This window comes from Myiozetetes cayanensis, unplaced genomic scaffold (genome assembly GCF_022539395.1).
Source record: "Myiozetetes cayanensis isolate MyiCay16 unplaced genomic scaffold, myiCay2020 scf19, whole genome shotgun sequence".
NCBI lineage: Eukaryota > Metazoa > Chordata > Aves > Passeriformes > Tyrannidae > Myiozetetes > Myiozetetes cayanensis.
In genome coordinates, this window is record NW_026087400.1 from 7,799,971 (window position 1) to 7,944,149 (window position 144,179).

The 144,179-nt window shown below is 42.8% G+C and overlaps 4 protein-coding genes across 5 annotated transcripts; 1 reads left to right on the top strand and 3 right to left on the bottom strand.

Moving 5' to 3' along the window:
• Window positions 1-1,308: 1,308 nt before the first annotated feature.
• Window positions 1,309-16,020, bottom strand: RBM38 (RNA binding motif protein 38). The gene is made up of 4 exons (XM_050313849.1): window positions 15,670-16,020; window positions 14,913-15,036; window positions 14,256-14,310; window positions 1,309-2,774 (listed from the first exon to the last, which is right to left on the bottom strand). The coding sequence occupies exons 1-4, from the start codon at window positions 15,835-15,837 to the stop codon at window positions 2,474-2,476; spliced, it is 648 nt and encodes a 215-aa protein (XP_050169806.1). The 5' UTR covers window positions 15,838-16,020; the 3' UTR covers window positions 1,309-2,473.
• Window positions 16,021-28,679: 12,659 nt separating this feature from the next.
• Window positions 28,680-36,740, bottom strand: RAE1 (ribonucleic acid export 1). 2 transcript variants are annotated; one of them, XM_050313926.1, is made up of 12 exons: window positions 36,647-36,740; window positions 35,936-36,032; window positions 35,692-35,796; window positions 34,973-35,065; window positions 34,465-34,551; window positions 33,527-33,613; window positions 33,196-33,267; window positions 32,760-32,867; window positions 32,341-32,447; window positions 32,170-32,245; window positions 31,456-31,650; window positions 28,680-30,008 (listed from the first exon to the last, which is right to left on the bottom strand). In XM_050313926.1, the coding sequence occupies exons 2-12, from the start codon at window positions 36,023-36,025 to the stop codon at window positions 29,922-29,924; spliced, it is 1,107 nt and encodes a 368-aa protein (XP_050169883.1). In that variant the 5' UTR covers window positions 36,026-36,032; window positions 36,647-36,740; the 3' UTR covers window positions 28,680-29,921. The 2 variants fall into 2 exon arrangements, with proteins under 2 accessions (XP_050169883.1, XP_050169884.1); XM_050313927.1 differs by lacking the exon at window positions 36,647-36,740 and adding an exon at window positions 36,203-36,220.
• A 1,395-nt stretch (window positions 36,741-38,135) lies between these two features.
• SPO11 (SPO11 initiator of meiotic double stranded breaks) lies at window positions 38,136-50,241 on the bottom strand. Its single transcript, XM_050313850.1, has 13 exons — window positions 50,129-50,241; window positions 47,409-47,522; window positions 44,570-44,658; window positions 43,869-43,935; window positions 43,554-43,662; window positions 42,861-42,947; window positions 41,848-41,884; window positions 41,515-41,624; window positions 40,538-40,637; window positions 40,008-40,045; window positions 39,131-39,207; window positions 38,825-38,936; window positions 38,136-38,255 (listed from the first exon to the last, which is right to left on the bottom strand). The coding sequence occupies exons 1-13, from the start codon at window positions 50,224-50,226 to the stop codon at window positions 38,136-38,138; spliced, it is 1,158 nt and encodes a 385-aa protein (XP_050169807.1). The 5' UTR covers window positions 50,227-50,241.
• Window positions 50,242-76,909: 26,668 nt separating this feature from the next.
• Window positions 76,910-121,694, top strand: BMP7 (bone morphogenetic protein 7). The gene is made up of 7 exons (XM_050313937.1): window positions 76,910-77,405; window positions 101,091-101,283; window positions 111,645-111,793; window positions 116,463-116,660; window positions 117,909-117,985; window positions 118,582-118,692; window positions 119,909-121,694. The coding sequence occupies exons 1-7, from the start codon at window positions 76,925-76,927 to the stop codon at window positions 120,056-120,058; spliced, it is 1,359 nt and encodes a 452-aa protein (XP_050169894.1). The 5' UTR covers window positions 76,910-76,924; the 3' UTR covers window positions 120,059-121,694.
• The last annotated feature ends 22,485 nt before the right edge of the window (window positions 121,695-144,179 follow it).

The following is a 144,179-nucleotide window of genomic DNA, read 5'->3' on the forward strand; positions in this document are numbered from 1 at the left end:
GGCCAAGTGCTCCCCAGTGGCTCCCAGCACCTCCATCCAGCTCCAAAATCCTCCCAGCCCTCTTCCTCAGAAAGACTCATGACAGGGAGGAAGAAGAATTGCTGAATAATCTCCAGCCCCAATAGCACTTCAAAGGCAGGTCTTGGGCCAGGCTGAGCTCCTCGCCAGCACCGCGCTGGATGAGGCGCTCGGCTCTTACTCCTTTGGCAGCCCCACAGCAAATCCAGAAAGTAATTACTTAAAAAGGAAATAAATGTCACCCACATGGTTGTAAGCAAAACCCCGGGCAGGATGAACAGAGCCCCACCAGGACCTGCATTCTCACGCAATACAAGCAAGGGAGAAATGAGCTGTTTCCGTTCATCCAGATGGGCTGTTTACTCTGAGGCCTACTGATGACATAAGACATGCCCACCGTGTGCCTTCCAGTTCACCAGGGTGGTTGATCAGAAACAATGCTGAACTGCCTCTGCTTTCATCCTATGGCACCCTCTTCCCCTAGGATGGCTGTAGGCACCATCACCTTTAACATCACCAGATGCTGGTGCCAAAGACATGACACTTCCTGGCACCAGTCCCGCCGTGACCTTTAGGGACATGAACCAGATTAACTGGTATGATAAAACAGAATAATTTTATTTACTTCTAAAAGCTGATTCTTGAAGTTTCGTAATTGTCAAAATCTGAAGAACAAGTTTCTAAAGCAAGTTGGTTGGGGAAAGTCCAATGCAGCCATCTCACAAAGGTGAAGCAGGCTCAGGGATGCGAGCACCCTGCCAGTCTCACTGCTGCTGCACCTGCCTTGGCATCAGAAAGGCCTTCAGCAACCCATCCTTAACAAGGCTTTGGCAGACCACTCACTTTTGGATAAATTCAGCCTTGGAAAACAACTCTTAGACAGAACAAGGAGAAAGGTGGTGTCCTGAGATTAAGCAGTGTGATCTGATCCCAGCTGTCCCTGCTTCCACTGGCGCTGCACCAGGGCAGCAGCACTTCCCACCCTCTGCTCTGCACAGTGTGAGCAAGTGCCCAGTGCCAGCACTGGGGACCCACAGCTCTGTGAGCTCAGAAACCCTGAGGTGACTTGGGACAGGCAGAGCAAGTAAGGGCACATGGGACACGCTGCAGGGACAGTGGCACCCAGGCAGTGCCTGTCAGGATGCCAGCAGGGGCTCCTGCCCCAGGACACACAGTCCTGGCCCACCCCAGCACACTCACGGTGAAGGTCCAGTGTAGCCAGGTGAGGTCAGTTGGAAAGCGCTCCCTAATGCATACAGCCAAGCAAACATGGTACCATAGAGCACTGAGTAATTTTAAAAGTTAAAATAGTTTATTGCTGTCTTTGTAGAAATGCACTTAACTTACATCGCCTGTTCTCTTCCTTTATTTGGCTGTTGGATTACAGGCATAAAAAGGTTACATTTACCCATTTGTTCAGTGACATAACACCTTTTTCTCTTTTGCTCCACTCTCCTAAACCTCGCTGGCCAACAGCCCCAAATCTCTTTTACATAAATACTGTAAATGTCTCCATAGGTTGCAGCATTGTAACAAAAGATCTACCAAAGTAGACAAAATGTTCAGTATTCTTGGTTGTTTTTTTGCATTTAAAAATATACCTAAATTTGAGATAATCTTAACAGAGTAACAATTACGATAAGAAAATAGTACAGTGCGTTGACTAAAGGAATATTCTGCTCTCCTTCAAGCCAATATTCCCTTTTGCATGTTGAAGTGATTCAGCAATTACTTAAGAACTTTTACCTACATACAATAATTTAGTAAAATGAGAATTAAACAAGGCAGATACTTACTACTTATTCTTCTGTCTGCAATTCACAGCTCATGCGAATAAAATCGCAATAAATATTAAAAAATAGTTTTTCTTTTGCTTTTTTTTTTATCTGTAAGGCATCTCTGAGTATTACAAAGTTTTTGTACAACCAAAAAATAAGATTGCTTTTTTTCCATGTTCTCCAAGTACCTCTGTACCTCACCAGTAAATAAAGAGGATTGCAGGTTTGATGAGGAAGGAAGGGCTGACGTGGAAGGGGGGGCGGAAAGAAGACCACAGGTGATGGAAGCAGACCGCGATGTGTGCAAGAATCTGTAGTTTTCCTGTGAAACATTTCAGTCACTTTTAGAACATCTTCGAGACAGTATCTGTCCAGATTGAAGGGAAAAAAAAAAAAAACAAAAAAAACTTACCAGAAGTCCATTTTCATAAGCACAGTCAGACTGCAAGGGTTTGGGTTCGCCCTCAACACTATAAATAGCTTAGGTATCGATATGCACCTACTTAAGGGGGATAAAGGGACAGGGTGATTTTTTTTTTGTTGGTTTTGTATCTTTTATTGGTTTTTTTTTTTTGTTTCTGGTTTTTTTTTTTGTTTTGTTGTTGTTGCTTTAGTTGTCCTAGTCGTATCCTTCCATGGTAAGATTGTCCCAGGAGGCAAAGGCGCGGGCAGGGCCCTCACTGCATGCGGTCAGGCTGCAGCTGCTGGGGCTGGTACTGCACGAAGGCCGTGGCGGGCGCCGCGGGGTTGCTGGCGGTGATGGGGGGCTGCACCGTGCCCGTGTAGCCATATCCCACAAAGCCAGCAGCGGGGGAGGCAGCGTAGGGGTACTGGTCGTAGGCAGCTGTGGTGTACTGGGAATAGGCTTGGCTGGCGGCGGTGTAGTCAATGTAGGGAGATGTGATGGACTGCACAGGGGTAGGGATCACCACGCTGGGCTGGATGATAGCTTGGGGGTAAACATAGTGAGGCGTGAGTCTGTGGAGGCAAAGGGACAGAGTCAGCGAGGGGCTGGGCTCCCTCCAGCCTGCATGTCCCCTCCTCCCCACCCAGAATTCATGTGTATCAGCCACAGAAACGGTGCTGCCCTCGAGCGAGGGGTGCTGCGAGGGGTGGGGGATGAAAAGCAAAACACTCCTAGAACCCAAGGGTGGAAGTAGTGCAAGGTGAAGCATGGACTGCAACAAATACACACCCCACCGCTTGTATCTCCCATTATCCAGGCTGCTGGTCCCAAAAATAACCTTCCTGGATGACCGTGACACAGCCCCTGCTCAAATGGCTTGCTGCATCTACCTGGCCCCCACACACCCTTGCCTGTCCCTGCCAGCCTTGCTGCCTCCCATATCCTCCAGGTCCCACCACCCAAACCTGAGTGGAGGGTCGTGAGGACCCACAGCCCCAGTGGGACAACCTCCCAGCACCAGGGACACCCCACTGCTCTCCACTTGTCCCACCAGGGATGACCACCATCCCCTGGCACAGCCCCGGGCCCTCCAGCTTGGGAGCTGTTATCAGTTACCACACACTTAGGCCCATGTTTCCATAACACTGGATGTTTAGGGCAATGCTACAGGGTGTTTGTTGTAAAACACGAGATATTAATGCTGGTTTTCTTCCCCTCAGCAACACTCCCCAATAGTGACCGTTCCAGCAGCCCCCGGCCCAGCAGTGACACTCCTGTGCCCGTGAGCTGACACCTCTGCTGCCCTTTCCATACAGGTCCTAAAGCACTGCTTCTCCCACCCACTTTGGCCCTGCCCTGAGGCAGCCACAGTGCTGCTGAGAATGCCACAGTCAATTAAAGTCCATAGGCGGAAAGATCCTGGAGATGATTAATGCAGGAGTGCTCACTAATGTACTAGAACCAGCTAATGAGGAGGAAAAGAAAAACAAAAAAACCAGCAAAATGAAAGGGATGTTTTTCCTAAAGGACCCACATCAAGTCAGGCCTCAAACAAGAGCAAAAACTGCGCAAACCTGAAGGTTTAGGTCCATCCACACAAACTGCCATGGGCCAGACAAAAACGGGGACTTGCACATGGACTGTGGGGTGTGAGCAGTCCCTGCCCACACAGCCCACTGCAGCAGAGCTCTGCTGTGTGTAGGGTGACACATCTGCGGCTTAATTAAGAAACGGAGGGTGAGGACTGTCACCAGCTATTGGCACAGGACCATTGGGAGATCAGAGCCACAAGCACCAAAAAGGGCACCCTGTGGAGAAGGTCCCTTTGGCCACTGCTTGCTGAGCCACCTAAGGCTACAGCACAAACCAAAGCCATCCTCTGGAGAGCTCACGCCACCCTGCCCCCAAACCCAACTCGTTTTGGTAAACAAAAAAAAAAAAAACCAAACCAAGTAAAACTCTGCAGAGAGCTTATGCAGATTCAAATATTTTGGGGATTTTTGTGTGGATGTGAGTGACAGCACATTTTCAAACACAACCACTTTTAAAAGCCTCCCATGGGCTCTTCACAAGGCACAGGGCTGTACATGACCACCTTCGTTCCACCCAAGCATCGTAAGTCTTGGCCACCAACCGCTGGGATCCACCTGGGGCTGGTCCCTCCTATCCAGCACTTGCAGGGCTGTTCCCACTTGCTTTACAACCAGCACCTGATGGTTTAACCTGCTCCTCAGGCAGAAGAAAGGCTTCTCACATACAAGTGCTCATCTGAACCGAGTTTTCTCTCATTTTCCCACTGCCATATGCAGTTTGTTTTTTCTTGAGGCTATTTGAATGATAAGAGAATGACTGTTCTCTCCCCACACAGCGACACTGCCCCTGAAATTAGGGTCCTTTGATAGGACAAGAGAACCAGGGAGGACAGAGAATGGCAAGAAGCACCTCAACCTTTGGCTCTTTAAGTGCAAGACCATCTCTTGAGGTCAGAGCCATCCCTGGCACAGAGGGACCTCACAGCCCTTCATTCCACGAAGGCACCATACCCAGTATCACCCTGTGGGTAACAAGAATGAGATGAGGCAGCAGAAATTCATTGAATCCGTTTTTGTTCAGCTCTGATCTAAACTGAGGCTGGCACAGCTGAGTCAGAGCTGGAGCTTATGCACCAGTTCAGCCCAAGGGGACTTAGTGTCACACACTCACATGAGGCAGCAGCAGCCACCTCTTCTGAGGAGCAAGGTTAGTCTCACCCAGAGGTCCCTCCTGCCTTGTCACTGGGAGATTGTTCTCTTTCATTTTGTTTTAAATAAGCCAGAGGTGCAATGCTGCTCTCCTGCTCTACCCCCTCTTAGATCAGCAGCTCGGACAACAGCCTGCATCCCAGTCTGGTGATGGATCCTCTGGCTGCCCGTCACTTCTCCCTATACACCATGTCCCACTACCAGGCTTCCTGGCACTCTAGGGCTCAATAAAAGTTAAAACCACTCCACAAATGCAACAAAAAAACAATGCACAGTCCTCAGGACTCATTAAAACCCACCCATCAGCAGGAACAGAGGAAAGGCCTGCACTTTTCCTGCTCCAAGGCATTCAGCCTGCCCCTGCCAAATGACCAGGAGGATGGTCTGAGAGACATGGAGCAATCCAGCCTGAGCACCATCTTCTTTGAGCAGCTCCACAGGTCACCCCTTGATGTCCCTTGCTGCCACCCAACTGCTCTTCAGAGCTGGCACACCCCATGTGGGGGATGTGGGTGAGTGGACATTCTCAGCTCATCCCTGAGAAACTCTGCATGTTGGTTTTGCTTTCCTGTACGAAGCTCCACGATGGGCTCACAGACAGCAAATCCACAACATCCTGCACTACTTTTCCCCTCAGCAAGGAAAAATTCCAGCTCTTCAACGCTACTTGGAATAAAAAGCACCATTAGTTTGGAAGACAGTAAGTACTCCTGTACCCTGTTTCCAGAAATACATCCCAGTCCGATGCATACACAAGCACACATCACACACAATAGCTTACTGCACTAGAAAAATCACACTCAGCAGCTCCAGAATCTGCTTCTAAAGGGAATGTAATAGTAAAAGGGAAGGTTCTTTTGGTCTGTGGGATTTTAATAATTTAGCTAGAAACTTCAATCAAGATATTATGCAGTTTTGACTTCTGAATTAGGTGGACAGATGGCAACTCATCGATCAAAACAAAACACACAACCCAAGGTAAGGTCACTTTGATGACTTGCAGCTACAAACAAAACAAACCAGTGCAGTACAATGAAGTTCTCTGCTGGCTACACTTTGCATCCACAGAAAATCTTAAAATATTTTCCCCCCCTTCCATTATTGCTGAAGATGATCTTCCAGGAAGAAGAAGGAAAAAAAAAAAAAAAGGCAGCAAGCTGTTTTGGAGTTCTCTTTCTAGAAATCAGCAAACTTGTCTCTGAATTTCTACAAGATGAGTCACATCTATGTTTTAAGATGCCTTTCCCTCCCTCCCTGCAGTTTTCCTCCATCCCCCACGACGGGCCCTGCCAGCCAGAAGAGAACTTCATCGAAAACACACACGGTGTGATTATAAAACATCAACCAAGTGATCAGCCACAGCCACCACACGTCAAAGTCATCCCGTGAACAGGAGACGCACGAGATGCTTATGGCATTACAATTAATCATGGGCAAAGGCCACCAAACACAACGGGCAGGGTCAAACCTAAGCCTAGAGGACAGGAGGGACTCGGGAGGGCCGTCGTGGTCGCCACACCAGCCCAGGCTCCGAACTCCGTGGCACCACACCACGCTGCCCCGGCAGCCAGGGGTGGGACAGAACAAAAGAGATGGTCACAGAGCCACTGGCAGAGGGGACGCAGGCTCCATTCTGCTTTTGCTGTGCAAAATATGGAGGACAGAACAAAAGGAGCCTGTTTTGGTGCAGTGCTGGGTGGAGATGTCCAAATGCATCAGGTGAGGGTTGTGGCTCCCTCGGCTCTGGGGAGGCACTGCCTGCTGAAAAAAAAAATCAACCTTCTGAAACCTGCTGTTCTCACCACCACAGCTGCAGGGCTGCCAGGATGAGCTGCAGAGCAGAGGTGGCTCTGAAGGGGTGGACAGCCAGGAAGAAGTGACAAGTCAGATGGCTATGTGCTCCACACTTCATCCCAAATGACGAGGAACGAGCCCTTGTCAGCCACTTTCATCTCAGAGTGACTTCATATATTTGACTATTTTATATCACATTTACACCTAAAATGTGCTTCAGCTGCACTTTGTCAGCTCTCTCCCATCATGCAGGACTTCCTACGCGTGAGCCACGAGCAGCTCCTGCAAGCTGCATGAGTTTGGGAGAGCAACAAGCGGGAGTTCCTGACCCCCTTGATCCCTGCCAGCCCTGCTGGGAGATGGTTTTGTCACTTCTGGAGAGGTGGGAGACAGCTGCAGCCCTCTGTCAGGAGGGACACGACATCACACAAACACTTGGGAAACAAGGAGGGGCACAGGGCTCTTGGCAGCCTCACAGAGATCAGGACACAAATGCCACCGCCACGACCAGCCTTTTATTCCTTGAAGAATAAAAGAAACAGAGCCCTTTGTGTCTGCCAGTGAAGGCACAAATTCTGGCATTTGACCCCAGGAATTTGGCCTCCATTTCCATTAGAGTTGACCCATTAGCTGCTACAGTGACACCCACACTGCCACAGCACGTGATGGCAGGCGGTGCTGGTGGTACTGCAGAGCCACAGCTGTCCACAACAGCAACGTGAAAACCACCCCTGGTGATGCTACACCTCCAACCACAGCCTGGATGACAGATCAGAAGATGTATTTTGAAGTGGTTCATGAGTTTAAAAGCTGCTCCTGGAAGCACACCCCACACTTGCACTAGCAGTGCCATGACACCACCTCAGAGCTGGTGATGCAGGCACACATCCTGAGGTAATTCACACTCCAAGAAATCGTTCCTGAAGGACACTCCCAAGCCAGCAAGCACTCACCTCAAGTAAACCTGCGTGGAGTCGAGGCAGGCTTGGCAATAGGTATCATGTGGGCCCCAGCCACGATGACAGGCTGTAGAAATGTGAGAAATTCAGGTCCCATTCTCAATCCAGACATGATGAGGAGGGGCCTCAAGCTGGAGTATGACCAGGGTGGGGGGCCCTGGCTGCCAACAAGGACTCTGGTTCCAGCAGGAGATCACAGTTTATCCACCAACGCTTTGGTAGAAAGCAGGACATTTGTTGTGCCATGACCACTCCACCTTCCCTCCCCATTCGCTGACAGAGGCTGGGCTTCAACCACTGAAAAACCTCCAAACCCTGGAGTGTCCCTACTAAAGCTGATGCAGTGAAATGTCAAGGGTTCTGCCTCATCAGCCATCTATCCCAGCCAGCTCAGACAAGGATGAACTCTGCAGCTCCATGGTATTTATCCTCACCTGCTGCAGTATGACAAACACAGAACAGCAAACCAATCAACACAATTTCTCCTCATCTCTTAAATAATTTGCCTGTCTTCTCTTCATCCTTCTCTGAGGAGATTTACACAGCAGCTTCTGCAAAGAGGTACGTGACTGTATTTCCTACTTCCCTGCTGGGACTAGACATCACCACACCAGTGGCAATCACCAAGGAATAACATGTCACAACAGACCATCCTGGACTGCAATCAGTGGGGAAAAAAGAACTAAATAAATAAAAGAAGAGGCTGCAGACCAAAGATGGGAGTACATCTCACAAAGATCTAATCCTTTTTCTCAACTCAACCAAGAATCTGAGATCAACATGCTGAGCTCCACCACGAGTTATTGCCAGGCTCAACAATTTTCAGCTTTATCCTCTGCGTCCTGCTTCCCCCACACCCAAAGGAAAAAAAAAAAAAGAACCATAATCCCAAACAAAGGCATGCTGGGCCAGACCAAAAATAGTTTTGGAGAAGCAGGCTGAAAAACACTCAGGTAGCATGAGATAACATCTGCCTGAAACAAGAGCCATCTGGTACCAAGGAAAAAGCCACATGGAAGTTTATCCGCAACTAGTCAGCTATCCAGAGAAGGAAAAAGCCCTCCCCTTTGGAGTTATCAGCACAGCCAAACCAGAAATTAACCGACAGAAGAAACAGAGACTGTTTCACACCAGTGCACGACAAGAGCCTGAGTCCTTCAGCATTGGTGTGAGGAACCTGGTAGGATTCTAGGGAAAAACAGAGGCTCTGACAGATTAACCCAGGAAGCCCCAGCAATTCTGCCTTTAACTGATCTCTCCAGTTTTCTTCTGCAGTTTAGAGAAAATCAATGGCAGAAATATCTCTAAAGTCTTCTGAAGTACCTGACAAGTTTTGGCATAATATACACTACAGTGACTACTTTCAACTGGTTCCATTTTCAACAGACTTTCTTTCTTTACACAAATGATCCCTTCCACTGACCTTTAATTAAAACCATCCACACATTTGATTTATCAAAAACCCTTTCTTGGAGAGATGAAGTATTTTGAAGTAGAATGCTTCAGCTATGGAAGAAGCATAGCTGAAGCAATGAAATATCTATTTTTTATAAAAGGCCTACACTGATAAAACAAGTAATTAAGTAATTTCTCAGTCAAGAAAGAAATTCCATTTTAAGAGTTTGTGACCTCTGCTGCCGTTTGTGCCTTCGCTGACCTAGAACGTGTAAGATGTCTCCCTCCACACCTTCCTGCAAGCTGGAATCACGGCACGATGTGTGAGCCTGGATCCAGCACGGCTTTCCCAGACTCTGCCACTTTGGCCAGAGCGGAGCCAGCAGCAGCTCAGCTCTGACACAGGAGAGCTGAAACGCTCAGAGCTGACGACAGGGAAACTGCAGGGGACAGCACAATCCTGTTTACAGCACTTGGAGACTGAGAAACAGGAGACTCAGTTTTAACTCTGAGGTCCACGACTTTTCATCTTTTGTGATCATACAGTATATTTAGCTCTGGTATGTAGCGTGCTCCCATCTGTGGGGAACAAGTTTCGTGTAAGTCATATTTAGAAGTGACCCGGTGTCCTTGCTACCAAATTATCAGCACAACAACTGTCTGGTTCCCTGGCTGGTGCCCTCAGCTCGGAGGCAGGATGCCCAGGGCTGCATTCATCATTCGAATTGCTGGGCATGTGCTTAATACTACTAGTTAGGGACCAGTATGCCAACAGCTGCACAGAGGAAAGACGAGCTCAAGTACAAGCTGGACTGCTCCGAAAATTCAGATGCGTCCATCAATCTGCCACACTGGGACTACTGGCACCAGCCAGAGCAGCAGAGGAGAATTTGGGATCTGCCACTCCCCAGCTCCTGCACCAAGGGGAAAGGACTCAGGTCTCTGCTGCTAAGGAGGCTGCTCTCGTGCTGAGGAGGATGAAGAGCAAATCCGCCAAAGGGAATGGAATCACACAGAGAAGATGGCACAACCTGAGCTGTGTGCCATAAAGACAAAATTAGAGGCAGCTCAGCCTCAAACCTGTGTCCTGACTGCACAGGAATGGCTCAGAGCCCTCACCCCGAGCCTGTCCCTTGCAACAGGTCTACTGCTGCCCTGAGCTTGGCACACCATTTACACAGCCAAATGTAAGGTCAGTGTATCAGACCAAGCTTTCCTTTTTTTATTGTTCTCCAAGCAGAACACGAGCAAACTGCACCTAAACCCAAAACAAACGGTACACCAAGCCCTTTGGTCTGACACCAGCACTTGACACCTTGAAGCAGACATTCAAGCTAATTCACACAGCCACCTGATCTGCTTATAAATATGTGCCTATACTTAAAACCAAATAAATAAATAAATAAATAAATAAATAAAGGATCTCTTTCCGCCTGGCAAGCATTTGGTCTGAAAAGCAGTCACCATGCCTGAGCACCAGCAGCTGAAGCTGTTTGGAAACTGGATTTGAACTTTTTTTTAGGAAATCCCCTCAGAGCTTTCATATTACTGGCACAGGATAACACCAGGTGCCGGGTGCTCCATCCCCAGGAGCCACCTGTGGCTGGCAGAGCAGGATGGGATCGGGATGGGATCCTGCAGCCACCCAGCTCTGGATAAGTGAGCAGTAGGAAGTGGGAGCAGGGCGATGCCAGCTGACAGAGGCTCAGCAGAGCACGGCCAGCGCACGCTGCTTTACAAGCATAACCACAAGAAAAGATGAAAGTTTGCTTCCTTTTATTTTTAACCCAATAGAGAAATTATAAGGATAAACAGCTGCAAGGGAGGGTGGGCTGACACAAAGAGGGACTTTCTTCACTTCCTAACTTCAGCAGCATCAATGCATGAAATTTTAAACTCAAAGAGATTTAACTCTTTCTGATGCTGCCTGAGACCAAATGTGGGCCAGAGGCAGGGGGTCACCACAACAAGCAATTACACAAGGATGGGGTCTCTGGAGCAATGACATCCAATGTGCAGATATGGAAAGAGCTGGATCCTGCTACAAGAGACAGCTTTATGTTTCCAAGAGCTCAGTCACTTACTCAGTCACTGGTAGATCTCCCACACAGATAGCTCCTTTGCTGAGGCACAGCCACAGGAATGCATCTGCCATATGCTGCCTGTGTCCAGAGCAGCAAGCATGGCTGCAAAGAGAACCAGGGAATCCCCGTTCCCAGCACAGAGTCGAACCTGTCTCCAGCATCAGAGTCCCAGAGGAGGGGACTAAGAGGTGGGCACCAAGCAGCTCTGCCACATCACCTGATCACGTTAAGTGGTAGCTGCAAGCACTACCAGGTGCCTCCAAGCAAATAGCAAGCCTCAGGCTGAGCCCCAGGCCTAGTGCTGCTTCCTTGAACTCAGGAGCCAGATCTCCAAGTCACCCTGACACAGACACATCCTTTGCCTTGCATTACTGTTAAGATCTCTGGTTACAACAAGCCAAAAACTCCTTCTCAAAACAGGATTTACTACCGACTCCGTGCTGTCTGCCATGTGAGTGCCTCCCCTGCCAGGACAGCAGGAGGAACGAGAGAGGCTCCTCATGGTTTCTCTTTCTGTTCCGCATAGCCCAGGCAATATTTACAGCTGCATTTGGGTGCCTGGGGCTGGGGGGGGGAAGCCTTCAGTTTATAAATAATCCTCACTGATGTTTGGGTAATTTTCATAGTTTCCATTCATTTCAGGTTTCACCAAAACCTGCTTTTTGTGGTTAGTTAGTTGAACGTGACTGGCTGGCTTGCTCTCAGTTAACTGCCCAGAAGTTAACGGTTGTTCATTCATTTCTGCCTTGCCAAGTCCAGCTCACACACCTAGTACCCCGTGCCTCATAACAGTCATCCTTTGGAAACCACATGCCAACCCCTGGGCACAAACACTTTGCAGAGACAGGAAGAGCAGGAGGGAGAACCAGGCAACATCCCACACCATGGGCAAAGCAGATGAGCGAGCCACTGAGCTTCACCTGGGAAAGGTCAGGATCTACTCTGCAGAGCAAACAGACAACAGCAATTCAGTGAAGCTTCCAAAGACAGACCCTGATAAACTCCTCATCTATCCTCACATTCCACAGAAGGCCAAGGAAATTGTGGGTTCAAGGGAATGATAGAGTGGAGCCTGGCAGGCTCTTAATTTTGTTGGTCTACTGATGAAACAAAGAGGCAACTGGCAGCCAAGCTTTGTTGCTTGACTGAGCACTTGACAGAAGCCACAGAGCAGGCCCAGTTGTGGTGCTCAGGTAAATGGCTCCACATTTTGCCAAACCCACATTTCCAGTGATTCTGCTGCAGCAATAACTAAATGCAACAAAATTCTTGTTTACTGATGCTTGCAAATAATGATATATAATCCCTTGCCTACAAACCCTCCATTCTCCTGGTTCCTGTCTCTTGGCAACTGATAAATAATTTATAGTGCTGTATGTGCTAACTGCAGCTCTGCTGGTTTAATGATGAAACCAATGCCTAAGAACTGGAACAGGAACTGTCTAGATCACAAACAGCACGTAATCAGTCGATCCCACACTCTTCTGTATGTGAAACCAAAAGCAAACTCTTCGAAAAAAAAACCACCTGTTTTCCCGAGCTGTGGCTGTGGGGTAGGAACAGCACCCACAGAACTGCAGATAATCTGCAAGGTGCTCCTGCCAACACCAGGAGCTTAATGGGCTTCACCATTTTGCTCTGCTCTATTTGCATGCGTGGCAGAACTCAACACAGGCTGCTTTTATTGTCAGCTTCTCTCCTGTACCCCTGTGCAATGTGGAAAACCTCGGAGTTCACATCCCAAAGGTACCGCTGTTGCCTGTGCTGGGGGCCATGAAAGCTATTTGACCTCCTAGGCAAGGAGAGCTGCTAAAAAGCAGCATCTTGTCTATGCAGATTACTGTGGATCTTGCACCAAAAAAAAAAAAAGGATTCTCTTCATTTCATGACAGATGTTCCTTGAGTCTTTCCAACAGAGCTGTAACCGCTTACGAAAACCAGCATGTTTGAACCACACACAGCACACGTACACTGGGTGTGCACTATTGTGGCAACACAGCCTCTTATATCCATAAACTCATTGGAATGAAATTATCCAGGCAGCTGGTAACTGCAGCCATGAGGGCAGAGGAGTGAAAGTTTCTCTTTTATTGCTATTCTTTTTCTTAAAAAACAAAAAAAAACAACCAACAAAACAAAACCAAAACACCCCAAAAAAACCATGAGCAGAGAGCAGGAAAGGGATGAAGTATCCCTGTTGACAAAGGCCAAAATCCCGTCTATTTATATTAGAGGCACACAAAACCCACAACAGAGTGGTGCTCAAAAGCTTTAAAAAATGCACCTACTTCCTTAATGCTCTTAGAAAATAATAATAAAAAAAGCCTATCAATATTCACTTTCTGAAATGGTGCAAAAAAAGAGCTGCATCAATCATTAAACAGTTAAATGAAGGCAGTATGACAGTCACTATTGTTCTCGTGAAGCACACTTGTCTTTTGCCGAGCAGCTGCCAGATCCTATTAGATGTATAAAAAGAGGACTTTTCTAACCGAGTAGGGATGGTATAAGCTATTGAAAACAGCAGACAAAAGCCCACTTTTGCAGACTATTCAAGCCTTGTATAACATCTGTCCAAAATCAATTTTTGACCTAATGTTACTTTCATTAAGTAACAGACTTTGTTTCCAATGCAATTTGTTTTCTAGGATAAAACTGTATCCTAAGCATTATTATGTGGGAAACAGCACAGAGGAAGCAGAAGATCTTATTTGAGAAACATGAGAACAGAATTTGCTTAATTGTTTTGACACCTTAAGTACTATAATAGAGAAACTATTTTCCATTTATTTGAATTCTTGTGAATTCTTGAAGTTGGCAAAGCAGCAAGCAATGCACTGGGTTTATTGTGACTACGATTTACTGAGGATAAAGAAGGATCTTTGGGAATTACACTAAAGCTGACAAATGCACAAAACTCCTGAAATCTCCACCAGAAATAAAGTACTCCGAACATTAACAACAGCTGTTGAAACTGTCCACTCTTGACGGCCAACACTTTTTTCACACATTTTAAACAATGAGGAAGTTGATTCGTGAATTTGATTTCAAACAGACCGTTAAGAAACATTTCCACTTACCCAAAGGGTCTCTGAATGAAGGCTGGATGTAGCTGCTGCACACCTATGGTAAAACCTAGAGAAAGTTTCAGAAAAAAAGAAATATTAATGAATGGCACCCATTGTACCATTCAACTCGTAACTTGCAGGCATAATTACACCACATGTATATGCATTTTATCTGCTATGCATGTGAGCAAATTCAGAGGCCCATTTAGAAGCAAGTTAAATTTAACATGCGTATGTGATATGCACGAGGAGCAGATGGGAATTCAGATGAAAGACCAGTGTGAACGCGCTGCTATCGAACAGACAATGGGGTAAAAAGCCTTATTTTACACACTGGGTAACGTGCTCATTAAACCAAGGGGCGGAATGATGAAATGAATCTTAGTGTTAATTCCCATGTAATGAAGAGGATAACAGGCAAACAGATCAGCCGTGGAAGAAAACAGCTTTAACTCAGTTCTGTGAACTTTGGTGTGTAACAACAGTGTAACAGGTACAAATAAGAAGATAAAGAAGGGAGGTAACTGGACTACGCTGTGTCCTCAGCCAACAATCGGAACTATGGGGGAGAGATAAGAGTGCACCAGATCAGATGAATCCAGCCTGAGGAACTTGTTTCCTCGTCTTACAAGTTATTCTAATAGAGACGGTATCTCCTGGATGCCTCACCAGTTTGAATACTCCTTGGTTTTGCTCCCAAATACGCCAGGTTCACATTTGCTTTCCTGCCGTCAATGATGGGGTTTGGGTCTTTGCATGCTCTTTCTGCAGCAGCTCTGTCTGCCATGGTCACCTGGAATCAAGCACAGCCTTGTTTGTAGCAACAGTGCTTTGTAAACACTCCAGCAACAGGCACTAAGTGGAGTTTATTTATTGTTCTATTTTGAATCAGGAGCTAAACTCCCTCCGAGCAGCCTCGCTTGCATGGCAAGATGGGAAGGGCTGCTGGGACCCGATGGAAAAGTGGGCTCCCCCCTCGCCCAGTTCCCTCGCTGGGCTGGTGCCAGCTGTTCTCCCCTGCCCCTCCACCTCCTCCTCGTGCCTTTTTTAAGGAGCTGGTGGAGCTCTCCCCAAGCTCCCCGGAGCACAGGAGTTCAGGGGAGCTGCGGGCGGGATGCGGGGACCGGGGGCATCCCAGCGCCGCGCTGAGCCCCGCACGGACAGGGGGCGATGGGATGGGGGGAGGAGGTGCTGAAACGAACGGCACGGCCTCGGCCAGCACGAGGGGCTCCTCCCGAGCCCCCTGTTCCCGTCCGCACCGGGCACAGCCTGGGCGGCCCCGGGAGCAGCCGGCGCTCCGCAGCAGTGACGGGACGGGCGGCGGCACCGGGGGCTCCCAGCGCGGGGCTCCGCTGCCAGCCCCCTTCCCCGGGCACGGGGCACAGCGGGGGCAGCCCCGCCCGGCCCGCCGGAGAGCGGCACTTACAAAGCCGTATCCTCGGGATTTGCCCGTCTGCCGGTCGGTGATCACCACCGCCTCCTCGATGTCCCCGAAGACCTCGAAGTACTTCCTGAGGGAGGAGTCGGTGGTGTGGTAGGGCAGACCCCCGACGAAGATCTTGGTGAAGGTGGTGTCCTTCTGCACGGTGTGCATGGTGCCCGGGCGCGGCCGGCCCCGGCCGGCATCCACCCCCCCAGAGCAGGAGCCGCGCCCCGCCGAGCCCCCCGCGGCGGCCGAAGGCAGCGCAGCGGCGGCGGGTCCCGGGGGCCCTCCTACAGCCGCCTCATGGCCGCGCCTGCAGCCGGAGCGCGGCCCTGCGCCCGCCCGCCGGTGCCGGTGAGTAGCGGCCGCCCCGCCGCCGCCGCCGCCTTTGTAGGGCCGCGCCGCCCCGCCCCGCCCCGCGCCGCGCAGGGGCGCTCGGGGCGCGTAGTCCGGCCCCGCCGCGCCCCCGGCCCTCACGGCCCCCGGGCCCCTCACGGCCACCCCGCTGCCCCCGGGCACTGCCCCGCGCCGCGCCCGCCCAGCCCCGCGCAGAGCGGCCGCAGCCCCCGCGGGCACCGCCGTGCCCTGGGCACCCCCGGCGGCCGCCCCGCTGCCCGTGCCGGGCGTTGACTACAAGTCCCAGCGGCTCCCCCCGGGAGCAGATACAGCCCCCTCCGGGCGAGGGGAGCGCTCCGGGGGGTGCCCGCCAAAGAAACCGCCTCGGCAGCGGCTGGGTGTTCGGCAACCCCGGCCCGCGACTGTTGCCCAACGATCGCAGCCCCGGCGGGGCCGGGCGCGGGGACAAAGCCACCCGGCAGCTGGCAGCATTGGTGGCACCGGCGTGCTCGAAGCCAAGGCAGGAGGAAGGGCTGGTGGTGAACCGAATCACCAGGAGGTTCAGGCACCTAACAGGGCTCCAGAAATATCTTTCTTAAGGCTCTTAAGCCTCCTGCTTGCCCTCTGGACACCTTAGCGTCTACCTGTGCAGCCTGCCTCTGCGGACAGGGATGCTCCATTCCTATTTCCATTGGAGTTCAGCAGAGGGATTCTCCTCCACTGTCCCCATTTTGGTCCCTCAAAGGACGGGCAGCTCCTACTGTGAAATATAAGACTATGAAGTGCCACTGCCTTTCACCTGACCTGTAGGTTTCAGCCCTGATCTGTGATTCAGACCTGGGGGTATTGTTACTGTAGCACAGCCCCATATTCACTCCCTGTACTGCTCTGTCCATAACTTCTGGAAAACAAAACCTGAAAAGTTACTTCGTATCTCAGAATCCATTGCTGGAGAACACTCAGAACATCTGATGGTGAAGTGCTTGCAATGCTTTATTTCGTCCAACATCAGTTGGAGTCGGGGGTGAGAGAGAGGGTCCCAGAAGTCATTGTTCATTCATGGTTTCCATCTCCCAGAACCTCAAGAACTGCCCCTGTGCCTTAGGTCTGTCACTTTACAGAGAAAGAGATTTTTTGCCACATGATAAATGCAGAGGTAACATGTTAGCAAAAAAAAAAACCAGTGAAATTCTAAATCACCATCTACTGTGGCTTCTATACAGCAGGTTCAAACTCTGCAGACGTTTTTCTTTTATGGACCCCACAGAGAAAAACCAGTTATTTCAAGAGAAAGGAATGTATTAATGTCTGCACTCCATAGTTATTCATTAATATTTTTCTTGCACTGCTTCCATAGTTCTAAACACCCTATGCTTCATAAAAGAGGGAAAACAAAAAGCCAAGGAAAGCCATTAAGCTTTTCAGGACTAAAGCTTTCAGACTTCAAGACTAGGACACATTTCCACTGATTACTGTGGAAAAAAAGATGGAATTGGGCCAGCAGCACCCAACATCACTGTAACCTTAACAGCCTTCCGCAAACAGACAGTTCCATGGAAATCCGTGTAGCTTTTGGGTTTCATGCAGTGATGTGTTATGTGCAGCACCAGCTGTCCCTGGTCCATCCCAACAGCAAACCTGGAGGACACCTTTGGGGTCGGACTCCAGCCAGAGGCCGGGGCCTCTCCACCACTGAGTCATACCCCTTCTGTCTGCATGACTTCCACCGCAAACTGCACATCAGCTGCTTCCTGGGCCGCCCGAGCTAATGACAACCCAGTTGGCACTCAGTCACTGTCCTTTTACAGAGCTTCATTCTGCTCCAAATGATGGCAAAGATTCAAATCATCCAAACAGACTCCGGCTCCTCTGCAGGGCAAGGCTTGCAGAGTTCTCAAAAGCAACGAGCATTATCTCGGTTCTTGATGCTTTCACTGGTCAGGGGGGAAGAAACAGCACATGCTTTTTTTCCTCTTCAAACATAAGCCCCACATCTCTCAAAGGAGGGATCCCAGCTCCTCTTCTTCCCTAGAGGCAGGAACAGGAGTTCTCTTACAGGCAGAACAGAATAAGAAAGAAGTGAGGGCTAAACCTGCGCTCAGTGAGCACCACAAACCTCCTGGTCCCACTGGTGTGGCTGGGGGAGGCTGCCTTAGTTCTGCCACACCCTGGAAAGCAGGACAGGAAATGAAATCTCCTGTCTCATGGTGCAGCTATTGCACACACAGGGTCTGATGAGCTGTTACCACAGACACAGCGGGAAGAGAAGAGAAGAGAAAGTGAGTAAGGATAACTTTATGTGAGTAAATTAATTTTTTTATATTCCTTCCCCCCCATTCTTGTGATAAGCCATCACACTCCCCAAAGCACCAACAGATTAAATCCAGCCATCAGATCAAATCTGCAGGAGTTTAACTGAGCCCTTCTCTTGCTTTTACTATAGCAATACAAGTACCCGAGAAGAGAAGAGAATGTTTCAAGTTTCTCTGGTCCAAGACAATTCCTTCAGAGACAGGCATATCTCAAAGTGTGAAGCTGCCTTGAGGAATACTGGACAATGCTTAGCACAAATCCAAGAGCAAGCTGCAAGCAAGAAGGGGAACACGTATCTGATACCTGCTATTGTGGGGGGACATTTAGTCCTTTGTAGTTCTTAAAAGAAATAAAACTACACTGGTCAATTAATGAGGAGGCTGGAAGAAAAGTCATCTTTAGCAGTGGGTATACAGCCATCCATATTCTTAAGGTATAGGATTTGTGTTGCAAATCCAGAGCATCCTATTCTCATTCAGATTGGGAAGATTAATTTTATAATAATTCAACACAGTTAAGAGAACTCACTGGAGTTTTACTTACATGTAAATATATTCCTTGAGGCTTATGCAAAACTGATACACAAAGGCTCCTTCTGGTGGACTTCAGCAGCATTAACCAAGAGGTTGGAATGGAGCAGCTGCAGATCACCAAACCAAGTGTCCTGGATTCCTCTGAAAGTGAGAAGGTGGCACTGCAAGACTATCCAGGTACAAAACCATGTAGAAATAGTCCCTGACTGAAGGAAGGAAGTAAAAACAAATTGTGGCAGGAAGTTATACCTTCAAGAGCACAAGAACAGGACAGAGATGGGGAAAGAGTAGCAGGGGAAGTGTTCCCTGTTCCTCATCCTCAGCAAAGCCCCAAAGTCCTTTCTGTTCTTGTCCCTCCCTTGGTAGTAAAGTTCTTTGGTTCTCTCCTTGTATACTTGTCTGAGCATTTCCCTTTCTTCCCCTGGTGTCTTTGGGAAAGTTTGGTTGAGGCATCGCAGGTCTGATCAGAAAGCCATTGAAGAACTTTGCTCATTTCTTAGGAGACTGATGGGCTTTATTTTTAAAATGTAACTACAGTGGAGCTCTGACCTTTTTCAGTTTCTGCTGTTGCTTAGCCAAGACTTCATTGCTGTAGGGCAGTGCCCTTCAGTTTTGCCATGGATACCCACTTACTGCTTATTGCAACAACAGCAGATGAAACATCCCCCTTCGAAGCTCCAGTTAAATAAGTTAGCTGGAGAGAGAGGGATCTACTGTGGGAACTGTTTGCTTTGTTAGTTTTACTAATGCTCAGTCTGGATGCTGGCCACCAGCTAGGCTGTGAACAGGAGCAGCACTGGGAGATCTTGAGGGAAGCTGCATTCAGTGGCATTTGGTTTAGGTTATAGCAGGAAGTTCTGCATCTGGACCCGTTGTGTCAGATTTTCTACTTTGGTGCCCTGAACACACCGTAACCATTCCTTAACCCAGAGCTGCTGCCACAACAGGAATTGAAAAAGAAAAATTATCCTTCTTTGGGCCACTTGTAACAAAACAGTTGAGTAGAGGACGTTCCCAGCTAGGACTGTTTTTTGAATAAGCTTTTGCTTCTGTAGGAATTTTCTAATAGGACTATTTCCTCTTCTGAAATATTTCAGAACTGAGTAAACTCTGTTTCCTTTTGCTGGCTAAACTAGTTATACACAATCAGAGCACCAGCTCTAGAGGGCACAAAATGATCTGGTTTAACGTGCAAGTAACCTGCATTAAAAGAACATTATAAGATGCCACATGGATATGGACATTGATAACTCTGGGACTGAGAGAACAACAAAAGGGACACCTGACTCGACTGCTGGACCACAAGCGTGTTTTAAAAATTGTGGCAAAAGGAAATGCCATTAGAAGTCTAGTTATACTTCTCCAAACCTTCCTGCCCTCCCATTAGATATCCCTTGGCAAAATTAAAGTTGTGTGTCTGTGCCATGACAAAGCACAAACTGAATCATGGTAACAGCTACAAGATTCCTGGAAACTAAGAGGCTCAGGGAAGAAATTGCAGAGCTCATAACTGCTTGGAGGATCTTGCAACAGGGAGGCAGAGCTGCACTGCAAGCCTTGGATATAAGTCTAGATTAAAATAAAGACATAATATGGCCAATGAAACTAAGAGGCTGTGCCATCACATTGCTCATACACCTGCAGCTGCCAGCTAGAACTTTTGCTTTTTCTCTTTGCCACCATCACCGTTTCCGTGAGTTCCTTGGAGAGGTTCAGCTGCATCACAGTAGTTCAGCACTTTTCCTTCCACATGCCCTTGTGCAGATTGTGCCTGTCAGGGGGAAGAATGAACCACCTGTTTGGGACCAGGAGGGACCAGATCAGCAAGGAAGGGGCTCCAGGGGAGCAGTGGTGAACCCGTGCTGCCCCCACCTTGAGCAGTCAAACCTGCATTTATTGGTACTCGTGACTCTGCTTCTGGGGAATTTCTCCTCCATGATCCGTGATGTGCTGTTTATCCAGGTATAAGTCCTGGGAGCTGTGTGTGTTCAGACTCTACCCAGCCTTGGCAAAGCCCTCTGGGGAGCTGGAATGACAGTGCACCGGGGACGCAGCCGAGCTGGCCGGGGCTGCCAGCTGGGGATTGTCACAGTCTGACAGCAGGGAGCTGGGCTGGCTTTCTGAGCAGTGAAAATACTGCCCTTGATTAGGATGGTGGCTTGTTTTCTGGCATTGTTGGCATCTATGCCAAATAGTTTTGTCATCATCAGTATTGTAATGTCTTGGCCTAGAGCAGTGGTAACCCTTGCCTTTCCTGCAACCACGGGGGCGACGCTCTTTGGCCTATTAATGAATAACTAATGAAAAGTGCAGATCTTCACATTGCAACTAAATTATGTAACAAATCCAGGAAACCCTTCACTAGCTGATCTCAGTTTCTTCTTTACTTTGTAGAAGGCAGGAAAGGGATGATAAAGGGTTAGAAACAGAAAAGCACCAGGACAAAGCAAACAACTCATGTTGGTTTCTGGGGCAGAAATTTCTCTCCAGATTTTCTACCATAACTCCTCCATTGACAGTCAGCAATGGGCAAGAGAGGCTGCAAGATAAAGACATACAGCAAACATTTTCCTGCTATGACACATTAGGTGATGTCAGAAGGACATTAAATATGGAGGCCAAAATACTGCCCATTTCTTCAGGTTTGCCCTTGGTGATGCCATGGTGGAAGAGTCTCTTCAGGAATAGGCTCAGGTATCCCCATATATGAAAGACAGAGCATGGGGAGAAGGGAGAGAAAGAGATAAAACAACTTATCACCACCTGCTAAACACAACGTCCAATAAAGATACTGTTCCCTTTCTGAATCCCTGCACAGAAAATCTGCCTCTCTTCAATGGAAATATTGTCCCATCCTCTTAGGCTGGGATTTAATTATCAGAAGGGTTTTCCTCCCTTAAAAAGGTTTTTTTTTAGAAAAAAACATTCCATTTGAGTCAAACTGCAAAACTTACATCTCAAAATAGTTAAACAAATATTTTCACTATTTCAATTTTATGTTGTACATTGGGAAAATATTAATTGTACCTTCATACTTTAGTTAGCATTTTGAGAAACATAGAACTGCATTTGAAAATGAGCAAGAAATCATTTGATGTTCTTTAATGGAAAGAAGCCTTTTGAAACAGCATTAATAATTTTTTTTTTTTTTTGGCCAAATATTTGTGGAGCTGTTATGATAAAACTAAGCGGTATTTTCTGATTTAAAAAAAGAAAATGCCAGAAGGCTTCTAACAATCTATACCAGAGCTACCAGAGCCACATCCCATGACCTTTTCATGGGAGTGCACGTGACATTGGTAATACAAACTGAGCAGGAACTGTCCACACACTCCACCAGGGAATAGGACACAGAAGAACATTAAACAAGATGTCTCAGCTCTGGGATGTACAACACGGTTGTATGGACATAACAGACATTCTCAACAGTGAAAGAAAAGTGACTCTGGAGAGAGCTGGAACACATCAATAGCATTGGGTCAGACCTCAGACAGGCCCTTTTTATCCAATTTCCCACAGGTGAGCACACCCAGGTCTCACCCATGGATCACTTCTTAACCTGATGGTCCTTTTCTCCAGGTTGATGTGTTTTACACCTTACTAATACAAACTCTGATATCATCCCTCCAATTATGATACTTTTAGAAGGTATTTAATGCCTGCCAATGAACCTGGTCAAGTGCAGAATACCATACACACACACACACACACAAATATTGGCATGGTATGTAATCAACCTTCTTTAAAGTTTCGTTAGAAGCTCTTAGAGCCTTCTAGTTACCATGTCTACTCTGTTCAAACACAAGGCAGCAAAGATTCGTTGCTGAATCAGTGGCTCTGAACAGGATATGAACACAATTGAAATGTCAGGACAACAAACCAACATATCAGCACTGGATACAGAAGGTGTTTCCATGCAGCCTGGAAAGGTATTCAAAAAGAAAAACACAGTTCCCTGGACTGAAATCTGAATGATTCCAGCTTCTACATGATCTCAAAAAGCCCCAAATGGGCCTTTTACAAAAAAATATTAGTTATGATGGTGCCACAGAAGTGCAGCACAATCACAGACTGCAAAGCTCAAAGCTCACTTGGGCAATGCCATCCAGTTCCTGACTGTCCAACACCCACATCCCATCGGCTGGAGCATCACAGTCATTGCTGATGAGGAGAAGCATCAACAGCTCAACAGGCAGTTGCCAGCAACACGATGTCCCCAACATTGCAACAGGACAATGACATCAGCTGAACATGACAAGTGAAACAAAGGCGGCCCATTTCCTGCTAAATCACACGGACCAGTTCCTAACTACATCGTGCTTTTAGAGAGCGGATAAGCACATAGAGAACAGTGTAAGACAATAAAGAGGGCATGTATTACATGCATTCTCAGAAGGACACAAAGGCCGACAGATCAGTTGATCTGTATTTTTGAAGTCAAGTCAAGCTCATGAATGAAGTGTATGGATCAGTACTAAACCAGGAAATCCATTCTGCTTCTTAGAGTATGGTTTTCCTTTTGCCAGCCTGGGGGTGCCAAGGCCAGTCCTACCCCAAAGGACATTTTCACCATCCTACAAGAAGAAAGAACAACTCTTCTGTTTCCTTACCCAAAGGGCAGTCATGACAGAACTACCCATGAAGATAAGGAGGCCTATTAAGAGCAAGGTAGTAGCAGGCAGGTTACTTACTACTGGTGAACATTTCCCTGGGCCAAGCCACGTTCAGAAGCGTTTGGAGAGTTCAATCATCTCTCTCATCTCCCTGTTGCTGTTGGCAGGACCACCAAAGAGAAGTGCCCAGATGATGAACTGGATGACCTCAGCCATTGAGAAAGACACAGGTCAGCACTGCAGAACGACTCCAACTGCATCACAGAGCCTATGGCTGAACAAAAGCTCCATAGGAGAAAGGTTCAATGAAAAAGGTTTTGCTTAGCTGTTCTCTTTAAATACACATCTCCCATCTTTCTGTGGTTTTGTGAAAAGCTGTTTCAGCCCAGTGAATGTGTTACTGAAATGCTGCATGCTCATGTTTGAAGTCTGACAGCACTCAACAGATGTAAAAGTTGTTCTTTATAATTATATAGATACTGTTCCATAATTAAACATTAATGCTTAAACAACCAGCTACTGTCTGCAACAGACCAAGAATGAACATTACGTAGAAAAGAGAGACTTCCAAGAAAAAGAGTCAGGTATCTGCAGAAAGCAATTACCTGTCAGTAAGTGACACCTGAGTCCATATAAATCCCACCCTGTGCTCCAGCAGGAGCATGGCAGACAGCTGTCCTTCCAAAGAAAAAAAGATTGCGAAGATTGTATTTGAATTCTAGTTTTAGTCATTTAAGAATAGTTTGAGCTACTGCATTAATTGAGTGCACTGAGTACAGTAACCATGGTCTATTCTAAACAAAATGTATCTCCTTTTGTTGAAGGTTAGTATTTGTTGCATTTTAGGCTGCCAGAGGAAGGTGATTGAACCCTCCTGACAGTGGGTCAGAAAAGAACACTTGAACCTCTCTGGTACAAGTGTGAGTAAGTACCTCGGGAGGAGTTGAAGAAAATCACTGGAGTTTTGCTTCGTAGCATTCAGAGGAACTGAAAATCACTCCCCTTATCTGCATTTAGGAAACATTAATGACACAAAGTATTCTGTATCAAACTACAAAGCATTTTTTGATGCAACATCAAGAAGGAGAGACTTAGCTGACTGGGGTATTTAACATGCAGTTTCCAGCATTTTTCTGTTGCTACAACAAACCCATTGCTGCATCTCAGGATATCCACATCTCAGACCCAGAAAGCAGTTATTGCCTGCAAAAGATACGCTGGGTAGTAAAGGGTAAACCTTCCCTATGCACCGTTAAGAGTATTACCTTAATCTTTTATCTAGGCCTGCTTTTCGGTGGCACTTGATACAGGAGCTATACCAAACACTTCCTTGAATACATAAAGCCAGAGATTGAGTTACACAGGGCTGAAGATCTATGCCACCAGTAAGACAAAAGCTCCTATATTACCTGGCACATGCCTGCTAAATTATTGAAGTGTCTCTTCAAACTGAATATATTCACTGGATAATTAGTCAACAGAAGAAAACGGTCTCTCTTTACAAAGCTAATGTTGACAGGTATTGTATCTTTTATGCACTGCAACAAAAAGCGTTTGCAGAGCTGATGCAACACAAACATTTGGAACTGCTCGTCAATGTGCAAGTGTTCCCAAGGCACTTGGTCCCCTTTGTGATGCTGCTTCACTCTCATATTACTTTACAACCAACTGCTAAACAGGGTGAATTACTTTTAATGATGCATCCTCCCCATTTCAGGTAAATGGTGCAAGCACATGAAAGTTTGTTTTGCATTTGAGGAAAGAGTGAGATCAAACTGGCACAGGTACCACCCTGACCCGCTGCTGTGCCCACCTCTGACAAGTGGGACCTACCTGGGGCTGTGCAGACAAGTCACTGCCACTCTCAATTCATAATCCTCCTAGTTGATAACCCAACGTGCCACTCTGGCAGCTGGATTCTCGTGGGCTTGTTTCTTGGGAACACAGGATACTCCATGTGTACACAGAACACCCTGCACAACAGCAGTCCCAGCATGTGCCTGCTGGAACGATCCCAGCCAGCCAGCTGATGCTGCTCCGTTTATTCTGACCTTGCAAGGGAAGAGCAGCAGCATTTTCCACCCGTGAAATGGCTGTCCTGTTGCTGAGAGCAGGGCCCTGCACTGCCTGGGTGTAAACCTAAGCGTACCTGGAATTACAAAAGCTGTTTGAACATGAGGCTGCAGGATGAAATACACAATTCTACCAACTCCAATTCACAGCCCGAGGTGTGCAAAGGCAACATTATGTCAACGCAATACTACTGTTTGTTTTTTTAATTTTAAGTTAAGCCTATTACACCTGACACTAAGGGGACAGATAGGATTTTAGGGATCTTCAGAATGAAGACAGCACTAAATTTTAGTTAAAGCTTTCTTAAAGAGGATATTATGATTAACATGGCACAGAACTTATGATTAGTATGTCACAGGACTTCTACAAGAATAATCAATTTAGTACAATCTGTAATACAGAATAATACAGAATCTGTAACACAAATTACAATTTCTTATCACCAGACCCTCTGCAGGTTGGAGGATCTTAGTACATGGTTTGCTGTATCAATATAAAAATAATAATACAGTCTTGGAAATCATATCATAGAACATGAGTCACTCATTCAATCCTGAGGAAGCAGAGGATGGGGGAGGCAGCTGTGGCCATGGCATGGTCATGGGTCTCACTGTTCAGCACCAGTTTGGGTCTGAATTCTCCATTTAGGATTTCTAACTCCATGACTTTATAGACAGTGCTTTGCGTGCTGTTACACCTCCCTGTTCAGTGATGGGATCATTAACAGCACCGGGCTGGCCGGGTGCCTGGGAGCTTCAAGGCCAGCAAGGAAGACAGTAATCGCCCTGGAGCCCAGGAATCTTGAGGCCAGCAGGGAGGGGAAGAAGAAATATGTTTGGTTGACTTGGTTCACAGGACCTTCAGGGCCTGATAGTGAGGGAAGGGGAACAAATAGATGACAAATAACTGTACCTTGTATTAGAGCACATGTGCAGCAGCACTGCCAGCTCCTCTCAGAACTCCAGCAGAGGCAAACATCGCAAGCGGGGCTGCAGGGCGAGCTCTCCTCAGGAGCCATCAGCACTGCCATCGCCTGGCACAGCAGCAGATTTGCAGCAGCGGCTTTGAACTGGAGTGTTTTGTGCATTCTGCAACTGCTGCTGTATAGAATGTTATCAGGGAATTGCTTCTGAATTGGTTCTGTTCATTACTGTGTGCTGCAGCACCTCGTGGTGATTCTCACCTGGCTGGTGAAGGTGAACAACCCAGGGGAAACGTTTTACGCAGTGAATCTCCATCAAAGACTTTTGGAAGAAGTTAGTCTCACCACAGACTGCAAATGACACTTAGCCAACCTGGAGACTTAAATACATAACAGCATTTCATTTTGCCCTGGTTCATCTCTGCAAACAAAGCAGAAAAAGCAAATGAGAAATAAATGGTTTCTATAATTTCAAGGGCCAGATAGTGAGAACCTCGTGATAGTGGTTTGACACAATTTGTCCAAACACCACATCTGCAAACAGCACTTTTTCCACAGTTAAATTGAACCAGGTTTCAATTTTTGTTTCAATTATTGCTTTATTGTTTCGATCTCAAATCCATACCCCTCTGGAAAACAACTCAAACTGCCCTGTTTCCTGGCCTAGGTGCTAAGCTGGAGTACTCATCAATTCAGTATTGCATTTCCTCTGACAGATGGTAAATTAAGACACTGCCTGACTGCCTGCCATTGTGCAAATACGTCTGGTTTCATTTGTGAAAGGCTTTAGCAGACAAACTTTGCAATTGCTTAGTTTTCCAAAATGCACTTCATTAAACCAACGTGCAAAACCACTGACACGTGAGAGTAGCAGGTGGAAGCTCGTCTGAAAATACTGTAAAATGTTCCCATTTTGGGGGGCTTAACTGAATTGCTCTTTATGCTAAAGATTATTGTCATGCAATAAAACACAAACATTGACAGCAAACTTTCAAAAAACTGGTGAAAACAGGAATCTTACATTCTTCACTCAGGTTTTTTTACAGGTAACTGCCACAGAACAACAAGTTAATACATTTCCAGAAATGCTCTAACACTTATTAGTGTGTGAATAAGCTCTCACTCATGTTTGATGCTCGAAGGCACACAGCTGTGTGTACTTTACAACACAACCTCACAATAATCCCAGGGAGGAGTAAATTGCCAATGTGTTCTCTTAACTTGGGTAATGGAAAACAAATCAGTTCAAAGTTTGACTCTCCCTTAGCAGTTGAATATATCTAATATGCACAGCAACATAATGGAAAATATGCCCGTCTAAAATTAGTCTGAACAAGTAGCAAGTGATGACTAAATAATTCTGAAGCCTCACTGACAAAGAAATTGAGTCCAGCAGGAGAATAACTACTCAAAATACTAACACATAATAAATTACAAAACAAGACTGAGCAGTGCTGGCTTTAGTGTCCATTTAAGTGGGTTCAACTTCATGGGATCCCACAGAAATGCACCTGCTGAACTAATCTATCTTCTCTCACTCGTTCACGCTGTTGAGTATTTAAACTAAAAATACCAGATTCTTTAAAACAAGAAACAATGATACATTCCATTCTCCCCTGTTTACACCAGTGGGAGTTCTGCACATCAACAATCACATCCACTTAATCTTGAGCCTGCAGTTGCTTGGTGGCTTTCAGTTGATTGGGAAGTCTGGAAAAATGTGCTAATGACCAAAAACTGCTGCATAACAATCACAACTTTAGGGAAAAAATAGTCAACAGAAACAGAAGAAATGTTTGAGGAAATGACCAGCTACTGATATAAGTGCTGGGAACTCTTTCCTACCTTAAAGAAAACAGCTCATGAATGTGAAATCTAAAACCATGTAATACATAGAGGTAGCAAGAAAAAAAATTATCTTGACAAATAAAAACATAGAAAGATCATCCCCATTGAAATACCAAGGAACTTGATTCATTCTCACAAAACAAAAGATCTTTCACACCAGTTCTCCCAATTCCTTCATCCAAAACCACAGAAATCAGTCGTAGTGAAACAGCAATTGGAAAATACATCTGATTCCCAGCTCAAAACAGCTGAAGGAAAAGGAGTGGACTTTCAGAACATACCTCTGAATTACAGTGAAAGGACAAGAAGCTGCTTCTAGAAGTAAACACACCACATTGCCCAGGGTATTATAAACAGAATTTTTGAATATAAAAAAGCATTTAGTAAAAATTTTATTTGAAATGCAGCATGAATCCATAACCATAAGCATTAAAACATAACAGTTTTACAGAGAATTTGTACAATATGACATGTATTTCTATACATGCGCCCCCCCCCTTTTTATTCAGTCATTATCAAATAAACAAGTTAGACAGGAATAATAAGCATTCACTTCTAAAAAGAAAACTTTGGCATGTATACAACTGACTAGTTAAGAGTAAACAGTGGTAGATTCAAGTCAGAAAGAGACCCACTCGCTTTGTTTCACAGCATTTTTGATCTGGATGAAGCTCCCCAGCACTACTTCCTAGTTAATACAAAAATGACTATTTTTTTCAGTCCTGAACACCTCATTCCAGGACAAAATCATGTTAAGAGAGACACAGAACAACCAACTTTTAACGCTAAAAGGCGTCAGTTTCAAAGCAGTTCAGGTCACACAAATTTCGCACACATTGGTTTGGTCATGAATTACCTTTAATGGTTTGCTCGTGTCACTGAACATTTTAACACCTGGCACCACTGGCAACTTCTCCTTTGAACTAGAAAAAGCACGAGTGGCTCCAAGTTTGTGACCGCTGCTGGAGTGTTAGAAAAAACTAAACTAAAGTTTGCACTGGGCCCATCTTCTGTCTTGAGTTTCTGTCACTGCTGTTGGCCCCTTACATACCTTCCTATTCTTCTGAAAAAAGGAGGGAAAACAATTTGCAAGGCATTTCTTCCTGGCATACAGCAGACAATGCTTCCATTTCAAAAACCAGAAAGCAATGAAAGAACCCCTGAATTATTAATAAGAAAAAACAATCCTCCTTTGAGAATTATTTCTGGTGATTCTTCAAGTACTTACAAAAAATACAGTATTTATACAACTTCTCCAGAACTATTATAATTAACAAACTTTAATGTAATACTAACAAAATAAATCCATAGATACAAATGGTTGCACTTCAAAGCAGGAATATCTACCCCAGATGTTGATTTTGCTGCAATTTCATTATTGCTGTGGAACAGAGAGTGGTTAAGTCATGTCATTATCAGACTCTCTTTCTTATACACATCAGAGTATCTAATCTGAAAAACGTTCTCCAGCAAGTCAGATTACATTTCATGTCATTTTTACAGTTCCTGCTAAATGTTTGTGATCCAAAGTCAACTGAACCATGGTGCAACAGAGCACAGATGGCAAAAGAGCAGAGGCAGGAACAACAGAACAGGCAGAGTATCACAAGTCACACTCTACTTCTTAATCCTGGGCTTTAGCTCTTCTGCTGCATTTCGCAGAAAAATGTAGTTTTTCTTCTGTGGATTATAGAATTCATGACCCTGAAAAGAAAAATAATCTACATTTACTTTCTTGAAACAAGAAATATCAGCATCCCCTTAAAATGTAAGAATACGGACATTTCATTGGGTTTGTTTATTAAGGCTTCATTTGAAAGCCTTTAAGAGCAGATATTGGACCACCTGGTGGATTAGAAAGAGCTTACTATAACAAGCAGTCATAAGAACTGTGCATATAAAGTAATATTTAAGGGGTGTTTATCCATTTTAAAAGTATTAAAAAAAATAACCACACATCTCTAAGTTCTACTTTACAGATGCAGCACAGAACTCAGCATGATTTTTTTTAAACCTTCAGTGGCCATCCAGCTTCACTTTGTATTTTCTATCTTTTACATGACACAAGGTCACACCTTTCTAAAGTGAAGCCCAAGTTCTACAGGCAACTGCAAAATTATCTGTTCCCCAACTGCAGATGCAAATATGCCCTTTTGCATATGGACATTATTTGCATCCACATTACCAGCTCAAGGCCCAAGTATCCAAATCAGGGAGAGCAAACACTAATAAAGGAACTGAAGTCCAACATGCAAGTTGGAAATTACCAATGCTATGGATAGAAATGGTTCTGGGAAGGAAGTTTAGTACTTAACACCTACCGGTTTTACTGCTTAATAATGGTTTACAGATACCCTGGTCCATCTCAACCACTGCAACGTACCCAAGCATTAGAAGTGAAGAATTCATCTGCCCTGGCATCAGTGAGTTATCTTACTTTAGGCAGAAGATTAGATACAATGCAGTCAATTAAAATCTGGCTTTTCGTGTCATGTAATTGATTTCATCTGTGTGATTCCTGCATTCATTTCAGTCATAAATACAAGGAATATTATCCTCAAAGCACCATGAAAACCAGTTACTTTTCAATCTTGCTACCCTCCCTTCTTAAACTATTAAGAAATATTGATTTTCCACATGTTTGCTGTGATTCTCTTAAATACATATTGTTAATTTTGGAAGAGAAACACCTAAATAAGCATCATCAAAACACTTCACTGAGTTGTAGTGGAAATTCAGTACACGGCACTCGAACACTGGGGTGTTTACGTAATCATAGTCACAGCTTTTTCTCCCCTGCATTTCAAAGAGATCTGTGGGAACCTGTTTGGGTGCCACACTGCCCCATGACACTGCCCAGGGCAGAATGTGTGTGAGCAACCACAGCCACTCCTCAATCATCGAATTTACATTCTGCTCATCCCCATCTGCAAAGCAGCATCGTTTAGCAATCCTGTGCAACTGAAGCTAAAACCCCCAGAATGCACAACTTCAGTGGTAAAACCTCATCAGGTGTCCAAAGTGACCACTGTAAATTTTCTTAAAAAATCAGAAAACCCCATCTTCTATTTACAAAAAACAGTGGAAACCTCACATGAGAAGGACAGTCTCAGTCGTCAACTGCAAGCATGAGAGTCCAAACCTTCCTTACCTTTGACCAATCATAACTGGAAGCATATGCAAATATGTTGCCATTATGGTTGAAACAACAAGCAGATATTGGCTGGTCAAGCTGTTCTGAGGTTTTTAGCTTCGTCCGTGCATCTTTATCCCAAAAGCTGAATCTACCATCAGATCCCACTGTTGCAAGAGTACCATGGACAGGGTGAAATGCTATCCCATTCACCTGCAGAGCCACAAAAAATACTGTGTAAAACACCACACACGTGAACAGATGATGGGAACACTCACAACAGATGTGCTAAAGCCTAGAAGAGTAAATACACAGGAAAAAAAAGATAAACTAGACAGAATTCTTATTTTATAAAATGTTTTCAGATATATTTTTGGAGAAAAAAAACCACAAAAAACACCAAAGCAACAAGAAAAGCATCACCTTTTTTTTGGTAGTACCTAAAAATTGTATGCATAATGGCATTACACAACTACATTAAGTTTTGTTTCAGTATCTGCAAAATTAACAAGTGTCAACTCCACTTGTTGATGATTTCATGAAAGGCTGACCTGGTGCTTGTTTTATGGGAAGTATAAGAACTTATTTTTCCTCTTTGAGTACAAGTCTTTAAATATAAGTCTAAGCTTTAGGTAAGATAAAGGGTCGAGAAAAAATATTCAGATCCAGTTTTACATTATGAGTGCAATCTGCCCTGTATATGTGACCCAGTGGCACTTGTTCAGTACTTACAGCATAGATGTCCTGAGGTGCTGATGTGTTTGTTCCATTTGAGCGATGGCATTTAAAAGTGAAGTTATCTTTTGCACTGGGAGGGAAATAAAAAAGCAGTTAAAAAATATCTTTTTAGATTAATTATTGTGAACTGATCAATACAGAAAGGATGTTTTATGAAATACTTACGGATTTGGGGGGTTGATGTAATGAATAGCTACTCTTCCTTCAATACTTCCAAGGGCAAATCCAGTCGGTTTGTTCACTTTGTCTTTAAAAATAGCAACACAGCGATGCTAAATTTGAAAAAGATATAAAGGATTTTTAGGAACTTCTTTTCCACAGGGACACAAAACATCACAGACATCAAAGTAAAGCAAAACCACAAACAAGGTCAAGAGATGGCTCAAATTCTGGTGAGAATTTGGGCCATAGTATTTGAATTTCTAAATCCTTATGAAAATCAGCAATAAATCAATGGCAGACCAGGCCACGTGCCATACAAAGAAAACTCGGCTTTGAAATAATGCCTGTTTTTAGCACGAAATGTCAAGCCCAGAATGTCAGCAATCTGTAGAAACACACTCATAACAAACATAATAATTTACCTGGTGTTTAAGAGGAGATTCTATTCTTCTAAATTCAGAAGGCTGGTTCTCTAACTGATAAACTATCAAACCCCTTTCTGCAGTGGCCACAGCTGCCATTGGATGAACCTGGATATGGTTGTAAAATAAGTTGGAAGAGAGACACTTGTGTTAACAGCATGGCAGAGAATTCCGTTATTTCACAGAAAACCCTGATGAACTTGAAGGAATTAGAGGGAATAATAACAAAGTTTATTTGTAGACATATCTTCAAACATAACAAATCAGTTTTTTCCTGAGAAATTAAGAAGATCAGATTATGTTCTACTACTAAAATCACACAGAGACTAAATACTAGCAGTAATCAGTATTAACCTAAGGAAGCCCCAAAACCTGCCAGTTTATTCCTACTCCCACTCATCCCCCTGACACCAGTCTCCTGTATGTCCTGGCTTACCACATCTGCACAGTAACATCTTTCAGGGAGCTGCAGTGTCATCATAGGTGTCGGTGAACGGGTATCCCAGAACTGATGGGAACAGAAAAATGAACAAACTTACACTGGGAGCTCAGGATACACTGTTCAAATTACTGCAGTAAAACCTGTGCCACACAATTGGCACAAGTGATTTCATTCTAGTCTATAGTCAGAATAGTGCAACTCTCTGTGAATTGAGGCTATTCCACTAACTATTAGCATTTAATAAAATATTTTCACTTCACATACATATTTTCATACACAAACCACCAGCACACTTTGTGTCCATTTGTTCAGGTAAAAATCACACCTTCAGAGTTTTATCCCAGCTTCCTGTCATCACACAGCTATAATTTGGTGCTTTGATCCAATGGATAGTCTTCACAGGAGCATCATGCTGAAGAAAAAAAATGGATAAACAGACACACAATTACTAATATAACAGGTCATGCTTCTAGTTTATGCTTCTCATATTTTTGTATTTATTTACACTTTTCATCCATTCAAGAAAAGTAATTCATGATTTTAGTCACAGCAAGTAGGATAAAGATTGGTCATGACCTTATCGTGTTTAGTGCTGTAAAATCACTCACATAAAATATAAAGGTTCCTGACACAAAGAATTACAACCAAGTCACCTCACACGGGAAAAAGGTCACAGCAGAATTATAAATTAAGGACTTTATTTAGAAAGGATGTTATTCATCATGCTAAACCCCAATATTTTTCTAATAAATGAAGTACTATATTAAACCAACAAAAAAACCCCCAAGCTTCTGACAAGAGCTACTGAAGAAAAGCTTATGTTAATTGCAAGATTTTAAATTCAAGGTTGAGAATCTTATACAAGAAGCAATCATTAAAGGGACTAACTCTCTTCTTTAATTACATAACTGGTAACTGGTAACTCATTTTTGTCACCATAATTACACGTTCTAGGAACAGACATTAACTTCTAAATTGAGAATGTAAATTATGATCCCTGTTATTGCTGCAGCAGAAAACTGGTATTTGTGAAAGTGAATACAATGATATATGAATTTTTTTTTCCCCTCTAATGCAACAATGGGAAAAGCTCTTTTAAGTGAAACAGAGGAAACAGGTGCACAGGTTATTCAAATCACTTTGATCACCGACTCAGGTGCAATTCACTATCTCAAAAATACAAAAAATGCCAAGAAAGGTAGATTTTAATAGAAACAGAAAAGGATAAAGAACCACCTAATAGTTTGGGGGTTGCTTACTTACTTGTGCAATCTGAATTGCTTGATTACTGTTGAGATCCCACATTTTGGCAGTTTTATCACAGGAAGCAGTAAATACTTTACTCCCATCCTAAAAAACAAGAACAGGACCAAGAGATTAATGGGTTCTATCATGAAGTATCTATCAGAAAACTGCCAAGCCTTAGTCCCTTCTCATAATAGTGTAACATCAATATAATACATACTGGGATTGCAAGATGAAGAAGCAGCATAAAAATGGACATTTATTTATGACTGTATGTAATAAAAGAGCAAATAGTGTTGGGTTTTACCTAGTTTTAAACACTTTCTTAGCTTTTAAACTCACTTTCAACCTCCTTAAGCCTATGTCAGTCTATCCCACCAGGACACATGAAGCACACATTTACAGCAATGTAACTCTGAACAACAACCACGGGCTGTATCTCCATGTGGCACTCTCTGCCTGAAAACCACATGCCAATTTATTTCGAGTTTTGGTAAAAAACTGTGTATTTTAAATACGAACATACATCACTCCAGCAGGCATCTAGGACGGGCCCTGTGTGCATCTGCTGAGCCTTTGGAATTGTCTGCCCATTATCCTGAACTTCCCAGCAGCGAACCTGTAACAGGAGAAGGAGATGCTGATGTAACATAGTAACACCAACTTAAAACATTGTCTTGAAGATTCCAGCCTTAGTTTATTCAAGGTAAGGATGATTACAGACACAAAGATCTGTAGTTTTTTTTGAGAATTAGTGAAACCTTATTTTCTCTGATTATGTTCCTTTCACCTGTACAGCCAAACCTTAATCCTACAACTTCAGCTTCACCCCAAAGTACCTTAAGCACATGAAACACCTCACTGTGCTCTCCTGCAGAACCTTTAACCCTCAGCTGGGCAGGGGCTGCTCCCTGCAGGCCACCAGCCAGCAGATCAAACACAAGAGTTAAAAGACAACCACATTCATTTTCTCACCCCGCTTTTGCCATCTGGCATCTCACCCTTCAATCCAAACAAACTTCAATAACACTGCATGAACTTGAATCTTTTCAAGACTACACTGTCAAACTGGATGATTTACCAGCTTTGTCAAACTTAGTGCCTTGGTACCAGACATGAACTGTGGAGTTCTTCAACAAGTTATACTTTCAAGTGGCCTGGCGCAAATTTTTAGGATCCCATTGTGCAGTTTAGGCACCAATGCTCCCACGTTATTCACCTGCATGTCTGACTGTGAGTACTTACATCGTTGGCCCACGATCCTGCAATGAGGAAATTACCCGGCAGTGCGGGTGGACTGAATGCTAAACAAGAGATGCTGTCATCAGGTGGAGATGTTACCTCGATGTCCTACAGAGAACAGGAGACAAAACAGCACTAGCCACGTCTGAAAGACTGTGAACTGAGATCTTAATACTACTACAGAGCAAATTTTAGGCTCTGTTGTGACACACTAACACACAGTGGTGCCCACGGTGCCCACTCGTACCTTCATGGGGTTGTGGTTATCTGCTGTGGTGCTGCCGAACATGCTGGTGCCGCCGGTGCCGAAGCCCGACGTGGATCCGAACAGACTCATCCTGGCCCTGAGGAGGAGGAAAAGGCTCGGTGAGCCCTGCAAGGCCCTCAGCAAAGCCTCTACAAGGCCCAGGGCGTCTCACCGCGGTCTCTACACCAGCGCGGCCCTGGGAAGCACTCGGGGACGTACGGATATACCAAATTCATTACTTAATTAGTTAAATAAATAAAAAGACACTTCTCGTCGCAGCTGTGACACCTCCCGCCTGGCCGCCCTGCCGGGGATCCCTCTCGAGAGCCATCCCCGCCGTGCCCCGCGCTGGCCCCGAGCCCGCCCCGAGGTGCTGCCCCCCCGCCTCACGCCCCGCCCGGGGGCACCAAGGCCGCGCCGCTCCGCGGGGCTTCCGGCCCCGGCCGGGCCCCCCGTGACCCAGCGGCGGAGGAGTCGCGCCGTGCCCCAGCGGCGGAGCAGGGCCGCCCTACCCTCCCCTGCCCTCCCCTCACCCACCGCCGGAGCGGGGCCACCCTGCCCTACCCTGCCCTGCCCTCCCCTCACCCGCCGGAGCGGGGCCGCCCTGCCCTCCCCTCACGCACCGCAGCGGGGCCGCCCTGCCCTCCCCTGCCCTCCCCTCACGCACCGCAGCGGGGCCGCCCTGCCCTCCCCTGCCCTCCCCTCACGCACCGCAGCGGGGCCCGCCCGGGCCGCGCTCTCAGCAACGGGACCAGCGGCGAGCACGGCACGGGCCGCGCCTCCCTGCGCAGGCGCCGCGGGGCGGGGCCGCGGCTGCGCCCTGGCGGGGGCGGGGCGGTGCAGGCGGTCCCTCCCGAGGGATATCGCGACAAGGCTCTGCCCACAGAGCGGGGCTGGCACCGAACAGGCTGCCCAGGGCGGTGGGGACGGCACCAGGGCTGACAGAGCTCCAGGAGCGTTTGCGTAACGCTCTTAGGCACAGGGTGTACCTCTGCGGGATGGGCCTGTGCAGGGCCAGGAGCTGGACTCGATGGTCCTTGTGGGTCCCTTCCAGCTCAGCACATTCTGTGCTTGTCTCACATCTCCTGCTTCATTTCAAACAGCGTTAAACCTTTGGTAGAATGCTGCCCCAGCTGTTTCAAAAAATCACGCAGACAGATCCTTCCTCAAGGCCAAACACACAGCAGCTCCTGACCTGACCCTCCTGCCACCAGACCATGCGCGTGTTCTCTGGGTCCACACTGGACACCAGCCATCACTAGCAGCTGTAACACTGCCACTGTGCAGGAAATAAAAAGGAATTCAAATTCGAATTTAATACTGGTGGAACAGCAATAAAAAAACCTCAACTAGATAAATACTGAAATACTGTCTGTAAGATCTGTGCTGGCAACTCTGCAGGACAGTTTTGGAACTGTTTTCTGTGCAGTCAATCTGGCTTCCTCACATAAAACTTATTGTACACTAATCTACACAGTTTTCTGCTCCTTTTTACTGTTTTAGAGCCAACTAAATAAATAAAACGAACAAAGGTTTCTGTTATGATGTGCATCATTAACAGGGTTGTTTATTAAATTCTTAATCAGTAACATCTGCTTTCTTACTTATTCATTGAAGATAGTAATTTGGTTGCTGGAACATTTATAGCTCCTTGAGATATACAGTAATAAAGAATTATCTTTGACTTTTTTGGTTTGAATTTACAGTAATAAAGAATTATCTTTGACTTTTTTGGTTTGAATTTACAGTGAACACAAAACCCCACCACTTAAAACAATATCCAAAAAGGAGTCACATACAATAAATTCTTAACCAAGTCTTTCACTCCCTTCAAAATAAAAAACTTGGTACAGCATCATCTTGTGCTTCAAGACAGAAGGCAAAGCAATTCTTGGATACATTCTTGAACTTAATATTTTTCTTTCAAGAAAGAACAGATTTCTTTATCTTTTATGTGTGTATCATTACATTTGGCACTTTTACACTGCAGAAACCATAGAATGGAAGCAGCAGTATTCTGCAAAAAATCATATCTTCTTTTGTGGTTTGAAAGGAAGAGACAACTGTAATCTAGATACAGTGATAAAGAAACCTAACAAGAAGCTGACAGATACTCCTCTGTCTCTGCAGGGTTTTTCTCTAACAGCAGTGAACAAAACAAATCAATATGTAGAAAAACATTTCATTTGCAAAGCAGTGCTCATACCCATCCACCAAATTGCAGTTTGTTTGGTAAATAGACTCTGGAAAGGTAATCTTGTGAGAGAGAAGTTAGAACTTGAATTTCAGCCTTCAGTTGAGATGCTGCCATAATTTCCAGCTTAAAAAAAGAAAAAAAAAATAATGTGTGATGCTGTAACAGCCTGATCCAGGGTTAGGTAAGAATTTAAGTAAGAATTACACTCACTGGATATGCACATAAAACTGTAAAGTCAGCATGACTGGAAATGCTGCTGCAAAGTCCCCATCACTGAGCTGAGATTACTGATTGTTTATTGTACGTTGTTGTGTGCACCTCACAGGAACACAACAATTTATGAATATCAACAGGAAGGAGGAGGTACACAACACCTTTTCTTCCTTTCTAACAATTTCACACGATATGCACCTGAATTGAGATATCTATATTTTAAAAGCTACGGCCAAGATTAGGGGTCTAGTACTGACTAAGGAACTGCTTTAAGCAGTTATGTCAGGAAAGCGTAAAATGCTCCTGGAGAGCCATTGATTCCCACTGGTTCAGAGAGGCATTCCAGGGTATGGGCTTTCCTAATCTTGCCCTCTTTTGGGGCTGCAAAACCTTACTGGTTCTGCTATACCAAGAGCTTGTCAGACATAGGATTTGTCCTGTGGGGAGGAAGAAATAGGAAAGAGTAGGTTTATACACACTTCTTTTTTCCACAGTGGCTGACAAGCAATGTAAGGTCTCTTCTGTATGCTTGCCAACTTATTTTGATCTTGTTTTGTGAATGGAATCAGGGCATCTTTACTTATATTTAATCTGAAAAGAAAATAAAGTTCTTAGATTTTCTCACACACTCAAAAATATATTTTTCCAGCTTATTTCTTTATATTAAGCCAAAACAATGTATGAAAAGAATAATGGATTTAAATGGATTTTTGTGCAGTTAGTCAGATTGCATTTGCTGCCTATGAACTAGGAGAACACTTCTGGTTCTTTGGGGAATTACTAACCTCTTGAGATCAGATGGAAGGAGACCAAGCCACTTTATAGATGGAACAGTGAGATGATGGGCCTCGAAAGACATTGACTAAAACAAGAAAGGTTAGCTATAACCAGTGATTTTTAATTTAAGTTTTTTGAGATGTATGCCTTACAAGGTCATGGTCAGGTTGTTTTGCAAAGACAAGTGGGCATTTTCACTCTCAGAATGGTATAGGAGAGCAGAGTGCAACTGAAGCTTATCGTGTCCCCTTGCCAGGAACCCCTTCCTTTACTAAGATTTGCATCCTTTGGCCTAGGACAGGTTCTAGACCAGTGCAGTTTAGGCTGGTCTAGCCTGAACAGTTTGTTTTGGTTTTTTGTAGTCAATATGTATCTGATTGGAAAAAAAAACAAATTAGCCATGACAATCAAAACTGGAAATTTCTGGTATTTTCTGCTGGTAAAGTACCACATCATATAAAAATAATCCAGACAAAGGTTCATCTGACCCAGTATCCTGGCTACAGCAAATATCTTAGGGAAAAGTGTAAAAACAAATAAGCAGTTAATGATACTTCTCAGAATGCTCCCAATGGTTCGTGACTCCAGCTTTCTGGGCCAGAACTGGTAGCGGTGTAATACTTGATTTTGTCAGGTTACTTTTAGAACCCATGAAAACTTTTGTCATCTACATCACCCCACAGCAAAGTAAATTCCATGTTGTATAAAGGAATACTTCCATTGTTTGTAACGAACACGGCATATTCTAGTTTCATTTGATACACCTGTGGCCCCGTACCTGAACAAAATAAGCTTCCTGACAAAGGGGACAGCATTTCACACCCTTCAGCTTCCAGGCTGGGATACAAAACAATATATTTTGGGGGAGGGGGGAAATATACTCACCACAGATCCATATTTGTAGACGCACATTATTTCTACACCTGGGTTGCAGAATATCAAAAGTCAAGTGTCTGTGAATCTCCACACTGGGCATTTTTAAGGAGACTAATTCAATTTTGTGGCATAACAGTTATGACTTTGTGATTGCTGAGGTTCTTTATGGCTTACAAATAATTTTAGAGTATGTCAAAATAATCAGAATTTGAGCATAATAAGTCACCTTCATACAGTTAAATGTTTCACACTGTGCATAGTCAATTCAAACCCATAATAAGCAGCTCTTTTGCATGTTGTTCAACATCTGTCATTAAAGGTGTCTTTCTTTATCCTATCTAATCCATATCTCTTAATACTTTAGTTTTGAGCAGCTGCTTCTCATTAATCTTCCTAATTTCACGTGAGATCAGTGTAGATACATAACCTTCTGATTGAGTTGGATTTCTGGGCTCTAAGAACCTTCCCATAAGAGTGAGAAAGGACATTCTAAACAAATTTTGCTTTGCTTTTGCACCACTGAACCTCAACAGATTTACCATGTGGATCTGCATCCATAAGGCTGAAAATAGGAATTTGAAAAGAATCCCACAGCTTCCTGACCAACAGCCGTGTGTTAAGATCTGGTATACCTCTTCCCTAAAGAAATAAAATAAAAGCAAACAGCTTTAGATTAGCTAAAACAACATCTGGCTACATATGTGTTTATATCTGTCATTTAAAAGCACGCAAACAAACAAACAAAATGTTGGCAGAAACACTTCTCCAGCAGCTGTTTTGCAGGGAAAATTCTATGCTCCTATTTAGGCTCTGTGAGGAGGGAGGGATGGGCTGGGAGCAGCCTGGCAGGTGTTCTGGATTATGGGCATCCTAGAAATATCAGACATTCCTCTGTTCAAGGAGTTAATTTGTAAGGTCTGGGAGTTGATATAAAGAGGTAACCTAGTGTCTGTATAAGCTGGTGTAGGAAGGCCACTTTTTATCTCAAAAAAAAATATTTATGGCACTAGTGGAACAATATTAAATAAGTTCTTGCCATGACTGACTAGAACAGAATGATAACATGGCATAGGGGAAGTGTTTCTCTCATTTAGGCATGGGGAAATATTTTTTTTTCTCATTGTATGCATATTGCATTTACACATTCCTGTCAATTCTTCTGGCTCCATAGCTCTTTTAGTACAGTCCAAAATCAACCAATTCTGTTTCATTTGGGTTTGCTAAATCTCAGATCCTGAAGGACAAAAGGCCACTCGACAGTTGAGCCTTTCTGAGACTTTGCAGCGGCACAGGAAGCTGATAAGCTACCAAATTCTGAGGAGATGTTTGGAGGAAATAAGTGTTTAGAATGTATATTTCATACTTCTATGAGAATAATAAAATTTTAAAAATTATTGTTATATATGTTTCATATTAATTTAATTATGGTCTTTGGCCCAAGTTTGAGCACCTGTACAATGCTCAAGTATTACTTAAATGAGGTCTAGCTAGAGGATATTAAATGTACGATGCATACCGTAATCATGATACATGGGGACACTTTGGTGAAGAAGTCATCATCCAGGAGCCTCTGAAAAGTTGCATCCTTTTCTACAATTAACACAAACTTGGCATGTGAGATTAAATCTTTTCTGTTAAGGCTAGCTGCATGCAAAGTGATCCATCACACCAATCAATTAAAACTTAACTGCTCTAAAATACCTTCTCTGAAGCCAAAAGTAGTGATCATGACTCAATTTCAGAGCCAACAAGCAAAGAAAAAATTACCAGAACATTGTTTAACTTGGAATATTCTTTGTTTTTACTTTATTTTTTCAGTCTACGATGAGAGTTCTTACTCAAAGGATACTTTTAATTCCTTGAACATTAGATGGCACAGCGACTGCCTAAAACAACAAAAATGAGATTAATCATTTTAAATAGAGAAAAATGATATATTTTAAAATAACAGCATTAGGTAATGAAGGACACAATAGCATCTTGAAACAACCATTCATCTTGCATACACAAGAACAATCTTGACATTTTCAGCTCTCTATAAGCATAGTCAACCATTCACATCCTGCTGTATTGTGTCATTCTCTAGGAGTCCTCCTGTCATGACAAGATGCTTTTCAAAACTATCACAGAAGATTGTTCATCATATGGGTGTGACAGATAATGAAAATAACCTGATTAATTTTTATCTGCCTTAGCCAGAAAAAATGTGTGCTTGGTGTGAAGATTGAAAATTTAATTTTTGAAGACCTTTTGTTGATCTATAACCTGATTTTATAAGTATTTTGGAGCCAGAGCTTGAAGACATAGTAGTGTTTACTTTGCATCTCCTATTAGGATTGGCTCAATCTGGCAAGCACATGGATGAGAAAACAGGAACTGGAGGAAGAACTTGGCAAAAGAGTATCTCTATATTGAAGTGTGTGGTCTGTTTTTACTTCTGACTGCTGAATCGCCTCCTGTGCCAAGGTGGAAGAACTCAGCAAATAAAAGTATGAAGAGCTGCAGAAGAGCATTAATAATAAGGCACTGCTTGCAAAGTGTAATGAGCAACTAAGGTTATCTTTCAGTTTTTTTAAAAGAGCGATTTAGGCTTAAAATGAACACATTTCTCAGAAAATTGTGGTAGTAGTCAAGTCGGAGTTCTATTCCTTCTTTCATACTTTCATGGCTATAGGAAGTGTGTCAGGACTAGGTCAGTTGAACCTCATCTCCTCAAACCACTTTTGCCTTGGTTCTTAGTCTGCCAGAAGTCAATCTATTGTGACAGAACTGTGTAATAAAAGTGTACAGTAACCTGAACTACAAGAAGTATCTTGTAAAGGCAGATGCTGTGAATTACTGTTTCTGTTTTATAATACATACTGTTGCACTGCAGGTACAATTCACTTTTGTACCATCTTCCTCAGTGTAACTTAAATTACCAGCAACAAAACCTTTAGTTGTAGACAGCTGGAAAAAATAGTAAGTTGTACACGGTAAATAGGAAGTTAAAGGCTGTCACATTGCACAGGCAAAACAAAAACTTTCTGAAAAGAATCCTGACCAGTACTGAGCAGTGATCAACTGCCATCAACCTCTTAAACACTAAGCAATGTTGTTGTCATCATGGACATCAAGGCATATTTACAGTAAGTAATTTTAGGTGCAAACAAACCCTTGTAAGGTATGAGATACAAGTGAATTTGACTGGTTGTTACATTTCTGATGTACTTTAAATTTTCATTTAGCCCCAGAGTTAGCAAATCATTTGAGTACAAACTGCTTAACAGATGCCTTGCACTCTAAAGTTTAAGCACTGACTTCACTAGATAATAGTAAAAGCCTCTGTGATTTTAGCTGGCAGTTTGTCCACCAAGCAAACTCTATGAATTTTCTGTGAAGAAAGAAACCTTTTGAGTGCCACAACAAACTACAATTAGGTTTCATTTTCATTAATGACACTTTTTACTTTTAAAGTAAAGCTAATTCCCACTGATAACTTTGCATATTTCCCCTTTCAGTTTAATCTGTAAGATTTGGAAATAATGACAAAAACATTCATAAGAAGCCACTTACTATATGGAGACTTCTCCGAGGTATCTTAAGCATGCAGGAAATGTCATTGATTACGCGGTCCACAGCACTTTGGCTACCAAACAGTAGAGTATCTGAATAATATATATCTCTATCAAGGCAAAATTTTGTATTTGTAATTATAATCCTGAAGCAGCTGCAGTCTCATGAGACTTTTATAAAGAGCATCGTTAATCAGATCAGCCTAAAACTTTCTTTGTGCAGGAATCTTACAGGTTTGCATCCTGTAGGCTGTTTTGCACAGAAACGTACTTAAAACACAGCTTTATCTGAAATTACAGAAATTAAGTCTGTTACCTTTTAGTTGCATAAGTATTGCTCTGCACCATCTTATAGATCATAGATAATATTTTGAGCGTCAGAGCTGAAAAAAAATTTTTACAAAATATCCATTTTCATAAGAGGTTAAGCAATCATTTGTCTTTTTATTGAGCCATAAATAAAACTGAAATTTTCATGTGTTGTGAAAATACAGAGAGACTGTGCTAATCAATAGACTCAATAATTTCTAGCATAACAAGAAAAAATATGATGGAGTTAAGTGAGGGAATGTATGCCCTTATGTCCAGGCCAAGAAATTAAATGACTGAGTTAGAAAAAGAAATGACCTTATTGTCTGTATTCCAAGATTCCTTTCCTAGCCATCTTTTTGAAGAAGGGTGATGTTTTTACATTAAGACCTTTTGAATACGCCTTCAGTTGATATTCATTCAGGGAGGGGAAAAACTCTAAGAATATTGTATTAATTTCACTGTCACTCACTATAATTTAATAGCAAAGAGAAAAGCTGAAGGGCTGGTCATAGTATCAGGTTATATCAGCCACACAATTCTGAATTGCAGTGCATAATATTTTACCTTCTTTTTTACAAAGTTCTGAACTAAAATACAAAAACCACAAACAAACAAATAAATACAAAAAAAATCCCACAAAGAAACAAACAAAAAACAAACAAAAAACCCACAAGAATTCTTCTTTTGGACATTTTTTAAACTTACCGAATCTTGGTGCTGATTGAGGGCAGTCACTTCTTATCTGTTTTGTAGTACAATGTGGTATCATCTGTAGACCTACAGAATCTTTAAATCTGACACATTCCAAACAAATACAATGGAAGTGTAAACGCACTGAATACATGTAAATTGTTGTCTGCAAGGTAATTCAGACTCAGACCCCTTTCCTGTAATCAAACACCCTAGGGCTATTTTCAGACTCAGCACAGAAACCATCAGCTCCGGTGGAGTTGGAGTGGCCAAAGGAAAAAAGGCAGGAAAGAATTTCCCAAGAAGATGCTTCAAGACTGAATGTAAGCATAAAACATATAAGTTTCCAGACAAAAGTAGAGACAAGAAAAGTATTAATATACCACCATCAATAACTTTTTAACATGAAAACAAAGGAATAAATGACAGGAAAGAATGACAGTCATTATTAGAACAGAAATAAAGTCTGACACAGTGACTTTCTGATGAAGAATGTATGAAAAGCTATTACTGTTTCAGATGACAGTAACATTATCTAGTTTATGCCCTTAAATTATTATCAGAATAACTCAATTATACTCTGTTATTAACTTTTGGAAAGAGAAAGGTGGCCCATCCTGTCCCCTACGCAGCTTTTTAATCTGAATGAGCCCCACTATTTCATGCTTCATCATTTCATGTGTGAAGATGCACATTTCACCAAGAGAATCAGTTATTTTCTTTAAGGACACTTCATTATTTTACTGAAAATTATTTTCGTGCTTTATGATATGGCAGCCGTGACTTTAAAGCATTCTTTTTCATTTCAGAGTTTTGTGTGTGCTATTAAAAAATACTTGTGGTATAACGGCTATAATTTCGTCTAAAACCACATCATGTTTCTCCTCTTGTTTGTCAAAGGTTTTGCTTCGTGCATCCTTTGGGTGGCAGAGCACACACGCTGCACAAACCTGAAGGCACAACACAGTGTAGCATCTGCCCGGCAGCTTTAAAGTAACTTCATTGCCTTTGTGCTGCAACGTTTAAAAGGTATTTCTGATTTTCTTTTGCCTGCTCTCTACATTGTAACAGAACAAGAAGAAAACTTCTTCCTCGGACTGGGCTTTCTCAAGCAGAGGAGTTTCTATAAAATCTTTATTCCACTACTGGGAATTTTTTATGTATTTAGATTTTTTTTCATTCCTGAAAAGAGAAAACTGGAAAATGAAAAGTGTTTGTACTACTTAAGGCTTGGCATTCTCACTGATTGACATAATTCTCAGGTAAACACCTCTCTGGGCATCTACAAATGTTTACAAGGAATATGTCAAACATGAAATCATTCTCTTGTTCTACTAATTCTTGCCCAGCACATTCCAGTTGTGTAGGTTAGGTATGAGAAAGCTGCCTAAAAAAGAAAAATAATGCCCCACTGACTGTGTTTTCTGCCATTCATGTTATATTTTGGCATCCTGATTTTATTTTTATTTGGTTATTTATTTTTATCTTAATCTTCTTGAAGTGTATTAAAGTAGGATATAGGTCACTGTTCAACAGAAATATATATCTGAGATTACGTTTCTCCACCAGAAATAATGGTTCCGCTTTTTTGAAAGTGATTGATGAGTCTTATTTTTAACATACTGTGATCTTAACTAGTTTTAATTTGAACATTTTCCCTCATATGTGTTCTGATGGTAACTAACAGCTCACATTTGTTTTTCTAGCCTGGAATACCATTTCCCTGAAGACTGCCAAAAATTGCATAACTTTGTTATAGTATTTTAATTTTACAGACATCTGAGTGAAACGTTTTTGTCAAACTATCAAGACACAAACCATTAAATTCCCTGGAACATACAAGTCTTTCAGTTAACTGATTACCTTCAGGCCCCTCAGGTTTTTTGATTGGCAGAAGTTTTATTGTTCTCATTAAATGAGTATTCCACCAAAGTGTTATGCCTGGAAAGTTCGCTGTGCTTCCTCACCCTTAAATGTTTGCAATGTGTCCACTTCCAAGCACCTCTGTAATCTTATCAATCTGAATATTTAATCCACTGATGTCCAAAGCTGTTATAAGGCCAGAGATAGATTTGTGTCTTCCTTTGTTCTTTTGCTTCTGTATTACAGAAAGGAGTTAATCTCTCAATTTGGGAGATTCTCAGGTTGAATGAGCTCCTTGGAAAAATACTGTTGCACAAGAACCTTCCTACAAATCACAGAGTGTGCTATGAAGGAGGACAGGTTGCTTTTATTCTGGTCCTGTCTAGATAAGTTGGCATAAGACCTGAAATTTAAATATTGGAAACTTGGTTTGCTTTATTTGGCTGGTGCTTAAGTTAGAACACACCACACAGGTAAGAAACACAATGGGAAGAGGTGAGATGGAGCCTCTCTGAAGAATAAAAAGCTAAGTTTATCACTATCACTTTAAGAAATAAGATACCATGAGGAAAAGCAGAGAAAAAGAAAAGAGGAAGCACAGAACGGGTTTGGAGGATGGAATTGCTAGTAATTTCTTCCAGCCCAAAACAGGTTTTTTCACTCAAACACAACTTATCATTTCTGGTTTCTACTGCTTCCAGAAAATGATTGTTTATAGTACCTCCCTTTCCTGTCCAACCCCTATTACAGTGGTTTTACATTTCCCTTTATGCTATGGTCTGCTATTATTTAATACATGATGCCTGTTCAGAGTGGTTACTAAGCATTTATGTTTTATTTTTTCATTACTTTTTAAGAAGTCAAATTATTTATCGATTCTAATACTTACAGAACTATGTATGGTTAACTTTTCTGGAAGTTATATAATCAAATTTATATTCATGGCATTTATATTAATAGAAGGCAGAACTTTAAAATACATACTACTTACTCTATGTTCCTCCAGTCTGTTCTGTTTGCCACTGTGAGAACAGGTGCTTTTTTTCGGGCCAAGCTTTGAAGTACACCTTGAATAACATTTTCTATTGCTTCAAGAACTTCAGAACTGAAACCAAGACAGTGATACAGATCATATGATAAAATTTCATTCTACTTTGAGTTTTGATCAAGTATCCCCACTCTTACAAAAATCATATAAGCCAAAACTGCTCTCAGCATCCATTTGTTTCAGAAATGTGGAGGAATAGTTTTGTTTTTTGATTTTGTTTTGCTCGGTTTCCCTAAAACCTTTGCCTTTCCATTCCAGAAGCATGACTGAGGACACAATTTAAAATATATTTCTATTCAATCCTGAAACCATCAAATTTTTCACCAGCTGAACTTTTAGACCAAACGGCTGGTTGGTGACTAATGATTAATGTTTTACTATAAATGATGTAATATTGGCTTTGGCTGTGATTTCAGCAACATTTTTTTTTTTTAAAGCTGTAAATTTAAAAAGTGTTCAAGAGTACAAATACTTCCTGTTGTACCCTTGCACATTAACTTTTGATCTGCTACCCTGAACAAACTGTTAAGGGTTTTAATTATATGAAGGCTCAGTCTCGACAGATGCACTGTGAAAAGAATAAAATCTGGATCTTTCACCTAAAAAGACAAAGTAACCTTGCAGCAGATCCCTTACAGCAAAACCCTGGCCTGGTTTGAGTGTTATGACAGATGCTTTTTATTTTCATAAGCAATCTGACTCCAACATTTCAGCTGTCCCTAAAATTACAACTGTACTATACACTGTCATAAGTCTAGGTAGGAATTACAGATTATACAGAACTGATTTTAGCTCAAAGTTTTATCAGCAAAGTCCAATTTTGTCATTAAATAATACACTGAGAAAAGATGAGTCAGTACCAACATAGGCCACACAAAATGAATGATCCCATTACAAAATCAGCAAGAATGATTTTTAAAGCTGGGCTGAGTCTCCTTAAACAACAATGAATTGTCATTAAAGCTCCCTTCTATCGGCTTTTATGATTCTTCCATTTTGTAGCTCAGCTTCCACATACTCCCCATTCTGCTGAAACAGAACAATATATTTTTTAGAGTAATTTCTGGAGAGTATTATCCTTTTATTTTAAAATGTTATTCATAATAGTATCTGTACTTTAAAAAAGCCTGCTGGTATTACTAACATTTTTGTCTGCTAATATTAAACTGTTAGAGAAACACAAAGTAAGTTTTTTCCTGTTTTTCAGATGAATAAATGTGGAGACAGAGAGACTAATGACTTTCAAAAAGGTAAAATAGTGAAGCATTTGCAGTGTTGATGGTACAAGAAGGCCTGCTAATGCAGCCAATATATAAATTAATTTTCTACTGTATAATAGCTTCGGAACTATTTCAAGATTCTCTAAATTTCAGACTTCTAGTCTCTTCCCTCAAATTCAGAATTTGGATATGATATCTCCCTGTCATATCCAAAATGGAAATTCTTTTAAGCACAGAGGAAATGGTTGGCTGGTGAGCTCAATGTGCCATTCAGCAAGAGGTAAAACAGGTAAGTAAAGCTGACTGTGGTGCAGAGCTCCAACACCAACAAATTAGTTGACAATAAAAATCTGTGTGGAGCAGATGGATAAAAGAACAGGTAAGAAATCTAAACCATGTTATTGCCTATTATATACTACTCCTAAATATTTTACTTATTCATTTGGTTCTGTCCGTTGTAACTGTCTTAATATTCCACATGTACTTCCAGGTTTGCTGCAGAATTTGAAAGGCCAGGTCTCTGTTCCAATCCCAATTTCCTAACTTGTCAGCCAACAGAAGTTGTAAATGTCATATGCAATATGCAAAATGTAAAAATAGGAGGAAGAGGACAGCAAGTCTCTGGATCCCCCCTGCTGATATTCTGTCTCTTTTTGCAGAGATTATCTGAATCTTAATAGGCAAACATGCAACACTGGCCAAGTATGCCTACTTAAAATTCACTGTGGTTTAGTCAACAGTGACATGTGAGCAGAGAAGGGGAAGGTGCTGCACAGCTCGCAGGGTTTGCCTGATCATTTCTAACAGGTCGCAGCACAAGTGGATACTGGTTTCTGTATAAAACAAGAACTGATCTTCAACACAAATAGCATAAAAGATTAGTATTGTAGCATCTTTAGCAAGCAAACAATATAAATACCCAAAAGAAACAGTTACAAATAAAAATCTGCAATATAATAAACCAACACATTCCAAGAATTGGAACTGTGCGTCTCTAAAGCCATGAGCTTTCTGGTACCCTGCCAGAGAACAAGAACTCTCATCATTATCATCATCATCATCATCATTATCATCATCATCATCATCATCGTCATCATCTAGCATTTTCTTTTTAAAATACGTTGGTGATGCCCCTAGTCTGTTCTACCCTTTCAGGCTGATATACTGTGTGCAGAAAGACTCTTTAAGAATTGATGAGTGGGATTTATTGCTGTAATTCAGTATGCTCATTTGTCACGGTTTTCTGTATTTCTAGCTGTAGCCACAGACCTTTTAGAGAGACCTGAGGGAATGGAGATGCCATTTGCAGTGTGAGAGCCCATTTGTTTTTGTAGGGGACTATGTTTTTTCCTTCAGCACAAGCCCATTCTGTGCAATGTTGTGCTACCTACTTAAGCATTACCACAGGAAGAGTGTATAGGTGCTGTTTTTCGCATCTTTTACCTTGGGACTTGGCTGTCATGTCCAGGCAGACTTGTTTCCCTAAAGTTGGCCCTGTTCCCAGCTGGCACTTCAGTGGAGCACACACCACGCTCCCCCATGATGGGTGGCACTGACCAATCCAGCTTTTCTGGAAGGGATGAAGCCACATTCACAAAAGAGGTTACCACAGAAATGAGAAATGACTCTTCCATGTGCTGGATGTAAAACTCGTGATCTGAGCTCAAACCACAGGGGCAGAGAGAAAAGGCAGAAATTTTCTGTAGAAACCAAGGTCAAGATTTCCCCGCCCTTCCTGACTGACCAGCTGAGGGCTTCTCCCTCCATTTCTAATAGGTAGAAGCTGGCACTGCTTGTCTTGTCCATCTGAGGGCTTTTTGTGCCCATCCCGACCAACTGAGGGCTTTTCCTGCCCATCCTGACCAACTGAGGGCTTTTTGTGCCCATCCCGACCAACTGAGGGCTTTTCCTGCCCATCCTGACCGACTGAGGGCTTCGTCAACCCTTCCTAACTGGCCAAGGGATTCTCCCACTCTTCCTGACCCACTGAGGGTCTTCCCCACCCTTTCTGACTGACTGAGGGCTTTTCCTGCCCTTCCAGACTGACTGAGAGATTTTCCCGCCCTTTATGACCAACTGAGGGCTTTTACCACCTGTCCTGACCAACTGAGAGCTTTTACCACCCTTTATGACCAACTGACAGCTTTTCCCACCTTTTCAGACCAACCAATGGCTTTTCCCACCTTTTCCGGCCAACTGTTGGCCTTTCCCGCCCTTCCTGACCGACGGAGGGCTTTCCCTGCCTGTCCCGACCGCCCAAGGGCTCCTCCCGCTCTTTCCAACCCTCTGAGGGCTTTTCCCGCCCTTTTTGACCGACCAATGGTGTTTCCCGCCCTTTCTGACTGACCAATGGCGTCTCCCGCTCTTGTTGATGGACAGGCGATTCCCGCCCCCCCTGACCCCGCCCCGCCAGGCCCCTCTCCCGCCATCCCACACCATCCCCTCAGACCCGCCCCTGGAGCCGCCGCGTGTGAGGAGCTGTCTCGGCACAACCTCCACAGCACCCAGGCCGCTGGAATAAATCCGGCCTAGAAAGCGGCCCAATGGCTCATCAGTATCTTCCTCATCCTTTCTGCTCAACCGGCCATTTTCTTCTTCTCTTAATATCAAACGTCTCTTCCTGACTGTTCTAAGGGGCTGGAGGGAGGCTGAGAGAGCCGAAAGCTCCAGCGCCACTTCCTTCCTGAAAATGGAATTCGACTTCTACTGAGATTAAAGATTTAACACCGTTTTTATCAAGAATAAAGTCCCAGTTCTAAGAGTTGTGAATCACTGGCTTCGAGGGAAGGTGAGATTTAAGAAAAAAAAACCAAACAAATCCCAGAAATTTAAACACCTTTTATTTTCTCAGTTATGATATGCCAAGGTGTATTTTCAACTCCTAACTTACGTCATCATAATTGACTTCTGATAGTGCTCACTCTGAGCATGTTAGCAGTTGCTTAGGACACAAATAACTTAAGCCTTGTCCCTTCTAGAGGCAAAATTTCAAAGCCCACTGTTAATATCATCTTTTATGCACAGCAGTCAACAATATTGGAAGTCGTGCTCAATCCAGCTCACAGCACTTCAAACATTGTGGTGCTTAGACTTGTTGTTAGCAAGTTAGATGATGTAGTGTTTAAAATGTTGGAGGCAGCTGGTTTCTCCTGCTGCTCCATTAGCTGCTACCACTGAACCTTTGTTCTCTGGTATTTTTGAGAGTAAGCCATCCAAATTCTGCTTGGGTAGGTAATTAAAAAAAAAAATCATGCATTGATTCATTCAAGGAAAACCTCAGGCTATGATGATATGAGCACAAGGTGCTTCAATTAACAGAAGCAAGTGAAAGAAAGGAGAATAATAAATTGAAATTTTCAGTTCTTTTAACTTAAGTCTTTGGCCTTCAGGCATCTTGAGATCACTCCGGAAATATTTATGTAAAATCTCTGTAGCTCTTTCCAACAATTCAACATCAAAACAACAAAAAATTTTGTTTGATATGGAACTGACAAAATTATATCACACCCCCAGCAACAGACTGCAAACAAAACTAAACACATCCCCTTGTGAGAAGCCAATTTAATGACTTCTGTCTTCCTCATAGCAGTGAACAAGAACTGTAAAAAAACACAACTAAAATACTCAATGCTTCTGAGTTTTAAAAAAACAGAGACTGAAAAACAAGTAACAAGAACAAAAAATGTCCATGTTTCTATGTTATACTACACATACATATTCAAATATAGATATTTCTAACTAAATAAATTCATATCCAGAATATGATAAGGAAATCAACTACAATCAATAAATTAACTACCAAGATAATTTCCTAAATTTATCTTCCTTTATTTTCCCTTTTAAAAATCTGCTCATCAAAATACTCACCAAAATTAAATTCCAAATATTGACAAAAAAAATATATACAAAAGAAGGGAAATTAATAGGAAAATACAAAAGGAACCATTATTAAATATAAAGATGGAAAGAAAGACATGAAAGCAGCAGTGAAGTGATGCAGTTCTCTCATCCTGCCTCTACAAAGCTGTGCAGTAGATGGCACCACAGATGGCAGAGACCATGTTCCCACTTGGAGGCTGTCAAATTTAACCCCATGATTTCACTAATCCTTGATAAAACAAGTATGATAGGTAATGAAGCACTTTCAGATTTGTTTGCTTTGAAAGATACCCTGCTATCAAAAAATTCTTTTAAGATTTTCTCCTATTATAACCCACACTCTTCTCAGGACCCTTCTGGAGGGAGCTGTGCTCTGGAATCCTCTGCATGACCTGTCTGATGCCACTTCCAAAGTCTGTCTGTAACTGCTGAAGAAAAGCCTGTCTGGATCAAAATCTGTTGCTGTCAGTATGCACTACACACCAAAAGAGTGATGCAGGACAAAAATGTGCATTTATCTTGGTGCCAAGATTTTTAATTGCTTGTTACTGATTTTGCATATATGAACAGCTGCTTCAGTGGAATAAATAACACATCAACAGATATGTGGGGTTTGTAGTTTCCTTCACTGCACACCTTTTGAAAAGATTTTTCCTCTCTTCATAGGTAATATCTTACATTAAGTTTTCATGATTGCTGTGATAAGTATTTCTCTCCAAATGATCTCCTCTTTATTCCTTTCATGGGTTGGTAGGAAAACAAGTGGGTCTGATCTGTCTATTTTCAATGAATGTCAAACAGCATGTGAAATCAAGTCTAAAAGCCTAAAAAGGGAAGGTAGTGATCCAGTGCAAGCCAGAAGGATTTGGGCCAGACAGGAGAGTTAAAGAGATATTTGGAGGCTTAAAAGCTACAATAAGAACAGAATAAAAAAACTCCCTGCCAGCCATGCAAGAGCTTCTTAGGAGTATATCTAATGTATTCCAGAAAGCTTCAATTTCTTTCCAACACCCTTAATTATGATCTGGACAATCCTTGGAAGGGCAGACAATTTATGAGCCAAAGGATTTTACTGTGAATCAGTCAGGATGAAACAGGAGCCAGATCTATCACCTGCCACTTACACGAAAAGTTACTGATCTTTTTCTAATGAGCAAAGCCCAGAGAAACAGGAGATGAAAAGTCATTCACTGCTAACAGCTCACAGCTTCAAATGGGATATCTCCTTCCAAATAACATGGGTGGTTAAAAAGAATGACCCAAAACTAATGCATGTTTTCAGTTTACCTGGCTCCAGAGTGAGAAACACCTGCAAAATATTTATCCTGCAGCCAGCCAAATCACTGTAAGAGGAAGTGAGGTTTTGTTACCATCCCTTCTCTTGCTGTTTTATCTTTCAGCCAAAAATAAACTCTACAGGCCATTCTTAAAGGGAAAAGTAGCTTTCATCTGTCCATTTTCAGATCCAAATTTTCTAATGTTTTTAGAGGTAATAACGTATTTTTGGTGGCAGGGCAAGACAGGTACTTGAGACAAAGAAACACGAAGTAAATTAAATAAAATAATTCATTTTCCCAATTCAGCACAAATGCCACATGCACTCTGGTTCATTGACAGTAATTAAGTTAAAAACAGGTAGCACTGTACGACTGAACATTTGGACATAGGATTTTTATGTCCTGAGAAGTCTGTGCTTGCCCAGTACTATCATAGCCACTATTCTTCACTCCTAAACTGGTCTCACACTGAGATAGGACACTCCTCCAGCCTAATAAGAAAAATTCTTATTAAAAAAAAATGTGTTAAAGGCAAAATATGTCGAAACAAACAAATGGAAGACATTTGTGCTAAAACATAACTGGAAAGCAAAAATGTCTTTTATTCCATGTTTATGTGACTCTGAACATAACAGTCTTGGAAACAGCTGCACCATTTCTTCTGGCTTTCAAGAAGTAAAATGGCTTGTTGATTTTCTGTTTTCCTTTTGTTGGCAAAATCCTAGAAAGCATGAAAACACAGGTGTGATTTTGCTCTTTAAACCCCCAAATGTCACCTGCTCTATATTAAAGATACCTGAGCCAAAATCTGTTGTTTCATTTATGTGAATGCTACACCAGTGGTGTCATGGCCCCAGATTTATACCAACAGGTAAAACTCAGGATGGACTTTAGAGCTTTGTTATTAACTATTTAATAATGCCTAGGGAAAATTAAGTCAGAGCATGACGTAGGAGTCTGATCTGACACTGAGCACCGTGGGCTGTAGAAATAACAAAAACAGGTGGGGCAGTTGCTTAACATTCTACTTCATTTTGGAAGCCTAGATGAAAATCAACCTTATGTCATCCTTTAAAGTGCATTTGGTGATTTTAATTAAGCTACTAGTGTTAATTGGTCCACACCACAAAAATGCCAGGGGCGCTGTGATGTAATTTTGGATGAATGGCAACCTTTGCTTCTGAGGGTCCTAAGGCTCAGTAAAAAGTATCTTATCTTGGTTTGTACTTCTCTCTCTCTCTCTCTCTCTCTCTCCCCCCCCACCCCCCCCCACCGAGAAGATTAAAAACATTATTTAAATACAAATAAGAATCCAGCCCCAAACATGTCTTACTAAGCTGTTGTACAAGCAGCTCTGGATGCAGTGAGATTGCTCATTGACCTTCACTGAGGGCTCTGCGCTGCCTTTCCGGGATACATTTTTAGTGCATTCAAACATTTTTCAAAGTTTTTCTGCATATTTATTAACCAGTCTTTTCTCTGTACTCAGAGCACTCTCAGATGTGTCAGCTGGATGTCATTGCTGTAATCCCTCCCCTGTACTTGGGTGTGGAGGAAGGGGTGGTGTTTTGCTCCATTTTGCCTTTTTTCACTACAGCTGGTGATGACAGCTACCAACTGCCTTGGGTTTGGCTTGATGGATCTTCTTCCAGGCAACTTTCTGGCTGCTGATTTAGGGTTCCAGAAGGTACTGGACCAGAAGAATCACAAGGATGGTCCCAGCTTTATATTATGGAGAGCTTTATGTTAAGGAAGTTTGTATTTCTGTCCACAGCTCTCCCTGGCTTATCTCACGCATTGTTCCCAAAGCAAGTTCAGTGCTGAATTTGGGCCTTAAAGAATTGAATAGAACAAATTTATACTATTCTCTAAAGAGAAAATCTTCTGGCAGAAACAGGAGTTTGGAGCTGTGGACTAAGGGTTTTTCTACACTGGAAAGTGGACTGGAATTGCTATTGCAGAATAAGCTATTCTGCAACAACTTATTTGACCTGTGACTTTTCCAGACTAGAATATCCACACAGGGAGCTATTATGGATAGTTTATTCAGAAATAGCTATTGTGATCGCTTTTCCCACACAGAGAAATGCACAGTGTCCATGCATAGCTGCAGTAAGCAAAAAGCTTGGTTTGTTTCTTATGGAAGAATACTTTTTGTCTGATAAATGACATATGACAAAATGGTAAAGTAGAAAGGGAACTTTCAATCAGATCGTGATACAATTGATTAAGGCCCTTTATGTAATTTACTAATATAAAATATATTATTATAATTTACTCTGATTGCTTACATACTAAGAACATCTCCACATCTGCAAGACTATGTACATTACAGGATGTTGCATCAGCTTAACTAAATCTTTAAGAACCCCACCATATCTAATTAAGTCAGTGCAAAAAATATTAATGAAATTACTTGCTGTAGTCTCTGACTGACGGCTCTCACCTCTCAGTCACCAGCCTTCTCATAACACCATACATGCTGTTAGAAAGAAATAGGCAACAGTTCTGTGCCTCTGCAAAAGCCAGGCTATTTTTCACATTAGCACAATAATTTAATAAATAATAAATGAACAATAAATAGCCACTTGCTAATAGCAGTAATACCTTTTCTAGGTTTAAGGAATTTTTTTTCTAGGTTAAGAATTCCTGTTTGTCTCTTAGGAACAGGTGGCTGACAAGTGGGTCTAGCACTTGTTAGCAGAGGGAGTTCCTTTCTAAGAATCTGATGTAGTATTAATTTATTGTTTCAATATTTTTCTGCATGTTCTCTACTCTGGAATGTTAAAGGGTCTCCCATGCACTGCACTGGAATGCTTCCATGTTTGGATCCGCTCATGAGGAGTTTTGAGTGCCAGGAATGCAAGACTGGGACCATAACACGTCAAGGAGAAGAAATAAAAAATACAGAAATGGCATTGCTGAAGACACCATCATCCATCCATTAGTCCTAAGAAAAGAGTATTTAAGGCTTTCTTTATAAATTAAACTGAAGATTATCTTTCAGCCCTTCAGTAAAGTTTGATACTTCATCAAAAGGAAAACTCACGAGCTCATCTACCAATCCAGATTCTTCGTTGGTGTGGAGAGCTGGATGAGATCATATCCTCAGCAAAATTATGGAATGCTAAGAAGCAAATCAGGAGAGCCAATTCCTAACTCTCATTTTAACGACAGGGTGCCTCATGTTAGTCATGTAATATAAGCAAATAATAGGTGTTGCTGAACAGCTGCTCTTACACTATATCGGCTCTTCCCTCTTCAAAATTCAAGCAGGAGAGAAGTAATCCTTTAAGTTTTAAATTAATTGGTTTCCTAGATATTTCAGCCATATTGTGATGGCCTGTACATCAAAATCTTCATTTTGACTTAAAATCTCTCTTAAAATCATTCCTTAATACTAGTTAATTCCTTTAGAACATGTTTATCCTATAAAGACTACATTTGCTGAAATGTTTATTGACTTCCAGAAAACTGGGTATGCCAAACATTATATTGTGACATTTAAGGGGAGTTGTAGGAAAAACAAAATGTTGCCTCTTGGAAACTTCAAAAACATTTTCAGTTTTTAATAGATTTTCAAGTACTCTTGATTACAAATCTAAAAGAGATATCAATATATTTACAAATATGTATTTTATATGTTCTGACAAGGCAAAACTTTATATAAAACCATATTTGTCCAATAAACAAACAAAAAACGTTGCCAAAGGAAAATACATACTCAGCTTCACAGAAACATATTAGCAATTAAATAATTTGCATAATTAAAAGGAGGAAGACAATGACACAACATCAGTTGTCTGGAAGAATCCAAATCCCTACAGATTTGTGTATGTTTGGGATTACTGACACACTCTGAAACAGGCAGTTCTGGCCTGGCATTTGGAAGTAATTCTAATGGTTCCAAGTGCTGTGCTGATGGTGTTCTCTGGGAATTATGGCTCTACCCTTGGGAACTGATGGGAATCAGATTGTCCAGTCAATGAATGGCCCCAAAAACAATTCTGTATAATCTCCCTGGGGAGATCAAGGCTATGGTAAAAGGATTCCCGGAGAGTCCTGGGTAAAAAGAAATAAGGTTTCATTCTGGTGCAGCAATCAGATTGTTACCTATACCCTTTCATGTCACTGTTGCACTGGAAGAACCAAAAGAGTGGACAGGAGGAAGATAATGATACCAGAAGCTGGAAGGCCAAATGACATCATCTCTCAGGCTAGAACTGAAAGGAACAGTACAAAGAAAGGCCAAAACAGGAGAATTCAGTGAGACAAACAGGTGTAATTATAGAATAAAACATCTTTTTTTTTTTTTTTCCCTATTGGAATGCATTTTGGAGAACCAGGGCATAGCCTTCAAATTCAGAGACTGGAGAAAGATGACTGACCAGAAGGTTTTCATAACAGTCTGCTCCCATCTTTTTATTTCAGTGGTGTGCATGTCTCAGGAACTTATTTCACTTTCATATTGTACTTATTCTCCTTGTGAGGAGAGAAAAACAACACAACATAAACCAAAGAGGTCACTGTACTCCTGTCAGAGGGATTTAGTCACTGCTAACATAGAATTAAGAGGAAAAAAAACATTTACAGGATGCAAAAGCCAATATTTATAGATATTTAAACTGATTTCCAATCCTAGTGGAAAACTTGTTTCATAAATTCTACAGTGCCTGCTTTACAAGAAACATTCTTGGAGAATATACAGTCATCACCCTCATTTATACTAATTTTGTGCTATTATGGAGTAACAATAAGAGAGTCTTTGATTTTTTTTTTTTCAGTCTTCTGTTGGAAAATTAAACTGAAAGCAAACTTTTACTCTGACATGGTAAGTTTCAGAGTTTTATAGGATACATTTGTCATAAACATTTTAAATTATATACTGAGGTCAGTGATGCTAAAACACTGTAATAAAAAAATATGCTGCTGAGTGTTTGAGAAATTATGAAACAACTGTTTTCAAGTTTTCATAATTGTAAAATCCCCCAATGGATTCAATATTTGAGAGGCATTTCTGTGCAGCACAAATGCATTTTTTTAATCATTATTTTCAAAAGAAAAACCTGTAAGTTTTGCCAACTGACCTCCTAGGTAGAACCTTGCCCATAAATGCAGCGAGGCAGATTGGTGCTAACGATATGTAAAGTTCATCTTTGTACTCCATTCATTCTCACTTCATTACTGGCAAGATTAGTAATAGCCAATTTGCATTGATTTATGCCAGCTATTTACAGTCCCCAGGGCACAGAAGTTATTCATCCATGAAAAAAACCTGTCATACTCTCCTTTTTTCTAGCCATGCTTCTATCTATCTGGTAACAGAGGGATGAAATTTCCTCTCTGTTGTGTCCTGCACAGGAGTCAATGTCTCTAAAGCCAAATGTAGCAGAGAAATATGGCTTTGCTAACAGGAGATCTAAAGATTACAATGAGGAAAAGGCTGAAGTTCCTAAACCCTTTCTTACACTGATTCACATCTGTGATTTACAGAGATTTTACATCTTTGTGTATCAGCACAATTTGGCAAGGAGAAGGGCAGTGGTGGAGCAATGCAGGGACTCTGCAGAGAAACTGGGCATATTCAAATAGGGGGGGCAGGTTATGCAGTGCCCAGTTCTGGCTCCCCCAGTTCAGGAGCAGTGTGGAGAATCAACAGGAGGTTCAGCAGAGGGATGCTGAGAGACTCAGGGTCAAGAGCACCAGACCCAAAGAGAGAGACTGAAGGTGCTGGGCTTGCTTAGTCTGGCAAAAAAAGAGGCCAGAGACTGATTTCTGCCTGAAGAGCAGTCACAGAGATGAGAGCCAAGTTCTTCTGGGTAGGTAGTGTCATAACACAGAACAAGGAGCAATGGCCATAAATCACAGCGTGGGAGGTTCAGTTGAAAGTTAAGAAAAAATGTTACTCATTTTTCAGGCATTCTTTGAAAAACAAAAACAAGAAACCCTCAACAACTACAAAAACAACACCCAAGAAGGAGTACAGTTGAAAAACCTAATAGAAAACAAAAAATTACCCTCTTCTGGTTTCTTACTGTTTCAGATATTTCCTACCTTCAATATTACACAAGTTACACATTTTATCACACAGATATGTTGCATACATATGTTACCTATTTTTGTTTAAGATCCTTTGCATGTAATTAGCAGTTGACAGAATGACGCTTTTTGGCGAGGAATGAATTCTTTTAGCACAAGCAAACCCCAGAAGAGCTTAATTTGCGATGTAATATTGACTATCATCTCCCTGAATCAAAAATTTGCTCTTCCAAATGAATTCACTGAATTGTTTGAGCACCATTGCATCTCTGTGTTCAATGGGATAAAAAAGAAAAAAAAGCTGCTAAGAAAATCTATTGAAAGGAAACTGCAAGAATCCATTGGCCCAAATGCCATGAGCGTGCTAATTAACTAGCAGCAGTTACTTGAATAATCAAGACAGGTTTTTTCTTGTATTTATTACATGCACTTTCAGGTATTTGTTACATCAGCTGTGGTATTTATCTAAGCATTGGTTTAGAACACCTCATAGTTACCTGTGTGCAAGAGGAAAGGGGTTAATTTTGATCACTTAAACCACAGATATTTAAGGTACTTTGTGGCACCAACAAGTTTTCACCTTTCCCTCAGGATTTTAAATCCACTAGCACTTCTCAGATGGCTTATGCCAGTTTTAAGGCTTCCCAAACATAGTTCCAACCATTCAGTTGTTCAGTACCCACTGAGAAAATTAGTTTCCTTTCCTTTGCAACTTTTCAGTTTCCACAGAGCAGTGGTTAATATTTTCAATACAGACTCTCTATTCAAGAAACACAAAATGTGTACAACGTGGGTGACATAATTATCTCTACAATGTTAAAACTCAAGAAATGGACTTGCCTACAGGCAAACTAAGGATTTCTGACTACTTGCTTGCTGTGTCTATAGAAAATCTGCAATGGTAAAGATAATGTCCAGAGGTATATAAATACTGATTTGTGCTTTATCAGATTTACCAGTGTTTGAAATTTTGAAAGCCAGTCCTGAGAGTTCACCACTGTTGCACTGAATCCATCAGTTTGGATCATATTTAATAATGTCTCTGTGCTTCAACATACTGCTGCAAGGACTCATGAATCCCCACATCCCCACATAAATTTTCTTGATGAGAAAAGCTTTTGTATGAACTTTTTAGAGCAGTTGGCAACAAAATACAAGAAACATCTACCATCCTTTCCTGGATTGGATTAAGAGATGGAAAAGTAGAAGGAGAGCAAACACCACAACACTTTGTAGTTCTGTTTGACAACTAAGGGATAAATTGCATCCTGCCTTCCATTCTTAATAAAAAGCATAAGATGAATTATACTTGTTAATCCAAAGTCCACCTAGACTAATATTCCGCTTCTGACAGCAAGCAATATTGGACATCATGAGAAGAGTATTAAAAGAGTGTCTTGTGAAGCTTTTCCAGCATGTTTATGGCTTAAAGATTTCTGGGATGAGTGGTGGGACTTTGTATTCAAGGATTCTGGTGGAGTCTCTGTATTCATCAAATTTTCCTTCAATGGATCTTCAATGCACATTTTTAACATACAACATGCCCTGTGAAAGGGAGTTCCACAGATTAATTACTCACTCTGAAAGACGCATCTCCTTGAACCTGCCATCTCCTAATTAGTTGTGATGCTCATTACTGTGTTGAACAAGACCGTGAACAATCAGCCTTTTTCCACCTTTTCCATGTCACTGGGCTGAGATTTTGTTTTGTTTTTTGGGTTTCTTTAAAATTTCTAACATATCCCCACACTGCTTTCCCTGACTCCTATGGTCATTGATAAGGGAAGGAAGAAAAAAAAAAAAAAAAAAGAGAAGGAGGAAAATGGGAAAAAAAATACAGAAGCACTTAGGAGCCTGAACAAAGATGGAGGGAACACAGTGCTCGGGATGTTTGCAGGATGATACCTGGGGCAGAGAGTAAGAGCAGGAACCGAGTAAGCTGGGACCAAAGAGAGAGGATGGAATTCCTCAAATGACAGCAATAGTTGACAATTCCAGGCAAGGCCTTCTGTCTTGCTTTGGATGATACAGCTATTGAGATTCAGAAGGAATTTTGGCCACCAGAACTTGGCTGGAAGCTAAACACTCACTCTATTCCTTCCTTTCTCCCCTACGTGTCAGGTCTGCAATCAAATGAAAAAATCCAGCTTTAAATTCCTTAACATCTGGGCGTACACAGGCAGGTTTTACCTCCTTTATACTCCCTGCAGTCCTACTGATATTTCAGCCCATGAGAATCTGAGATCATAGTTTGGCTTCAAGGAAACAATGTACTGAAGTACAGATATACCGTCTTTTCTCACCACTGGAGGGAACGTTTTTGCCCTAGCTTGAAAAAGAACTTGGGTGTCATTAAGATAAAATAGATTATGGAGAATTTGATATATGTGTAAATGCCTCCAGATATTTAGTCAATGGGGAAGCAGTGGAACAGGTTTGGGCAGTTTACAGGTTGATGACCTATTCTGATAAAACCTGGCTGGACTATTGAAGTCATTCAATATCCATGTGTGCTGCAGTTTCTCATGGCCAGCTACCTACATGAAGCACAGATTCCTGATTTTATTAGACTTTAACTTGCCACCCTCATAGAGGTTATTGCTTTAGGATATAAGAAAGTAATCTGAAAGGAACATTGAAGTTTTGCCTATCAAAAACAAAACAAAACCGAACCCAACCCCTCAAAAACCCCCTCAGCAACAAAACCAAGCCATTATATATCCAGATTGGGATGGAGAGGAGGAAACTGTGGGAAATATTGGCTATGAGTCCTACTATATGCATAGACACGAATTCTTGGCTGCCCACTGTATGAGCTAAAAGGTTGGATAGTAACAGTGCTCTAGAAAAGATTGAACCCTGGGGCTTACTGCGAGGCAATGATGGATTTAATGAGCTGGGTGTGTCTAGAGGGAATGGAAGAGATTCTTCTCGGGACATGCCCGCACTTGAAACTGTGTGGGGTTTGTGCATCTCTGTTAAATGATTTGAGAAAACTATTGTGTGATCAAAGACACACACCTCCTCACAACACTGCCCTGCACATAAGATAGTCTTAGTTCTGTCATTGCAGTTCCTCCTGCAATTCCTTATGAGCTTAGTTTAATTCCTCGTGTTGTTCAAACTCCTTTAGTGTTTTGTACTATTTACCACATAGTCGGTTGTGAACCATTTCACACCTTTTCAGTTACAAGTAGAATGAAACCTGGTATATTAGAGTGAAACTGAAATAAAAATGCCCAGTGAAAATGCTAATGCTATGGGTTTGCCTCTGTTCAACAGGCTGCATTAAATAGCACATTTCCATTTACGCAACAGAAGGTTTTGTTAGTCAATAAATCCATGCAATCTCAGAGGAAAGAATTAATCTTACATAATTGGAGTTTTGTTTCAGGAAATGAATTTATACTAAGAGATTCAATCTCTTAATTAAAAAGATTTAGTGTGTTTGTGTTCCACTTAGCAGTTTTATTTGTTCTTTAATTTGCAGGAGTCCATACTGGGAAATAATTTAACAAGAACGCCAAGAGGAAAGGGATGTGCATACCAGGTTTGTGTGCAGACAAGAAACAGGCTCCCTCGAGCTATGCTACTACTTTTGACTCCTAAACACCTCTGAAAATCTCTGAACATGGTAGTTGCTGTGTCTGTAAAATGAAATGGAGCAGTGGGTTATCTCACATGGCTGAGAGTGCTGGAATCCATGGAAGGAGCAGTTGGTAAGTGCACTCCTGGTATTATGAATGTAACAAAATCAAAGAAAGCAGGATAAGATTTCATGGATGGGAAACACTGCCTTAACAAGAGCCTTTTTCAAATGTCTGTCTCTGCTGACAAAAGATGAGGAAATTACTAGTAAATGCACTAAATTGTATTACAGGAGGAAAAAAAAAAAAAAAAAAAGGAGCTGCCATCTTTATATTTGGCCAAGAGGAGAAAACTAGCATTGAGATGTAGGTACAAAAATGTTTGTATATTGAGAGTGATCCTTTATCGAGCTTGTGTCCCAGTGTGGGAATTTTGTTTGCAAAAGAGCTACTGGAATTGTTCTGCAAAGAGCATCCAACCCTGCGGACCCCCCTGCCTTTCCCAGGAACTCTTGCTGCTTGGCTTACTCTTTCTGACTGTGAAGTCTGAAAAGAGTTCACAGAGGAGCAACAGGATCAGAATTCCCCTCTCACATTTTGTTGCAGAAAAAGAAAAGGGTTTGATCCAGTCCTCTAAAAACTGAACTGGACCACAAACAAACCCATGTTATGCTCACAAAACCATCACCTTCCTAACTCCTGGAATTAAGATTTTTAAATGTGCTGTTTTTGACTAAATATAGCCAAATATCTTTTAGACCCAATAAAAAATTATTCTGGAAATATCATTTGCTATGACTTAAGTAAGTATTCCATAGATCTGACTTTGGCTTCAGTTGAAAACTGATGCAAGGAACCAGCACCCACGGACACAGGCACATATTTCATCCAACCCACCACTACCAGTTCCAGGTCATGCTGATTAACACTTTTCACATAAACACACTTCTTATTTCAAATGTTAATGCCTGCTTAGTGCAAGGTGAAAGTCTATCCAACGATAGACAATCCCTTAAGAGTGTTAATTAAACAGGACAATAATAATCCACTGGTGATTTATAGTGAGGTGAATTACTAGAGCATAGTGGTTGGTCTGATAGGCATTTATTGCCTACTTAACCATTTAAGTATAACAAAAAAAAAAATCATTGTGGGACAAAAGGTGATGAATGTTTCTGCTAAAACAGTCCATTAAGATGATTCATTAACATTACAAAGAGGTCTGCAGCCTGTGTGCCACTTGGAGCCTTTAAAAGTCTGGGAAAGTGAGAGGCATTACCATAGGAAATGCTTCATGCTAAATGCTCGCTGATAGAATCTAAAGTCCACTTTCTGCAGATAACATCACTTTTTACATTTTGCACTACAAGGTCTAAGGATGCTTTGTACTTCTCGGTTCCTAGAGAATGTATCTTCCTAACAGCGCAGTGCGGGAGGAGAGGAGCAATAAAAGTCCCAATGCTCTGGAATACATTCGCGTTCCTCACACTTCCCTTTGAACTGATGGGCCTGGAATGCTGAATCGCTGGTTACACCACTGCGGAATGACATGGGAGTCATGAGTTATAGTCACAACAGCTACAGCTTTATTAAATGCACACCAAATAAAGCTCCCATAATGATCTTTTCAGGTCAAATAACAGCAGATGCCTGCTGTGTAACAGCAAGGCAGTGTACCAGCTACAACTGCTACAGGAATTGTGGGAGGGTTAAATCAGCGTGTAAATGTACCCAATATAGCAAAATTAAGTTCTCAATATTTTCCTAACAAATTATTCCCTGAAAAGTGAAAATAATGAAGCTTGATTCTTTATGGACTTACACTACAGCTCTTACACTTCCCTCTTGGAATAACCACTGTTGTTCTCCACCATATCCCACTGCAATGCCTCCAGCCCCCCTCATCCCTCCAGGCTCTCACCTCCCCCCTGCAAGAACAGGCAGTCTCCCTTATTCCCTGAGGAGTACCACAGCATGCCTTGGCATCCTTCTCCTAGCCATTCCTTGGCTTCCTTTGGTTTGGCAGCCGAAGGAAGCAGTGTTTTCACCAAGGAATATCAGAGCAATGTGCAAATCAGTCAAGTGTCTTGCTGATGTCAAACACAATGAACAATTGCTGAATTCTCCCTTCTTCCTCAATGGGAGCATTAATATGGATTCCTTCCTCTACTTAGGAGATAATTCTTGCAAACTGGTAAGGACAACTGGACAGGCTCTGAAACATCTACATAACCTGTGAAAAATGTGTCAGCATATTGGAAACTGGGTCAGACAAATAATAAGATTGTGTAGGTGGTTTCCCCAGGGAACCAGACTAAGAGGTGTGATAGTATCTCCACTGACCAGAATTCAGTAGAATCTTGTTTATAGTGTATACAGCTCCTGTCCAGACTACCTGGTCTCAAAACAAGCTGGACCAGGTTCTAGGAGCATGGCAAGACACTTGGACCAGAGCTAATACATTCTGCTTCTCAGTAGGTTATTGTGCTGGTTTATTTCTCAGTTGGTGAATTAGCCCAGCTACACCAAATCTTGGGCTGGAGATGACTTTCCTGGCTTTTCTTTTCACTTCTAGACACTTCAGTTGCTCAGAAATGAATGTTAGAAGTGAAACATTACAGATACTGAGTCTGTGGAAGGAAGTGGAGCCTGACGAACACATGTGACATCAAACACAGCTACCCCAAATCTATCTCCCCCCAGTACTGTTCAATATCTCCCAACTACTTGAGGGATTGGGCAAGCAAGATTTAATGTGTGATGCAAAGTATATTTCCATTTTATTCTTCTAGGAAAACAAGGTGCTGACTGCATACATGATCTGTGAGCTTTATTACAAGGCATGCTGGACTGGACTGACTCCATCTACAGAAATGGCATAACTGTTTCCAAACAGGGCCATTAACTCAGTAATCAGCTTTCCAATAACCAGTCTCAGACATGGTAAACATCTTTAAAATTCACCATGCTGATTAATGAATTGAGAGTGCTGAGGCGTGGAGATGTGGAAGGAAGGAATACAAAATAGTGGGAGGTTGGCAGGAGCACAGGCTAAACCAGAAAGAGAAGCTGAACATGTGTGTCCACTGCCACTTGATGAGATTCAGAGTGAGAACAAGGATGAAAGGACTGGATTGAAAGATCCATGTTTGCAAAGCAAAGGAGAAAGGCTGAAATTTCAACGCAATAAATTGTCTGGTTTTTTCCCCCCCACATACTGAATTTAACCTCATTTCAGTATTAGTTAAGAGACAGTCATAACATCTCTTTATATTTTACTCTAGATATTCCTTATGAAGTTCCCACAAATCTATCCACCAGATTTCATCATCCCAGACCACACTCCACTTGTGATCTCTTCTTAAACCTACAAAAATACTGAAGGTAAATGCCTCACATTTGTACAATACAGGGGTAGATCTCAGCTCAGAAAAGCTGGTTGAGAATCTTTGGACAAAGCGCTTTTTTCCATCAGAAAATGCTAACTTGCCAAAAATAATTTTTTTAAAAGTAATACGCTGATTTCCATGGAAATACAGTTAGGCAGGTTCAGATATTTCCATGAGAAAAATCTGTTCTGAATGAGAATGGAGTAGAAATGTGGATGGTACTTTATTGACTCCCAAAGTCAGAAAAATACCCAAATGTATGCTAGCACCCTTCCAAACACAACAGAGTAACTGTCTATTCTCCATACAGCTACTTAATTTTGTTTTAAAAAATAAAAATAAAATTCCCCAGGCCAAAGAGAGACTGAGTGATGAAACAGCTGGTGACTAAGTCTCACCTACGAAGCACAGGACTCCAAGCAAGCTCTTTTTCAACCCACTACAGAGCCCAAATTTCAGTCTGACAAAAATAATGTTGAAAACATTATGTCAAATGTCTGCTCCAAATCCCATAAAGCACTCCTTGGATAGGGCCCAAGTAAATACCCTAGCCACTGGATGTTGGCTATTCTGGGATGTCTCATTCTTTCTATTCATGTTTTGTTTTTTAAATCATTCTGTGACAAATCTAAAACAAATGTCAAAACCGTTAATTTTTTTACACACTAGCTTTTTTTCTGTTTCTGGACAACTCTAATTCTCAGTGCACCACCCTTAACTCTTCAATTCATTTCTTCTCTTATAACTTGGTCCAAGTTGCTGGCCTTTAGAAGAGTGAGAGACATTTAGCTCTTGCATAGGGAAAATTAATTTGATTTGTGCATTCTGTATTGTCCTACATCACTGATTTTTAAAATTGTTTCACAAGCATTTGGGGCCTATGAGCTACTTCTATAGGGATCCAAAAAGGTAAATAAGACACATTGCTTAGGAGTGACATAAAGAATTGGCAGCCGCCAAAGTCTGCAAATCAGAAAATGTTAAAGATCTCTGCTTTAATATCAATATACTGTGTCCTACTGCTGTTAGTGTAGGTTGAAAGCTTGCAATGACCTTTTACTTGCACTGGAATAAAGAACTACCAACATTATTAAAAACTAAGAAAATCACAATATTGTTTGGAAGAAAGTAAGAAGAATACTCTGGCTCAGGAGATACGTGTATAGCCAGATCCATCACTTCCAAGAGAAAGTAATTTTATACTAGTCAAAGTTAATATGAAGTACATGTTGCTCCTTTTTTATCTTCTTTATCCTAATGTAATCATATGAAAACTGGAGAAAAATATCACTTGACACACCTCTTTTTCATGATTAACTGTTATCATGTCTCCAATATGACCTCTAAACGTGAGAGTTTCTAGTCAAAACATTAAAAAAAATCTGCTTTACATGGCATTAAAACAGTTAGAAATCCACTTATTAAATTTTTTCTGTTTAATAAATTCCCATAAACTTATCTAGATAAACTCAGAAAACAGCCTATCCACCTGGACTTCTCAACCAGAAAGTCTCTGAGGCAGCCAATTGTAGTTAGAGACAGTTAATTTTTTTCTAGAAATTTCCACTAAAAACAATCTTCAAATGTGTATTTTTGAAGAAAGATTTGACCAAATGAATACCGTACCTTCAAGCTATCACATTACACAGTTATCATATTTAATCCTGCAAACTACAGCTACAGCAGTCTGTAGGATGCCTACATGCATATACATTAGAAAAATAGAATTACATTCATTGAAAACACGGGCATGTGCTCATGGGCCTAGGCTATACTGCTAGGAAAACATATTTTCACAAAAGGCTTGGTCAAGTCTCAGCTGCTCTTCCTCAGAACTGTCCTTTAACAGGAGCATTTTCTCTATCCCAAGCCCAACAACGCAGTTTACAGTAGAGAGGAATTAGGCCCTGCAGTTTATTTCCCTTGATGTCCGAACTGCCCTTCCATACACACCAAATATAGTAAACAGTAAATGCTCAGCTTTTTGTTCTTGCCTCAAGGCTTAGAAACGACTTGCAAATCCTCTCAATTCACTTTGCCTCCCCATTCCTTCCATTAGACTTGCTAACAGTATCTTTCACAAAGATTCTTTTGTTTGCTCTGGAAAGATTTCTTTGACGTTTTCTCTTTCTCTCAGTATACTGCCACAGGGCGCCCGACCTTCATTCTGGGACCTGCCCAGATCCTTCCTTTTTCCAAGACTGCACTGAAACCTTCCATCCTACTCTCCTACAGAGGACGAGTGTGGATATTATTCATAATCAAACCACAAAAGCCTAAAGCTGTGAACTGCTGAGCACTTCCCAGAAACATGAGGCTGCCCTCAGACCCCCATCACAATATGGAGACTTGAAGGTGTTCTGAATCTTGTTACTTTCTCTCCATGCTTTATCCTTTTGCTCAGAATTCCTGTCTTAATGGATGTTCTTTTCTCTTCTCCTTCCACAATCTCTTCCTATCTGAGTCCAAATAAAGCAGCAGCCCACGCTTTAAGTTAGAAATACCCCTATAAATCCAGTAATAGGACACAAACTCCAACTTCTTCCAAAAGAAACTGGCATTTCTATTTGCAAATGTAGCCAGTGTAATTCCCAAATCATCCAAATGATGGACTTTTGCTGCCCGACCTGTCATCACTTTGCAATTACACACAGTGAGATGCTCCGTAAACAGGTTTCTGTTGAAGTGGAAGGTCTCCTGTGCTATTTTCCTGATGTATTCAGGACATGGAAATAGGGACAGGAATAATAAGGAAGTGATTCAAAATCTCCATAGCCCTCAACTGCATGAAGACACACTGTCTATGCTGCACGTATCCTGCAGTTACTAAGCTGGAAGAACAGGGGTTTGGTCCTTAATGGTTTCAGTTTGTCACTGTGCCTTCAATATCTCTAAACGCTGAACAACTGAAACGTTTCCCCTGCTCATGCTAAACACGTTATTCACAAAGATGATATTTACCCCAAAACAAATGTCAGGAACTTTGCAGAATGTAAAAATCTTAACTTCTCTGGACTTCAGATTTTTATTTTCGTGAGTTTAACAGATAGCAACTAATCTCAAGAAAAATTGTAAACTCTTATATGGAACTCATAAGAGTCTATTTTACAGCTCCTTGATTCAAATAAACAAACAAACAAACAAACATACAAACTGCTTCCTTCTGCTCTTTTCCCGACCATCCAAATATTTAGTACTCTTTATAGGATGCTAACTGCGGAATTCCATGCTTTTAAATGATGCTTTTTGGGTGCCTTGAACAACAAAAACAACAGATTCTCTCTTGCGGTCAGACCACTAAAGCGGAGTAAAGTGCAGTAACTCTGAGAGTTTCTGCCCCATGTTCTGCTCTGCTTGTCCTTTTGAAAGGGGGCTCAATGAAGAGCCTTGTTGAGACCTCCGCTGGTGCCACTGTTTATAGAGGGGGTCATTAGGAACAGTTTAGTCAGAACAAAAGGGGTTTTGTTTCTATTGTCCCGCTTGCAGTTTGACGATGTCTTAACTGAAAAATTATCTTAATAGTCTAACAGTATATATTCGCCTATGGGGCTCAGACAACTGCAGACAAGGCTTTGGATGAATGCTGAAAAGATGCACTTTACAAAGCAAACTCAGTGCACGCTGAGCACGATTTAGGAAGCACGTTTTTTTCTGACTGAAAACTTAGAAGTCCCAGTCTCGGGAAGATAAACTCTTATAGCATTGCACTTACAACTAAAGTAGCCTCCACAAAACGATCGGCAGTGACACCAACCTCTCCAAACACAGCCCAGGGAGCCCGGGCTGGCTTCTGGGCAGGTGTAAATACCCACACCTCCATCTGCTCACACGGTGCTGCACCAACCCACACCAGAGGAAAGAATCCCTTCAATATTAGCTTAAAATCCTCCAGCATAAACGTCTGATTCATGATTTTCTGCTGCTAAAGCTCTGGGAGATTGCTTCATGCAGCCACTTGTAATGTGGCAAACCTCCTCCCTCGGTAGGACCGAGAGCTGGAACGTCCCTCAAACTGTGGAGAACTGGGGCCAAACTGTGCTACTCTGAACGACTTGGGAAGGGATTTTTGTGGCCAGGGCTTTAGAGAATCAAAGGAATCTCCAACTTCCATCTTGTTTCAGACTGGTTCAGAAACACAGCTATAAATCATCACAGATATAAAGTTATTTTAGAGGCAGAACCAGAGACCAAAAAATGCACATTGTGTCTCTGCAGCCCCATGCAGCTCGGAATTGGCAGCTCAGAACTTCCAATTTGAGTGGCTCTAATACGTATTCAAAATAAACTGTGAAAATAATTGTTCCTATGGAAATGAAATATAAATAAAAATAGAAGCTGAGACCATATAAGATAATGTTGGACGGAATTCTGTTTCCTGCTTATTTAAATGCACAAGATAAGCCTCAACAGGAGAGAGACTGCAGGGTGCAGCTGTTGTATATAATCCTGCTTCCTACAGACCTGTAAAACCAGCAGTCTCCAAAGATCTCTCTGCTCCAGCAACACAAGTTTTATGATTCAGGGGCATGGTACATATGGTTTAGCATACACACCCCAATTTTCCATGCAACCTCCCCTGTTAGGATTACTAATACTTGTGGCATGAGTAGTTTGTACAGCAGCTGTGCAAGGGTTATGCAAGCATTTATGTACACTTTGGAATAAAGGCACAAAATAATGGTTCTTTTGAGGTATTACTCTGCACCTGCCTGGAGAGAAAAAGTAAAGCCATCCAAATTCATCCCATTGCACTTTACAGGTCAGAATCAGTTTTTGTTCCCTTTGACAAAAAGGGATAGGTTTTATACGCTTTTTGTGCAGCGTAAAAATATCAAACTGCCTTTAGTGAACGCAAACAGCAAAAAAACCAAAAAAGGCATAAACATATGTTAATAAGAAGAATCCTGAATGTCTGATGGTGAACTGCAGAAGCAAGGATCACCATTTATTGTAAGAAAATGTAACAACTAAGCAGAATTTCAGAGGCACATTTCCAAGGTGCTGCAGCACGGCTTAAGTCTGCTCCGAGCAGTGACGTACGAGCGCGTGCCCAGCATAGCTTTTCACAAATATAAGCCTGAGATTTCAGATGTTCAGATTACAATGTTACCAATGAAGGAAATGCCTGGGTTTGTGCCAAAAAACGTCAACCAAATCGAGTGTGCACACAATAATTTAATAGTACAAAATTAAATTCAGTTTTGTTTGGGCTGCTTTGGCAATATTTGATTCCACGTTAAACAATACTCATATGGCTGTATCTGTGCTGCAGAAATATATTACTTACATAAAGTTTGAAGACATTACTGAAGTATACTGGTGTGTGCACATTTACAAATGCTCATACCAATATACAAATAAAAATATAAAATAGAGCATAGGCCTACATTCAAGCTGTAAACAGATGTATGATAAATATAATACTACACATGTTTCAATGACATGAACTCATTTCTAATGTTCTCTGAAATAACTATAATAAAAGAATCCCTGTGGAGATCCAGTTTTATGAAGTGAAGTCCTTTGAAATGCTGAACTGGGAAGGGCTGAACTTTGTCCACCTTACTCAGTGGATGAACATTAAATTCAGTGCTACAGTCCCATTTCATAAATCCAGAGATCATTTTCTATGTTAGCTATCACTAGCATCTCCAGAAGAAATAACGCCTTTTTCAAACCCCAAAACACAGGTTTCAATTTCTGACTCTCCTCTGATCAACAACAATGAGAATCAATACTAAATTTTTATAACATAGTCAGTATTGTCCAACCCAGAACCGTTCAACCCAAATCTGTTCAGACTCCTGGTTTAGAGCTAATATAATGGCTTACCCATAATGAGATTAATTTCCTGTTGGTGAATATGTTCCCAGTAATAATGCTGAAGGGATGAATAGAAACTTTTGATAAGAATGATCCAACACAGCGTAATTAAATATGCAAGCTAATTATCCATTCTTATACAAATAATAATGGTATTATTTTTGCTATACAAGTGTTTTTCATGCTCAGGGCACAGAGAAACAGTTCAAAATTCCCCAAACACATGTTATTTTAGTGGGATTATTTGGAAGGAGAAAAAAGTTTGCTATAATTTAGGACTTGCACTTTGTTCAAGACAAATGAGAGAAGATGCAAAACAGAGTGGAAAAGAAACATGGTTAAAGTTAAAAAGAGGACATCAAAGTAGGAAGACAAGGAGCTTGACGCTGATTCCACAGAAAAGAGGAAAAAATGCTTTGTGTCTGATTTTTGAAAAGTCATTTAATGAGTCTGTGAGCAGAACCCACACTTTTTACTGCCCATGTGGTAAAACTGAATGCAAATGGCCACATTTTGCCACTGGCACACACCTTGTATGGGCACAGGATGATGGCAGCAGCATATACAAATTCACCTAACACAGACCTGCACATTTTTGTCCATTTCATGGTTTTAAATAAGACCCTTTATTTATCTCCTAAATATGTGCCTGCAAATATACTGACTTCCACACAAATGGCAGCAGTTGGTACAAAAATCAGATAAGACAGTACGTACAAAGCTCAAAGAGATCAAAAAGTTACTCAATTGGTAATGTGGCTTGTGCAGAACCTCAGAAACATTATGAGTTTGTTTTTATAGAATTATCTGGAGCAGCAAGTGCCAACAAACAGGGATTACTTCATCACAAGCATTTAGTTTTCCTTCTCAAGAAGAGGAGAATAGACAAAAGAAGCAGAGAAGAGTAAGAGGAAAAACTGGTTTCTTAATTGATTCAGGAAGGAGGAGGAAAAAGACAGTGACATGAAGGTGCCAATATTTCAGCACCCTGTGTGGAACTGATCCTACGGGAAGCAGGATGAGGTTTACACAGCAGGCAAGAAAGGAGGGAAGAGAGAGATGTTGTCCATGAGAAAAGGTACAAACTGGATTGCCTTTCTATTTGAAAGGTATTTGAAATTCAAGCTCAGATCTGAGGGCTGAACCACTGCAGTTTGAGCTGTATCATCCTTTATTGTATCCAGCAGAATAAATGCTGCCCTTTGTTGTATCCCAAATCAAGCTGAAGCCAAGAGCTGAGGACTTAACATCAAAAAGTTATTCTTTAACAAATTCACTGTCTCATCACACACTGCTAGAGTGATTTTGTTCTGCTGTTTTAAGAATATATGCAAGCAGTACCCTCATTTCAAACTATCATAGACTTATTCAATGCTCTATCAGTGCAACACAATCAGTGAAAATACTGTATAAAAGAGAAAACTTTCCCAACTATTCCTATGAAAGCCCAGGATACAATTTCAGCGTTGCCCCTCTTTAAAGAGCATATCCTGCATTAAATCAGGATGTGGCCAAACCCAGACCATTTAAACAGACAGAACAAGAAGGAAACAGATTCAAACATCACTTTTTCAAGAAATTTGTCAAATCAAGAGGTTTCAAGGTTTACTTTTTATCCTCTGCTGTTTCTTTAATGACACCTACAGCTCCAACAGCAGCTACCTAAAGTGTTAGCAAGCCAGCAGCCAAACCTCCCACGCTATCTTTTTCTTTTCTTTCTTTCAAAGCGTGTTGCCATTCCAAAGCATAACACTGACCTGAAGTTTAGCCAGCTTTTGAAAGGGAGCTACAAGTAATTCAGGTGCAAGTAATTTAGGCAGCGGAGACACCTGCTCTCCACTCCACTGTTCCAGCCTTACAGATCTTTTAATCTCAAGGTCCATGCCAAAGGCAAGGCTCCTTGTCCTACTGCTGCTTGATGAAAGGCCAACACTCACAGTTCTGGAAAAACAGTCTAAAAGGAACAAAAAAGAAAGAGAAATCGAGTTGTCTGCAGCTGAAAGGGAGAGCAGAGGGACACCAAATCATCTGTCAGCCCTTCCTACTGCAGCCCGACCCAGACACCCTCTCCTTGCCCCCAGCTGTGCATTCCTGTGGCCTCCTTAGTTCCACCACAATATGTAGTCAGTCAGAACAAGGAGCTGATCCAGCAGAAAATTAATACAGCAAAAACAAATACATAATTGGTTAAAAAAATACTTTAAAAACAAAATAAGCTTCCTGACCTGTGTATAAGCATTGGTACCAGCATTGGAGAGAGGTGGGGTTGCAGAGCTGAAGGTCCAGGCTAGGGTGGGATGAGAAAAAAAAGTCTTTCTCAGGGGGAGCCTGGCTTTAAATCAGCTTAAATTGATTGAGAAACCACACCCTCAGCAAGAAAGAAATTTAGGCAAATACATGCCTTGTTAAGAGCAGGTTAGTGCTGCTCCTCAGGAAGTACAAAAGATGCTGGAGAGTTTGATCTTAACTGGGCAGCCAAAATGCAGCTGCTCAGGTACTGGTGTTTCCATTAGTGGGGAGCACTGGGACAGCAGCTACAGGGGTGATGTTTTGAGCAGCCTCATTGGCACCACTAAGTTGAGCAAGTGCTCCCATGTTACCTAAGGTGGATGTTGCTTCCCAAACCCTCTCCCCCCACCATCCTCCCAGAGCTTGAGACATTCCTAAATATGTGTTAGGACTGAGCCAGGACTTCAGTGCTGGTTCCACCACTATTTCAATAGTGCTATGAGTCATTCTGATGTGATGCCTCAGTTTCCCTGTTATTACAAGGTGGACATGCATGTATACAAACACATTAAATCATTCATCATGTTTCCCATGCAGCTTTTTGACTAGTTATCTGCAGTTCATTCAAGGATTTTAAACATAAAGAGCTAAAAAAAGTGCTGAACATTCGTTTCCAGAACAGTTGCAAGATCTGGTGCTGGATACTACTGAATATTGATAGTCTGAAAATATCAGATGAATAATCTACAAAAAAACCCACCCAAAACTGCTGAACTCTTTTATCCCCTGCCCCTCTTCTTCCTCCTTTGCCTTAGGAATGAATCTTAATGTCAGTATAAACTTAGTGTGTGTGTGTATATATATATATGTATGGTTTCTGAAATTACCTCAGGGTGGATTCAGTGACCCAAATAAACTATCCTGCCTTCCCCTTGTTTTCCAAGTAAGATTTGGGAAGCAGTAGTCTACATTTGTTATCTGATATTGCTGTTGTTATTATTATTATTTACTGTTGTAGCAGATGTGTACCTGGGCTAATCAGGACTGGGGCTCCATTACTGTAGATACTGCATCCACTGAGTTAAAAAAGCCACTGCTTTAAGAAGGTAGCAATCCAGCTCAGGATGGTATCCCACAAAAGTGTATACCAGGGAGCGGGAGGAAAAAGGGAAGGCGAGAGTGCAGGGTACTGTAGTGCCATAAACCACACTCGTGCACAGGTTGATGGCTCCAATTCATCTCACCCCTCGGATTTCTAACGCTTCTCCATTAACTCTCTCCCCGTTGCCAGCTGGAAAAAGTGACCCGGGGCTCTGTGCACACAGACAGACATACGTGTCTACGTGCGTGAATATATAATCATCACGTTTTAAATAATTTAGTGCTCTTGGTTTTGTCCCGGACAGCCTCTTCTCATCTGTACTTCTTTAAAAAAAAAAATACTAGTAGAAGGGGAAAAAGAGAGTGTATGCGTGTTTGTGCAGACAGACGATGTACTCGCATCTATAAACTCTGTGGGTGTTTGGGCCCCTTCCTTATGCATAAACCGCCCTCCCTCCTGGGGTGTCTTCTCCTTAATGACGTTCACGCTCATTTAGACGCTCGGAACCGGCTCAGCCTCTCCCGGAGCCCGCAGCCTCCACAAACATCCTGAAAAGCAACCTGAGCAGACGTCCCTCCTCGAGGCAGTTCCAGGGATTTTTCTCTCCCGGGCGGTTTAGGAGCTGGCGAGCGAGCGAGGGAGCGAGCGCTTGGGTTTTCCAGTGCCTGCTCCTCCCACCAGAGACACCCTCCCGCCGCTCCCCGCCGGGCCGCGCCGCTCACACGGCTCCGCCGCGGCGTGCGGGACGCGGGCACAGCGCGGCCGCTCCCGCTGCCGGACGAGAGCTCCCGGGGAAGGGTCCATGGGCCGGGGCCGATAGGAGCCCCCCGCCGCCTCCGCCTCGGGCCATGAGCGGGCAGCGGCGCCTCCGCGGGGGCTGAGCGGGGGCCGTGCCGTGCCGGGCCGTGCCGTGCATGCCGGCGGGGCGCGTCCCGCGGCGGGGCAGCCCCCGCCGAGCCGCGATGCCGGCGGCGGGGCGCGGGCAGCCCAGCCCCTGGCTGCTGGTGCTGGGCGCCGCCGCCCCCGCGCTCTGGCTGCGCTGCGTCCTCGCCGACTTCACGGTGGACAACGAGGTGCACTCCAGCTTCATCCACCGGCGGCTGCGCGGCCCCGAGCGCCGCGAGATGCAGCGGGAGATCCTCTCCATCCTCGGCCTGCCGCACCGCCCGCGGCCCCACCTCCACGGCAAGCACAACTCGGCCCCCATGTTCATGCTGGACCTCTACAATGCCATGTCCGTGGAGGAGGGGGCGGCGGGGGCCGCCGCCGAGGACGGCGAGGGATTCTCCTATCCCTACAAGCCCATCTTCAGCACCCAGGGGCCGCCCCTGGCCAGCCTGCAGGACAGCAACTTCCTCACCGAGGCTGACATGGTCATGAGCTTCGTCAACTTGGGTGAGTGCCGGGCTCGGCGGGGCTGGGTCCGGGGCAACCGGGCAGGGAACCGTGCCGGGGGGAGGCTGGAGCGGCGCCCTGGCCACCAGCGGGAGGACAGGGGCTGGTGGTGCAGGTGGTCGCGCTTGGGAGCTATTTCCCAGCGGGTCAGGTGGGTGGCAGCCCACCTGGGCAAAGGAAGGGCAGGTAGCGGCCCTCGAAAAAGAAGCTCCTTTGCCAGGTAGTAGTTAAATGGCACCAACGTGGAGAGGGCTCAGACTTCCCATCACAGCATTTGGACAGCCACAAGCTTTCTCCACGCTCCACCCTGCACGCCGACACACTAAGGTCTCCCTTTGATAGTTGCTGCACTTCAGAAATTGGATTTGCAGGTAGGAGTTAGACAGGACGATCGGCAAGTCTGTTCCACATCCCACACTGCCAAGGAATACACGAAACTCAGGCAGGACCACGGGTCCTGCGCGGCTCCCGGTGCCGGGCTGGCGCTCTTGCTGGACGCAGAGCCACCAGGGCTGCCCGGACGGATAGTTCCCTGCGGCATCCCAGCGCCGCGCTCCCGCGGCCGGAGGGGCTGAGCTGCTCGCACATGTTTTCCTAATGGGTTGGGAGGGATTCCACAGTAAATCCTTATTTACTCCTGCAGCTTTTCCTGTTGACCCCAGTTTATGCCGCTAACTCGCCTCTTTTCACAAGCACATGTGGATGGGTTTATGCAAACGATAGAGAGTTGGCACGCTTTGTATGCGCCTCGCTAGGCCTCTCTAATTGGATGCCACGGCCCAATCTGATTTCCATTTGCTCGCTGCAGATTGCACACCCGTGTGGACTGACTTGGCCGGATTTGAGTAAAACATTGTCAGGGTGCGCGTTCTATTTTAAATATGTAATTATAGACCTGGTTCACTCTATCCATTTTTAGACCTCATCATGTGCGGCTCTTAAACCACACACGTACAGATTGGATGTCTGCAAGTGCAAGGCAGAACCTGAATTGTATTTCCAAAACAAGATCCACTCAAACTTTGTCCCAAACAAAGGGAGACACAAAGCACAAGAAGAGCCCACCTCTGGCACATAACCTGCTAGGGATTACAGACCCGCATCTCCAATAAATCCATTAACACCTTTATGGATGTCACTGTTCTGGACACTTCCACCGTCTGGAACTTCAGAGGGAACAAAGATTAAATCACCACCTAAATCACCACCTCTCTAATCCCAGCACTTTAACCAACTTGAAAAGATCAGCAGCTGTAAAGGCTCTGTGACACACGTTAATAATTATTAGACACGGTAGCCATCCCGGCACAATTCGTGCATGATAAGGAGACACAGGACTCTGTGGGAGATCTCTAGTTTGCATGAGCTGCACCTCCTTATTAACTGCCATAAGCTTCACAGTGGGAAGCTTGGAATTACATCTGGCCCGGGGGCTGTGCTCTAAGAGAGCTGGTGCTTTCCATTTGGAATTACAGTGTTTGTCTAATCAGTGCTGGATCCTTAAGCCGATGAGCAATGATACATTTAAATCAAATATTTGAGCTGTCAAAAGTACCAATGGCAGTTAAATATTTGACTTAAGAGATAAGAGAGATCTTGCTAACACTATTCTCCGTGGTTCTTGGGTCCTACACCATGTACAGCTGAGTGCAAGGAGAGTCTTGAACAGAAGACAAAGGATGCTGAAATACCAATAGCAAAATTCACACTTCCCTTTCTTTTTCGTTAGAGAGGAGAGAACATTTATGAAACATGTAAGTACCTAATGGGAGGGAGTTTAACCCTGGGGAAGCAGCTCTGCTCCTCAGGTGTAGTTATCTACTGCATAACTTTCATCAGTGAAACTGCAGTGCTCTCGTCCCATGCTTCCAATGTAAGGAAAAGTCTCCCTGTCAGCCCAAGTCACTAATTATTTCGAATACAGAGGAGTGGAATCGATCCATAAACTGAAATAAAAGTTACATTTTGGATATGTCTGTGTCTATGTGAGAACTCTTTATGGAGCAGGTTTCACCTTTATAAGCCGTAAGAAACCGATAGTTGACATCCCGATGTGATGGGATGGGATGGCTGCAGCGGGTGTTTCATTCATTTCGACCTGCCAGGTTTTGTAGTTGGCTTAGAAACCCAAGAGTGTTCTTGATGCAAAATACTAAATGATCATTTTATTTAGGTGCTGTCAGCATGGTCAGTGAGTAGTAAGAGCATAGGCAAAATCCAGTAGTTTTAAGGACAGGTGGAATTACTACCAGCAAGGCACATTTTGGAGATTTATCTGTGCTGTTTTGTTCCCTTGTCAACAGTGCATGCCAGGACGAGTTTAAAAAGGACACAGATCTATAATAGCTTTCTTCATCTCTGTGCACACCTTTCATCCCATTATAGTCATCTCTCTTTCATCTTTATAGGACAAAGACAGGCTTGTTTATGGATGTTTTAATGAATTAGACCAGCCACTCACTCCCGTATATAGTCAAACACCACACCTGCTTTGAGACGTACAGTTTTCTGTGACATTCAGGGAAAATTAGAACAACTATTGTAGAACTGAATTTTTCTGGAGACTTTCTACAATGATCCCTTTTAAAGCAGAGCTGAATTCCTAAATGCAGACTGTAGTAAACTGTGTCCTACTTTTGTAAGAGATACTCTGTGAGCATTGCATTTCACAGGTAGGCTTTTATTACTATACTAGAGCCATCACAATGAGGAAGTGTCACAGCATAATAAAGTTTCATTTCAGAATGGAGGAAGTAAAAGTGAGTAAAGAAATAATACTTTTAAATTTCGTTCAATAAAACATGTTAATTCCAGGCTTCCAAATGCTAATCTACAAAAAGCACTTTTTTTTGCCTTATTCTTTTCTTCATTTATCCAGTTTTGCAATTTCAGAGGGAAAAATATATTAAAAAAAAAATTGCAAGATTTACTGGGATATATAGTAAAAAAGCCAAAACCAAACCCCCCACACATTGATTTCTATGGAGATACTGTGTATATTTATTCCAGAGAATTTATACTGGGTATTGGTAGGGAGGAACCAGAATACAGGTGCTCTGTTTCAGGGAGCTTTTTACTAAGCATGTAATGTTACTGTAAGATCTTGACAATTAATTAGATTTAGATTTATAACTAGTTAATTCACAGACTACATTTTGTCTTAGCTTACACCTGTGCTAAGATGAAAGGGGAATGGATTTTTATCAAGAATGAAGTTACATGTAAATGAAAAGAGAATTTAGCCGCAGTGGTCTGACTAAGTTAGTCAGTTAATTACTGGCTAATTTTGTAAAATTTATTACTATAATTTCAGTATTTGGAGTTTAATTTCTGTTCAAGTATAGTCCACAAACTGAACAATTTTAGGAACTGAAAAAACGCAAAGCATTTTTTGCACAAGTTTAATTTGAAGTTTATAAACAGCAACTAAGGAGTAAACATCCTCTCAGTGACTTAGCCCTTCTCTTCTAAAAATAATTGAGTTGTCCTTATGACGGTAATCTTGCCTTGGTAAACAGAGTTGCTTAGAATATTTTTAAAAGAGTCGGCACAAGTGATATGCAATTTGTTAATTTGTCTCGTGGTTGATTATAAAATGAACAACATTGTTTAATCCTGGCAAAAAAGAAGTGGGGGGGAAATTAGTCATTCTTGGAATGAGCACTTGAAAGTGGCTTTTGTTAATATAAATCAAGAAGCTGAAGAGCCCCCAAGTTTCCTTTTATTTCATACCATCTGGCTATCCTTTTTGTTGACAAGTGTTTGGCATAGAGAACCATCTCTTTGCCCTTTAATAACAGGCTTTAACACTGTAGGGTATTAGAAAAAGATTCTATAACAGTTAAAAAATTTCCTTCGGGGAATACTTTATAAAGTGAGCACGGGCTGCAGGCATTTGCAGCTGTAACCTGGCTTGTGTTAAAATTTGGAAGGGGCTGCCTTGCATTCCAGCTCACTACAGGCCTTCATTGGTGTACAGCCAAAGGTTAATATAGATGTCACACAGTTTTTCTTTGGAGAGCCTCAGATATAAGAGTACGCGTACAGCTGTGTTTTTAGTAACCCTTTCATAATCACTTCTTTTAAACCTCATTTTCCTGCTTATATAAATCAAAGATTTTCAAGGATATTTGACCTGGATTTGAACTTATTTGATCTTCACATATTTCCCACTTGAAACAAAGCAGATTAAAAGTTAGCCCTGGATGCCTGGTCCCGATCACATGGTTTGTCCATACATTTGGCCAAGCCCTTGGCATTTTTTTTTTCCTCCTCCACCTAACGCTGCTAGAAGCTCTCAAGCCTGAACAGGTACATCCCATAATTGTTTTGGGCAGTGTGGATATGTGCAACACTTGGTGGTAGAACATTAGCTAAGGCAGAAAGCTTGCAGCAAAGTAAAGATATGAAGGACACTGATGTGCAGCAGGTATTCTTTGAATGTACAGATGTGTTCTAGAGAGAATTTAATTAATTTTCTAGTGGCAGAGCAGAACAGAAAATATTTACCTCTGCCATGCTGGTGCACTGGTAGCAGAGAAAGAAGCAGCTGAGGACAGATGTCCTTATGCAAGGAAAAAGGACATGGAGGTTGTCCTCCCCCCCGTCACTCCCCCCACTCGCACACGGGCAATTTATCCCAGAGCGAGATCTTTCCTCCTATTCCACACAGGCTATCCTGGGGGGGTGAAGCCCCCTCTGTGAGCTGTAGTTTAAAAGCCAAAACACAACGGCTTATAAAGTGCTTTTGAAGGAGACAAGCCTGGATGGCCACCAGTGGAACGTGCGGGACCTGCTCCCACCCGCATGCTCATGCCCCAAGTTGTGCTGTGTGTGTGTGTTGTGTGTGTGTTGTATGTGTGTTGTGTGTGTCCCTGAAAAGAAGATTTAACTGCCTCTGGGCAGGCAGCACAAACCCAGGCACTAGTTCTGCTCTGGAAATAAGCCCAAAACACATTTTCGGGTCGTGGGGGGAGAGATGTGTGAGAGAAGGTTACACAAGTGGTTGGAAACATTAATTAAAAAAAAGATTATAACTATTAAAGCCCGGTCAGAGCTGTTGACAGGCTCCTTTTAAATAGGACACTGCGATGTTTTAGTTTAATACATTCTGGCAGTGTCACCGGGGTTAAGGCTAATACTGGGATGTGTGGATCCTGTCATGTTATTGTCAGGAGGAATGCAGGGATTAGGTTTAAAAGTGGCGGTGGGTGAGTGGTGCAGCTGTGTACACTTATTATAAAAGATTTAAGTCCCACTGGTAAAATCAATATATTAAATTGCAAGAGCCCCTGTTTTTAATTAGTTTAAATCAAATATACTGTTAGTGCCATTATGGCTGCTATCCCTTGAACCAAGTGAGGAAATGCTAATATTTATATGGAAACTGTTAATTTGTGGTTAAAATGATAACACATTTAGTTTTATGCTTCCAAATTGTTCTAACTGGATGAATACCAGTGAGCAGTTGCAATGGTGGATGAAGGCATCTGAGCAAGAACACAAGTAAGCAAATTTTGATAGTATGCCAGATAAAGAGACTACCTGTTGATATATAGCATTAAGAGACCATGATATTTTAAGCTCTTTCCAGTTCTCCTCTCTGGGGCCTGCATCAAAGTGAATTAACCACATGTATATAAAAATGCATATATTATTGTATATAAATAAAAAATGCTATTTTATATATTTCTTATCTAAAGGGAAGGGACTTCTAAAGAAATGAGAGAGCTGTTTAAATTAGTTTCAGGATGAAGATTTTCCTTCTACAACTGTTTGAAGTAAACGGGACTACTCACGAGGACTAATCATGGATAAAGTTCTGCACACGCTTATGTTTGGAAAAATGGAAACCCCAGAGAAAATTCTTGGCTAGGTCTTCATTGGTGTAAATTGTCAAATTTCTACTGGAGCTGGCCCTGTGGTCTCATTTATACAACTCTACGTCCAAAGTAATTCCCATAAACTCCCTCTTGATTTACACCAGCACCACTGAGAGCAGAATTGGGCCAAAGAAATGCCCCTGTGTTGAAATAATGAGCATGCAGTAGTTTCTGCTAGAGCTTCACACAGTTTTCTCTCCTAATCTTGAAATTGTTTCTGAGGGAAGTTTCCTTTGCTGCAAATAATCAAAACATGAACTAGCTCCTATTAGTCACTGCTTATCATTATTAGCCCGATCCGTGTTGTTGAACTACAGCTGAATTCCCATCTTTGCAACAAACAGAATTTAACAAATAGTGTTTGACAAAAATGTGAAACTGATATTTCTTAATGCAAGACATATTTCATATGGAGAAACTTCAGTGCTGAAAGATTCCTGGTATCAAAATATCTGAATCATAGTACAAATAAACAGCGCCTTGTAAAGACTGCAGGGCCGAATTCCGTGCTGGAGTAATTCCACTGAAGTCAGTGGAATTGTGCCAGCAGATAAACTACCATCTAGATTTTTTCAGTGTTAAAGATTTTGTCAGTAAAAATCTTTGCTACAAAAAGTTGCAGGTAGCAAAGTTTGAACTGATTCTAATTCAAACAGGCCTTCTGGAAATCCTTATTTTGCTGATAAAAGCTACAAAGATTGCTGAGCCCCCCTTTATTTGGGTATATGTTCTACAATTCCATTATTTATACATAAATACACCTGATTTACAGCAGGTAAAATAAAAGCCATCTTGGGTGTAATTCCCACAACACTGTGTTTTACCCATTCTTTTAAATATTTGTATCATCTACATCTCAGACTCAGTGAAAATCCTTTAGTGATTCAGACTGAGTGGATTGAATTAATGGTAACTTTGAGACTACAAGTTTTAGTGTAATTGCTTTATTGTCTTGGAACCAAGATGCTTACAATCCAGTTCCTGTGCAAACATGTTTAACGTGTGTTAATGTGTTTCAAAACCAGACCCTCTCCGCAAAATTCTGCTTTTCATTAATTGACATCAGTAGCATGGTACAGTATTTCAAAGCACTGGCCAAATATAAACTGTGTTTCTAATTTCCTTACTTTCCTGTGTTTGGAATGCCAATGTTAATTTGTTCCCATGGAAGAGTGAGAGCTGCCAACCACAGTTTTATGTAAATGGCTTTACAGTGCAGGGCTGCCAACATTAAATGATACTTAGGAATTTTCATGACATTTTGTATTTAGTGCTTGTGTGTGTGTGAGAGAGAGAGAAATAGAGGGAGATGTATGGGATGTTGAACAGCACAAGCACTGATGATCAAGACAAATGTTTGAAGACGTGTATCCTTTGAGTAACTGTTACTTAATCTTCTCATTTAACATTTTTTAATAATCCACCAGATATTACATAGCATATTCCCTGTGCCTAGAAAAAAGCTGTTTTGCAGGAAACTTTGTTGCTAACTATCCAAACAATTCCCCCCACCTAATAATTTTAGTTATTTATTAATAGATGAGCAGATGGACTTTAGTTTGTGTTGTTCCTCTGATCATTCTGAACTAGACTGTAAGAATGTGATATTACTCAGCATGAGAAAATGTAAGAACAAAAAAAGCTGCCACAACTAAGGAACAGGGGAATCAACTGATTCTGATTAAACTGCCAACAGATAATTTTTCTTTAGAAGAAAAGGAGTAGCTAGATAAAATCATTTGCTTTCTTAAAGAAAATCAAGCATAATCGTTTCTTTAGTGGTATGTCTGCCTTTGTACATGAAACAAACATGAAGTCCCTTTTAAACAAGCTTATTTTAAACTGATGTTGGTAAAAACAAGGTCTGTTTATGTATTTCTCCTTTTATTCCTGGAAGATATTCAAAATACAAATTGTTCATGTTTCAGTAGATTCCTCTTAATGAGTGCTATGGTTTATCTCTCCATTTCCCCCGTTTATTGGAACAGGTGCAGTGTCTGCCATCTGTGCCAGCCCTGTGCTATACCAACAAACAAAGTGTTGTTTTGGTTCACTGGATTTAAAAGTCTCCTGAGAGTAAAAAAATGAAAGAGAAAGAATTTAGAAAGTGCCTAGTGAGGGAAAGGCACTTCAAGTAATGTGCTTTGTCACTCAAGTCTTCCCGTAAATTACCTTAAGCTATTTCTAAACTGTTTGAAAAATTTTATCCATCAAGGATTAAGTTTCTGTTGCATCCTGGAGGTCCCACACAATTCTTTATCATCTTCATCCTAAGGCAGTAGCTTTCAAGTTAGAGTCTTTTGTTATCGGGTTGAATTAAATTTTACAGGAGTAAAAACTCTTTTTTTCCTTGTCTTAAAGTGGAAGAAGTGCAAATTTTCATTTTTTCAGTGTTTCTGCTTCCACCTCATTTAAGGGATCCTGCAAATAGCCATCCAAGTTTAAACAAGATTATGTTGTAATTAGACAGACAAACTCATAATTATTTAAGGGCTAAACCAACAACAACAACCCTTTCATGTTCATTTTGACAGTGTTTATCCAGGGTATCTGGAAAGGCTTACAATTAAAGTGCCTGAAGGGTGGGGATGAGATTTTTCAGCATGCAGTCAGTGCTATCAGGTCCACCTGGCCTGGGAAACTATGCAGGCTTTGTAGTAGAGAAAATCCTTTAACTTAGATCTTCATGGCAAGCTCTTAAAAGCTACCTTCCTTTAAAAAATAAATAAATAAAAAAAAAACCAAGGAAAAGGAGGGGAGAGGGAAGGTGCTGCTTCCCTCTGAGCAGTAATTAAAACAAGCAAATGCCCTTCAGGCTCTGTGTGATGAGGGACCCCATCGCTCCGATCGGACCATAATCTCCCGGTGCATCATTTTTTAAGGTTTTCCCCATTGTACACAACTGACTTTGGAATGAGCACAAAGTTTCCTCTCGTCAGGCTGCAGCCTCCCAGCACGGTGCTAGGCTGAATCACACCTCCACGGACCCCACTGATGTCACCAGGCAATATCCTCAGCTGGAGCAGCCTGGCCCAGGGCCACCCCGGCGGTGAAGTCACCACCCCTGACACCATCCGAGGAGCTGGCACAGGGTCCTGTGCCCAGTCTGGGGGGCTGTAAATCAGGGTGAGATCTGACTCTGTTACTGGAGCCACCGGGCCAAATCCTGCCTTCAGCCACCACGTTTCCTTGGTGTTGTCGGGGCTGTCTCGTTTTTACCAATTGTTCTTCCCACAGCGCAGTGACAGTAAAACTTTTTAAAAGAGACCAGAAAGAACTCTAGGAGAACTACTAAAAAATGTTCATAAAATAATATAACGTAAGTAGTTGGAAGTTATAATTCTGATGGAGAGACAAGTTTCTTCCTGAGTGAGGACTGGTCATATTTCCCTCCCTGTCTACCTGGAACACCCATTGACTTTAATGAGTCTTTTGGCACTCCAAGGGAAAGGAGGTTCAGATCTACCATTGAAATGGAAGATTAAAAAGTACTGTAATTTAGAAATTTCAAATTCTGGTGGTTACAACTGAGTAGTGTTCAAATTGTTTTGTACCAATATTTTGACAATTTATTTTCATCAGCCAAGTATCTATAATGCCATCAGTGATAACCACTCATCACTAACAGGAATCATTTCCCAGCTGTATTTGTTCTGCTCGCATGCTCGATGCTAGCTGCTCCTCTCCTGGTTCTCAAGGTTAAAACTTATTGCTTCCATCACTAAAAATATTCTGAACAATTTAATCTTGCTACTTTTATTTGTTTATTACTCTGCAGTCATTATAATCCCACAGGGACTTTTTAGATGTTAATAAAGAGAACTGCACATCACTTTTCCTGAAGCTTGTGTGGCACTATAAACATCATGCTGAGTTTAAGTTCCCCTTTCTGACCATATCCTTAAAAAAATCCAGCATTTGTTCAGAGAAAGAAGGGGATTTTTTTCTTTTCTTTTTAACAAAAAGAAATAAAAGGGTGGTGGGGGGGAAGAAGTAACTTTAGCCTCACAATCTGCTAGCTACATAAAACAGTAAATGTTCAGCTGAGGCAGGGAAAAACCAGAACTGCTAGGGACTGGTTGTTTCCTTTGGAGGAAACAATAAATGTGCCCACTTGTATTTTAACAACATTACTACTGGGCCCCCTAATTACACAAATATACTTGTAATAAACTGCAGAAGAGAAGACCTGAAAAAGAATCATTCAGCACAGATCTTTCTCCTCAGCTCAAAGAGAAGCTCTTGGGTAACCACTCTAAAATCCTGGCCCTAATCAGAAGATGAAGATATTTCAGCACTGTGTGATAAATCATTTGTCTCCCAAGACAGGTGAAAAGGAGAAGCAAATCAGATATGTGGTGTAAAACTTCTCTCACTGGTGTGGGCACAACTTTGACCTCTGAATACAATAGTTCCTACTATCAATGGCATGCATTATAATCAAATTACCAGAATATTAGAGTCCATATCCATGGAAATCTCTGACCGTTACACTACATTAAAACCTGACACAGGCAATACAGAAATGCACGAAAGAATCCAGAATGATGCAGAAACTCTTTCAAGCAAATCCCAAATATTTTTTTAGAAAACAGTAACTGTCATTTTGCTCATTAGTCCACAACTGTGAGATGGGAGTTGTTTCATTGAAAATATACAGAGTAGGGGGGAAAATCTAAGTCAGTGTGTCTAATACACTGAAAGTCTTTCCTGCCTGTGTTAGCAGTTGTAGTCAAACAAATGAGTAGTGACTGGTAGGCAAGGGACTGGGCTGGAGAAGAATGATCTGTGCTTCTGCTCCTTCAGAGACGCTTTCATAAACCCCATACACTCATTTCTGTGCTATTTTTACCAGTTGCACGCAACAGGACATGAACTGCGTTCCCTTCATTCATACCAAACCCATGCGAGGACACAAGGGCGTATTACAACAGCTGATCTTTTACCCCAGAACTGCAGTTGGAAAATTGCTTTTGAAGATACACAAAAACCCAAAACAAAACAGAAAATGCTGTTGTTAGGGGCTGACTCAGGAGGCTGGGATGGCCCAGCCCTAGCGAGAGGCTCAGTGTCAGGAATCCAGCCCTGACCCACAGTGTGGTATGCAGGGCTAGGTGCTGCTGATGTCACTGATGGGCTTATCTCCTACCAAAAAAAAAATTCCTCTTGTATAACAGGGATCGTGGGTGGCAATTAAACTGAAAATAAATCTTTGCCTCACCATCAGATGCCGTTATGCCTCAGGCATTGGCCACCAACACTTACAGTGCAAAGGGGACAGATGTGCACACACACTGTACACACATATATATGTTTGCCTTCCTGAGGACATCTCTGAAATAATAGTTTAAACTTGCCATCACTCTAAGACACTAGTGTTTTACGTCTGCCAACAGAAATATACGTGGATGTCATCAACTCCCAGATCTTTAATATTCATAGTTCTCAGGCCTGTATAGAGTTATTAAAAGAATAAACAGCCTCCTGCCTGTTTCTCAGTAAAAATAAATGTGTAGCACAGCAAACATTCCTAGAAAGCAAAACCATTTCATGCATAAGCTACGAGTCCCGTCACAGGCAAAAGAACAGTGAGAGGATGTGCAGTGGCCAGCAGGGAGGATCATTCTGGGCAGTGACCTCCTCTCCTGTGTCCCAAACCCAGTGCCCCACCTGAGCTCGGCTCTCTTGGCAGCACAGAGGAAACAGGATGATCTCAGACAAAAATGTGAACTAGGTCACAAAGCCACACTTGCACAAGGGACGGCACTCTGCAGTATCTTTTTAAGCAGTAACTGAAGTATCTAATGATTATCTTCCAAAATATTTACTCCCATCCCTCCAAATATTGTGTTTCTGTTGAATAATCCTGGTTTATAAACGGTGTTAATATCACTGGACCTCCCACATGCAGAACACCTGAGAAATGTGCAATAGCTGTAACAGCCTGGGTGCAGGGCAAGCACTGCTCCAGCAGGGATTTCCCCTCCGGGGCAGCCAGACCTTTCCCCTGAATAGTTTGCTGCCCCCTAATCTCCCAGCACTTGCCTGGCCGAGAGCTGCAGATGTTTGTTAGTGCATAGGAAGCTTGGAAAGCCTGGCTGATCGTGGTCTGAGGGCACAGTGTATACATTCCAAGTTGAAATTGTGCTGATTACAATCAAAGGCTGGAGATTCTTATCTGATGGCTGCGTGCCTGATATCGACTGGTTATTTTGTAATATCCCACAAGCTGCTTTCTCAACAAATGCAGAATCTGGGATTTCAGCTGAGAAATCCGGCGAGTCATATGGGTTCAAACCTGGGAAACTGGTTCTTGAATTATTTTCCTTTTATCACAGTAAGCCACAAGAAAGGCTGGATTCCCTGCAACTCCTGCCCTGTTCCTCCCAGGGAGCCTGTGCAGGTGTAGACCCACACTCTGCAGTATTTGGGGGGATGCTGGTATTGTTGTGGCAATACAATATTAAAGGAGGATTAATTAGATTTAGGCTATTTATTTGGGCAGCTGTTCAGTAGATGAAAGGAAGCCTTATGCAATTGAAATGAATAAACCTTAAGAGGCCAATGTCCAGTCACTTCTCACTTGTGTCCCTTAGCACAGTCAGTGCAGAAATGGGCACATTCCTTTGGCAAAAATGAGGCATTTGAAGATTCCATCAGCTGAACTTTGTCTTTCAAGTGTTGCCAGTAGATGCACAATATATACATGTGCTTTTAAAAGACTTTTATTTTGAACTCAAGATGTGAATCTATGGTATTAAGGAAAGCAGAACAATCCTTTATTTAGCTGCACCTGCACCTTAATGCCTAATGAGTTTAGTCTGATGGAATCCAGACCTCAGGAAGGATTATAAATTCTCATTTGATTTCATTTACTTCTAAAATACCTTAAACCAGCTGTACCAGTCCAGAATCCAGTCCTTCTTTCTCTATCAGTTTTGCAAGTGTTGTTGAATCTTTTACTGTATTAAGAGTAACTTTATGCTATATAATGATACAGCATTAGTAATAAGGAACAGAGGGCACCTTGAAAAAAATCATGTAGTGGAAGATAATTAGCAGCATATAAGTTTGGAAAGCATCAGATTATGAGCACAACTTTTCATAAAGTTCTTTTTGCCCTGGAAAACAAGATTTGGAAAAGCTGAAAGTAGGTTGGTAGGCAATATCCTCTGTGACTGGGCAGTGTGAGGCAGAGGAGCCCGGCCGTGTGGGTGAACTCGCTCTCCAGGCACCACTGGTACATTTAGCCTTTTCTGTCTGTTTTGTATAAACACATCAGAGACACTTGGGCAGTGACCTCCCCAAGATTACTGACTCAGGCTGTTTGTTATGAATAGTATCTAATTTTTCAAATACATTTGAAGACTTCTTACTTCCCCCCAGTGTAGTTACGGGAGTGCAAGAGCATAATTTGATGCTGTTGCATCTCTGCATCCAAGAGTTACTGTGCCATGATTTGTTTTTAATTTGCATGTCCTCTGCACATGGCTCTTGCAGATCAAGGTGCCTGTGCTGCAGGCTCCCAGCTTCCTGCAGAGATGTTTAGTCCTTCCTTTGTACAGACACAGGGCAGGGAAGCTCTTCAGGGATGAGCTCCCTTCCAGGCTGCCACTCACTGTGGGCTGTCTTCCTCTACCTGAGCTTAGGTTAGAGCTGTCTAAAAATACTTCAGGGAAACTTTCTTGCCTTCCCCATGCTCTGAAGTTTGGTCCAGGCTGAACTACTGTTTCACACTTGGAAGCTTTCAAGAATGACCTGAATCTTCTTATTAAAAAATTTGCATTTCATGCCAAATAGCCCACTTTAGATTTGCTTGTAGCAGCCTCTCACGCTGCCTCTTATCTCCCCTGGCTGAATACACTTTGTTTCTGACCAGATTTGTTCAGCCACTTGTCTCTCCTTGCTTGGGCCTGGGAATGTGTTTCCATCTGCTCAACGCTGTGTGTATAAGCAGACAGGCAGGCTGCTGGTTTTTGCATCAGTGATTTTTTGAGAGGCCTCCAGCCTCAGAGCAGGTTGCAGGAAGCACCTTGGGCCCCATTTGTCTGCTGGTTGGACTGGGGGATTATTTTTCTCAGTGAACCATATTGTCACTAACTTTTCTCCCCCTTTGTGCTCTCCAGCCTCCTCACCCTTGAGACACCCACTACCCTGCTTTCTCCTCCAAACCAGTACTGCCCTTCTCTGTGCAATGAATGCCACTCCAGTCTCCACTGTCCTGATCCTCATCGTGATTCCTCCCCCTCCTCCTCAGGCTACCACTATCTTCCTGACCCTTGGATGCACCGGCAAAATGTGTGACTTGGAGTTCACACCTAATACTGGCACAGCTTCCCTGGGAAATTGGGCTCACCAGACACAGCTCCCTGATTTCACAGAACCAGGGAAGCAGCCCTGCTGCCCCCTGAATTACAGAGAGAGCAAGCAGTGTAATCTAGGAGTCATCTCTCTTCAAAGGGGAAAAAGAAAAATGTATTCCTGCACCTTTACATGCCTCCCACAGCTGCATCCAGAGGATTTAGTGTTGAGGGCGTGTATTAGACAGCAGCATGTCTCTGCTCTCAGGCTGGGTTATTCCAGCAATATAGTACAGCAGTATAGCTGAGCAATATAGTACAGACAGAGAAAAGAAAGCAGCAGCAATGATGAGCTTTTTCCTGTCATTTTGCTCACTGCACAGTTTGGCTACAGGGACATTACTAGAGGAGGGTGTAGAGAAGAGCAGAGGTTGCCCTTGGTGGGCAGGAGACCCACAACACCCCTGATCTGTCTGTCTGTTGGGGGTAAATACCAGCACTCTCCCAAGTGCCAGCACGAGAGCTTGAGACAACTGTGGTGGCCACAACACTGGCCAGTTGGGAGGACACAGTAGGAGACACATTTTGCAGCATCACCACAGTGCTCAGCTTGCCTCTCTGTCCCTGTGGAAAAATGCCATCCCCAAGGTGCTGGGAATGGGAGAGCTGCTGGGGCAAATCCCCAGGTCAGCACTGTCCTGGGTTCCCCCTTCCCCATGAAAGGACAAACAAGATTCAAGATGCTGGTGTGGGAGGCCCTGCAGGAGACTTCCTTACAGTGGATTCCTGGAGGATGAAGGTAGAAATACAGGGAGTCTGTCAAAAGGAACAACTTCATGAACTCCCATTTATTTCTTTCCCCTCTCACCCCCCCATATTCTCCATCCCCTCACACCCCCCAAATCCCACAGCAATCCTCAGTGCATTACAACAGCTGCAGATGGATTGCAGCTCCATGTGCTGCTGTGTTTCACATGACGAGGCTGTGAATAAGGTATTCTGAAGAAACACAACTCTTCCCTGCTTATTTAACTTTGCTTTCCCCAGATACACATACAGACACAGCAAACAGCATCAGGATTCACACCATGATCAGTCTGTTTACTATTAGGAGAGTTTCGTGTTCTCAGAGCAGTCCCACGCGTAAATTTTTCACAATACCTTTCATCTAGTCTGGCTCTGCTTTCAGCAGAGAAACCACAGAGTAAACGGGTACCAATCAGGGCACACTCAGAAAAGAAAATAGATTACCTGTGCCTAACCTGCCCAGATATTTTTTAAAGAATGTCCGTTCTTTAAGAAGAAATAGTTTTACTGTCCAGCATTGCCCTAAAGTGTCTGCAGAGAAATCCCAGCAGGGAATGTCTCCAAATGCAGAAGTCAGCATGCAAGCTTCCCTCTGTCCCTTTTCCTCCCAATGAGTATATTTCCCCTTTACCATCGACCATACTAAGGAATTTTAATTTAAAAGGCTCCTGGGTGACACATGGGGCGAGAGGATGTGGTGACTCACAGCATCCTTTCATCCCCACACCGTGCTCATGGCTCCCAAGGAAGCAGGTGGCTCCACATCGTGCTTTAAAGCCCTGCCTGATGTGGGTACAACACTAACCCCAACACTGAGAGAACATCAGGAAGGGAGAAATACCAATTTCTGCCCTGAGCAGTCCTTGCTAGCTGAAGTTTGACTTAGTCAGGAAGAACTTGCTGCTGCTTCGGAGATAATTAAACCCATCTTCCCTCGCCCTGCTGTTTGTACACGCACAATGATACCATTGTTCAGAGTCATGCAACACATATGCTGACATTAAAGTGTTTAATCTTGTAGTACAGTATTCCATTATTTTTTGGACATCTGTACATGATAGAAAGGGTACGTATTAAGGGATTTGTTGACAAAGAAATGGCTAATGCTGATACATGTGTGGACTGAAAGGATCTTTCCAAGTTGTGTTCGGCAGCAGGGAGGCTGCTGCTTCCCAGGCCCGGCCTGGCACAGATGTGATATGCACTGTTGCTATTACCACTTTTCAATTTATAACAAGGAGTCAGTGTTTAGAAGAATTTTGGAAGCTCCCTGCTGGGTTTGTGGCTAGGTGGTCTTGCTGGCAACACCACCTTCATGCTGAAAGCTGAAAAAATGAAGTGATGGCTAAAGGAAGAATATTAACTCCAGAGGGTTTTGGTGTTTTTTTTTTCCCCTTTTGAGGCAAAAATGCTCACCCCAGATCACTTTGCAGAAAGAGCACTAAAGAATTTCTAACCTCTGGGTTTGGGGATCAGAATTTATGGAGCCTGGTTTTCATCTCGTTTGAAATTAGTGCATTAGTCCTGCTTTCCACCCATGGATAGGGCAGGACTTGCCCTGCCACACACTGAATTTATCATGCAATTACCTTCACCTCCCTCTACCGGGCTCTATAATGGGTCCATGAGCACCTGGATGCAGGTTCTGCTGAGCATTGCTTTGGCTCAGAGCAGCCCCTTCTGCACAGGGCAGATGGGAACAAGCCCATCAGGACAGGGCTTTGGCAGATGAGCCCAGAGTCCCCCAAATGCCTCAGGGTGCTGGGCCTGTGTCTGAAGGACAGGCTGTGTTTTTAGACGTGTCAGGATGGCAGCAATCCCTGGTGATGGGATGCATTAATGAGTTATAGAAAAACCACAGGCTATTTTTCTAGTAAGCTTATCTCACAGACCAAAATCAAGACAGTATTTGTTTTTCCTTAGGTTTCTCCAAAAACCTGCCGTAGCTTTTAGATGACTTGGAGAGCTGCAACTATTCAATGTAAAAACCCTCCAAATACTGTTTTTATCACTCTTAAAAAGAAAAAAAATCCATCACACAGCCCAGGACATTTACTCTATTCCATTTATAGAACTCCCAATTTATAATCTTCAACTACTTCTTCAAGTATTTCTTTAACTGCTGCTTTAGCTGCCTAATGTCAGCATGTAAATCTTGTAGCCGAGAGAATGAAACAAATGAAAACCAATCACAGAACTTCACATTCCCAAATTCTTGCCATTATAAATTTCCTGCCACTGCCCCTGTAATTCTTGCTGTCAAGCACAATGAGGAGGGAAACATGTGCCTTCGCAGACTGTGGCCTGGCATGACATTATTGCAATCTTTGTTATAGTCCTCCTTTTGCTCAGAAAAATATAAGGACTGACCTTGCACTTCTTGCTCAGTCAGGCATCCTGCTGAGCCCAGTAGGTTCTTTCAGCTGCAGAGACCGCTGGATCCTTCCCTTAATTGGTTTCCTCCTACTTGAACCTCAGTAACATAAGGAGAAAAGGCCTATATTTCATAAGTGCCACGGCTTTATCCACCAATTTAGAGACAAAGAAGCGCAATTTATAGAGGGAACATTTAATGCCTGTTAATTAGAATCCCATCAAGAGGTCCCGAATTTGGCATCCTGAAAATTTACGGCGCAGTTTCACAACCACCGCAGGCCCAGAGTCCAAGGGGTGGCCCTGGCCTCCCTCCCACCATGCTGGGAGGTCCCCAGTCCTCCTGCCACCACTCTTGGGCACTGTGGCGAGCAGGGAGAGGACAGGATCCACCCAAAATCTCATCTGGGGAAGGGAAAATTATTTTCCAGTTGAACACACTTCCCAAGAGCAACAGGAGGGTGAGGCAGCAGATAGGATGGACCTTCCCTCTGAAAGCAGAGGCTGAAAGGACTCCTGGACCCCAGGTGGAGCTGGTCCCAGGGCAGCTGGTTCCTGAGAATCTCATGCTCTGCACTGAAACAATGCAACATACTTTCTGAAGTTTTGGCTTCAAAGGGGTGGTGATGGAGGGAAATAAAGGTAAATCTTCCCAGAAAATTCAGTCAAGATTTCGCAGTGGTGGATACAAACAGTGTAACTCTGAGTGTAGTTTGCCCTTCCATGGAAACGCTAAGGGTAGGATCAGTCCACTGGCTCTCAGGAGAAGCCAGGCAGCCCCCAGCCACCTCTGAAAAAACAGTGTCCATATTCTGCAGCTCTGCAGCTATCAGAAGGAAGGCAGATAAATACCTTCCTACCTGCTAAACTCACCTACATGACTTCATCCTTGGGGCAAGGCAGGTACAGGTAGACTTTGAAAACCTGTTACACTTTGATGCCAGAGTGTGGCAGATTTTTTGCCATCCAAATCTCTGAGGGGTTTCTTAGGCAATTGCTGATGGCTCAGCAGCTGCCTGGCTGAGAGGCTGAGGCAAGGGGGTGTTGTCTTTTGGAATCTATTTTCCTCTGACTTATCTTTTAGTCTCAGGAATTCGGGACCTTTAATCTATTAGAGATTAAAGTCCTTTACAAATCCCTTCTGGCCTTTTTTGGGAGTAAAGAAGTTACAGACACCCTACTGCACATTCCTCCTGGTGCTTTTTTTCATTGTAAATGACAAACAAGTAGCTCTAATTGTAAGCACTACAATAAATGAGACAACTACTCCTAAAGTGCCTCATAAAAACAATTAACATATTATCAGGCAAAAGTGTTAACAAGAAAATTTAAGTTTTTACTTGTTTATATCTTCAAGATATATTCCAAATGCATCACCCAAATGTGCCAGGGAGGAGGAAGTATGGAATTACCAAAGCTTTCCCAGTTTGGCAGCCTGAGCTCAGAATCTATTCACCTGGTGTTGACTTTCTTTGTGAAAAAGAAATTTTGCATCTTCAGAAACAAAGAGAGTAAAAATATCTGGGTAGGTAATTGGCCTCCCATGCAATACACTGAAATTTGTGGAAATATTTCTGTTGACTTCCCTGGAGTTTGAATCAGCTCTTTAATGCAATTATTTGTTTAAAAACAAATTAATTGTTTTCTTAACACAGTTCATTCTTGGAAAACTATTGCTGTGATTCACTGATTCTTAGCTCGACACGTGGAGCTGGTGATTGACGTGGTGCTACTGTGCTGGGTACAAGGGCTGAACCAGGACGTGTCGAGAGAAATAATAATACTGCAAGCTATGTCTCAGCATAATCTCTGCTGTCACGTGTCATGCCTTGCCTGCCATCAATCCATGTTACAAACCCAGAGGTCCAACCAGAGTTTACAGAATTAGCTCAGGTCAGCTTTTCACTTACCAGCAGTGATTTACAAAGAAGCTGAAAACAGTTGGGGGCGCTTATTTCTAGTCTCAACATATTTTGCTGTGAAAATGGCCAAACATGGGATCAGCTTAAGTTTAAGTTTTATGCTGATGTGTCATTTGCTTTAGAAGTTTGGGTACCCTGCAGTGTTAAATCAGGACTACAAGCTTTTCTGTCCAACATTGTTTTTTTAGTACTTGTTTCAACTGTATTGCTCTGAGTTCTTGATGTCAACAGCTACACTTTTTCATCCCTGGAAACTTGATGTTTCCAAGTTCTGTATCTGAAGACTACACTTCAGCACAGGTCAAAACAAGTACCCAGTATCTGTTGACATTTTATCTCCATCTTTCCCATATTTTTGGATCTGATACCTGGCTACTTCACACCTGAGCACATGTATCCATCCTGTTTTCTTTTAACCACCCCTGTCGTTACACAACTATGCCAGTTCTGTCTCCTCTTGCATCACCACCAGGCCACAACAGATTCGATTTTGAGAGACAAAAGACTTCAGAGAGCTCAGAACCCTATCTCTATCAGATAGTGCAGTCTGTGTAGCATTCAGATCCTGCACAGATAGGCAAGGCCAAACTTTCAAAGATGCTGATCTTACTTGCATATTTGCGACAGGTGTGGCGAAGTTGCTGATAACCACTAACCTGAGATATTGCTTGTTTTGGCTGGATCACCTTAATTGTCCTGCATATTTTGGTGTCTTGCTTGTTTTCTCATGAATCTGTTGTCCATCTCCATCCCAACCTTTCCTTTCCCAGAGGAGTATGCCAGAGGGAGTGTCTGATGATCCTCATCCACTGTAGCTCCAATTAACTGCTACACTCACCGTGCCCAGAGTTATTTTGCAAATTTTGAGCCATGTGTTAAGTTAGGTCAGAATTTTTTAACAGTGTTTGTGCCTCCAAAATGTGATACTACTTCCAAGAATGAGGAGAGGCACACATTTACACATGCACCACCTGTGAGTGAGTTTGGATTGTTTTTTAAGGAGAGGAAGTCCACTGTTTTCCCACAGCTAAGGCACACAGTCTGTTTCGCAGCAGAATTATTTTTCAAGGATGTTCTTCCTTTTCCTATTTTACAACCTCTGATTGCACATCCAGAGCTTTGGCTTCCTCTCCAAGCAGCTGCCTTGCCAAGGCATTTGAATTGTGAGTTGGAATTTCCAATGTTTGAAATTAGGAACTGGGCTAAAGCCATTCATCAAAGCCTTTGGGTAGTAGTGATTTGTAAGAACTATGGACTTGGAACAAACATGAGTTCAGTTTCTGTGGGTAAAAGAATCGAACCCAGCAAATATTCATATTGCTTGATGACTTTTAAGGGAGCATATAACACATAATGCCTGACAAACAGCTGAGACTAAGTCCTTCAAGAATGATCAAAATGCTCTTAAGGTATGTTGTGTCAATGGGGATCATGGATTTTATAGATCCACTGGAGAAACTACAGTCACATTCAAAGAGCTGCTGCAATTCTCCTCGACTGTTTCACTGAACACTTAAAATACCACTTCCCCCACCTCCTTTTTTTTTTTTTCCCTTAACACCCCCCCTCACTCTCCCCCTTCAAACTCCTCAGGTAATTAACTGGAAATGAGCCAGTTGCAGTATTGTCAAAGGTCTAACACCCATCAAACCCAGGAAACTCAGGCTCCTTGAGCGCTCCCCTGCTTAGCCTGTGCTGTTGTGCTGAAGGTATTACTGGGGTCTACAAAAAGTGCTCCATCATATATACTGTACCATATGTTCCCAAATACCAACACACAGCAGCATGACTTAGGGATAGGATTTCAGCCTTCATAATGAAGAGTCTTGCTTTTATGAGTTCGAGTCAGACCCTTAACGTTATTTTAACATAGATTTTGGTGTTTAATTATGTAATAAGATTTACTGCAGTCATCTAACAGATGTTGATTCAGGGTCAGTGTTTCTCATAAATTAGTTCTGAAAGGATTTGTTACTTCTGGGTCAGCAGATAGGTCCAGAGTGCAAAGAAAAAGGAGAAAAACAATAAACACTGAGTTGAAGGGTTTCTTGGGATTCTTTCTTCAGTTACATATCCACATATTTTCATGATCTTAATGACTATAGCCACAGGAATGTTTGCTTTAACACTAAAGATGGCTCAGGCCAAAACCCTATATCCCAACATCTGCAAAGCATGGGAAAGTTCAAACTTCGGGGCTCTTTATTTTATGACCCTGGCTGTTAATTTTTCATACTAATATGACACATTTTTTCTAGGGCTCTGCAGAGGAAATCACTGTGAACTCTAGCAGCACCCCAAAAAGTTTCATCTTCATGTGCTTGTTGTCAGACCTTGTGTAAAAAGTACATCTAAAGACCAGTGTTGGCTGATGTAGTTGTCATCACACACATACACTGAAAAGGTGCACCCACCTTCCTTTGGAAATTCAGCCTTCCCACATCTTTGGAAGCAAATCATATTGGTACATCCTACTGCTAACACCCTGCCTGTGGTGTTATCTGTAATACAACTAAAACCACACAGCATTATAGTCATTCTTCTGTAACTGTGGTAAAAGGAGCTATTCCATATGAGAGTGTTTTTCCCTCCCACCTATAATTTTGATGCAGACAAATTCCTTTGAGACTGAAATCACACTCTTAGTATCTTATTCTATTAGGAGCAGTTTAGAGGAAAGGGATTGAGGCACATTTAATAGTGTTGCTAGCACTTCCAGGCCAGTTTTAGCCTGCCAAATGTTTTACAGACACTGGTGAATATTCACAATATTCTCCCATGTCAGGGTATGAGACACTGAACAATCTCCCTGAGGCTTATGAGATGTTTTAGCTAGAGATGCAACCGCTCAACCTATAAAACCATTTGCTGAACTTAATCACCTTTGTCTTGGAAAGTTTAGAGGTTTCATACCTAAAAAACTCTCTAAGATGAATCCCAGCTATGACTAAGAGCTCTGAAGTATTTCCCTGAACAGCAATCACACAGTGGCAAACTGTGAGCCCTGGACTCCTCACAGAGGGGATGTGAGAGAGGAGGAAGAGTCCATGGCCAGCAGCTGAATCTTGGCCAGCAGAGCAATGCTGAACCTGCTCCATGCTTGGACATAGCCTGGTTCCCACAGCCTCCCCACGCTCTGTCCCTGAAACAGAGGAGATCCCCACGAGTGCTGATGTACATTTGTACTGTGCAGCACTGTAAATTTAAATAGCACTTTCCAGACTCAGGCTTGAAACTCCTCTTTTTCAGGAGTAATTCCCTTTAAGTCAATGGATTTACACAATGGATTTACTGCTGCCAGAAGAGAATCAGGCCTGTAGAAAGACAAGCATTCTTTGCCAAGGAAATCTCAGAGCTAACTACTTGAATTGTGCAGTCAAGCTGCAGAGAGGTCAAGTGGACAGACGACAGGACTGGGACATATAGGAAGTCTCTGGTTCAAACCTCAGCTCTTAAAATGTCATGCAGTGTGACCTTGGGCGAGTCAGTTCATCCCCTTATACCTCTGTTTCCCCCTTTTCCTTTGTCCAACTTGTCTATTTAATTTGGAATTTGTTCCAAGAAGGGTGATTTGCGTCATGTGTCGGGCTGGGGCACTGACACCTCTCCTCCCCCTTGCTGGAGGACTGTCTTGAAGCCTTTGTTTCCTCCCAGCACTGACCCCCTGCTTCCGTATCCACAAGCATGAGACCATCAGCTGTCCATCAGGAGACAGGCAGACCTGTCACTCGGAGGGATAACGCATCATTCCCACACTGTCCTGGGAGGATTCTGGCACTCCTTGTTATTTCACAGTCAGGGTTGGGAGGTGAAAGAAGGTCCTCACTTTGAACATTTGCCTCACAGCCCTGAGCACTAAAGATGGTTTAACATGAAAGCTCTGACCCTTCGGAGAGGAGCCGCGAGCCTGTGATGAATTCAGCTGGCACCAAAGCTGGGTGGCTGGCAAGGACTGGAATCTGTGTATATATGTGTGTGGGTATGTGCGTGTGCCTGTGTAATTTTCAGAAGCAGAGCAAGGCCAAGAACCTGCACTCCTGAAAAGCCCCATCTGTTTCTTTCAGCTCCTTCCCACAGCAGCTTGGTCGTTATCGGTGGCAAATGTCCAGAGTCACTTGTCAAGCACAAAGCTGCCAAAAATCATTAAAACACAGCAGTCTTCCGCACCCTGTACCAGCCAGCTGCAAAACTGTTTCAAAGGGATTCTGATAAACACATGTATGCTTATAATAGCCCAGATAAAGTAATGTATTTCCTACGTGCTTTAATGAACCGAGTGACAGCGTGAGATGCTGCAATCAGATATTCTTGCCCTTTTCTGTTGTGGCAACTCTCAAGCATGTTTGATGGCAAGAGGAAAGGGAACAAAGCAGGTGGCTAATGGGCTGTTTTCTGTTTCAGTGGAGCATGATAGAGAGTTTCACCATCAGCGCTGCCACTACCGAGAGTTCAGGTTTGACCTCTCCAGAATCCCAGAGGGGGAAGCGGTGACGGCTGCCGAGTTCCGGATATACAAGGATTACATCCGCGAACGCTTCGACAACGAAACGTTCCAGATTAGCGTCTACCAGGTCCTCCAGGAGCACCCGGGGAGGTGAGTGGGTGGCTTTGGCACCAGGTTTATACAGTGAAATCTCAGCACGCAGCTGCCATGTGTGGTGACACAGGGAGAGGTCCCTGTGAGCCTCCAGGTGCCCCAAGGAGCATTCCCGGCACTCTCACCCCTGGGAGCACTCCAGTAGCCGAGGAGCCAACAAGCCTGGCCATGTGCTGGTGCAGCAAAACATCATAAGCTCGGAGTATTTCAAGATTCCTGGAAGTCCTCCCCACTTCCTCCTACTGCTTATGGATCCTGAAGTGACAAAACCAAACACTTCCTTTCGAGTTGTAGCTTAATTGCTAGCCTTTATTATCAAAGGCATTCGAGATCCCTAATTAACAAAGACAGATGACACCATGCTTTTTATACTGACTGATTGTTTTGGATGTGCAAAACTACAAGATGAGCTATTAAATCCATTCTGAGCAATTATTAATGTATGCCAAGCTTCCTGACAAATCCTCCAGGGAACTTGAATAAGAACATATGTTCAATTTTCTCATCTGTTTTTAGTTCCAATTAATCAACGATCCCAAACCATTTATCCAAGGCACTTAGTTTCATTTGCACATATTTCTCTTACATACAAATCCTACCAAAAGTGAGATTGCATTTATTTACATGAAAAGTATTTACAGTCACATTCTAGTCAGAAGTTATTCTTTAGGACTACTAAATATGGGCTAATAATACTACAGTCCTAATTTAGGTTTATGAAAAGGGAAACACTAGGGATTTTAAAAGGGGAAAGTCCAAAAGAGTAAGAAAAAAAAGGTGTAATCAGGACTCTGGTTTTATAGTTTTATAAGCACTAATAAAAATGCAGGAAAAAAAATTGAAATATGACAGGAAACCTTATCAATGCTTTTTTAAATGGTGAGAATTTCTACTGGCTTTGCTGTATGGTAAAAATATTTAACCACTGGTGTGTTTTCTTCCACATCTGACATTCTAATTTTATAGCTTAAAACTCACAGTTCTCCTGGCATTTCTAGCGACACAATTATTTACAGGGTTTGGGGAATGTGCTAAAATGAATCTATTTTTATCAAACAGCAACAATTCAAACTAAACATTTTAACCAGGTTTTCCTTAAAGAAGAAGGCAACAAGTCACAACTGTGCACAGGACCCATTAGGTGTCCTGCTTACCATAAGCATTTCAGTTTGTTCTCTTTTAAGCCCTTCCAGAAGTAGAAGCCTCCCTATGCTGTATTTCTTAAATAGGTTATTTACAAGCCTGCAGGAATAACTTTTCATTCTTGGGAAGAGCAGAAACAATACATATGTTGGCAGAGGAAGAGGCACTAACCAGTGTGCCAGGGTATTAGGGAATGCCAGAAACCTGTTCTTGGAGTAAATGACCTTCCTCACCAGATGCCAGGGAAGTTTTCACTCAGATCCTAAAGTGTGAGGTAGGTGCCCACTAGGAATCTTACTGACAGAGTCAGGATGATATTTAGTATCTTAATTTTGCCATGGTACATCCACAGGTTGGTTACAACTCTGTTGATGGAGAATAGCAAGGTACCACTGGGAACAGTTGTGTGGAGCAGCAAGAGTTTCTGCAAACTGTCTTCTCCACAAATTCTTATTCCTAAAGGACAAAGAAAATGTATGCAAAGTGCAGGCATATACATGAACCACTGGCTGGAAGAGGTGAGGAATCTTGCTAATTATACAGATGTTCCAGCCACAAGATGAGATGCAATTTTACTGCATCATATTTACCACAGGAACACTATTTTTAATGAGTGTTCGTGCATATTCCCCTTTTGCATACATTTTGGCACAGGCTATGGCGAGTTTTGAACAGTATGTCCTGAAAAAATATTCCTGTTGGTTTGGATGGACCAAAGGTAAAAATATTGTCACTAACATTTGTAAAAATATTTGCTCTTTTTCTGCATTTTTCCACTGACATTTTCCACCCGGCTCTGTCACAGACCAGTCATCCAAGTCAGTGTGTCATTGGGCAAGTGGAGAAAGAAAACAAACTCTCTCCAGTGTTGATCAAAAAACACCCATTCACTTTGATGCTTCCTTGGCTGTTTGTCTCATCCCGAGCCGGCTGGAAAGTCAGACCCATCTGACGTTGTTAGCAACAAGAGCAAAACAAAGCCAAACCCTCCCCCCCACGCAGGCAGGGAAACATTTGCTCGCCTTTGGCTTTGTGGATCCCTCTCCCTGGAGCTCCACAGGTACAGTGGCCAGCAGAAAACCAAACAGGTCCCCCTCTTTCCCCCAGGAGATTGCTGGAATTGCCCTTAGAAACACGCGGGATTCTCCAAGCCTGTGCTGCTCCTGTTGCAGTGGCCCAAGGCACAGCAGCTCCTGCCAGGCTCCCCAGGGGCAGCTCAGCATCGTGTCACACACAGCAGAGAGCAGGACACCTTCTAGGGCCACAGAACAGCACAGGGTGCAGCTGGAAAGCCCAGGCTGAGGCTGACTAGGGATACTTTCCTTTGAATGTGAAGAGACCACGGGATATTGTGAAGGCTGGATTTTCAGTTAAGCCACAGATGAGCCTCCAGTTTGGGGTGTGATGGTGCCCTTGGTTCAAATAAACCATAGGTATGAGCAGTTCAATAGTTAATGACTTTACAAGTTCAGACAGGTTGGTATCTAACCAGCAACATCTCTTGTCTGCACTTTGTTGTCAGGGGATAATGCAGGCATAGGTCTTTCCAGGCTAACAGATGCACTCCCAGCAGACAATTCCTGAAATCCTTCCCCTCAACAGTACCAATGTTCTGACAGAGGGCAGAAGCTCTCCCTCATCCACCTCAGTTGTGGGCAGACAGACACCTAACAACCCTGGCAGGAAAAATGAGAGCTCAGCCCAACCCTTTGCAGCAGATGAGATGCCACTCACTCAGACTAATAGAAATTGTATCTCTGTCAGACAGAAGATATTATTACAGGTGTTTGTAGGAAACCAGGCTAAATGACCAAATATTCTTTTTGGCCTTTCCAAATCTATGAATTCATTGCAAGACAAGCTCTTCAAACTGGCAACATTTTCCTCATAAAAAGGCATGTACAGCATTCTTTAGGCACACCAGCATCAGCTATTTACTTTAGGCAAACAAGTACATTCATGAACAAAAATGTTCCCAATATCATACACACTGTAAAAACAGCTGATGTTTTGACTAATATAACACGTCTCAAAGCTTTCGTGTGCATAGCTTGAAGTCCAGTGACTCAGGTCCAACTTATGTTTGGCCTTCATGGCTCACCCACCCAAAAGCCTGGGAAAGTGCTTTAGGAAGCCAGGAGTGGCTTTAGAAGGGTGCTGAGCAGCAGGACATCAAGTCCCTGTTGTGGTCACCAACCCTTTCAAGGGGCAGCTGGAGGTGGCCATGGAGGAGCCGGGTGCTGCTCCAGCCTCTGTCTCCTCCCTCCTGGAAAAGGAGGGCAAACAAAGCAGATCCCAGTGCTATGGAGCACACATCACAGGGCACAAGGTGTTGAAAGTAATTTATCTTGAGCACCTATGCAGGGTACGTGGCAAAATAAAGCTTACAGATGTGAGCCTGAGAGAAATGAACTTTGGTACTTTTACACTGGAGTCATGAAATAGTTTGTGAAGCACTTTGCAAAAGAAATATCCATTACCCTCAGAGTCTCCACCTCTGCAAGCAATGACCAAAGCAAGAATTTCAAAGGGATTTAAGTGCAGAAGAGACACACAGGTATGCAGGGGATTTCTAACAGCAGTTGAGCAGGTTGGATACGTAACTACTATTGTAGTTGGTAAGAACTGGCATATTTTCCAAAAGTACCTACATAGTTCTGGGAGAGCTTGTTAGTCAGGGCATCACCCTCGATTTATTAACCTGAAGCTGCAGAAAAAATGCAGGTTGTATAGCTGCCCTCAACATTAGAGCTCGATTCTGCCCTTCTGTCTGCACCTTCAGAAGCTGAAATACCTCATCCCAGAGTTGCATCTCCTATTTCATTGGACCCAGCACTCGCACTGCGGAGTGAATCCCAACCCCTTTGAAGTCGATGGGAGTTTTGTTACTGGAGAGAATAAAACCAGGTACTTGACCAGCCTTTGGTAATTGAAATGTAGTTGTTACATGTTCACTTTGTGGCCATTATGGATTTCACAGGCTTCAAAGGCAGTGAATGATTTGAATGCTCATGTTACCAGCCCTGCAGAAAAATCAGATCTCGCATGATGCATTCCTGGGTTTGACTTGCAGCTGGAATGCTTTAGCTTGTGCTTCAAACTACACCACTGCTGTGCCCAGATCAAACCTGAGCCCCTCTCCAGACCCCTTTTCCCATTCATTGGAGTCTGTTTGCATGTTGTGGGTTGAAATGTGTAATTCTAGTAACTAAGAAAGGCTTAGGCCCACCCAACCCATGAAGCAGATGTGCTTTTTTTTTTTTTTTGGAGCTTTTACAAGTACCAGTGTGATTGTTCTAGGGATGGTGCAGTACAGAAGGGAAGAGTTTGTTTAATGATGTGCCCCAGTGCTATGACAATATCTGCAACAGCATCTGGGAAGGTATTGACAATAGCTCTGATTATTTTTTTTTGGTGGCTTATCTGTAAGTCAGTTAATAACTGTGTACTGTATAATCTCTCAGCAAGTAGAAAGGGAACTTCAGCATGGAAACCCTGTAGTCTCCACGAGCAGAGCCGGATCCAGTTCTCTCCTTCAGACAATTCCTAAAAGCCACTGCAGCCTGCAAAACCTCTGACAAATCTTGAGCTTGCTAAGCAAGGCACAGCTCTTCACAGGCACTTGAGTAGCTGCAGGAGGCATTTTGCACACCCCAGTGAGTTCTTGCTCAGCTAAGTGATGCACTAATGAACAGTGATTCTATGCTGAACAGAATCAGCTTTATATGAAGTATCAGAGATATGTGTGTAACCTCAGTTCTCTCAGCACTGTTTTTACAAGAGGTTTCATGTTTAGGAAACATGTTGCATCTCAGTAACAAAGTTCCATTGCCACCTTTAATCAGCCTTTGAGACCCAGATCTCACCCTTCTCAAACACTGCGTAGGAAAGACAACACAGCTACTAAACACACACATAACAAAATTAAGAACCTGCTGAAATTTTAAAGTGAATTTAATTTTTCCCTAGATTCAACAGAATTTATCCAGATCTGTTTCACTACCAGTACAGTCAGCTTTCAGGCCAGTCCTTGGAAATCATCTCCAGCAAACCATATTCCTGCTGTGGACACCCCTTCACCCCACGGAGCCCCCGGGGGCACAAGGAGAGCTTTTATCAGCCCTCCTTGATGGAGAGGGAGCAGGAAGGACAAGCAGGGGATCCCAGGCACGGGGAAGGGAAGGTGTGGGAGGAGGGCTTGCATCAGGTCTGTGTACAGAGGGTGTTGCAAACGTGCCAGGGAGAGGCCCAGGGAGATCCTGGGGCCCTCTCAAAGTAGGAAAGTCTGAAAAATATTTTCCTAAGCTTGTCTTTGTACAGCTGCAGCTGACTTTAAGCAATGACACCAAGCAAACTGGAATCTGGATACTGCAGGTTTTTAATCCAAACAGATGTCTTCTAACCCTCCCAGGATGCTCTCTCTGCCTTCTCCTCCCTCCACCTGCTCAAACCTGGTCATAAATTGCCCAGCTCCCCATGCCAGCTCTGTCCTTGGGCTGCCTGTTGGAAAACTTGCACCATTCCTGTGACCCAAACAGCCCCTCTAGGGTTAGAATACCCAGCAAGAGGACAGGATTATGCTCCTGGCTTAGAGGCTGTGTTTTGCATGCTGAATCAATAAGACATTCAACATACCTATGCCTCAAGTGTTTCCCACTTTAAAACAGAAGCAGGTTGACCCTCTAATCGTAAAGCTGTTCAAAGTATTGCAAGATGTTACTGTGTGGTTATTGTTTAAAGCGCTGTTAGATCTGTAATTCCTCAAACTAGCAGGGATTTGAGCAGCACAGCTACTGGGCAGCCTCAGTGTGCTCTTTGCCTGGTGGATTACCTGACATGGGCAGGGGACTGCAGCACCTGCTGGCAGTGGCCCTGGCCTGGCTGCTGCCAGGGCATGGCCAGGTGAGCCAGGACTCCAAAGCTGCTCCCAACACAGAGTGCTGGCATGTCACAGAAATCACCTTGTATTGCAGTGCCATGAAAACTGCTGAGTTGCATTTGCTGCTGCTGCCTGTCCTTCTTCCCATTTATTTTTATCCCACTTGGAAGCAGTCATTAGTATTTACTACCACTTGTCAACCAGCAGCTTAAAATAACAGGGCTGATGAGAGGGGTATGGGGAAAGTGAGTGAAGAAAACAGACGCTAAAGCAGGGGCTGTTTGGCAAGAGAACTGTCCTAAAGCAGTGTAGACTTCACAGCATTATAGCCTATAAATACAGTTTCATCTCCTGTTCTCTTGCTATTGCATAATTGCCAACTCTCATGTTTTCACTGGGTCTTTCTTCCTAATGCATGTTTTCCTTGTGCCTCAAATCATCAAGGCAGGTGATTAGGGGAGATGGTGCACTTCTTATCTCTGGATACGTTTATAGTGTTTATGGCTTCAAACCAAACAGCATCCTAGAGACTGAAAAAGTACCCCAGCAAAAGGCAAAGAGCCCATACGTACTATTTTCATGAAGCTTCATGGTGGCTAATCTCTTATCTCACTGTGTTGCAACACGGTAACTCTTCTTTACTATTTCCTTTCAGCATACTCTACTCTTCTTTTCTGTATTTTGTCTTCCCTTATTTTTCCCCTCATCCCCACAGTCCCTGCTTCTTCCAGTCCTTTTCCCTTCCACCTGTGATCTCTTTTCTTAATCGCACTCCTGCCACCAGCCCTCCATAGCCCTTTGGCAGCTCCAGCCCTTCCACCTCTATAACTCCAGCTGCTTTCCAGACACGACCTCACATGCATCCTGCCCAGCCACCCTCACTTTGCAATGCTTGTTACTCACCCTTGGGTCCAGAAAACAAGTTCACTAAGGAAGTTTCACAGACCACATGGCAGTTATATGACCTGTAGACAAATTTTTGGGAGTGCTTTCTAATGGGAGATGACTCTCTTTTCTGGCATCTGCTGCCAGACACTACCAAAGCCATTAGCAGACAAGTGCCAACCTCCTGTCCTCATCTCAGACTCTACTGACAGCCTGATGCTTGAGAAAACTGAGCTGAAAGCCCCGCGTTTTATCATTGCTAAAAGCTCTGACACTCCCGCTGATGTCACTACTTTGAACGCTGAGCCATTTTGATGTGGTCTCAACAAAACATACTTGTGGTCTGGACCCAGACTTTGTAATTTGTGTAACTCTAATCTAGATATTAACATTTCCATGTCCCAGCTTAAATTTCTGTAAAAGGAGGATCATGTGCCTTTCCTATCTCTTGCTCTGGTAAAAGGCTCGGTACAGTTTCTTACATGCACTGAAGTTCTTAAATGAAAGAACTGACTGCAGGGCCAAGGAATCAAAGGGCTTTTCTGCCTCCTTGTTGCAGAGCCATTACTCACATTGCTCCAAGAATGCTCTATGAGTACAGTTGGTAGGTAAGATACCAGAGTGAGGTGTGCACCAGAAACTTTTTTTCTTTGTGCTTAGATCTTTATCTCAAAGCTAAAACCCAAACCAGCCACGTTACTTAGACTTAACTAGCACTATCTCCTGTGGCAAGTCATTAGATGTGAGCCCTCAGAGCAAATATTAAGTCTAAGCAGAATAACATTTCTTTGCTTTGTTTACCATGTCTTGTCCAACAATGATATCTCAAGGGCTTGCTGTCTATTAGCTGGTGATTTAATGCTCTTTGCCCTGTGTTTGGAGAGCAGGGCTTTCCACTTAAAGGGAAGCTGTTCTTTTTAAAAGAACAAGAGGTTTCATTTCATTGGAACAGGAGTCAAAATCTCAGGAACCTCTGCTTGCAACACCAGTCAGGTTTTGCATCCCATCCCTGACCACTGCTGGTGGGCCAGAGAGGAAAGTGGTAACCCAGGAGTGCTTGAACTTCTCCAAAGAGCATCTGACCTGGGGCTTTTTTGGGGTCCAAACGCTCCAAGTGTGTGTGTGGGAAGGACATTTCCCTTCAGTGGGTCCCTTTGATCTCTCTCACTTTGGGCTTCCCCTCCAGGCCTATTGTTTGCACATTGCTGTAACTACAGGAAAACAAATGCATTATACAATTTCCCAGACTGACTCACTCTGGTACTTGATGCCTCATGTTGTCTGGTTACCCTGATTGCATCATGTCAGCATGGGAAGCTTAAAGGCTGGTTTTTCTGAGTAATAATACTGCAGTTGAGCAGTAGCTAAAACCCCAAAAATTATCATTATTGCTACTATCATCAACCTGCAAACTACAAGGAGGAAAAAACCAAGCAAGCCAAGTCCCTATGAACTAAACCTTGTGTGAATCATGACTTCCAGTTGGGGGCCATGCTTAAATAGTGCAGTACATGAATATAAAAACTCTTTACTTCTGGAAACTTGGCCTCAGCCATTGGAACGGGCCATTCTGTACTACTCCCTCATCCCTGGCTCCTCTGGGATGTGTTTTGTTCAGTGTGTTGTAAACAGGGAAGGGTGGGAGGTGTCCACAGGGCTGTGTAATGCTCTGCGGGAACAGGGCCATTGCTTCTCGGTGGGGATGAAACCCCAGGAAATTTGTCCCCCCTGTTGAAGTTCAAGCATCTTGCACTCCTCTAACTAATGTGTCTATGGAGAGAGTGCATTATCCATATTATTTAACTTCAGTTTTCCTAAGGGCACCCAGCAAAGCTGACTGAGGTTTGAAGAGCAGCTCCCACCACCTGCACTGAGTCTCTCCATCTCTGCACCACAACCCCTTCCTGAGCCATCCACCTTGGCTACCCAAACACAGGGTCCCCTTTGTGGTAGCAAGGAAGTGTTGCAGCAAATTCAATTCTGATGAAGGGCTTCTTCCACAACCCAAAACTTTGCTTAAAAGAAAGCACTAATTGCACCCTGAGCAGCACTGGCTGTATCTGCACATTCAGGCGTGTGGTATCCGAAGGGATCCCGCTTTAGGGAGGAAACTCAGTCCTCCCCTTAGACATCCTGGGCCATGTGTTCACGTGCTTTGCATGAACCAATTTCAGAAATTTAATTTCATGTAAGCCATCAAGGACTCAGAGGCCGTGACACCCATTATCTCATGGAGGAAATGCATCATCTTATATTCTCTAGCTCACAAAGGTTGAAAGCAAAGCTAGATGGTAAAAGCATCACAAACCCCCCTCCATTTCTGTTTTGTGTGGAATCTCACAGGGAAAAGAATCACTAAAAGCTGTGACTCAAATGCCTCTATGCCAACAGCACTTCTCAGATTCATTTCTGATCACTTGATATTCCGTGCAAAGAAGAGGCACTGTGTAAACTAAGCTAAGTGTATGTATTTGCACTGACAAATCCATAGTGGCAAAACCCATAAGGATTTCTTTAAGCTTTGAGGACATGATTAAAGGGTTTTCCAAGGATAGTTCTTCATTCAAAAGGATATAATTACACTTCAACAAGTTACCATGTTTGTATGCTGTAGGTACAAAAGCAGCTCTTACAGGGCTTGTCCAGACACTTCCACTGTGTGTCTTTGTTCTTCTTGTAAAGTCTTTTTTACTGATGAACTGTACCACTACCCATTTTTTCACCTAAGTTTTATCTCTTTGTTAATTTCTGATAGCAGATTCTTTCCCTTACAGAACCTGTGCTTTTTCTAGTTTTAATTTTTCAAAAATTTGCCAGGAAATGTTTTGTAAATCCAAATTGATTTCACCCTTCAAATGCACAGAATCCTCTCTATTGTAGATCTTTCTTATTTTCTGGTATTAGTTCTTTACCTGGAGTAACTGAACAGTGACCTTTAGGAAAAAAAAAGCTATGAATTGAAAGAAAATTGTGACCCACAGCAGTGCAGCAGAGTCTCAATCAGTTATCTGTAACCTCAGACGAACAAATTAAAAAACCCATTACATATGTTAATATATGCACACCAGTGTTCCAGCTGGCTTGCACCAGTGCTACAATTATGCATAAAAGTTAGGAAATTATGTGTGGAAAGGCTAATGAGCAGCATTGTCTGCCCAATTACCAGGTTTACATATGCAAACAGTAATTTTGCAGATCTGTGCCTGGCAAGCCTTTTTTCTGAAGCTGCATCAGGAGCTCTAAGGTTGACTGGGACAGCAAAGTAACCCAAAGCCACCTCAAATCGGCTTCAACCCATTCTCCCTTTTTTGAAGAGAGGAGAAGCTTTATCTGAGGGGAAGATGTCACTGAAAGGATGACTCAAGATGCTGCCTAAAGCATGTATGTGGGTGCTTATAGAGACTCCAGTGGAAAGCCTGGGTGAATGGGAACTATGCTTCTTTTGTTTCAGGGATTCAGATTTGTTCCTGCTCGACTCTCGAACGATCTGGGCTGCAGAGGAAGGGTGGCTGGTGTTTGACATTACTGCAACCAGCAACCACTGGGTGGTGAATCCCCAACACAACCTCGGCCTGCAGCTCTCTGTGGAAGGCGTTGATGGTGAGTGTCAGACACCAACTGCAATCAGTGAGTCTCTGTCTCAGGTACCTGATTCCCAGCCAGGGGAAGCCCTAGGCATTCATCACTCTTTCCTTTGAACAGGATTTCATAAGAGTGTTTTTTCCTGGTTTTGCCTAAGGTGGAAATAATAGTTATAATAAAAAAATAGCCCCTAGACATACTTGAGGTTAAAGATGTACTCAGATGCTACAACAGATTGGTGACCTGCCTGCAGTAATTCCAGTATTAGCTGTGTACACGTCCCCATCAAGGTATTAATATGCTGCTGGCTAATTTGCAGGTAGTGCAGTCCAGTCAAGGAGAGAGGAATAAACTTTGCTATGTGCAAGAAGACACAACTGAGTGATGTAGAAGGCTGCTGTCAGTTGGCACAGAAGGCCTTTCAAATTCAGAAGACAGCTGGGAACCATTTTAATCTCCTTTGTGGCAGCAGAGCTTACTGGTAAAGTCATGCATGGTCTGGACTCCAAGGTCTGCAGTGTATGGTACAAATCTCTGAGGTTTGGGAGTGAGTGGAAAGACCTGGCTCTGAAACATCTCCAGAAAGGATGTGTTTAGAATCAGCTGGGAAATTTTCCTTAACAGATCTTAACTAAAAAGTCATGCTGCTTTGTCTTAATGTTAAGATCCCTGATGCTCACTTGGAGACTTGTGCAAGGAAACCAAAGTATCCTGGATATCTTCTTGGGGGTTCCCAGGACCTGGGACCATCTGGAACTGCCTGGTTGCCCCACAGGATGCTTAAGCAAAAGCCAGCTCAAAATTATAAATATTCTGGTTGTAGTTATCTAAGGACGTACTTTCATTCTCTACTCACTGCATCTATGATATCACTTGCTCTTGTTTTTTTCCCAACACTCTGCACATTTCCAGTAAGTAACATTTTGCATTAAGGCTGTGCAAAGTAGTTTCGAAACAGGCAACCTACAGTCATTTACATGAAAGGGTGATTTAACTCATGTGAGACCTGCACAGAGAAGTGCACAGGGTTTGTTTTAACCTGCCCTTTCTGAGTGATCAGTGAACGCAGAAACCCAAACACAAAGAAGGAGCTTCATCATGGAAGTTAGTAGTCCCCACCCCAAAGACATCTTTGTATAAAGAGTCAAATTCAACCTGATGTACAAGTTAACTCCTAAAGTTAGAACAGTAAAGCAAATTGACAACCAAATTTAACCCATTTTTAAACACTTGTCCTTGTTTTTAGTTTCCTGTTTGCCTCCTGAATGAACTACCTGGGAGAACAGAGGTTGTGTCCATGATCACTGCACATTTATTCAATCATTATTCAAGTATAGAAAGTCCATCAACAACCAGGCCAGAGTTCACAGAAAAGTGATAGCTGGAAGTAGGCTGAGTATCTCCAAGCACTATGAATACTGCAGTCTCACACTCACCTACTGATAAAATCTTCTTATCTCTCTGTCCTCCCTCATCCTCACCTCCTGATTTTACAGCAAAAGTCAGTCCCATTTTTCAGCATTAAGGAGAAAGGCAGTTGATTTATAAAGGCATTACTGATTTCAACAGAGACTTTTCAGGATCCTGCATCCAGGGAAATGCTGCAGGTTTGCACACACTTACAGTAACTCTGCTCTGCTGGAGCAATTAGAAGTGGACCCTTACAAGCATAGAGCCAGATCTGTCACAGAGAGAGCTTTCAAAGACATATACAAACTCAGACTTCTCAGGAGTGCTAAAAGAAATTGTATTTCTAATTTCCATTGAGTCAAATAACAGATGAGAATGCATTTATCACTGAACCTAGAATTTCTGATTGCACCCTTTTGCAAAGTAACTGCTGCTTTCTCCAAACAGATTAACGAAATACTTTAATCAGCCTGTCATAAAAGTTAGAAAATCCATCTGCAGTGTTTAGTAAGTAAATACAGAGATACAGGACTCAATTGTCTGCTTGTCTTCTGTAACCAATTTCCCTGGCAGCACATCCTTGCACTCACATTTCTCCTCCATACACATGAATTTTTCTTTCTATTTTGAATGGCAAGGACATGTCCTTCCTTGCTCCCCCAGTTTCATTTGGATTTAGACCAATTGTGTGCACTAACAAGAAAGCTGCTTTTACACCTGGACTTCATATGAAAATCATATGCTGCAAACACAGCAGGATTTTGATGCAACACTATATGCTTGGGCAATCCCCAAGGCTTTAAGTGAATTAGGAAAACAAAACACAACCAAACCCAATTTTTCTTTGTAACTGTTGCTACATATAGAGTTCTGTAATCGTGAAGCAAATACAGCCTATTTTAAAAAAAATCTGACATCACAAGCACTATCCAGATGAACTGATACAAAATAAGCTGACTTAACTGATCTTTGTATTCCTTTATAATCTTGCCAAATAAGTCTATCAACGTGTATAATTAGGGTAGAATCAAAGAGGTTTTGTTTATCCCTGAGACCAGGGAACAGCTCCAGCAGAAGAAATGCTTGAGTGACTCAGTAGCCTTCAGCCCAGCACCCAGAGTGCCCCTCTCAGCAGTAGCATATGGGTTGGGTTTACTTGGTTTGGTACTTTAGATCCCATTTTTGACAGTATTAAAAAACCACCTTCAGGAAAGCAGATGAAGCCATACCCTCTGGTTCATGAGCACAGCTTTAGCTCTTGTGGGAGAAGTTTTTCATTGTCTAATGGTGATTACACACATCTCCTTGTGTTTAACCTTGCTCTCTGGGTGGGTAGAAAAGTTAGAAAAAGAGCATTTTGCCCATCTCAATTAAAAAGAAATATGCTGCTTCACCTACAGAGCATTATCTCTTTTTCCCCTAAGGCAACACTGCCACCATACTGGCCTTGAACGTGAGGTGTTGGTGTTACACTGGTATTTTACTGGTCAAATTGCTTCTCTAGTGCAAATCCATTAAACATCAGGATGAAGCTGGGTGCCCTCACGCATACTGCTGCCCTATTCAGAGACATGGGAAAGGTAAAATAATTTACACTGGAAAAGCCACAGCCCTGGGCTACTTTAAACAGCTTTGGGAAGCAGAAAGGTTTATTTGAAGGGCAGCATTCAGTGAGCTCTAATGCCTGCAGGTGAGCTTGTCTTCAGGCAATAAGGCTCAGATCTGGCAAAGCCTGAGCACAAGTGGAACTGCTTATATATTTAACATTGGCTGCTTGCTTAAGCACTTTGTGGGCTCAGCCACAAATATTTAAAATGAAAACTGTTTGGACAAGTTTCTGGAAAGAAGCTTAAGCAGAAGGTGAAGGAGCTGTTGATGAGTGTCCACATATAACTCTGCTGCCATGAGTTTTGCTCTTTTCACCCAAGCTTTCCTGCTGCCCTGTCCTCAGATTAGTTTTGCTGTATCTTGTTTGTGAGGCCTGGCCATGCCAAGCAGTTTTCCTGTTGCCAGGGTCCTATTAAACACCTCTTGATCCAGCCCTCTCCACAAATCCCATTTACTGATCTTGGAACTTCCTCATGGTTTTAGAAAAACATAAAAAGGACTGCAATCAAGGCCAGTCCATTCTTGGCCTTGAGCTTTGACTAGAGTCCCCTTTTCTGGGTATGTCATATTTACCAATCTTTTGGACAGGTCCAAGAGCAAAGACAGAAACAATTCCATAAAGACAATAATTTATAAGCCTTGGCATTTACTTTACTCATCTTAAAAAGAACAGCTATAGAATATCACCTAGAAATATTTTAGGCTACCAGCTTCTTTTCACACATTAATCAGAAACTAGTAAGGATATTTCTGCTATTGAACTGAGAGCCCCTTTCCTGCTTTCCCCAGCCAGGCTGCCTTGCAGGGCTTCTCCAGGAAAGTGTCAGCTGTCCTTTGGCACATTTGATTTGTGGCTGACAAGGCCCAGCTCTGTTGTTAGAAAAGGATCACAAAAGCCATTAACATAACTTGGACTTAGCTGCAGCACTCAGTAGGTTGGAACAGAATAATCCTGGATATCATTCCTGCATTTCACAGCAGCACCCAGACATCCTTTGGAGGCAACAGGGAGAAATGTTAAATTTCCCACTGCCACCCTCTCCTTGCCTTTCTTGTAAATAATTAATTCTACAGAGAAACCATCTAATTGTCTTTTACCAAAAATCAAATTATTTTAAAGCCCAAAATGAAGGACACATGGGTGGTAACCACCAGTTTTGCAACAAAGCAACCAGATATGGTAGTGCCAAGACGCAACAATAAGCAAAATGTCTCTAAACATTTGTTTTTTTCAACTAAGGTATATCTGGAACTCTGTCAGCATTCCATACAAGCCATTTTTATTCTAAGTTAATAACCTTCCAGTGGGAATTTAGTGTTCCTATGGGCTGAGTTTTATGGTTCCTTTTATAGGATCACTTCAAATTATAGGTTGGTGAACTTAAAGAAACCCCTCTAAAGAATGCAGGAAAAGTTAATGCTAAGCGGATTTAGGGTAAAATAATTATAGGTAGGGCTATTTTATGTAACTTTTACACGCAGATATAAAATGAAGTTTAGCTGTGCTGAGCTGCTCTTGTCAGAAGCGGCTTTGCCGTTTAAGTCCAGGTCCTTGGTGGATCAGTGCACAGAGGAATCACCCGTACCAGCCAGCAGCTCTCCTCCCTGTCATCCTGATCATGCTGGAAAAGCTCCTGCAGTCCCTCTTATCAGTCTGTTCTGCTCCAAGGGCAAAGCATCAACCCCAAGCTGGCGGGTCTCATCGGAAGGCACGGCCCTCAGAACAAGCAGCCCTTCACCGTCGCCTTCTTCAAAGCCACCGAGGTCCATCTCCGCAGTATTCGCTCCACGGGAGGGAAGCAGAGGAGCCAGAACCGATCCAAAACGCCAAAGAACCAGGAAGCTTTCCGGGTGTCAAACATTGCAGGTACACTGTGGGTTGCTGGGTCTGTGTTTCTGGGTGTGGGATAATGCGGGAATAGTTTCTCCCACTATGTCTGTTTGTTGTCTCTTTAGTCCACCACTGGCGTTCAGTGGTTGGTTTGAAACTGCTTGGGATTAGGGATTATTTCAAAAAAGTTAGAAAAAAAATGTTTCTTTGGTGCAATGTCAAATTGAGGGATTTCTTAATCCAAATGGAAAAAAAAGCACCTAACCAGAAAAACTCCTTTGCTCCCAACATGAAATAAATTCTCATTTTGAAACAGAAGATAATTACATTAAAGCAATGAGTAATTGATCAAAATGATATTTCAGAGAGTCTGAATCCAAAGGCTGTCCATTTTCAGAGTTTGTGATTTTAAGTTTAGTCCCCAAATAATGTAGTAGTCCCAAAAGTCTTGCATGGAAGAGGAAAACCCATTCATTCTCAGGATAACCACAGCTATTCTGGGGGGAGCTCTGCTTCCTAATAAGGAAGAAAACTCCATCAGGCATTTGAAATAGAAACGTGGCTTAACTATGTGATACCTCAGAGTAACAGGCCCTTGGTGATGGTCCCAGCAGGAGCCACAGCACAGGGCTCACTCTGCAGAGGCAGCAGCAAATTCCAACTCCTTTTCTGTGAGAGCCTCACTGAATGGAAGGAGAGCTTGTAGGAGGCAGGAGGCAAAGGAAAATACGGCTTCCAGCAACAAGGGTTGAAGTCATATTTTTATAGAATCACTAAGGTTGGAAAAGACCTCCAAGATTATCAAGTCCAACCTTTGACCAATCACCACCTCACAACTAGACCATGGTACTAAGTGCCAAATTCCTCCAGGGATGGTGACTCCACCACATCCCTGGGTATCCTGTTCCAACGCCTGACAAGCCTTTCCATTAAAAAACTCTGCTCAGGCCATTCTTTGTGGTACTTTTGCTTGGGTTTCCAGCTCAGGTTGTCCAAGATGGGCACACAGTTTCAAAACTGCATGAAGAGTTATGGTTGTTCAGAAAAAAAAAGGGAAAAAAAGGAAAAAGAAAAAAGCTATTTTCCCAGATCTTTTCTGACTTTGCACAAGAAGCCAGAAGGGCATTTCATATGTGTTAAACCCCACCATTATTTTAGGACTAGAACTGAAATGGTTAAAAAAGGCACCCTATGTGCAAGAGATGAGCAGCAATGCCTCACTCCCTGCTGGGGGCTGTGGGTGCTGGGGCAGCCAGCTCATGGCCACCCATTCTCCCCATGCAGAGAACAGCAGCAGTGACCAGCGACAGGCCTGCAAGAAGCACGAGCTCTACGTCAGCTTCAGGGACCTGGGGTGGCAGGTAAGGGCTGCGTGTCACTGGAGTGCCTTTGCACGTCACTTATCCAGCTGCAATAGCGAGATCAAGCCAATAACTGGATTTCTTTTACAATTCTTGGGGTGAAAAAATTGTATATTGCCTTTAGCATGCTTAAGAAGTGCTTCTGCTAAGCTGGGGACTCAACACCCTTAGGTCCTTTTGAGGAACTGTGGCCCTGGCACTGCTGAAGGCTCTCCTTTTTCAGCTACCTGTTCTTTTAGACCTGGTTAAAAACATCTTCCTTTCTGAAAGCTTGTATCTGTGTTGTGGTGCTGGGTGAAGTGATCCTTGTGGGCAGCCACAAGGACACGGTTGAATGGATAAACAACTAAACCCGGATGTTCAGTTACAATATGGGCACATCTGCAAAGTAGGATGTGTCCCTCCTGGAAAAGCAGCTGCTTTAGAGGGCTATAAGAGAGCACTAAAAAGGCCAGTGTGCCAGATATTTATTTTGCAGGCCACTGCAACTAAACGTGGATGTATGAATGGATAGATTTATGTGCTGGTTGGCTTTTTGTTTTGCTGCACAATATTTCTGTCTTTCTCCACAATCTAATGGCTTCAATTTACTCAAGGACTGGATCATCGCTCCGGAGGGCTACGCTGCCTATTACTGTGAAGGAGAATGTGCTTTCCCATTGAATTCATACATGAATGCTACAAACCATGCCATTGTACAGACACTGGTAGGTGCACTGTAGCTCCTGGTACAGGGTTATATCTGATAGGTGCTGTTCAGAAAGAGGTTTATACACAAAAGAGTCTCCAAGGCCTAAGAAGGAAGGTCTGCATTAGCTCATACGATGCCTGCAGCATCTGCTCAACATGCCTGGCCAAGTGGCCTGAATTAATAGTTGGCAAGAAATTACCCTGTCTTTGCTGCAGGCATTGACATGCTCTCTCTAGTTTGAAAGGGCACTATGATAGACATCTTGATGGGGGTTTAGTTCCACTGCATGGAAATGAAAGAGCAGGATGTGAGATCCACTATGAGCATCCCTTGGAAGAACTCTGTAAGGATCCACTGAGTGCAGATTTGGGGGCCTACTGAGGAAGGGGTCAGTGAATCCCAAAGTTACATGCACAGAGCAGCTGGGCCATGTATTTACTTTATGAAATTGTGCAGAGTTGTCCAGACGGGAGCCCTGAGCTCATGACACAGCACCTGTGTTCAGGGTGACTGTTGGCTGGGGCTACCCAGATCAGCTGTGTCACCAAAGCCACTGCACCCCCAGCTGACTTGCCTGCCTGGACACCCTCCCCTACCCAGCTGGGCTCCAGGAGCTCTGCACACATCTGCAGGGCTCAAGGAGGCTCACTGCACCTTCTCATCTATATCCCATGTCCTGTGCACATCTAAAGACAACATTGCAAAAAACGTCAGGGAAACTAGAAGCAACTGTTTCCAAGGGATGAAATATCTGCATGTTTTTCTCCTGGTAGACTGCTTTTATTTGTCTTTTCCCTGCCTTCTCCTTGGAGGTCCCACAGCTTCAGGGGACCTGGATCCCTTGGCCCTCCTTGGCTGGGTGTTGGTGCTGCTGGGCACAGGGACAGGGTCCCTGGCCCAGGGCTGAGAGGACAGTTAACAAAACCTCGCCCACACATCCCACAGAGTTTATCGTAACTGGTACCCACTGCAGAACTGACTGCTCTGACAAATGGGAGTTTTCTAATGAAAACCTGCCTCACTGAAAGACTTCCAGCTAGATCAGCCTTGGGTGCGTGCGTCAGCCTCCGCACACGCAGGGGACATCTCAGGATGTTTGTACACAAAGCCAGGTGTTCCAAACATGTCCGAGTGAGGGGGTGGGACAGACAGAAGGTTTCCTGGGAAAGAAAAACATGGGAGAGGAGGGGGGGAGAAGTAAATCTTAACATGCCTCTACTTTCATTCCCCAGGTTCACTTTATAAACCCAGAGACTGTGCCGAAACCCTGCTGTGCTCCTACACAACTCAATGCCATCTCAGTGCTCTATTTTGATGATAGCTCCAATGTTATCTTAAAAAAATACAGGAACATGGTGGTACGAGCATGTGGCTGTCATTAGATTTGTAGGAAAGAAAAAGAAGAAAGAACAAAGTTATTTGTAAAGAGTGGGTTTGTATGGCTATGTGGGGGAGGGGAAAATTTTAGCGCTCCAGCCACGGGTTTAAAAAAATCCCGAACAGTTTTTAGGACCAGGCCTCTGAAAGTTCAGACAATGGAACAGTTTCTGGATCTAAAGTGGCATTTGAACACATTTTGTTTTAGTTTATTGCAGACAATGAGCTTGTAAACTGAAACAAGCCAGAGAAACTGTTTAAAAACTAATCTGCCTACAAAATTGGCTCCCACAATACATACTTTTGCAAATGAGTCTTTCTGGAGATTGCAAACTCACCAGTGTTGATTGTGAGTTAAACAGTAATAATCTATCCAAGGTGAGACTGTGCTGTGACTAATAAGTGTGTGTAGTTCCTGTAACACAGTTTGCAATAAAATAAGTAAACAAAATATACCTGGAGTGAACAGGTATTTTGTTAGAGAATTATTACTTCCATCCCTCTGCTTCAATTTCATGTGCAAAACCAAAGATAATTACAAGCAACTTCCAGTTTTAAAAAACAGTAGCAAAAGCTGGATGTGGATTGACACAAATTCAAAGCACAGATCAGGCTAAGAAAAAAATAATTAATTGTCAAGCAGAAGAACTGAAGAAAATAATTCCAAAGAGCAAGACTTCTAGGGTATACTTTATTAACAAGGAAGGAAACTTCCTCTTGCAAGCAGAAAGTATTTGAACTTGCTATGAATTTGAAACAGGAACAGCAAAATGCTGAGAAACAGGGATTAAACCTAACTTTTAGCTGGGGTATCCAAAGCAGTCATGGAGCTGTGTACTCCAGCTAAAGATCCCACTGCTGTTTGGAAAATGTCCACTGACTTCACTGAGGGAACAAGTTCCAACTCTTTTTGGAGAACATGGAGGCTCAAGTGCAGAAGGTGCTGCAAGCTGGGGCATACACTCAGTACCACACAGAATAGAAACAAGGTGGAAACAACCCTCCTTCCCAGGGTCAGTGCTTCTGATAAACCCTCTGCTGTGTTGGCTTAACCTCAAAAAAAACCACCAAAAAAATCTCTTTCAAGAACCCCCAAGAAGCAGAAACCAGAAGCAAGAAAATGTCCCCTCGAGGCTTTTCTTTTTCCTTCTTTTAAAGTCACAGGTTACACAAACATCACACTTAAGTAATTAAAACTCTATTAAAGTTGTTGCAAAGAAGAATACAAAGTTGCAGCAACCAATCACAAACCAATTCCCCACTTTGGCATGTGCTGGGATTACCAAAGTAGGATTGGCAGAAATTTCGCCACGGGGATAAAAAGAAAATTCTGCCCAATAAAACAACAGGTCTACAGTACACCCAGCTCTAAATCTCCAAACTGCAAAAACCTAAACCTCCAACAGATGGGTCCAGAACATAATAAATCCCTGGAGATTGGTGTCTCTGTTCAGCCATACAGCCGCAGTGGGGACTTGGCTCCATATATTGCCTTAGAGGAGCGTTAGAGAAAGAAGATAAATGAACACAACCACCCCATTCTGGACATCACTCACTGCTCTTCTCCCTTTAAGTCACAGATCAAATCCAGACCAGATGCCTCACTTTAAAAAGAATAAGCAAAGAAACTAAAAAAAACAACCCTACTGTCTATGAAATAAATTGGAAACTTGTTTTTTATGGTCTAATCCCAATATCATCTAAGTCAATTGGTGTTTTCCCAGCAGTTTTCTTGGTAGCAGGGTCAGGCTGATGGGAAAGTGGAAGTCCATCCACGACATAAGTTTTAGAGCGGGGCCTTGGTGAGCAGTTGCCACGTTGCCAGATGTGCCTGGCACCCAACCCAGGCAGCTCAAACATCTGCAGGACCAGCCTGGCTGCACCAGCCACGTTCCACTGGCAGGACTCCTGTAAACTACCCCAAGGTGAGACTTTGGCCAAACAGTTACAGCCAGCCCCACGGCAGGACAACAGCTGAAGCCAAAATACCATCTCTCCTGGAGCCTGCAGACAGGACCATCCATGATAAACAGCCAAAACTGCCCTCTGTGCATCACTTATTTAAACTGAAGAACTGAAATCACACAGATGGAAAGCGTCTTTTGACATTGTATACGTATATACACCAGTGCTTCTTAAACCTCCTGAAGGAAGTGAAGGTGCTGCCTAGAAAAGTTAAAAAGCTGATTGTGCCTAAGCTTCCACTATTTAGTAGTCAAGGATTAGTTTTTTCTTGCGGGTGTTTCAGTGTTGGTGGTCACTGAGTTGGTGTATTGCATTTTTAACTTGGACCACGGTATCTTGCTGTATAGGATTCATATATTAAATATTATGTGGGGATTGTTTCTGTTTTGGGTTTTTTTGTTATTGTTTTTAAACATAATAACAGGATTTCTGTTGCTAGGCTCAACATCAGCTTCACTGTTTGTACATTTTTATGTAAATAGTTGTCACAAGCGGAAGAAGAATTATTTATTTCCATCTCTGAATTCCTTTTTCAATCACATCCAGGAAAAATGATTCTCGGTTCCTAAACACATTTGTTTCCTTATTTAAGAAGATATTTATTAACAGTCGGTAAAAATGCATACACATTTCTGGTTCTTTTCATAGAGCAGTTGTCAGAAGCCTTTTTGTACAAACTAGTAAAATAAATCATTGCAACTTTACAAAAGATATCCCGACGACATTGTGTATCTGTGTGGTTATTCTCCTGATATTCAAAGAACTTTTTGGCTGGACAATATTTCATCTTGAGCCTCTGTTTTCACGTAGCTCAATCTCTATGTACGGGCAAAACCAGCACATGTTGCTATTTGGTGCAACTCCTTTGGTCCAAATACAACAGGGAGGGAAGAATACAAAAAATATGAATGTGTTTTGCAGTCTGCACTGCAAAGATCCATGATTGAATTATAGTGCAGCTGTCAGCAGCTGTTTCAAAGAAGCAGGGGGTAAATTAGTTCTGTTTACTGCTAACATAGTTCAGAGATTTAGTCATCCCAATAAAATTATAGAGGCACAAGAAAGGAAGAAAGAAACTCCAAAGAAACATCAGCCAAGAAGCTGACATTTTCTAATTTAGATTGTTTTAGCATATTTCAGAGATGCTGCTGGCATGAGGTTTCCTACTGTGGATACCACACTGCATTGCTATGGAGGCAGCTGAAAAAAATAATGGTCTAAATCCCTCTTATTAACTAAACTTTATATCTTCGGGGCATAACAGCAATTTTGGGATACTTGTTTACTTTGAGCTGTGAGCAGAGTAGTGCCAGTTTATGTACATGTATTTGCTGAGCCAGAGGATTAAATCATCAGCATTTTGGAGTTAATTTGCCATCTTCCACAAGCAATTACAAATTCATAAGAAAATTTGCTTTGCACACTGCTAGGAAGTCCAGCAAACCATCAGTGGAAAGACCTTTACTGAGCTAAACCAATATCTACTTGGCTTCTGTAGGCCTGGACTAATGTTAGAAAAAGGATCCTCCAGTATTTCTCATTATGGTCCCAATTCTCTGCATTTAGATCTGGTGTAAGTCAAGGGTAGTGCCAGAAAGGGGAGGAAAAATGAAATAAATCAATCATGCTGCTTTGCAGGGCCAGTCTTGCAGCCAACAGCAGCTTTACCACTAACTTCAACACATCCAGCCTTATATCGTGAAATATCAGTTGGTTTCCAGCTCTGCCACAAATACACACAGCTTGCTGGATGTGCTTTGGGGCAGCTTTCCCAGCCTGGGAGCCAGAACTCTGTTCCCGAGCCGGCTCAGCCTCCCCTTGGTCTGCAGCACTCCCATGGCTTTGTCTCCTCATCTACTGTTCTGGAAGAGGAATTCTTGACATCAATACATACGCTGTCATAAACTGGCAGGGCCATAAAACCCTAGTGAACGAGCTTCAAAACAGCTAAATTTATCTCAGTAATGACATTTTAAAGCACATTTAAAACATTTTATAGATCAGTTATTTTAACTTCCTTTCAGGCCAGACTTTGAGGATGTTATGTTTGCTTAATTGAGCTGTTTCAGATCTGTTCCAGCACTGACAATAGAATCCTTTTGTCCCCATGCAGGAAACTGCCTCCATTGCTGCCAGTGTTCATATAATAAAAAATAATGATTTAAATAAGCCTTAGTGTAATTTTAAGATTTTTGATTGTTATGGAAGTGTCAGCTGTAAAGCCTAAAACCAGAGAGGGAGAGCAGAACTTGGGCAAGCGCAGTTCAGCAGCAAGGCCAAGGGCTGGGGGATTTCCTCTGCTGCTGGATTCAGTCCTTTCAGCTCTGCCTGCAATGGGAACTGATAAAAACCCCCAAAGACTCCTCTTTTGAGTTCAGAATTTGCATCTCCTCTATGCTCCCATCCAAATACCCTGCTTGCTGACTTCCATTGCTGCCACAAACACATTATTCTCTGTATTCAGCCCTTCCTTCGGACAGAAATTTTGCCCAATTAAGTTAAAAGGAGCCTGTTTGAAGTTTTTATTTATCAGGTAATGATTGACAAGACCTCGAGGCAAAAACTAGGAGCACTTTATACTGCAGTCATTCATTACCCAAGTACAAAAGCAACACAAATGGTTTATTATGGCCACTTTTTGGTACTCTGTTTTAAATAAAAATATCCATTCCTTTTTCCTGCTTAATACTGTGAAATTTGTATTCCTAAGCTAAGAAAGACCAGGAGTTTTAGATAATATGTTTAATGCACTGATTGGTTTCCTAGTGCGCACATGGGTTTTCTAAGGCCCTGTTTGCTGACCAGGCAACTGGAGCACTCTTTTAAATGTTAATATTTTGAAATTTATTTATTGATATTGTAAGCTTTGCCACTTTGGGATAAATCTGCTGTTTTCTGCAATTAATAGAATCCTAATGTATGAATTAATTCTGTAAATGAAGACAGCACAATCTTAAACAGCTTGAGCTTTATGTTTAAAAGGAAAACAGGACAAGCCATTGGCAGGTTCATCAACTTCCCATTTTTTCCACCACTGAAAAATACTGGAGAAACTGGGGGAGAAAAGGGGGCTCACAAACCCTTAGGAAAGCAGCTTTGCACTTGACTAGTTTTTGCAGGCTTGGTTAAGCATTTAACCATTTGCAGGGTAAAGCTCTATATGGGGCTGCTTGAATTAACCTCACCCTCAAAGAATTGGCTTGCTTGTCTGCAATAAAACCCAATCCAGGCCAGTCAGCAGTAATTTGGGGAATGGAGTATTTGTGCCTGGAGTTGGGAGGGGGCGAGTGCCTCTATCCACTGCAACATCCATGGGCTTGCTCGTAATTAAAAACATGCTCTTACCCTTTCCCTTGGAGCTGAAGTGACTCCTGAGTTAGCAGCTCTGTGCTGCTGATAACTTTGGGCTAATGGGCTTATTTTAAGCAGCTCTTAAGAAAAAGGAGGAGATGGCAGGACTTCAGTGGATCTGCTGTGCTTTAGCATGTCAGCACCTGGGGCTCAAGCCCAGGACTTCAGGGTTGTGCTAAATTTCCAAAGCAGCACATAGAGGTTTAGAATGTCACTGTGACTGTGGGGTACAAAAAGCCTCATAGAGGCATTGGGAGCCTTTCAGCCTAAATCCCCACCTTCCCTTCCATTGCATGATCTCTTCATTAAGATCCAGAGTGGACAATGGCCCTGGTAGTGGCTGCTGGTGACACCAGCAAGGTGACCTTTGGCTTGGCTAATGAAGGTGAACTGTTGCAGGCAGTTGGATTTATTCCCATGTTATTTGTTGCTGCTGTGTCAGGTGCTTTATATAAAATATGTGGAAGCAGAGACATTTAGTGTCTGGATTCAGTTATGAAGGGTCAGAGCTCAAAGATATCATTTCTCAAGTCCCAACAATTTAAGCCATTTTGTTCCGTGTTTGCAACAAGCTGTAGACAAGAGCAGAGTGATCGGTGGCTCTACATCTGCCTGCCTTGGGCAGAAGCACTAGTCAGCCTCTTTAAAAAGAGGTATTTGGGCAAATTCTTAATGAGAATAACAAATAATAATAATAAATGCCTCATTTTAGCTCTGTATTTGACTACATACTAAGCACGGAAGAAAGGAGCATAAACGAACACGATCGGGGGATCCAAAACTGGCATGTGAGTTTTGCTTCCCATTTGTTTATACATTTCCCACAGTGAACTACTGCCACTACTGATCTATATTTGGCTCCTGAAGTAAGAATCTAGCCCTTAAATCCACTGAATTGAGTTGTTCTTCCTTAACAGGGAATGGCCTGGCTGGACTGCAGTTTTAGGACTTGGTTAATTACTCCAAGGACATATTTCATGACACCTCAGGGCTAAGTTTTGGAGTAAATAGCAAGTAGAGGCAGGGCCAGGTGTTAGTGAGAAGAAAGTGTGCAGCAACTCATTTTAGGCCATACAATCAGGTTCTAAAATCCATCTTACAGGGTTTTCTTGGAGACCCAGCCAGTGGTTTTAGAGAGCAGGACCACGACACTCACAGAGGCTGGGCCACATTCGAGCAACTTTAATCAATAAATCTTTTTCCTAACACTGAGGTAGACTTTTTTTCTTTTCAAAATCAGAGAAATGCACATGTGATTCCAAGTTCAGCTCAGCCCATCAATTGTTTTGGTTTCACATGACTACTGAGAAATCCACTGTAAAAGCTGGTGCAGTTATATACACACATACCATGCACAGAACATGAACTGTAAATACTGGCAGGGAGTCTGGTTTAAGAAGCTGCAGTTAATTTTGTGTCAGAAAAGCCCTTGGAACCCCCATTTCCAGAGACTTATAGTGCAGGGGGTGGGGAGGGAATAAATCCGATTTTGCTGGAGCTTTGCCTACAACTCCTCAGCCATAAAGCCTTTATTTATGGCTGTTACACAGCATGAAGGATTCAATTTGTCCTTTGTTATGAATTTCAGTGGATCATGTAACTGTTTATTTCCAGATATTTAGAAAAGAAGTTGGTATTTTCAGTTTGCAAGGAAAAAACCAAAGCTCTTCATAGTCCAGGCTTGTGGGGATGTGCTTAGACCACACTTGGGAGAGGCAGGGGGTCCCAGGGTCCTGCAATTTCTTCCACTGGGTCCACAGAAAAGGATGAGACAAGGCAGGAAAGTGCTTTCATGAAGTTGGTGTGCTTGGGTAAGAAGTTTAGGCCACAGGCTGAGGTATCCTCCAGCCCAGCCTCCACCACCTCAGTTGCTCAGTGACAATCTTGCAACTGTTTCAGTCTTTATTCAGGAATGGGCCCCTACAAGAGCCGCTGGAAGCACTTCTTCACAGGAGTAGGTGAAAAACCATAAATAATTCAAGACACAAACTGTATCAGCTCTTCACAGCTTTGAGAGATTTCCTGCTTCTAGTAGCAGCTGAGAACAAGATGCTCAATAAAAAAATATCACAGCCAGAGAGAGACGTTTGTCTTCAGTGACTCACTGCACTTTGCAGCCTGACTCCTCTGCAGTGGCAATGTGGAGTCACAGTGACAATCCTATTAATTAACACTTGCAAGGCATTCCCTCTTCAAAGCGTTTTTATTGGTGTTAGTTAAAAAGGAAGAAGACTGTATTTTGCATTAATTTATTTCATGTTTCTCATCTGGTTCAAGAACAAGCCTTTGGAAACCTGTTGTTTGGGCAAGAGGTAACAGCCTCAAGTTAAAAGGGATGGAGGCTCCTTCCTGGGAGTTGTGGGGGACCGACAGCAAATTAAGCCCACAGGTCAAATATTATGTTCTCCAGATGGGAGTGACAGTCTTTGAGGAAGCAGATCTGGTTTTTTGCTGCAGCACCTCTCAGAAAATGAAAAGAAAAGCATCTCCGTGACACTGCAGGATACTGGAGTGGCTGTTGCTTCATTTCCAGACCATGTGTCAGACACACTCTGGTGTCTCCTCAAGTGTCCTCCTTCCCTTTATGAACAGAGGTAGAAGTCCAGGGACTCATCAAGTCAGGGACACTTGATGGTAGAAGACCAGAGACACTTGCAAATGAGTTTGCTCCAACCCTTCTGGTGGTTATTTTCCAGCACTGATTTCAAGCCATCTCCCTGAACTGCCCTATTTTCCCAGCTCTTAGCCTGCCTTGCAAAGTCCTCACCACTGCTGTGCTTTGGACACCCTTGCAGCCACATATATGTTTGTGTTTACATGTTTTAATATATCATCTGTCCCTCCCACCCTCTTCTACATATGAGAATCTTCTGGGAAAAAAATAACAAGAGTCAGTGCACAAAAGCATTGAACTACAGCTCTTCCTGCTTCAGTCAAATCAAGGAGAGACCTCTTCTGTACAGCAACAACTGATAAACACTGTGCCCTCTACTTAGGTCCTCATTGCTGTGTCTACCTTAATTGCTGCTTCCCATTTGCTTTGGCCTCCTCTCAAAGGAAGCAGCACTTCTAATTGCACAAGGGGGGAGATGTCTGCCTCTGATCTGTCTGAGCAGTTTCTCCCAGAAGTGGTTTAGGAAGGTCTCTGTTGGTAGTAGACTAAACCACCAAATGAGAGCAACTTTGGGATTCAGCCATCTTCCCAAACTAAAGGATTTTCCCAGTTCAGTAGGATGTTGTCACATTTGGCTGCCAAAACTACTTATTGTGCTGTGAGTTGTCAGCCAAAATCAAGCTCCACTGCTTCCACTGCCTGAAGTTGCACTCATTGAGGTCACCTCATCTCTGAGAGGAAACTGCCATATCCCCCTCCTCGCTCCATTTTCTTCCACCATTTGCTCAATTGCATTAACAACAGCAGCAACAGCAGAAAGTTTGTGGCGATGGGACTGGAATTCCTCAGATGAGTTTATTTTAACACATCTAGAATACCAGATATTCACAGAGCTATATATAGAGATAGGGCTACATCTGTGAAGAAGAAGTAAAAAAAAAAAAAAAAAAAAAAGAGACCCTATACTTCCGAAAGCCACAAGGCCACAAAGATAGATTATGTGAATTACTGTCATTACCGAAATTGCCAGTTGAGGAAGAAACTTCTAAGCACTATGCATTGCTCTAGCAGTTGGACTATAGGAACCACTGTAATTACAAAGTATTTTAAATCATGCCAGTACAAACATGATCTGGAAATGGAAAATACCGTGCTAGTCATTTCATCTGGAAATTAATGGCTGGCATGGAAATGCATGGAACTGGTTACTCATGCTGAGCAGTGGGCATGGTGAAGTCATGTCCACCACCGCTCCTGACTACCTTTGACTACAGGCAAAGGTTATTTCCAGTCTCACCCACACTTCTGGCAGCCTCCAAATCCAAGTGCTGCTCCTCACAGGGAGAGCTGGTATTGCTGTCAGGGGATGAGCTGTCAGCTCACAACATCCCCAAGTGTCAAGAAAGGTGTGACACGCAAAGGCCGAGGGGCTACGTGAGACACGTCAGCCTCTCTTGCAAGATTAAAGCAACATTTAAGTCAAGTTATGCACAAAGAGGCATCTTAGTGAGTCTATTTGGAATAACAAATTTTAAGAACTTTTAACTAAAAACTTTGAGAAGAGAGTTTGTAACCAAGTAATTGCCATTAAAGAGGGAAAACAAACAAACAAATCTATCTTTGCAGCAACTTCCAGATTCAGCACAGAAGCCCCAGGTTTTACAGGCAAGAACAGCATTTCTACCCAGTCTCTGAGCAAGGAAACAATTGTGGGTAAACAGCAGAGAGACAAAACAGAAGCTCATTCATTTACATCACTCCTAGTGTGTTACAGCCTGAGTACACAGCAGACAGGTCCCTTCCCCAACACCACTGTCCCAGCTGCAGGTGCTCACACCAACAGGGTGACCCCACTCCTTCACTGGGCAACATCCTGGGGACTAATCTCCAAAGCCCATCAGCCTGGAGAGTGGCTGTCCTTATCTACTGCAGAACAGCTGTTGTAGGCTTCTGTCTACAAGATCAAAGGAGAGCTTATTCCAAAATGCCAGCATTACTCAAAGCTGGAATAGGCTCACTGTGGGATAAAGCTCACCACGTCTCACACAGGGCTGGGGAGCAGAGCAGCAGTATCATTCCAGCCAGAATTGCAGGCTGAGCTCTGCTGTCCCAAGGACAACAGCAAATCAGCTTTCAAAGACAGAAACTGTCTTCCTACTTCTGCATCCCCTGTTCCAAACAATGTTTTTGCACTCCTACACGGATAAAGCACCATCCCCTCTTTCCTAGAGGACAAGCTCCAGCTCCAGCAGCAAAATTCGCAATTTCAGGATTATTTTATCTGCAGGGTTGGAAGAACTTACAGGAACCTTCCCCCCTGCTCTGTGCTGTACTCAACCCTGGCACTAAGTACAGTAGAGTGCATAGCATCAGAACAAGGCACAACAAACATTGCTAACAGACAGATTTTACCAGCCACAGCAAGTGAGGCCACTGCCTTACTTAGTTGTGTACACAACCAGCCCCAATCCCGGTCAGGACCAAAAGGAAGTTGAAAACAAAGCAAAGAAAGCATTAGAATAATAATTAAAATAACATTGCTCTCAAAATCCTACACAAAAATTCCTCTCTCAGGATTCACACAGTATTTCAAACTGCAGCCTCTTCACAGATCATCCCAACACCTCTGTGTCCAGATTCAGAACCAAGCTGGCTGAAGACCAAAAGGCAAAAGTGGAAGAGGTAGTTCATCTGCTGTGTCCCACACAGGGCAGCAGTTCTGCCTATGACCAGGCTCCTCCAGACCTCACCTCTGGCCACTCCAGCTCTACCCCTGCATCAGCCACACTGCCGTGTTTCTCAGCCACTTCAAATTACTGTATCATTATAGTTAGGAATACAAAAAGTGAAGCTTACCTCTCCAGTACCAGAGATCAGCTTTTTCATTTCCACCATGCAATCATCTCAAGAGAAGCAGGCTGCAACATCAAGATGGCACCAGAATTCTGTCCTTACAGGGCAAGGAAAACTCACACCTTGCTGAAGTCTTCAAAGTACCAAAGGCCATAAGACTTTTCTCCTCCTCAGGACAAATCCTGGCCTCTCTAACCAGGCCCCCAGGACCAAGCTCTCAAGTCAGCTTCCCAACAACTAGTTCAAAGCTCTGTAACTCAGTGCTCCTTGGGAACTTCTGATTTTCACCTCATTTAGTGATAATTTTCCCATCAGGTTTTCTCAATCAGGAGTCACCATTCCTTCTCCCCCAGGTGATATGGCTTAAGTATGGAGAAGCCTCTCTCTCTGACAGGCTTCAGGCCCAAAGAGCTCACTAATTAAGCAATCATCCATTGCTGAATGCATGGGTGGTGTTCACCTTCACCTAATTGATTGGCAGGAGGGCCAGGCATTCATTCCTCTGAGAGTGGCTTGGGCTACTTTACACGGCCAGTTGGGCAGTTGGGGTGTTCCTAGTGAAATCACTGTTTCCCTGGAAAGAGTGGTATAAAAAAAGGTAGATTTTTCACATCTCACTGCTCATTGTAACAAGGATTGCTCCCAAAATTGTTGTCTCCCAAGCTTGTCTAGAAGACTGGAGGGGCCCACATCTGCAGGGGCTTTGGGAGCCCAGCCCACGTGTGTGGGTGTATTCACATGGTCTTAGATGCCCAAGGCTGCACACAAGAAACCTTTTTCCCCTCACATGTGACTTGAAAAAGCAATTGCAGGCTGTGCTATCTGTCCCCAACCCTGTATCAGCCTCCCAAGCACTTCCGTGTCTTCCTGAGAGCCACAGCTTGTACAATCAGCATCACTTTAATGTGGTCTCTGTTGTCTTTGCATCTGGGTTCCACATTTAGGAATCCAGCACTTTGGGATGCAGCAGGGGTAGAGTGACAGTGCCCAAACCACTTAACTGGTTGTTTGCCAATCCCCCTGTTTTCTGCAGAAGGATTTTCCTCCGGTTCAAATTGATGGGCAGCGCTTCCCACACTTGCACAAGGCTGTGTTTTAACAGGGAGTTTGTGAGTCTAAAGACTGCATCAAACCACACCATGTCTTAACACAACCCTTACTATAACTTAAGTGATTTACACATCAGAGAACTGCAGAGCCTACTAAGGCAAAAGTTCCTATATCGAATGTTGATAATTGCTACTCTCGCATCTGTACTTTAGCAAGACATAACTCAGTAAGATATGGAAGGAGCTGGACCTGGAGCCTTGACCTCTGTTTCACATTATCCGCTGCATAACTTTGGGCAGGAGCAATCAATCACCCATCAGTGCCTCAGTTTCCCTATTTGTACAATTTTAATTTTGCAGATGTGGCAGAATTTTTAAAGGAGTGGATATGATGATGGGCTGTAAATCACACAAAGCCTGGCACTTGCAGGCAGGGGGCAGAGGTTATGCCAAGGATCACACTCAATGAGCAGAGAGGCATGAAGGCAAGCACTGAGTGGCCACAGGTCCTGCCCAGTCCATCTGCCCCAGAGCAGTAACCAGACTGCCTGGGGTGGGTCACTTCCAGAGCAGTAACTGGGAAATCACACAGCAAGTCAAAAATTGAAAGTGCATGACCACCATCCACCTGTCCTCATGTAGGCAGTGCAATGGCTTCTCTCATACTTTGCTGAATGGAAAAGTTAACCTCTCCAGATATTTGTGATGTGTCACATCTCACAGCCTGGCTTACAGGCAGAGCTGCCAGCTGAGAGTTTTATAGTCCCAGAAGGGAGAAGAAGGGAGTGAGCTGATCCCATTGCTATGGAGAAATGATAAAGAGGTTTTATTGAGTAAGATTTGGAAAACAAGAAAGTGGAGATGACTGAGGGTCTTGATATATATTTCAAATTTTCAGCTTTATCAATAACTTCCTTTTTCTCCACTGAAAAACACCTCTGAAAGAAAAAACCCCTCTATTAAAAAAGGTGTTGCATAAATACAGCACAGATGTCAGACATGGGGAAGACTTATTTTAGGTTTAAACTTCTGTTAAAATTTGAAGGAAAGCTCTGTGAAGAACTTTTAAGAACATACTCATTTTTATCAGACTTTTATATTAAAATGCAGTTGCCATTTTTCAGTCTTTTCCTCATAAAAAAAGCAACTTTGAACTCGCCCAGACCTGCAGTTTCTATAAACCTGATTTGAGTGTAGACACAAGACAGTTCCTACAAGGCAATGGAAAGGGAACAGTCCAGGTGGGAGCTGGACCTAGGAGAGGCTCACACAAGCTCCTATAGGAAATTTGGGTCAGTCTAAAAAATTTCTGTATTTGGTCTGACTTGGGGGATGGAAGATTTTAGCTCATTCCTGAACTCTTTAAGGGAATCTTTCATTCACAGAAAACAGTGGATCCTCGTGGCTCAGGAAGTTAGGAACTGGGGGGATCCCTGCTGGCTGAGGGTGCAGCTCTCATGGGTGGAGCTGGACCACCTGAAGCTGCGCCCAGAAATGGATGAGGGTCTGGCAAAATTAAGGACAAACATGGGCATGCTGGGGGACATTTGAGGATGCAGTGGGACTTCTCTGTCCTTCTTTTCCCTGTCTGAGCACCAGTGATCTGGGACAGAGCTAAACCATCCTCACGGATAAGCCAGCTGCCACGTACACGCTCCTGAGTTCACGTTTCTCAAAGAAAGTTGAGCCTACTTTGAAAGCTTGTCTTGTTTTCTCTAATTCAATCCGGAAAACAGTCATATTAATACCAACAGATACTGCCCACACGCAAATCAGAAAAATTAAAGGGCATTGCAAAAGTGACTGTTTCCAGTGGTCAGATTAGCTGCAGGCGGAAGCAATTCGGGATGCATTAAAGCTAACAGGCTGTAATTGTCCAGAGGCATTGTCTCGCAGTGCAACACTTCTCTTTGGCTCTTCAGAGAGGTTTCTTGGAATTTTTTCAATCGCTTTTCTGCTTGAAATATATGCTACATTTCAGATCTTTCCTTTCCATGTCACAAGAGAATGAGCTAAAAGTTCATCAACAGCCTATGGCAACATCTCAGCGGAGAAAGTTGAAGTCATTTCTTAATGCCATTTCTTATTAGCTATCATCATTGTGTAAATGTTGCGAGTACAAGAGCACAGGAGGTCTGCTGTTAATCATTATGAACCTTGGTTTCTCCCTGCCTAGCAGTTAAACCTTCAGAACCATTTCATTTCTTTAAAATATACGGAAAACTGGCTTCTCCCAGACCCTTGGGTGTTCTAGTGAATAATACCGTGGACTTAGTTCCCAACCAGCTTTCTGTAGTTAGTTAGTTAGATAGATCTTCTATTTAAAGATAAGTTCCATCCCACCCCTCCGCAATCTGGTTATGATTACTGGTTACTGCCACCCGCAGACTGATAAACTTATAACAGCTGCATTGCAGGAAATCACCTCCAATTCAACCCTGATGTTGTAGGGATGTCTTTAGTTAGCTTAAATAGGCTTTTAACATTCATTTTTTTGTGTGCAAAACACCTATCATTAATTTTGACTCGAGAGATCAAACAGTTAACAATGTGTTGATCCTAGCTTACTTTCAAGTGATGTATTGTATCATTTCTGAGAGTTATGAGGGGTTGATATTTTCTTTTACTAATGCATCAAAGTCGATAAGTGAATGGGGCAAACCCGCGTCCTGGGAAAGGAAGCCATTAACAGCTCTGCTCGGAAGGTTCTGAGGGCCACATTGCGTCATAGCCCTCGAGTTTATTGAATGTTAACTCTTTTTTTTTTTTTTTCCCTTAACCAAAGGAAATGAGTTTCTATAATCCTCTGCTTTGAGCTGCATCCTCAGTGGGGTAATGAAAAATGACCTACGCCATTCGATAGCGCACTACTTTGCACACAATAGATCTTCACAAGAGCAAGCACAATGAGGCTCCGGCTTTTGCTTTTTCTTCTTGTTGAAACGCACAATGAATTTATTTATTGCTGATCTAAAAGGCACTAGAACAGAACGGGCACAGCGGGGGAATCGCCCGAGTTTAACTTGGCATGGTAAGAAAGCAGCCGCAGAGCAAATGACCAATGTTCAGACTCGGGAGAGCAGAACATTTTTATAAGGAGGATCTTGAAATGGTGGGTTCACGCACACGCAGAGAGCAAGGCAAATTGGTTCCAAGAACAAGGCATCTGCTTCCTTGAAAACTTTTTTTTTGGCAGAATTTGTATGCGAGCTGGGCATGTTGAGTGATTTATGGGGCCATTAAACATACACTAAATCAATCTCTATTAGGGGAAAAAAAAGTGCCACGTACTTAAAAAAGGCCCTCGAGCTAGATTGCTGAACCCAGGGTCTGATGTTGCAAGGCAGAATGGTCACTGGTAATTTGGAGATGTAACATGAACTCAGTCAGTCAATTCCGATATGATAGTTTTTAATGTTCCATGAATCTAGCAAAATGTGCATCCAATTAACTACTACTAAAGGACCTTATTTATAAAATAATACTTTTGTGGTCAGGTTGCATTTTTCCATCCATTTCTGTACACAGTTCAGGTTGCAGACTGTGTGTGTGTGATTAATACAGACAAACATCCGTTTTGCTCCGGCTGTTATTGGCACAGCGGGTCAGGGCTGGGCAGAGGGGCTGTGGAAAGGTTTTGCCCCCATTATCTCAGTATTACGCTGGGAATGGAGGCAGGAGAAGGGAATTTCTGCTGGAATTTGGCAGCAAGGATTAAAGCAAGAGGTTGTCCTTTAATGAGGGATCTCTGCAATGGGAAGATACAAGTGCTGGAAACACTGAGTTGGCAAAAACCTCGACTGTTTACTTAGTGCTGTTTTGGAACTGAAAAAACTCTTAGGTGGTACAAACATGTCCTTCAGTCCACAGGAAAAACATCCTCCTTTAAAAGCATATCTGAGTTATTTAAAGGATATGTGTAAAATGTATGCATCCCAAAACAGTCCCTTTCCCAAGGTAATTTCATTTTAAGCCCATGCAGTGAGCATTCACAAATTCAGGCAAAATGAGGTTTTATGAACTCCCCTATGGATTGCCTATGCAAACAAGCATAACGTTCAAATGGAAACAGGCCAAAAGTATTTTGTGAATAGAGCATTAAAATATTTTCTTCTTGACATGGTTAGGGATGGAAAATCTGTAGCAAAGCCCTACAGCTTGTCAGAGAAAATTCTCATATGTGTATGTGTGCTCACACACATAAGTGCACGAGAGAGTGACATGTAAAGTTTCTGACATGCTACAAGATGAGATGGGGGAACTGAGGAATGCTCTGTGAATCCAAGAGCATTTCTCACCCAAATTCAGCTTTTTATGGACAGCTTTTCTCCAGTATTGAGGTTTCAGGTTTGGTTTTTTTTTCTGATTTCAAAACAAAAATATTCCAAGCCTGAAATGTCTGAGTTTCAAAAACGGAAAAACAACTTAAAAAAAAAAAAGGAAGCAAACCAAAGTACTTGGGGAAAACGGAAAGAAGAGGCAAAGGAGTGAGATTGTAACAGAAGCTGATATGGATACAAAAGAGGACATGGAAGTGATGAGGCTGTCTTTGACTTGCACTAGAGCCTCATCCCTCCAGAAGAAACCCTTGAGCTCCACCAGAGCCCAGCACCTTCTGCAGCATAGAGATCATCTGGGGAAGGTTTCCTGGAGCAGAGAATTAATTTTGCGTGGAATAGAGGCAGTGGGATTTAAGTTTTGGATCCCACTCTCATGTCTATAGGATTCAAGGGTAGTGACAGCTGAAGACCCAATTAATATAACAAATCCAAACCAGGTAATTACTTTAGCAATACAGCCTAATTACAAGGAAAACATGTCACTGCTGGACTTCTCCTGAATACAGGTAGACAACACAGACTGTTTTCTAGTATTTTGGTAATTAAGTGCACTCTCCTGAGACTCACACCTCCAGAAAATACCTTCCAGGAGAAGTAGATCTTCTCTCTAAAGACCAGTAAAGTTGCAACAGCATTAAGACTGGATAAAAGAGGCACATTGGTGGATTACAGGGATGTGCAAGGTGGTCTTCAAAAATCTGCAGCTGACAAATTTGCAGCAGTAGGTAAAGAGTGGTGGAAATAGAAATGGGACAAACTGCAGGAGAAAACTTGAGGCTGAGGGGCATCTTGAGGAAATCTAGAGAGAACACCAAGTATGTAGCACATTCCAGAGCTGAATTAGAAATCAGAGCAGATTGGGTCTTCTCAAAAATGCAAACGATGCTCTCAAGATTTCAACCCTCACCTCCCAGCATTTCAGCTGATCTGCACCATTCCCTGTTCTCTAACCAGTCTTGCTGGGACCAGAGGGGCCATCACTGGAGCAAGGACAGCTGTTGTGGGAACAGGAGTGCCAGGATTTGCTCTGCCTTCCAAGCAGTCACACACAGACAACAGGAAGGACAGTGCCACATGCCCTTGGCTCTCCACCAGCAGGACCTACTGCACAAGCTAGTGCTCATTACCCCAGGAGCCTTTGCTATTTACAGGGAATTGAAAATAATTGAAAAGAAGACACTTGTCTGGAAAGTGTTCCTTGTCAGCTTCCCATGTGAATGAGGCTCCAGGGAATGTGTCATGCACATATGTCTCTGTATTCCCAAGACCTCTTAACTTTTCAACCCACTGGGTATGTTTAACCACATTGATAGGAGGGATTTTCAAGCACTGATAGGGAGAGGTGTTGTAGGTGAAACATCCTGGGGTGCTCCTTGCCTGCTGGCCACCCACATTCCCTGTGGAAAAGCATCCTTAGGGACACTGCACACCAGGCAGGCCTTGCTAAGACTACAGGTTTGCTGGGGGGAAAAAGCTGTGGAGAGGGGAAGTACTCTCAGCTCAGGTACTCACAGTCCTTACCCTACTTGGGACCAGCATTACATCTTCAGGGCCTCTCCATGCAAGTTTTGCTGCCACTGCAGTTCAGGCTATCTTGGGATTTTCACCAAGCCACACTTTCTTTCCCCTCCTGCTTGCACAGCTGGTGAAACATTCAAACCTGCCTCCTTGGCTTTTCTCCTCTTTTTCATTTGCACTAGGGGGAAAAAAAAATCAAAACAAAACAAAGCCCCCCCAAACTCCAAAACAAAACCCTTTTCTGTTTTTCTTTCATTGGCAAAAGAAAACCCAAAATAAACAAAGAAGCAACTGCCTTCCCTCCTCCCTCCTCAAACCCTCCGGGCAGTGTGGAGGTAGAATGCCCTTTCTAATTTCATTGACAGTGCTGTTGATATATAGGGTAATTTTATCTTAACAACCTGTAACAAAGGCTAAGACAGTAGTCGTCTTACATTCCAGACAGTAGGAGATGTTTACTCATTTTCCCAGCAGACTCTCTCATCACTCATCTAGACTTTACTAGGATACCAGGAAATGAGAAACCTATAATTTAAGAAGTGTATCACACAGAGAAACTTCTTCTGTTTGGTAAATAAAAGGTAGCTGAGGATCTGAGGTTAATTGGCTTTTTTCAAAATGCTCTCACCCGTTTTCTTATCCCTTCCCAAAACTTTACCTTGAGTTAAACCTTTCACAGAGCGTGATATTGGAGGAAAGACATCACTGGACACCTCAAGCAGGACTGGGATGTGTCCTCCTAAGCCCAGGGCTCTGGGATCCTACACTGGCCAGAGTGAGGCTGTGCTGGCAGCAGTGGCCACAGCACACAACAGCCTTCAGAGCATGAATGTGTGTCTGTGGGCAGGGATGGTTTTGTCTTTAAATTTAGAGGTATCACATTGTCCAGGCTAGAAACACACTGAGCAATGTCCTTCCTCAGGGCCAAGAGGAGGAGAAGGAAGGGAGAAGAAAGCACATTATTTTGTAGCAAACATTCTTATGGGTTTTTGCTTCTTAAGCAAGTTTCACATGAGTGTTTATTCCTGTTTACGTAGCTCGACATGAATGCCTGGCTTTGATTTGAGGACAAACTGCCCCATAAACTCATGAATGTCTGAATTTAACCTTCACCTTTCCCCCCTAACCTTCACTCTTGCTTTCCCCTTCATAATTGGTGACATTCTCACAGCCAAATTTAATAAAATATGTGCTACTGAGAGTGAACTAGACTGTGAGCACAAACCAAGGGCAGGGAGGGATGATGTGTGATGCTGGTCAGTGCAGGGAAGAAAATTCCTTCTAACCCCAGGTGCTAGGACAGAATTCCTGCTGTTTAAGACCAAGCTTCTCAGTGGCAGAAAACCATTAGCAAATGAATAAACCTGGTCCAGCTCTACCCATCAACCACAGCTTGGCTTCTCCCTCTGACAACTTAAACAAACGCCCAAATTCATCAAAACCAAGTGCTCTAAGTGCCTATGGATCACAGTTCCTGTCACGCCATCAATCCATGCTGATTGCAGTTGTTGTGAGAGATGATCAGCATCTCCCCAGGCACAGCATGCTCATCCTGAAAGGAAGCAGTCACCAATTTTGGATATCCATCAAAGGAACGTTTTTCCTTTAAGTTCTGCTTCAGACTCTCTGCCCTGCAGTTGTCAGCCAGGAGCAGGGCTTTCTCTGGCATCCTTCTGACAGCTGCCACTGCAGTTGTGTGGGCTGCACAGACTCCATCTATGCTTAGATTTGGCCGTGTGGTTTTGAGGCTTCTCACCCTACGGCAGACTCCCAAAGAGTGTGGTCTTTGTCATCTTCCCAGTAGCCATTAAAACCAGAGTTGAAGTCAAGGTTATGCTGTACCACAAACCTTTGAAGAGCTTCTTTACGTGCTATGTAAAGCAAACCCAAAAGACCACTGATGCACTTATGAGGTCAAATCCATCTCTGCCATGAACTCCACCTAATCCAGTGGAGTCATTGGAGGGGTGAATGTGGTCAGCTCTGTGATTATTAAAGGATGGATAAAGACCTCTCACATTTGGACATATCTGATCATAGCTGTTCAATTAGTTGGCACAGGAGAAGAGAGACTTTCTTTTTTTCCCTTCACTTTATATATAAGTTCATTTAGATATGGATTCCAACAGCTGCAGCTTGCTGGAGGCAGTAATGGATGGAGGTAATTTATCCTGTGTATTTTTTTCCCTGAAAGGAAATATAGCTTTTAAATGCAGTCATCATGGGGTAGGAAGAGAAGGAGGGAACTGAGAGGATAAGAGGCGTGACTTTAATGACAGGAAAAGAAAAATTTGTGAGCTCAAACTAATGCAACTTCCAAACTCAAATAGATGTCACCATGGTGACAAAGCCTCAGACTTCATAAATTTTTTCCTCTTCCCATTTGTGGTGAGCTCTGGTACCTTGTTAAATATATCCAAAGCCTTTTAAAGAATCATTGGAAGCATCTGATCCAGTAGAAGATTTCCTTGTAAAAACACTGATTAGATGTGGGGGGAAACCACATCTCAAGCTGCCTTCCTGCCTCTGAACAGCAAAGACATGAATTCTGGAGTTAAAATTCATTGTCTATATGAGAAGCCCTTGCATAAATATGATTTCTAACACAGGAATTCCAGCAGAGAAGTCTGTGGTAAGCACATTAGGTTAATAATCCCCAAGATCCCATTCGTCTCAAAGTCTGTGAATCGATTCAGTGACTTAGACATGTGTCTGTAACTAGGAGTTGATTTAATACCATTCCAGTGATGAACTGGAACCAGAATAAGGCTGCTTGTGTTTGCATAGCCCCAACCCATTCACCTCTTCAGACAGAGTTAACTGATGTACACACATGTAGTTACACCTAAGTCGAAGCACATCCCAGTATTCCATAGCTATCACCAGCTCAGAACTGTTTGGGGACCAGTGTAAAACCTCTTGGCAATCACTGCAAACAGCAGCAAATGGAAACAGCATTTCAGTATCTGACCAGAAAGATCTCTTTAAATGTGTATGATGCCACTCAAACATGAGACTCACAGTGGGTTCTTCTGTGAAATCTAACCAGGTCTGGGCCTTAGTGTTGACCAGATATGTCTTACTCAGCATTTCAGAGCTGCAAAAGTGTCATGGGTCTGAATATTTCAGGATTTACAGCTGCAGAAACTCTCCAGTGTCACCTTTCTCCCCTTTTATGGCTCAGCCACAATCTTAAATTCAGCTGAATACAAAGAGCTGCCTGTAGACAGCTAATCCTAAAGACAGAGCTTTGTGTGAAACTTGGAGTGGGAAAAAAGAAGGAAAAAGAAAGAAATCACTGAGAGGGATTGGCAGGAAACACAAATATTTTTGGCTAATTTTTGCTAGTATTCTTCTACCCTGGTTAAGGGCTGAACTAAAAGAATCCTCCTTTGCTCTGGCCCATTCTCACACCATGTGCTTATCAAAGATAATTCAGCAAACAACAGATATTGCAAACACAAGCTGGGGTGGGAAGTCCTGTGCTCTACCCACTGTAGGCACAGGTGTAGGAGGTGGTTGGCTGAGGCTGGGGAGGAGCAGCAGCTTTTCCTTTCACACAGGTAAGGATTATCCACCAGATCAGCAGTGAAATCCTGGTTTGGTAATGCTGCAGTAATGCTGATAATTACACAGCAAAGCCAGCCTGTAACCCAAGTCCTAATTGCATTGAAAGAGTTCTTGTTGTCCCCAGAGAGCTGCTGGGCTTTGATATGGTTTGGGAAACTGGGCAGTCCTGACTCCTTGGGAATTGGGAACCTGCTCCTACCGAGCCATGACTCGGAGCTGGAGCAAAGTCAGCCCAAGCTGCTCAACATTTTGCAGACTTTCCAGCTGTGTCAACCTTAATTTATACGGGCTCTGATCCAACACTTTCTCATACTGATGTGGCCTGAGGTACATCAGGTCTTTCCACCCTTTGACCCTAGTCTTTCCACCAGGGTCAGCAGAGTTATTTTGCATACTGGACATCTTGAAAGACACCTGACATTTTCCCTGCTGTGCCTTTGCTAAACAGAAATGCTGCCCTCAGACACCAATATACTCCCACAGGTATCAGAAAATAGGAGGCAACCACCTTTGAATTTCATGCAGTAAAAAAAGCCATGCAATCCTTAAACGGAGACCATCTGCACACGTGAAGTAAGTGACCTTCATTTCAGTTTGGGAAACCCACCAAACAAGGAATATCATAAAAGAGTGCACTGCATACTCCTCCTGGCTTGTATGGCATTGCCTCCCAGCATTGCTACTCACCTACTTCAGGAAATTAAAATGCGAAAGGCTCTGAAAATACATCAAACCAGTTGGAAGCTAATAAATACACAAATAATAAATTACATTTTTCTCTCATTATATTACTACATATGTATATTACTACGTGTATGTATATTACTACGTGTGTGTGTATAAATAAAATAGGAGTTTATAGTTCTTCTCTTCAGGTGTTAATCAGTTAGTGATTGGCTTATTTTTATCATATTATTTAGTATTATTTAACGAATCAGTATTATTTAGGATATTAGGAATGTCACCCATATTATGGATGCTGAGAAGAAAGCAGAACTGCCCTTGTGATATCTGGTTTTCCGTCATAGTATGTATATGAGCTCTAGATATGAAGCAAAGAGAGACTTCCCAAGTGAGCAGGAATTCTGCATTTGCCAAGCACTCAGTACTCTCACGCTCCTGGATCCCAGAGAAACCTACAGACATGGTTTAGGATGATTCCTTTTGATACTTACAGCTCAATTTTGCAATCACTATCCAGGACAGCTTGTGAAACCAAAGAAGAGGGATGATCAAGCTTTTATTGGGAGACTTTCTACTCACTGCCAACTGCACGACGCTTTTTACAGTCTGTGCCTCTTTGATATATGACACACGCTGCTGTGTGGGTCCTTACCTGCTAAAACTGGTTTGATTTGTCCTGTTTCTTTCTTGTCTGCATATGGTTTGTGTCTGTGTATACTTTGCTAATCTCTCATGGCATTCTTTTAAGTAGCCAAACTGTTTTTGTCCGTGCTATTTTTGTTATGCTGTGTCTAATTGGCACCAATGAAAAGAATATGAATTACAAATGAAAAATATATTCCCTGCTTTTAGTTATGATCAACTATCTTAGCACAGAAGAATTAAAAATGTTAACACACAACACAGATCACTCTACAGTCCTTTACAAAGCACTTCCAATTGACCTAGTGATTAGAGAGTAAATGAGTGCTTTGTTACAATATTTATCTAAGTGTATCAAAGTAATAGACAAACCTGAGATTAAGACATCTGAGGCAGAATCTGAAAATTGTATAATATCACATAATTAGATAATATTAAACCAATAATAACAACAGCACATTTCAACTTCCTTCAACAATAAAAGATTGCATCCCTGTGCTAAAGACAAGGACTTAAGACACAGTACCAGACTCCCAGGAAATAAATACCTTACCCAGGAGGCAGCTGAGCTGTGCTCATTTATATCCCCAGAGAATCTGCATTGATTAAAACACTTGGTCAATGTTATATGACAGAGGAAACAGGAAGAGATGCTCAATGATGCTTTTATGATTTACCCATCACACTGTGCTTCCTCAGTGTGACTTTGCCTGGAGATGGGCACTGCTCCCCACTGTCCCATGGCCAGGAGAGATGCAGCAGCAGCACATGTGACTCGAGAGGAGAAAAATCATTGATTTTTCAGTGTGGGTTTAACTTCTCTAAGAGATCAACCTTACCTCCATACAAGTGCCAACATACAAAGTCTTATGGACCTCCTACTCATCCCTGTCCAGGACCTGCAAGGATCAGAGATGATCTGTAACACCAGCTTTTCCTGGCTCTGAGCAGCTCATGGCATGAGCTGACTCCAATGAGGATCAGATCACAGAGAACTAAACCCTACTAAAGCCCTGCCCTGGAGTGTGGAGCCTGCAGCTGCTGTGGGTTGATGCAGGATCAGGGAAGCAGGGAAAGAGTCTGATGAATGCGAGAGTCCCAGGCAGTAAATGCTGAAGCACCCTGATGGGAAATCAGGTCCCCTCTGGTTGCTGGTGGTCCACACATAGGGTGGGAACCAAATCAGGGAGACTGTGAGGATAGAGGGGCTTAGTGACAACTGTGGGTATTTCCTCCTTCCCAGATGAGCAGTCAGGGTCACGTGCCTTTTCGTGGGAGAAGAAAAGAGAAATTACTCTGGTGGAAAAACTGTGCTGAGAAAGGTGTTTGTGGTTAGAAGTGAAGCAGAAAAGGCGCTCACCAAGACCAGGACACCTGGGACATGCAGATGACCAGACCAAGTGTGCTCCCTGTGGGAAGATCAGCCCGTGCTCTCCCGACCCCTTTGTGCACCAACACCAGGGCACGGAGGCACTGGGAGCAGCTGGGAAAGCACTGTGGAAATGCCTCCAGGAATGCCACAAACCCACAACGCCCTGGC

Bases quoted from the DNA above. Each gene is read 5' to 3' on its own strand.
- RBM38 (XM_050313849.1), bottom strand. From the start codon at position 15,837: ATGCACACCGTGCAGAAGGACACCACCTTCACCAAGATCTTCGTCGGG. The intron at 15,037-15,669 runs GTAAGTGCCGCT...GCTTGATTCCAG, and splicing joins AATCCCGAGGATACGGCTTT to GTGACCATGGCAGACAGAGC. The intron at 2,775-14,255 runs GTAAGTGGAAAT...TTGCCTCCACAG, and splicing joins TTCATTCAGAGACCCTTTGG to ACTCACGCCTCACTATGTTT.
- SPO11 (XM_050313850.1), bottom strand. From the start codon at position 50,226: ATGGGGGAGCGTGGTGTGTGCTCCACTGAAGTGCCAGCTGGGAACAGG. The intron at 43,663-43,868 runs GTAACAGACTTA...TTGCCTTGATAG, and splicing joins AATACTTATGCAACTAAAAG to AGATATATATTATTCAGATA. The intron at 39,208-40,007 runs GTGAGTATATTT...TTCTTGTTTTAG, and splicing joins TCTACAAATATGGATCTGTG to TCAATGTCTTTCGAGGCCCA.
- BMP7 (XM_050313937.1), top strand. From the start codon at position 76,925: ATGCCGGCGGGGCGCGTCCCGCGGCGGGGCAGCCCCCGCCGAGCCGCG. The intron at 101,284-111,644 runs GTGAGTGGGTGG...CTTTTGTTTCAG, and splicing joins CTCCAGGAGCACCCGGGGAG to GGATTCAGATTTGTTCCTGC. The intron at 117,986-118,581 runs GTAAGGGCTGCG...AATTTACTCAAG, and splicing joins TCAGGGACCTGGGGTGGCAG to GACTGGATCATCGCTCCGGA.
- RAE1 (XM_050313926.1), bottom strand. From the start codon at position 36,025: ATGAGTCTGTTCGGATCCACGTCGGGCTTCGGCACCGGCGGCACCAGC. The intron at 33,268-33,526 runs GTGTGATTTTTA...TGTTCCCATCAG, and splicing joins GCTGGGATAAAACTCTGAAG to TTCTGGGATACCCGTTCACC. The intron at 32,868-33,195 runs GTAAGCCAGGAC...AACCATATCCAG, and splicing joins GATGTTACTGTGCAGATGTG to GTTCATCCAATGGCAGCTGT.